This window comes from Mytilus californianus, unplaced genomic scaffold (assembly GCF_021869535.1).
Source record: "Mytilus californianus isolate M0D057914Y unplaced genomic scaffold, xbMytCali1.0.p SCAF_6, whole genome shotgun sequence".
Taxonomy (NCBI): domain Eukaryota; kingdom Metazoa; phylum Mollusca; class Bivalvia; order Mytilida; family Mytilidae; genus Mytilus; species Mytilus californianus.
In genome coordinates this window covers 94,497,538-94,614,970 of record NW_026262712.1, presented here as the reverse complement: position 1 = coordinate 94,614,970, position 117,433 = coordinate 94,497,538, and the positions used below count along the sequence as shown (strand labels likewise).

Sequence of the window (117,433 nt, the reverse complement as noted above, 5' to 3'; positions counted from 1 at the left end):
AGTACATGAAATTGATGTAGAAACCCATAAACAGAAGATGATCAGGAATACATTTATACTGCTGAGCAGTGTTCTCCCCTCAAATTTTAATTAGCATCCCAGCAATAGCAAAATCTTTAGATTATCAACTTAACAATCCTATTTATGGTTCCTTATGCTTAGATCAAAATGAAAAACCTGATCAAAACATTCTTCTAAACAGGCTCACTGTAAATTCAAATTCTTCTTTTTTAACAATCAGAATGATCCTCTTGCTGATCACATACAATGTATATATGAGATGCAGGAAACTGGGAATACAATATGAACAACCAGCTAATTTAGAAAGTAAAAATAATTCAACAAACAGAAAGCGTTGTTTGCAATACTAAATAAAAAAACAGCTACAACTTTTAGATATTGATGAAAAAGATATTCCAAATCCTCCACCTTTTCATGAAAATCAACAAAAAATTAATTTAATAAAGTTATGGATTGTATAACAGTATTCATAGTTTTGAAATTAAACAAATGTCTTATTGTTTTAAATTTTGTAAAATTTGCAAAGAAAGAAAAATGGATATGAAAATGCACAAGATAATGAATGTAAGCATTGTCATTTATATAAATCGCCAATAAATTCATTTTCAGCAGAAAACAATGAGGGAGCAACCATTTAGCTTCAAAGGGGGGGGAGGTATGGTTTTTTGTTTGAGTCAGATTTTTTACACCTGAAGCGCTTCAATGCTATCAATCAAAATTATTTAGTCAAAATATAACACTAGAAGGTAAGGGGAAAATCTGGATTCAGAATATTTTTTTTTGTCCTCTGCTTGAACAGAGTATTTTTTTTTCCATCAATTTTTGAAGAAAAATACTAGTCCAAATAATTATGACGTCTAGGAAGGCTATTTTAAATTTTTGCTTTGATGCCTTCCTGCGACGCGTCAAAGCAAAAAAATACCATACCCCTCCTGCCTTTTGAAGTTCAATGATCTTTCCCTAAACATTTTCCATCTGAACTTATTATTTTATTTCAGACAAAAACTATACAGATATGTAGGACATTGGTCCTGAACATGCATGAAATATTTGCCACTGGACGTTAAGCAACCAACAATCAATCAATATATAGGACATAGTTTTGGTATAAAGCTGGCATTTAAGGTAGCGCCTTCCTCATATTAAGTTTAAACGTGTTTGCCTATTTCGAAAATTATATGCCAGCTTTAGCTGGCACTTATGGTAGAAGCATCGAATTGGAATAAAGAACGATAACTCTCTCTACATGATCAATCTAAAAAGTTTCGTCACTCTCGTTAAATCTCGTACGATTTTTTATTTTTTAAATCGAAGTTGATCAAGTCAAGTTATCTAACTCTTAAAAATATTTTTTTCTTTTTTTTTCCTTATATTTATTAAAAAAGTATTGTATTCTTGCTTGGCTCCAAATATAAAGTCAATTCTTTAAATAATGAAAACGAAATTAGCATTGGAATATCCGTCAGTACATTGTCATGACATTAGTTTAACCCTTATATTTTTAATGGCTGCCAAATTCTCGTCTAATCGCGATCTTGAAAAAACGGGACAAAACGGAATAAATTCGATGTTAAATACGACATGAATTTTTATTTGTTTACAAAAACAAGAATTTAGAAATTTTAGTAACTTGTGTAGTTTATTTCAATTTTATTGTACCACGGAAATAACCGAAGTTTGGACAACAACATCTTACGTCATGTTTCATCGTCTGCTTCATCTTTCCATTATCAGTGACAAATTTCCTAAATAACTACAGGTACTTCATTTAAAAGTTATAATATCATAATTTATAACATTTGTAGTTTAAAAGTTCCGTCCAGCCATGGGAACACAGAAAAACCCTCTGCAAGCAATAAATTTCGAGATAAACGTAGCCGGAGGTAGTAAAATCCGGCGCTCTGCCTCTGGTTGACCATGACCACTATTTTTCATCTGCTACAGAATTTCCCATGTCAAGTTACAGTGATAATGAAGTTGGTTATACTGTTGAATGCATAGGCGGATGCAGGGGGGTCCAAGGCCCCCCTTTTGTGGGAAAAATTTGGTTGATTATATAGGGAATCACTGAAGCATGACTGGAGCGGGCCCCCTTACAAAAAGTTCTGGATCCGCCACTGGAATGTTACACGGTTATTCCTGTAGCTCACAGACAAATGCAGGTGAAATTCAAAACTTTACAAAAGTTTTAAACAAAAAAATATATTTAAATTCACTATCTTCAATCTTCAATCTGTAGACTGTATCTAAACTCTCAACAATTGAACAAATCTTGTCATTAATTATCTACCTTAAACAGTCCCAGGAGATGGTGACTGTTTTTTTTTCACTCTCTAAGTTTAATCATAAAAGAGCTGTAAAAGGAAACTTGTGTCTGAGTGATACATTTATAGGTACATATATATTGTATGCACCCATATTGTCCAAAATAGGATTGTATGGGAAGATGGAGTTATGATAACCCATGATAATACCATGACTTTTGATGGGTATAGAGCATGTTACTTGGAAGTATGTGGGCTACATCCTTTGAAATTCAAGCTACCGACACATTATTTGGATGCAATATAAATAATTGCCTCCCGCAGTCGCCTGTATATTTCATGCGTCAGTTTAAACCTGATCAAAACATTTTCCCTCTACTGAATACTTTTATCAGGTGCACATTTCAACCTATTAAAGCAATAAACACTTATGGCTATAATGTCACAGTTCCCAAATTGCACCGAGTACCCAATTTGCACCTATTCAACAAAAATAACTATGGAAACCTTTTTCTTTGAGACTAAACAATTTATATTGTTATGATTTGACATTATACATGTTTTTAACATCGGTTAATATATTCAAATACACATATATCGTTCACAATGAGAATATATCAACAGATGAAGTATTCCTCGGAAAAAGTAAATCTATGTAAACGTCAGTGTTGTCACCATGCAAAGTTATCTAATTATCATCTTTTAAAAATGTTAGCAACTTCACAACTACAAGTTAATTTTCATGACCAAAATAAAATAAAGTACAAACAAACAAAACAGCAATAAAATGCTTCGCCAAGCACAGCCTGATACAACCAAAGATGTAGATTTAGCATATAAAAAACACCAAAAATTTTATGTCAGATGAAATCAAACATATTTTAATTTTGGACCCTTCAAACTTTGATATGGACTTATTTGAAAACAGGTATCAGGTGAGCCCAAACATTTCTTTTCAGCAGCAGTCTCCAACTACATATCTCCTTAATTTTATATGATAGTCCCACAAAAATGTTGAAAATGTGTACATTTATTTTTTTTTCTAGATTCTCTCATGTCATGCATGTGGAAGCGGTACCTTTTTGGTCACTATTTATGTGTTGCGTCATAATATGAATTGTAACACTTTATAGTGACTGACCAGGTCAAACAAATACTTCTCAAGAAACATGCAGCAAAAGAAGACAACTTGGAACAGCACCATCCATGCCAGACTATGTAGGAATAAAAACCGTGTGTCAAATCGGAATAGCATGGACGATATGTTAGTGATATGTCCTTGTGAATAGTAAGGAAAGCTATCAATAATTCCGCAATTTTATCAGGTTTATCGTACATTTTCTGTTCAAATTTTCACACAATCAGTGAATCGTTCAAAAAGGCTAAACTAAAGTTTTATTACCAGCTGATTACTGAAAGTTTCAAACAATGACAAGTGTTTCATTCATGAAATAACGTGTGCGTTTCTGTGAAAAAAATCATGTGCAATTTTGTGAATTAAAGGGAAAGAAGATCCTTTTGCGGTGCACTTGTGCATGTCAATTGCGAACTAACCCAATATATTTTCTTTATCATGACCAGTCCACTGATAATGACGTCGACACTATCAAGGACAAGGAGTACACATCAAAGGAAAAATGCACAAATTACAGATAAAATGATTTACACACACTGTTTCGTGTGTATCACCTGCCATATCAGTATTTGTTGCATTTATATATAAATGAGAAATAATCAATGTAAAAATGGTAAATTTTTGGAGAAAAAACCCCAAAATTATGGAAAAAAAAACAACCCAAAAATGTTGTTTTTGACCACTGACTCCTAAACTGTTGGTACCATAACCCCCAAAATCAATTCTAACCTTCCTTTTGTGTATTGAACTTTCTGGTACAATTTCATACATTGGCATAGAGATCGATTTACTTAAACTAAAGTTATTGTCCGGAAATCATATGTGTCTTCGGACAGCAACAGCGACATGATAGCATTACTCGAAAGCAAATTTTTGACATATTCCCCATTTCGATTCTCAATTTTATATTGCCGTCGTATAAAAACTTGAAAAGTAAGCTAATAAAACAAATTATGCAAGAAATGACATAAAACCGACTCTGAATTAGTACATGAAATTGATGTAGAACCCCACAAAAAGAAGATGATCAGGAATACATTTATACTGCTGAGCAGTGTTTTCCCCTCAAATTTTAAATAGCATCCTAGAAAATAGCAAAATCTTTAGATTATCAACTTAACAATCCTATTAATGGTTCCTTATATGCTTAGATAAAAATGAAAAACCTGATCAAAACATTATTCTAAGCTGCAGGCTCACTGTAAATTCAAACTCTTCTTTTAACAATCAGAATGATCCTCTTGCTGATCACATATATATGAGATGCAGGAAACTGGGAATACAATATGAACAACCAGCTAATTTAGAAAGTAAAAATAATTCAACAAACAGAAAGCGTTGTTTGCAATATTAAATAAAAAAAAACGCTACAACTTTTAGATAATGATATTGATGAAAAAGATATTCCAAATCCTCCACCTTTTCATGAAAATCAACAAAAAATTAATTTGATAAAGTTATGGATTGTATAACTGTACAGTATTCATAGTTTGGTAATTAAACAAATGTCTAATTGTTTTAAATTTTATAAAATGTGCAAAGAAAGAAAAATGGATATAAAAATGCACAAGATAATGAATGTAAGCATTGTCATTTATATAAATCACCAATAAATTCATTTTCAGCAGAAAACAATAAGGGAGCAACCATTTAGCTTCAAAGGGGGGGGGGGGGTATGGTTTTTTGTTTGAGTCAGATTTTTTACACGTGAAGCACTTCAATGCTATCAATCAACATTATTTAGTCAAAATATAACACTAGAAGGTATGGGGAAAATCTGGATTCAGAATATTTTTTTTTTTGTCCTCTGCTTGAACAGAGTATTTTTTGTCATTAATTTTTAAAGAAAAATACTAGTCCAAATAATTATGACGTCCAGGAAGGCTATTTTAAATTTTTGCTTTGATGCTTCCTGCGACACACCAAAAAAAAAATACCATACCTCCTTCTGCCTTTTGAAGTTCAATGATCTTTCCCTAAACATTTTCCATCTAAACTTATTATTTTATTTTAGACAAAAACTATATGTAGGACATTCGTCCTGAACATGCATGAAATATTTGCCACTGGGCTTTCAGCAAACCAACAATCAATATATATGTAGGACATAGTTTTAGTAAGCTGGCATTCAAGGTAGCGCCTTCCTCATATTATGCCAGCTTTAGCTGGCACTTATGGTAGAAGCATCGAATTTGAATAAAGAACGATAACTCTCTCTACATGATCAATCTAAAAAGTTTCGTCACTCTCGTTAAATCTCGTACGATTTTTTTTTTTTTAATTTCGAAGTTGGTCAAGTCAAGTTATCTAACTCTTAAAAATATTTTTTTTCTTTTTTTTCCTTATATTTATTAAATAAATATTGTATTCTTGCTTAGCTCTAAGTATAAAGTCAATTCTTCAAATAATGAAATCGAAATTAGCATTGGAATATCCGTCAGGACATTGTCAGGACATTAGTTTAACCCTTATATTTTTAATGGCTGCCAGATTCTCGTTTAATCGCGATCTTGAAAAAAACGGGACAAAACGGAATAAATTCAATTTAAATACGACATTAATTTTTATTTGTTTACAAAAAAAAGAATTTATAAATTTAAGTTACTTGTGTAGTTTATTTAAATTTTATTGTACCACGGAAATAACCGAAGTTTGGACAACAACATCTTACGCCATGCATGTTTCATCGTCTGCTTCATCTCATCCCATTATCAGTGACAATTTTCCTAAATAACCACAGGTACTTCATTTAAAAGTTACAATATCATAATTTATGATAACATTTGTAGTGTAAAAGTTCCGTCCAGCCATGGGAACACAGAAAAACCCTCTGCAAGCAATACATTTCGGGAGGTAGTAAAATCCGGTGCTCTAGCTGGCACTGCCTCTGGTTGACCATGACTACTATTATTCATCTGCTACAGAATTTCCCATATCAAGTTACAGTGATAATGAAGTTGGTTATACAGTTACTGTTGAATGTGATCACGGTTATTCCTGTAGCTCACAGACAAATGCAGGTGAAATTCAAAACTTAAAAGTTTTCAACAAAAAAAATATCCTGTACTTCCTTTGACAAACTCTCAACAAATCTTGTCATTAATTATGACACATATCTACCTTAAACAGTCCCAGGAGATGGAGACTGTTTTTTTTCTTCACTCTCTAAGTTTAATCATAAAACAGCTGTAAAAGAAGACTTGAGTCTGAGTGATACATTTATAGGTACATATATATATTGTATGCACCCATATTGTCCAAAATAGGATTTTATGGGAAGATGGAGTTATGATAACCCATGATAATACCATGACTTTTGATAGGTATAGGGAAGTATGTGGGCTACATCCTTTGAAATTCAAGCTGCCGACACATTATTTGGATGCAATATAAATAATTGCATACCGCAGTCGGCTGTATATTTTATGCGTCAGTTTAAACCTGATCAAAACATTTTCCCTCTACTGAATACTTTTATTAGGTGCACATTTCAACCTATTAAAGCAATAAACACTTATGGCTATAACGTCACAGTTCCCAAATTGCACCGAGTACCCAATTTGCACCTATTCAACAAAAATAACTGCGGAAATCTTACAAGTTTTCTTTGAGACTAAACAATTTGTATTGCTATGATTTGACATTATACATGTCTTTCAACATTTGTTAATATATTTAAATATACACAAATCGTTCACAATGAGAATATATCAACAGAATTTGAAGCATTCCCGGGAAAAAGTAAATCTACGAAAACGTCAGTGTTGTGACTGTTTTCACCATGTGAAGTTATCTAATTATCATCTTTTAAAAATATAAGCAACTTCACAACTAAAGTTAATTTTCATGACCAAAATAAAATAAAGTACAAACAAAAAAGCAATAAAATGCTTCGCCAAGCACAGCCTGATACAACTGCAGATGTAGATTTAGCATATAAAAAACACCAAAAATTTTATGTCAGTTGAAATCAAACATATTTTAATTTTGGACCCTTCAAACTTTAATATGGACTAATTTGAAAACAGGTATCAGGTGAGCCCAAACAATTCTATTCAGCAGCAGTCTCCAACTACATATCTCCTTAATTTTATATGATAGTACCACAAAAATGTTGAAAAATTATGTGTACATTTAATTTTTTTTCTAGATTCTCTCATGTCATTCATGTGAAAGCGGTACCTTTTTGGTCACTATTTATGTGTAGTGTCTAAATATGAATTGTAACACTTTATAGTGACTGACCAGGTCAAACAAATACTTCTCAAGAAACATGCAGAGAAAGAAGACAACTTGGAACAGCACCAGCCATGCCAGACTATGTATGAATAAAAACTCAGATCGGAATAGCATGGACGATATGTTAGTTATATGTCCTTGTGAATAGTAAGGAAAGCTATCAATAATTCTGCAGATATAACGCAATTTTATCAGGTTTATCGTACATTTCCTGTTCAAATTTTCACACAATCAGTGAATCGTTCAAAAAGGCTTAACTTTTTATTACTGAAAGTTTCAAACAATGAACAAGTGTTTCATTCATGAAATAACTCGTGCGTTTCTGCGAAAAAAATCATGTGCAATTTTGATAATTAAAGGGAAAGAAGATCCTTTTGCGGTGCACTTTTTATTATTTGGTCAAAAATTAACACTAGAAAGTATGGGGATAATCTGGATTCAGAATATTTTTTTGTCCTCTGCTTGATTAGAATATTTTTTTCTTCATCAATTTTGGAATCAGAATATTTTTGAAGAAAAAAAAACATACTCCATCCTGCTTTTTGAAGTTCAATGACCGTTCCCTTAACATTTTCCATCTGAACTTATTATTTTATTTTAGACAAAAACTATATGTAGGACATTCGTCCTGAACATGCATGAAATATTTGCCACTGGACGTTAAGCAAACCAACAATCAATCAATATGTAGGACATAGTCTTGGTAAGCTGGCATTCAAGGTAGCGCCTTCCTCATATTAAATAAACATTGTATTCTTGCTTGGCTCCAAATATAAGGTCAATTCTTCAAATAATGAAAACGAAATTAGCATTGGAATATCTGTAAGGACAATTTCAGGACATTAGTTTAACCCTTATATTTTTAATGGCTGCCAGATTCTCGTTTAATCGCGATTTTGAAAAAACGGGACAAAACGGAATAAATTCGATGTTAAATGTGACATGAATTCTTATTTGTTTACAAAAACAAGAATTTAGAAATTTTAGTAACTTGTGCAGTTTATTTAAATTTTATTGTACCACGGAAATAACCGAAATTTGGACAACAACATCTTACGCCATGTTTCGTCGTCTGCTTCATCTTTCCATTATCAGTGACAAATCTCCTAAATTACCACAGGTACTTCATTTAAAAGTCACAATATCATAATTAATGATAACATTTGAGTGTAAAAGTTCCGTCCAGCCATGGGAACACAGAAAAACCCTCTGCAAGCAATAAATTTTGGGAGAAACGTAGCCGGAGGCGGAGGTGAAGGTAGTAAAATCTGCTACAGAATTTCCCATATCAAGTTACAGTGATAATGAAGTTGGTTATACTGTGGAATGTGGTCACTGTTATTCCTAGCTAACAGACAAATGCAGGTGTAATTCAAAACTTAACAAAAGTTTAAAAAAAAATATATATATTCAAATTCACTGGGCAATCTTCTAATTTTGTAGACTGTCACTGTACTTCCTTTGACAAACTCTCAACAAATCTTGTCATTAATTATGACACATATCTACCTTAAACAGTCCCAGGAGATGGAGACTGGTTTTTTTTCACTCTCTAATTTAAAGTTTAATCATAGTAAAAGGAGACTTGAGTGATACATTTAGGTATATATTGTATGCTCCCATATTGTCCAAAATTGGATTTTATGGGAATTACAATGGAGTTATGATAACCCATAATAATACCATGACTTTTGATAGGTATAGAGCATGTTACTTGGAAGTATGTGGGCTACATACATCCTTTGAAATTAAAGCTGCAGACACATTATTTGGAGGCAATATAAATATTTGCCTCCCGCAGTCACCAGTATATTTTATGCGTCAGTTTAAACCTGATCAAAACATTTTCACTTTACCGAATACTTTTATCAGGTGCACTTTTCAACCTATTATAGCAATAAACAATTATGGCTATAACATCACATTACTCAAATTGCACCAAGTACCCAATTTTCACCCTATGTGTATGTATGTATTCAACAAAAATAACTGCAGAAATCTTACAAGTTTTTTTTGAGACACAAATCGTTCACAGTGAGAATATACATGTATCAACAGATGAAGCATTCCTGGGAAAAAGTAAATCTACGAAAACATCAGTGTCGTCACCATGCGAAGTTATCTAATTATCATCTTTTAAAAATGTTAGCAACTTCACAACTACAAGTTAATTTTCATGACCAAAATAAAATAAAGTACAAACAAACAAAACAGCAATAAAATGCTTCGCCAAGCACAGCCTGATACAACCACAGATGTAGACTTAGCATATAAAAAACACCAAAAATTTTATGTCAGTTGAAATCAAACATATTTTAATTTTGGACCCTTCAAACTTTGATATGGACTTATTTGAAAACAGGTATCAGGTGAGCCCAAACATTTCTTTTCAGCAGCAGTCTCCAACAACATATCTCCTTAATTTTATATGATAGTCCCACAAAAATGTTGAAAATGTGTACATTTATTTTTTTTTCTAGATTCTCTCATGTCATGCATGTGGAAGCGGTACCTTTTTGGTCACTATTTATGTGTTGCGTCTTAATATGAATTGTAACACTTTATAGTGACTGACCAGGTCAAACAAATACTTCTCAAGAAAGATGCAGCAAAAGAAGACAACTTGGAACAGCACCAGCCATGCCAGACTATGTAGGAATAAAAACTGTGTGTCAAATCGGAATAGCATGGACGATATGTTAGTGATATGTCCTTGTGAATAGTAAGGAAAGCTATCAATAATTCCGCAATTTTATCAGGTTTATCGTACATTTTCTGTTCAAATTTTCACACAATCAGTGAATCGTTCAAAAAGGCTAAACTAAAGTTTTATTACCAGCTGATTACTGAAAGTTTCAAACAATGACAAGTGTTTCATTCATGAAATAACGTGTGCGTTTCTGTGAAAAAAATCATGTGCAATTTTGTGAATTAAAGGGAAAGCAGATCCTTTTGCGGTGCACTTGTGCATGTCAATTGCGAACTAACCCAATATATTTTCTTTATCATGACCAGTCCACTGATAATGGCATCGACATTATCAAGGACAAGGAGTACACATCAAAGGAAAAATGCACAAATTACAGATAAAATGATTTACACACACTGTTTCGTGTGTATCACCTGCCATATCAGTATTTGTTGCATTTATATATAAATGAGAAGTAATCAATGTAAAAATGGTAAATTTTTGGAGAAAAAACCCCAAAATTATGGAAAAAAAACAACCCAAAAATGTTGTTTTTGACCACTGACTCCTAAACTGTTGGTACCATAACCCCCAAAATCAATTCTAACCTTCCTTTTGTGTATTGAACCTTCTGGTACAATTTCATACATTGGCATAGAGATCGATTTACTTAAACTAAAGTTATTGTCCGGAAATCAAATGTGTCTTCGGACAGCAACAGCGACATGATAGCATTACTTGAAAGCAAATTTTTGACATATTCCCCATTTCGATTCTCAATTTTATATTGCCGTCGTATAAAAACTTGAAAAGTAAGCTAATAAAACAAATTATGCAAGAAATGACATAAAACCGACTCTGAATTAGTACATGAAATTGATGTAGAACCCCACAAAAAGAAGATGATCAGGAATACATTTATACTGCTGAGCAGTGTTCTCCCCTCAAATTTTAAATAGCATCCTAGAAAATAGCAAAATCTTTAGATTATCAACTTAACAATCCTATTAATGGTTCCTTATATGCTTAGATAAAAATGAAAAACCTGATCAAACATTATTCTAAGCAGGCTCACTGTAAATTCAAACTCTTCTTTTAACAATCAGAATGATCCTCTTGCTGATCACATATATATGAGATGCAGGAAACTGGGAATACAATATGAACAACCAGCTAATTTAGAAAGTAAAAATAATTCAACAAACAGAAAGCGTTGTTTGCAATATTAAATAAAAAAACCCGCTACAACTTTTAGATAATGATATTGATGAAAAAGATATTCCAAATCCTCCACCTTTTCATGAAAATCAACAAAAAATTAATTTAATAAAGTTATGGATTGTATAACTGTACAGTATTCATAGTTTGGTAATTAAACAAATGTCTAATTGTTTTAAATTTTATAAAATGTGCAAAGAAAGAAAAATGGATATAAAAATGCACAAGATAATGAATGTAAGCATTGTCATTTATATAAATCACCAATAAATTCAATTTCAGCAGAAAACCGTAGGGAGCAACCATTTAGCTTCAAAAGGGGGGGGGGGGGGGGTATGGTTTTTTGTTTGAGTCAGATTTTTTACACGTGAAGCACTTCAATGCTATCAATCAACATTATTTAGTCAAAATATAACACTAGAAGGTATGGGGAAAATCTGGATTCAGAATATTTTTTTTTGTCCTCTGCTTGAACAGAGTATTTTTTGTCATTAATTTTTAAAGAAAAATACTAGTCCAAATAATTATGACGTCCAGGAAGGCTATTTTAAATTTTTGCTTTGATGCTTCTTGCGACACACCAAAAAAAAAATACCATACCTCCTTCTGCCTTTTGAAGTTCAATGATCTTTCCCTAAACATTTTCCATCTAAACTTATTATTTTATTTTAGACAAAAACTATATGTAGGACATTCGTCCTGAACATGCATGAAATATTTGCCACTGGGCTTTCAGCAAACCAACAATCAATATATATGTAGGACATAGTTTTAGTAAGCTGGCATTCAAGGTAGCGCCTTCCTCATATTAAAAGATAGACAGAAAGTTTAAACAACAAAAATGTTCAGCAAGACGAGATCTACAAATAAGTTAGTATGACTAAAATCTTCGGAGGACTGCCTATTATGCCAGCTTTAGCTGGCACTTATGGTAGAAGCATCGAATTGGAATAAAGAACGATAACTCTCTCTACATGAGCAATCTAAAAAGTTTCGTCACTCTCGTTAAATCTCGTACGATTTTTTTTTTTTAATTTTCGAAGTAGATCAAGTCAAGTTATCTAACTCTTAAAAATATTTGTTTTCTTTTTTTCATTATATTTATTAAATAAACATTGTATTCTTGCTTGGCTCCAAATATAAGGTCAATCCTTCAAATAATGAAAACGAAATTAGCATTGGAATATCCGTAAGGACAATTTCAGGACATTAGTTTAACCCTTATATTTTTAATGGCTGCCAGATTCTCGTTTAATCGCGATCTTGAAAAAACGGGACAAAACGGAATAAATTCGATGTTAAATGTGACATGAATTCTTATTTGTTTACAAAAACAAGAATTTAGAAATTTTAGTAACTTGTGCAGTTTATTTAAATTTTATTGTACCACGGAAATAACCGAAGTTTGGACAACAACATCTTACGCCATGTTTCGTCGTCTGCTTCATCTTTCCATTATCAGTGACAAATCTCCTAAATTACCACAGGTACTTCATTTAAAAGTCACAATATCATAATTAATGATAACATTTGAGTGTAAAAGTTCCGTCCAGCCATGGGAACACAGGAAAACCCTCTGCAAGCAATAAATTTTGGGAGAAACGTAGCCGGAGGCGGAGGTGAAGGTAGTAAAATCTGCTACAGAATTTCCCATATCAAGTTACAGTGATAATGAAGTTGGTTATACTGTGGAATGTGGTCACTGTTATTCGTAGCTAACAGACAAATGCAGGTGTAATTCAAAACTTAACAAAAGTTTAAAAAAAAATATATATATTCAAATTCACAATCTTCTAATTTTGTAGACTGTCACTGTACTTCCTTTGACAAACTCTCAACAAATCTTGTCATTAATTATGACACATATCTACCTTAAACAGTCCCAGGAGATGGAGACTGGTTTTTTTTTCACTCTCTAAGTTTAATCATAGTAAAAGGAGACTTGAGTCTGAGTGATACATTTAGGTATATATTGTATGCTCCCATATTGTTCAAAATTGGATTTTATGAGAATTACAATGGAGTTATGATAACCCATGATAATACCATGACTTTTGATAGGTATAGAGCATGTTACTTGGAAGTATGTGGGCTACATACATCCTTTGAAATTCAAGCTGCAGACACATTATTTGGAGGCAATATAAATATTTGCCTCCCGCAGTCACCAGTATATTTTATGGGTCAGTTTAAACCTGATCAAAACATTTTCACTTTACCGAATACTTTTATCAGGTGCACATTTCAACCTATTATAGCAATAAACAATTATGGCTATAACGTCACAGTACCCAAATTGCACCAAGTACCCAATTTTCACCCTATGTGTATGTATGTATTCAACAAAAATAACTGCAGAAATCTTTCAAGTTTTTTTTGAGACACAAATCGTTCACAGTGACAATATACATGTATCAACAGATGAAGCATTCCTGGGAAAAAGTAAATCTACGAAAACATCAGTGTCGTCACCATGCGAAGTTATCTAATTATCATCTTTTAAAATGTTAGTAACTTCACAACTACAAGTTAATTTTCATGACCAAAATAAAATAAAGTACAAACAAAACAGCAATAAAATGCTTCGCCAAGCACAGCCTGATACAACCACAGATGTAGATTTAGCATATAAAAAACACCAAAAATTTTATGTCAGTTGAAATCAAACATATTTTAATTTTGGACCCTTCAAACTTTAATATGGACTTATTTGAAAACAGGTATCAGGTGAGCCCAAACATTTCTTTTCAGCAGCAGTCTCCAACTACATATTTCCTTAATTTTATATGATAGTCCAACAAAAATGTTGAAAATGTGTACATTTAATTTTTTTTCTAGATTCTCTCATGACATGCATGTGAAAGCGGTACCTTTTTGGTCACTATTTATGTGTTGCGTCTTAATATGAATTGTAACACTTTATAGTGACTGACCAGGTCAAACAAATACTTCTCAAGAAACATGCAGCAAAAGAAGACAACTTGGAACAGCACCAGCCATGCCAGACTATGTAGGAATAAAAACTCAAATCGGAATAGCATGGACGATATGTTAGTGATATGTCCTTGTGAATAGTAAGGAAAGCTATCAATAATTCCGCAATTTTATCAGGTTTATCGTACATTTTCTGTTCAAATTTTCACACAATCAGTGAATCGTTCAAAAAGGCTAAACTAAAGTTTTATTACCAGCTGATTACTGAAAGTTTCAAACAATGACAAGTGTTTCATTCATGAAATAACGTGTGCGTTTCTGTGAAAAAAATCATGTGCAATTTTGTGAATTAAAGGGAAAGAAGATCCTTTTGCGGTGCACTTGTGCATGTCAATTGCGAACTAACCCAATATATTTTCTTTATCATGACCAGTCCACTGATAATGACGTCGACATTATCAAGGACAAGGCGTACACATCAAAGGAAAAATGCACAAATTACAGATAAAATGATTTACACACACTATTTCTTGTGTATCACCTGCCATATCAGTATTTGTTGTATTTATATATAAATGAGAAATAATCAATGTAACAAGAGTGCACACGCTGAAATGTCTCGCCTTCTTTACTAATCATTGATATTATGTTGATAGTCCTAAATATAAAGCTTTCTTACAACTGTCACATAAACTTAACATTAACCAAGAAAAATAAACATTGACCAATGAACCATGGAAATGAGGTCAAGGTCAGATGAACCATGCCAGGCAGGCATGTACAGCTAACAATTCTTCCATACAACAAATATAGTTGACCTATTGCTTAAGAAAAACAGACCCCCACACAAAAACTTAACACTGAGCAATGAACTGTGAAAATGAGGTCAAGGTCAAATAAAAACTGCACGACTGACATAAAGATCATAAAATATTTCCATACACCAAATATAGTTGACCTATTGCATATAGTATTAGAAAAAAAGACCAAAACTCAAAATCTTAACTTTGACCACTGAACCATGAAAATGAGGTCAAGGTCAAATGACACCTGCCAGCTAGACATGTACACCTTACAACCATTCCATACACCAAATATAGTTGACCTATTGCTTAAAGTGTAAGAAAAACAGACCAAAACACAAAAACGTAACATAAGCAATGAACCATGAAAATGAGGTCAAGGTCAAATAAAACCTGCCAGACTGACATGTACATCATTAAATATTTCCATACACCAAATATAGTTGACCTACAGCATACAGTATTAGGAAAACAGACCAAAACACAAAAACTTAACATTTAGCAATGAACCTTGAAAATGAGGTCAAGGTCAAATAAAACATGCCAGACTGACATGTACATCGTAAAATATTTCCATACACCAAATATAGTTGACCTACTGCATACAGTATTAGAAAAACAAACCAAAACACAAAAACTTAACATTGAGCAATGAACCGTGAAAATGAGGTCAAGGTCAAATAAAACTTGCCAGACTGACATGAACATCGTACAATATTTCCATACACCAAATACAGTTGACCAATTGCATACAGTATAAGAAAAACAGACCAAAACACAAAAACTAAACTATGACCACTGAACCATGAAAATGAGGTCAAGGTCAGATGACACCTGCCAGTTGGACATGTACCCCTTACTATCATTACATACACCAAATATAGTAGACCTATTGCTTATAGTATCTCAGATATGGACTTGACCACGAAAACTTAACCTTGTTCACTGATCCATGAAATGAGGTCGAGGTCAAGTGAAAACTATCTGACTGGCATGAGGACCTTGCAAGGTACGCACATACCAAATATAGTTATCCTATTACTTATAATAAGAGAGAATTTAACATTCCAAAAAATATGAACTCTTTTTTCAAGTAGTCGCTGAACCATGAAAATGAGGTCAAGGACATTGGACATGTGACTGACGGAAACTTCGTAACATGAGGCATCTATATACAAAGTATGAAGCATCCAGGTCTTCCACCTTCTAAAATATAAAGCTTTTAAGAAGTTAGCTTACGCCGCCGCCGCCGTAGCCGCCGCCGCCGCCGCCGGATCACTATCCCTATGTCGAGCTTTCTGCGACAAAAGTCGCAGGCTCGACAAAAATGGTAAATTTTTGGAAAAAAAACCCAAAAATTATGGAAAAAAAACAACCCAAAAATGTTGTTTTTGACCACTGACTCCTAAACTGTTGGTTCCATAACCCCCAAAATCAATTCTAACCTTCCTTTTGTGTATTGAACCTTCTGGTACAATTTCATACATTGTCATAGAGATCCATTTACTTAAACTAAAGTTATTGTCCGGAAACCAAATGTGTCTTCGGACAGCAACAGCGACATGATAGCATTACTCGAAAGCAAATTTTTGACATATTCCCCATTTCGATTCTCAATTTTATATTGCCGTCATATAAAAACTTGAAAAGTAAGCTAATAAAACAATTTTTGCAAGAAATGACATAAAACCGACTCTGAATTAGTACATGAAATTGATGTAGAAAACCACAAAAAGAAGATGATCAGGAATACATTTATACTACTGAGTAGTGTTCTCCCCTCAAATTTTAAATAGCATCCTAGAAAATAGCAAAATCTTTAAACATTATTCTAAGCAGGCTCACTGTAAATTCAAACTCTTCTTTTAACAATCAGAATGATCCTCTTGCTGATCACATATATATGAGATGCAGGAAACTGGGAATACAATATGAACAACCAGCTAATTTAGAAAGTAAAAATAATTCAACAAACAGAAAGCGTTGTTTGCAATACTAAATAAAAAAAAACCACTACAACTTTTAGATATTGATGAAAAAGATATTCCAAATCCTCCACCTTTTCATGAAAATCAACAAAAAATTAATTTAATAAAGTTATGGATTGTATAACTGTACAGTATTCATAGTTTTGAAATTAAACAAATGTCTTATTGTTTTAAATTTTATAAAATTTGCAAAGAAAGAAAAATGGATATGAAAATGCACAAGATAATGAATGTAATCATTGTCATTTATATAAATCACCAATAAATTCATTTTCAGCAGAAAACAATAAGGAAGCAACCATCTAGCTTCAAAGGGGGTATGGTTTTTTGTTTGAGTCAGATTTTTTACACGTGAAGCACTTCAATGCTATCAATCAAAATTATTTAGTCAAAATATAACACTAGAAGGTATGGGGAAAATCTGGATTCAGAATATTTTTTTTTGTCTTCTGCTTGAACAGAGTATTTTTTGTCATCAATTTTTAAAGAAAAATACTAGTCCAAATAATTATGACGTCCAAGAAGGCTATTTTAAATTTTTGCTTTGATGCTTCCTGCGACACACCAAAAAAAAAAATACCATACCTCCTTCTGCCTTTTGAAGTTCAATGATCTTTCCCTAAACATTTTCCATCTAAACTTATTATTTTATTTTAGACAAAAACTATATGTAGGACATTCGTCCTGAACATGCATGAAATATTTGCCACTGGGCGTTAAGCAAACCAACAATCAATCAATATGTAGGACATAGTTTTGGTAAGCTGGCATTCAAGGTAGCGCCTTCCTCATATTATCGTAAAAACTATAATAGTTATATTTTATACATTCATTGGACCAAATTGTCAAACACTCCTTATAGGAGTTATTGCCCTTAAGTTACATTTCACCAATGTTTTGCAGCAAAAATATATCCAATATAAATATTTCCTTAAATACACTTGAAAAGCTGTATATTTGAAAAAAAATAGGAGAAAAATGACCACAATAAACATGAAAAAACAATATAAGAAGTAAAATAACAAAAATACCGAACTCTTGAAATTACACATTTTGTAAGATGAACGATTCAGTCCTTATGAGCATCTAATTTAACTATAATTTGATTTATTTTCCATTAGTTCACTTTTCTTTACTGATAATAACGCAATCTTACATTTAGAGCCGTTAAATTTGCCAACTAGTTAGGAGAGGATGGCAAATAAATAAGGTACGTTTGCATTGCTTGTCATTCACCATCTTTTTGGTTACTATTATCTATTTTGTTTCCCAATAGATGGTGCTGTTAAACCACTTCCGATATAAAATCAGAAAAATGGTCTGTCAAATTGGATGAACTGAAAATGCGCAAATTGACAGCTATTCTGCTGATATTTGCTCATTTGTATATTGTTTTCCAAGGTATATTGCAAATGTAGACAAATTTACTTGTTATGTGATTGTTTTTATTTATCAACACCCTTACAATGTCAATGAGATAGTTTATAGGGTTCTTCTGTCTACATCGTAAACATCGTATTTTCTTCATCTGTATACGAATAATATGAGGCAGGTGAAACCTTTGAAAGATGGCGAAGTCCATACACTTAATTACTTTATTAATGAATGTTTTATGCAAAATTAAAACTACAGAAAACTTCAAATTTTTCTTTTCTTTGACCAATTATGACATTACAAATAAAAAAAAACACTAATTTAAAACAATTAGTAACTTTTGAGATGCCCTTCATCTTGGCTTTATGACTGAGGGATTGACAATAATTACCCCTTTACCAAATTGCAAAACAATTTATTCCCAGCATAATTTCTGTTGAAAAAAATATTAAATATTCAGAAATGTATTCAATGTTGGTCCTGTTGTTACAAATTTTATTGATGAGGCCATTTTCAATGTAAACAAAGAAACACTATCTACTTCAGGTAACATTTTTATTTTGCCTAATAAAGTATTATTTATAAAAAGTATAATAATTTATACCTTAAACTACGAAAATACCCCATCAGCTTATCATTATTCTTTGTGCATCGGATAAGGATACAAAATTCTGTCTGATGAGGTGAGTTTTCCATCTCAATGTGTTTGCTATCTTGAAAATAGCATGTTGAAAGAGCACTATTTTTATTGAGTACTCCGACTTTAATTCAAAATATTGGTCATCATATTATTGCCATTTTCTTTTGGTAATCAGATAAATAAATTTGCGGGAATGACTTACAGCATGGCAGTGTCCGTCAACAGAGCAGAACAGGGTAAAGTGCAAATGCAACTGATAAAAAAAGTTTACGATTTTGAGGTCATTAGCATAAAAAATTTTCATTTTATTAATTCTCTTACTGTTTTCAGTTCATAAAGTAGTATTTCTTATGTCTAGGTCTGCTTCTGTTCTTAACCAATTTCATCAAATTTCCTCTTGTTGTTGAGCTTGTGTTACACATGAATAAGCCTTCTGTTACTCTTGGGTCATGTACTCTTGTAGGTCTCTATCATGTCACCACTTAACACGAGTGTTGCCTAATAATGCTGTCACAATTTAATGTTGATGCTTGACCTTTATATATATAATATATATATACATAAGTCATGAAGTTGGCAGATTTTGGTAAATTATCAAATGGAAAAAGTAATTTGCAAAATTTTGATGATGGTCTAATTTGTTTTGCTTAACAATAACTGACTGGTTAAAGTCGTATTTCCTTTGAAATAAAGGATTTTCGCTCATGAAACATACACATTTAGACCTCTATGCATGAGTCAAAAGGAAAATTAGAAGACTTATTTATGTCTTAGCTCTGGCTGGTTATATTATCATTCTCACTTGGGAGAGGAGGACAAGCTGCTAACTTCACAGTTAATGCATTCATTGAATTATATACCATTAAAGCTTTATATTAACTGATTCAAAAAGTTATCACTAGAACTTACCTTAACAGGATACAACTGCCATGACTAGAAGTGTCTCCCAATGATCAAACATTTTCTTCTTTAATTTGTAGAATGTTTCTGTGCTTTAGCACCTCAAATGATACTTAGCCCAGACCATGATCAAATTAATGTCAAGGAAGGTCAAAGTTTAGAGGTTAACTGTAGTGTCAAGGACAGAGACCATGCAGAAAAATGGCAGATACCATACTGGAAAGCCAGAGGGCAAGTCTATCGTAGGCAAAACTTGCCTCAGAATATCACCAGCTATCACACAGCAACATTATATTTCCAGAGAATACATAAATCTGATGCTGGCTTATATAAGTGTTTATATAATACAACATCCTCAGTTATTACCAAAAGACTGTATATAATGGTCAAAAATGCTAGATGTAAGTTACATTGTACATATACAGACCTGCCAACTATCCCGCTTTTGGCAGTATCATCCCGGTTTTCATGCCTCAAGCTGAATCCCAATATTGGAATCGTAAAACAAGTCAAAATCTACCCCAAAAAATTGATGGTTTCCGATTTTGAAGTTTTTCTGATCAATTTCTAGAAATCCATAATTTTACCTGGCGACATATTTATTACAAATTTACGACCCCAAGCTTATCAATGCCCACAACAGGTGTCATAATAATGTTGTTACAGGTAATCTGCTTATCTGATGGGTCATAATGATCCTCAAAATTAATTAATTTGTAAATAGAAGCGGTCAGTCAGCATTTCAATTATAATCAATTTATCATACAATCACAATTTGCAACTTTTACTGTAGTTTCATGACAAAAACGTTATTAACTGAAAGACAAGAACTGTAATGAATTCATTAGGAAACATTGTTTATCTTGAAATCCATTAAAGTTTTGAAATCGGACGTGTTTCTGTCCTGTTCTGATTTAAAATAAACGCCATATTGTATTCACTTCTATATGTTTAAGACTCTGCCGGTAGGAGCACCTCTGAATACCAAGAAAGATAACTCAAATTTTATTCATTTTCTCATTTAACTGATAGACTAAACTCAAGGTCTGTCTTCATCCTTCTAACTTTAGGACATTTAGGTTTAGGTCTTTTGAGTCATGGTGGAAAGATAAGAAGGACTTTGAAGGGGGAGGGGGGTTTTCATTCTGTATCCTTTATTTTTTTAGGCCATTTTCTCTATTCCTAAGTTGTTTTGCCAATAAATAAGTTCAAGAGTCATGCAAATATAAGAAATTGAAAAAGAAGAGATATGAGACTATTTAAAGAGTAAAAAACAGTTAAACCCTTAAAAATCTGGTCTCGCACTAAATCCCCCATGAGAATTTTCAAAAGTTATCAGGTCTGCATATACCGGTAAATATTAATATTTTAGAGGTATCCGTATATTTCATGCATTAAGATGAAGCCTAGATTAAAATTTGTTGAACTAGACAATAATGAAAATGTCCTACACCTAGTACCAAAGTAATTCAGATCTCCTGTTCAAACTTTTATTGCAGTTTCAGTTTTCTTTTATTTTGAATTTTATTCTTGACACATTTTCAAAATATTGCATAAAAAATATGAAGATTTAAATGTACAGAAATAAAATTTTCAACTGAAAAAGCTAATTATTTTTAAAGCAATATAGGGTTTAAAATTCAACACTTTCATATAAATTATACAAGAGAAAATGATTCTTATTAAGTGAATAAAACAAAAACTTATCGAAAGAAAGTGATGATTTTTTTATTGATCATAATTAACATCAGCAGTTTTCATGAAATAAAATGGAAATTGGAGTACCAATTATTGCTATGCCCTGGCTAAGATAGTAAGGAACAATATATTTTCAGGGTCTGTCTTTCTGGTCATCTGGCCTTTCTGTTTCATGTTAAAGTCTTGGTTTACGGTACTTTGAAAATAAATATAGAAATATTTTTACAATAAAATTGAGAATGGAAATGGGGAATGTGTCAAAGAGACAACAACCCGACCAAAGAGCAAAAAACATTTTGTTGTAACTCCTGTAAACAGTTTATAACACAATGTATATGAATAAAAAAGGTGTTAGATACTTGAGCTAGAGCTATTTATGTTTTCTTTAAGGTAAACAAAATTGGTCATAAATAGTTTTATTTTTTTGTTTCAGCAAATATTGACCATAAATGTGGGAGTAATCAGTTCAAATGTGAAGGGAGCAGTCATTGCATAGCTTTACATTACCACTGTAACAACTGGACTGATTGTGAAGATGGTTCCGATGAAATACATTGTATAGGTAAGGAAAATATCAGAGTAATCACTGTATAGGTAAGAAAGATATCAGAAAAATCACTGTATAGATGTAGGTAAGGAAGATATCAGACTAATATCTCTATAGGTAAGGAAAATATCAGAGTAATCACTGTATAGGTAAGAAAGATATTAGAAAAATCACTGTATAGATGTAGGTAAGGAAGATACATGTATCAGACTAATATCTCTATAGGTAAGGAAGATATCAGAGAAATCACTGTACAGGTAAGGAAGATATCAGGGTAATCACTGTATAGGTAAGGAAGATATCAGGGTAATCACTGTATAGGTAAGAAAAATAGAGTAATCACTGTATAGGTAAGGAAGATATCAAGAGTAATCACTGTTTAGGTAAGGAAGATTAAGAAAGATATCAGAATAATCACTTTATAGGTAAGAAAGATATCAGAATAATCACTGTATAGGTAAGAAAGATATCAGAGTAATCACCGTATAGGTAAGAAAGATAGAGTAATCACTGTATAGGTAAGAAAGATATCAGAGAAATCACTGTATAGGTAAGAAAGATATCAGAGAAATACTGTATAGGTTAGAAAGATATCAGAGAAATCACTGTATAATTAAGAAAGATATCAGAGTTATCACTGTATAGGTAAGGAAGATATCAGAGTTATCACTGTATATGTAAGAAAGATATCAGAGAAATCACTGTATAGGTAAGAAAGATAGAGTAATCATTGTATAGGTAAGCAAGATATCAGAATAATCACTGTATAGGTAAGAAAGATAGAGTTATCACTGTATAAGTAAGGAAGATATCAGAGTTATCACTGTTTAGGCAAGAAAGATATCAGAGAAATCACTGTATAGGTAAGAAATATATCAGGGTAATCACTGTATATGTAAGAAAGATATTAGAGTAATCACTGTATAGGTAAGAAAGATATCAGAGTTATCACTGTATAAGTAAGGAAGATATCAGAGTTATCACTGTTTAGGTAATAAAGATATCAGAGAAATCACTGTATAGGTAAGGAAGATATCAGGGTAATCACTGTATAGGTAACTAAGAAAGATAGAGTAATCACTGTATAGGTAAGAAAGATATCAGAGTTATCACTGTTAATGTATGTTGATGGATGAAAGATCAGTAAGTACCAGATAAGTAGGAAAGTTTATGAACCTGGAGTCTGAATTGAGAACTATTTCAAGCTTAGGACATGGCCTAAGGGAAAAATCATTGTTTTATAAAAAGAGCTATATTGTACATGTATGAGGAAGGAAAAATCATTGCATGGATCAAAGAGAAAATTTTGTTAGAATGTGGACCATTTGTGTATTGGATCGGAGAACATTATTTTATAGATAATTAAAATTGTACAGTTATTGTATATAAATACTGTAAATTCAGAAATTATTGCAAGGTTTTTATTAATGCAAGTAATGTATCTGGTGAGAATTTCAATAACAAGAACTGGCATTCTGATATCTGATACATATATTTGTATGCAGATTTTCCTGAAATTGCAATAATTAATCTCACATTGTTTTCTATTCTTCAAAAAAATCGCAATAATAAATGCACACAATAATTTCTGAATTTACATGTAGTAACAGAAAAATCAAGATATAGGTAGAAAGTCTGAAAGGTCATGTTTTAAAATATATTATGTCTACGATGGTTATATTAACGAAATCGTTAACTGGTTACTCAGTATGATGATCACATATTTCAGGTCTTTGTGAGAAAAAGTTCCATTGTTTAAATGGGAAATGTATAGACCAAGAATTAGTATGTGATAAAGAGAACAATTGTGGAGATGCCTCTGATGAATATTGTCAGCTACAAAACATTGCTGAACAAAAGAAAGGTACGTTTCAAAACACTAACATTCGTAAGAGGAACAACATTACTGATATGTCTGGTCTGTAACATTACAGAATAGTAGAAAGAGCAGTGATACTAACTTGTAAGGATTATCTTTTGTTTTTGTTAGTTGTTGTTATAAAATGCAATAATCTAGTTAATTGAAAGATATATCAAGGAATTGTAAGAACCATTGAAAGGATGATAATGTCTCTAATATAATGCTTTAGGAGTATCAGCATGATTATATTAGTATACCAGAAGTTTGTAAATAAAAAGTCATGATTCAGATTATTAATTGTAATTTTTACATAAGGATTGTAAACATAAAAAAAAAGTTAAAAATACTTAGGTGTAAATAAAAAATAAATTCATGTGAAAATAGTTTGTTTGGTTTTTTGAAAGATTGGAACTATTGTTCCAATGTTTTTCCTAAGGCACCTCCCTCACCAGCTCGGATGCAGACTTGTTAGCCACTAAATCTACAGAGTAACATACCCTGATATATAGTTCCCAATATTTCTCATCGGTTCATGACTGTAAAAATGCACACGATAAAGATGTTTAAAAATTAGGGTTATATCTATAAAGCAGATAACTGATTTAGGCTTGTCAACTGACTGCCAGACTCTAATGGGCTGTCAGGGTTTTTAAACTCCAATATAAAAATAGGTATGTTAATTTAATTGCTAATTTCATCATTGTCAGAAATAAGAAGATGTGGTATGAGTGCCAATGAGAGAACTCTCCATCCAAGTCAAAATGTGTAAAAAGTAAACGATTATAGGTCAAAGTATGGCCTTCAACACAGAGCCTTGGCTCACACCGAACAGCAAGCTATAAAGGGCCCCAAAATGACTAGTGTAAAACAATTCAAACAGGAAAACCAACGGTCTAATCTATATAAAAAATGAGAAACACTTATGAACCACATCAACAAACGACAACCACTGAACAACAGGTTCCTGACTTAGGACAGGTGCAAACAAATGCAGTGGGTTTAAATGTTTTATCAGGCTCCAACCTTCACCCTTACCTGAAATAGTAGTGTAACATTACAACATAGAAAGACACACTATAAAATATCAATTGAAATGGCTTAACTCAATCAAAAAGACATATTAACAAAAACAAATAAACATACACTGAACGAATAAATTTGATCTATGACACAATATAAATACAATATTAAATAAAAAAGGGGGAGATGTAAAGCTAGCATGCTGATACAATACCAGTATGATTAACAGTTGTCATAATCAACAATTACTTAAAGGTGGAGTTTTGATTGAAAAGCCTTCCTCTTTCATGCAATCTTAATTGACCAAAGTTCGTTTAATGTTTGTCTTACATAATTTATCAAAGATTTAATTACACTACTCAATGTACAGCTCTTAACCTCAGTAGTATGTGAGATGTTTGATTTAGAAATGAAATATATTTAATTATTACATTGGTTGCAATGAATTACTGTGATTTCCCAGTGAAATAAAAACTGATAACTTCACATGTGAAATAAACTAGATAATTTCACTCCTCTGACGTCATACAAAAAACAATAGGTGTTGAGAATACTTTGTCGATGAAGTTGCATCAAAGCAAATTGTGAATGCATAGAAAAGGATATAGTTCCTTGCATTTTCTACTTTATTTCCATTAAAAAGCCCATTGTCACAGTAATAAAATGAATAACCAATTTAAAGAATTCAAATATCGAATAATATTCAACTCGTGACCGAACAACACTGATAATTAACTCATGCACTACACCCATTCGTGAATTAATGTGCTGTTTTGTCATTTGTTAAATATTTTTCTATACTTGAATTCCTATAATTATTTATCTATTACTTTTGATCTATACTACATGTACATAAAATCATTGTGTATATGATGTCTCAACGATGAAAAATGCAAATAGGGTCTTGTTTACTTATAAAATCAGTGCTTTAATAATCTTTTATTAATAATAACATGCATAAGGTAAAGGTAACAATTAGTATTGATTTGAAAAAATACAATAAAATTTATGTTTAGTTTTCCCCTATTATATTGCTTTTTAGCAGTATAGGTGTAATACCACCAAATCATAGTATGTCACATCTGGTTGCATAGGAAAAACAATATTCCCTTGAATTTGACAGTTGTAGGAAATTCATCCTACATTTCATTGCACTAAAAAAATTCTGAGTCATAAACATTTATCTTGGGTGTTTCAAAGCACCATTCTTTTTTAGTCCCCTACTGACGAAGTCGAAGGGAACTTTAGGTTTGCACTCTGTCCGTCCATCAGTCAGTCCAGCAAATCAGTTTTCCACACTTTTTTTCTTCGTTCTTGAAGATATTGATTTGATATTTGGTATATAGTTTTGCCATGACAAGTTATAGATTTTTGTTCTGGTCTGATGATTTAGTCCAGAGTTATGGACCATAACTCTGGACCATATCTAATGTTAAGAGTACTATGTTAAACTATATTTCTGTACAAAGGGAGATAACTAATTTTTTAAAAGACATTCTTTGGTAAATTATTTGAAGAATTTTTTGGCAGGTTTGTTATTTATTTTGTATAAACTAATTTTCTGAATGCTATATATATATATATATATATAAACAAAATTATGAAGTTAAATCCTTTAATAAGTTAATAATCTATTTTTATTAATGTATATATTACATTACATTGTGTAGATAAAAATTGTTGACGACATTTTATAGATAAGTTACAAATCTATATTAGTTTGAGACAAATAAAACAAAAAATATTTGGAACTATTAATTATATTTGATTATAATTTAAAAAATAGATATACACTGTATTACATCATATCTAATTTTAGAGAACTATTAATCATATCTAATGTTAAAGTGTTTTCCACACCTTTTTTCATCATGCTTGAAGATATTGATTGATAATTGGTATATAGTTTTATCATGACAAGTTATACAGATCAAGTTCGAGATTTTGTTTCGGTCTGATAATTTAGTGCAGAGTTATGGTCCTTGGACTTGAAAAATTCACTCATTTAATCAGTTTTCCACACTGTATTTAGTCATGCTTGAAGATATTGACTTGATATTTTCTTTTTGTTTACACCATGACAAGTTATGGAACAAGTTAGCTTTTTGTTCCAGTATAATGAATTTTTACCCAGTAGGGGACTATGTATTGCCATGCAATACTCTCAGAATGCTTGTTTATTTGGTGTTTCTATAGAATATTTTGGAAACTTGAGGTTACATGGTTATATTAAGCTTGTACACAGGGAAAAAAAGGGGTGACATTTGATTGGTTCACTTCCAGTGATGGTTATTATCTTATATGCAATGAAAAGTTATGTGAAATTTTGTCTGTAGTACTGAACAGGATAAAACTTTACTCCTGCCACGTATTTCTTTGTTTAAAAGAAAGTCAAAGATAAATTCTGCACAATTTTTTTGAAAAGTGCAAATTTAACAAAAGACTAATAGGGGAAAATCAATGGTGGTATTACACCTATTATAGGTATCTGTATAATTGAATCCCAAAAAATTATTTGTATATAAACAATTGTTGTAATGCACTATAACAGTGATAAAAAATTATCTCTATGGAAGACTAAAATATGGTTGTAAATTATGCACACAACGTTAACTCTTCCAATCTTTCTCTGAGTAATTAGGTAACTTTGATTTTAACTAGTACAATGAAAAACATGGAAATTTGGATCTATATCATGTATAATAAAATATTGGGAATGAAGATATCATGATGAAAATTATATAAAAAAAATGTTAACTTTAAGGTGAGGCATAGTTTTATCACTCTAACTTCTTATTCTAACAGAGAATTTACTGTCTGTTTCTTGTGATTTTTTTCAGATACAGCAAATACAACAATTAATGCAACAAAAACACAAGATGATCACATGAGCTGGCTAAAGACGACATTGTATGTTGTGATTGGTTGTACTGTCAGTGTTGTTTTCTTCATTTCTGTAATTGTTGTGGCTGTCTTCCGAATCAGAATGAAACGGAACACAGTTCGTAGGACATATGGTTCTGAAAGGTCAGGGAGAGGTCAAAGAGATAGTGGTCATGACCCAGTCAATTATCAAGCTGAGGATCCGTTCTTAAATATGGCACCATCTGCTAACTATGGCAATATTATTGTTAATGTGAACAATGGAATTCAGTATGTTCCAGGGGCAGAATTTGCTGAATTTACTGCAATAATGGAAGCCCCACCATCTTATTCAGACGTGGAACAGGAAATATTCGATACTCAGAATATTTCACCTCCTGATTATAGTACAATTGATAGAAATCCATTACAAGTCAATAGCGTGATAAATATTACACCAACTAGAAGTCAACGACCTAGTTCAGGCCAAACTCCTGTAAATAGGCGAGATAGGTCTAATCAGCCTGTTGATAGCCGGCCTAGAACACAAAATGCTGCTGTTCAGACATTAACTCATCGTTCACATGGTGGACGTCCTCAGTCAGGTACAGATAGTCTTCCACGGCAACCAACGATAAATGTTCAAGGAGGCCAAATTCTTTTAACAAATATTTCAGATAATTTGCAACCTACACAAACATCAGACAATGAACAAGTAAGTTCAGAGAGACCTTCATCTGCTTTGCTTCAAGTTCAAAATGGTCAAATTATGTTGTCCAATCCAAACTTGAACACTGCTGACCAATCAGCAAGTAGCAACATTCAGAGTAGTATTCCTGTTGATGAAAGTCAGGAAAATAATCCTAGAACAAATATACAGGTGTGTGAAGGACAGATTGTATTGGCCAGTGAAAATACCCCTGCTGTCATTACAGCAAACCCAACAGTGAATGAAAGTCCTAGCAGACGACAGTTAGATGTCTGTGAAGGACAAATAGTATTAAAATGATGTATCTTGCCAATGTAATAGTTACCTTTTGTTCTGTATAATTTAATCCATATTATATGTGCAATTCAGTTCATTCATTTTGTAATTGTTTGTTGAAATACATGGAAAGTTGTCATTTGTAGCACTATGTGAGAATTTCTGTAAATATCCAAATAAATCCAGTCAAAATCTGTTTTTTTATTCCACACAGAAGAGCAATTATATTTAAAATATTGGAAATCCTGAACCTAAGGTTAATATTTTCATAAAGTCCATGTCTACATGGTCTACAAAGACAATAAAATTGTTATTTTCTTAAAATAATTCATTCCATAAACTTTGGTTAGTTTATTTTTATTCAGGGTAGCATTAGTGAAACGTGTATTTAGTTATTTTTAAACTACGTTTGTGTTCTAGATTAGTTATTATACATACTTGTATTATAATTTGTTTATATATATCATTTAGTAAATTACTGATATTTATAGATTATCGATGGTTTTTTAAATGAGAGGGTGTTTCTCAGCTACAATCTCATCGAAGGGCAAGAAACATCCTCTAGTTTGAAAGACCATTGTTAATCTGTTTATGACTATTTTGTCTATGACGTCGTTGATGTTTACATTGACAACGGCACGAGTGGCCTTAGTTTCTAGCAATAATTTTCTCTCTCGAGCAAATATAATATGAAAAAATATCACAAAAAAAGATCAAACTAGCAATAAATCAGTCGTATCAACATTAATTATAACAGTAAATAGTTTTTGATTTCAATGCTTTTTCCTGGTTACAAGGAGAGATATTGAATATTTGCAAAAGTAGTTAATGAATTTAACAGAGACGATAATAAATCTGCTCTAAACACCAAATTCCCTAAAGGAATTATTAAATACTGTACTGATGTTCAGAAATGTAAAATGCCATAGGTTTTTAAGGTAATATTGTGTATACACAATGGTATATATATGTTATTTTTGGCTGTTTTACAATTTTTCAAGTGCCAAACATTCTTCAGATTACTTAAATATATCAGATTTAAAAGTATGTTATTTTTTTGTGATAGACCAATTTCTTCTTTATCAATATATTCTTTCACTAAGTCTTCTTCTAAAATGAACTTTTATTAAATTTAATTTTGAGAATTTTTTTTTGGGGGGAGAGGGGCATTGCTCGTTGTGATATGAATTATCATGTTTGTTTAAATATCTGTACACAAAAATTATCAAAAATATTTTTAAATATTCAGGGTGTAGTTAATTTTGATTTTTTGTTTGTTTCTATTTTTGTCAGTTTGGGTTACACATGTAGTGTTTAACTGACATTGATTACACATTGGAAACTGATCCTTTGGTTTTCATTGGTTGCTTGCTGTCATAATTGTTATTTCAGTGGTTTTCATTGGTTGTAGCCTGTCATAATTGTTATTTCGTTTATTGTTTTAGTATAAATCAGGTATTCTCTTTTGAATTGGTTCACATTTTGCCTTCCCAAGGCTCTTTATAACTTCCTATATAGTATAAGTTTTGCTCATTGTTGAAGGATGTACAGTGATGTATAGTTGTTCATATATCCTTGTCGTTTGGTCTTTTGTTGGTCATCATACTACAATTTCTTATTTGAGGGTAAAACAACAATAAAATTGTATTGAATCAACAAAACATTTCATGTTGTAGTAAAACAATTATAGTAAGATTAAAGTTAGATCAGAAAGCTGTAACAAATTTTTATCTTTAACAAGAAATTGATTAAAAGTTAAAAAAAATCACATGCTACTTTATTCTTCATTATCTCAGAAAATGTGATTCTGATTATCCTAGTACAGTAATGATAGTTGTCATTATAAGTTGATACCAATTCTAGAATACCTGAGTTAATCTCCAGTTTTATAGTGGGGTTAACATTGCTCAATCTTCATTTTCTGTGTCCAGTATATCGACTACTGTTTATCTGTCCTTTTAATTGCCTCCTTATAAAAATGTTATTTAGTCTGAATTAGAATAAAAAATCCTGTACACAGAAATCTTATATTAAACTTTCTTTACCTGCTCAGCGCAGTAATTTAGACGACATTTAGTTTATATGTGTACATTGTATATTGCAGATGTTATGAAGAAAAAATCATGTCTTTTGAAGAAGGGCATTTTACATATTTATACACATTTATATATTTAATATTTTTTTACTTTATCAAATATGTTTTTGTTTAAATGCATTCTATAGATTTATCACACTGTACAATTGACCCATATTCAGTTTTTTTAACCCAAAGGATATGATAATGCACACCCATTTTCATATAGCACATGCAAGGTATGATGCAATTCTCTTTTTTTTTCATAACTAATAATGAAATACTTTTTATCAAGCTCAATACTGTGTATTTCCTGTTTTTGAAAGTCATCTTTTTATCGTAAAAGGTCAAAACATTTTGGACCATATAAACAAAAAAAGATTTAAATGCTGAACTGCTACACTTAAGTTTAAAAAAATGTGAAACAGAACAAGTCTACTCAAGAACTTTCAATATATTGAAATCAAACTAAAAAAAAATTGATTTATTGGCACATGCTGCAAATATAAAAAAAAAAACTAAGATAACAAAAATACTGAACTCCAAGGAAAATTCAAAATGGAAAGTCCTTTATCAAATGGCAAAATCAAAAGCTCAAACACATCAAGTGAATGGAAAACAACGGTCATATTCCTGACTTGGTACTTGTAGAAAATGGTGGATTAAACCTGGTTTTATAGCTAGCTAAACAGTACATGATTATATCTGTTGGCTTTCAGAGAAAATGATGTGGGTCGATTGTGTGTTTCTTAAAACTAATTGTGTATTAGATGTATGGATAACAAAATCCAATGATATTTAAAAGCTCTAGATAACAGCATATGATATTTTAATGGTTTAGACGCAACATCATTATAGTTCCTGCTTTTTTTCACAGCCGATTAAGGTTAAGGCCATTTTTTTCCAGTACTAATTTTGAATCTCAGTTACTCTTCACCCAGCTTTTGCCAATTACTGCTGACAAAAAAAATTTCATAGATATCATTAAGGGGAGTTAATCCAGTTTTACATTATGATTTTTTTTTTTATTATTGTAGAGGGAAATGTTATCTTTGAATAAAAACAACATAGCAATGAAACAGTCAAACATATATTATGTTTAAGCTCTGATGAATATACAAGAAAATATTTCATTACGTGTCACTAGTCCTATCACATTTCAAAATGTTCTTTTTTCATCAAATTCATGACCAAAGTGGTAAATTTTCCAATTTTATTTTTTTGTACTTTACAATGTCTTCTGTTTCATAAACAGTAATTTATTCAAATCATGTCAAGAGTCACTTCAAATTTTATTGTAGAGGTTCACTATAACTGTAGGCAAGCACTAATCTATCACAGAATCCTGATTAAAGCTATACAGTTAATCCTTAATGATTATACAAAATTTATAAAACAAAGTGAAAACTTTAAAAATTTATTTTATTTTATGTTATTTTTTTATTTTGAATATACTCAGTTTTATTGAAACAATTTGATAAATATGACTTTATTAATCAGACTTGTTAATTTCAAACTTATATATGATATCGCAGTGACATTTACTCTAAATTACCAGATAATATTATAGTATTTGGTATAGACAATAATTATACATATGATTCCTACACATAATTGGGAAAATACTTTCATTATTCATTGGTAAGTGTTTATTTTTGTTCATAGGACAATTGATTCACAAAACATTTAAACAGCAATAATCAAACATTGCAGATCATTGCCTAGTTTATACTAAATTTGGGTTTGAACTGGTCACAAAATCTATGAAAATAATTATCCCACACTTTAAAGTAGTTTTACAGATAAGTGATCTTGATCAAATTACTACTGTGACATTTAAACATAACAATGTGATATTGGTATATTTTACAAGAACATAGATATATATATTATTTAGTTCAGTTTAGAGAATTCACTTAATCATGTTGCAATGTAATAGAATCTGGTTGTAAAATATTTGTTATTATACATAATGAATAAAATTGTTGTAGAATGGTTGTTATGATAATTTGTACATATTTATGCATTTGAATCCATATTGTGAATGATTATTGAAACTTTGAGCCAGTGAACATTTTGTTGGAGCAATTTTTATTGTATTTCTTAGTTTATAATATTATTATTTTTGAGTTTATATGAAATAAAGTATAAAATACCTTTGTATGTCGTTACAGTCAGTGTATATGAGGCTATATTTGAAAGTAAACACTTGTATAATTGAGAATTTTGATATGACCTCTTCTTTCTATACTAAAATATTGGGTACACATATATGTGAGGTCAAAATTAAACTTAATATACCAGTTGTATTTAAGACAATAATGGAGATCAAAATGGATATTTCTGTGGATGTGTTGTTTACAAGGAAATTAAATAAAATCTTTTAAAAGTATTTCCATCTGTTTTTGTACATTTTTCAATCGGAAACAGTTATTTTTGTAGAAGATTTTCACATTATCAAAATCAAGATGGCTTCCTTTCTTAAGTATCTTCTTTGTAAAGGATTACTTCGAATGCAAAACTGTTCAAAATTGTCGGACCCTATAAGAATCAAAATGATGCAAGAGGGCTATGGTTGATTGGTGATTTAAGCATTATGGGAAAAAAATGATTTCCCCTTGCTTATGCTCTTATGCAAAAAAAAAAAAAACCTCTTTAAATTTTCAAATGAACTAGGGCCCCCATGAACTATTTCTTTGAAATCCATAATATGAGGCTAAAATATTGAACACTAAAAATTGGCAAATACTACCTATCACAGTTTTACTGTCATAAAAAATAAAATATAGCAATTAAAACATATTGCTAAAGATACAGTAGCCATCATTTATAACTTGTCAGAAAAAGAAAACACACATAATTTATTTACAAAGATACACTTATTCTTCTCTGGTCATGAAGTTTATTGACACAGATATATTTTTGTCTGATTGAGATAATCTAATATGAAGTAAGCGAGATGTGCTGTATAAGTCTATGAGGCAGCAATTCACCAGATATGGGTTAACATTGATGTGTGCACACCATATGAACAATACAAGCTAATCAAATAACTTAACCAGCACCGACACTATATAAGTAAGATCTAAATTGATAAGTCCAAAGAAATTGTTAATTAAATCAACAAATCAAAAAAGAGAAACAAATACCTGACAACAACAAATTCTAAATTGACAAAAGTCATAGAGAAATAGTGACAACCACTGAAAAGAATCCTGACTCCTTTCTGACAATAGATATAAGAAGATGTGGTATGAGTGCCAATGAGACAACTCTCCATTCAAGTCAAAATTTATGAAAGTAAACCATGATAGGTCACAGTACGGTCTTCAACACGGAGCCTTGGCTCACACCGAACAGTAAGCTATAAAGGGCCCCAAAAATTACTAGTGTAAAACCATTCAAACGGGAAAACCAACGGTCTAATCTATATAAAAAACGAGAAACGAGAAACACTTATGAACCACATCAACAAACGACAACTACTGAACATCAGATTCCTGACTTAGGACAGGTGCAAACAAATGCAGCGGGTTTAAACGTTTTAATGGTACCAAACCTTCACCCTTTTTCTGAAACAATAGTGTAACATCACAACATAGAAAGACACACTATAAAATATCAACTGAAATAGCTTAACTCAATCAAAGGACATATTAACACCATTGAACATACACTGAACAAATAAATTTGACCTATGATACAATGTAAATACAAAATAAATAAACTAAGGGAAGAATAATAAAAGTAACGTGTTATATCGGTATGAAATGTTAAACAATTAAAGAAAAACAATATGCTCGAACAAAAATATCAGCCATTTACAATAATTTTAAACACAGGTAAATGAAAATAATTTTCTGTATCCAACCCCCTTGTTGTCTAGTCTTCTGTCTATTGTAAGTGCTCTCATACCTACAGTTATGGCCCTAAAAAATGTGAGCAACAAGGAAATTGACATTGTAAGCACTCTAATGTGAATGCTTTTAACTCACCTGATTATCTCTGATAGGTTTGAAAATCTGGACCAAGCATTATTTTTTTGGGGACTTGTTACCCTTGTATAAGTAAATATCAGAATTATTGGAAATCAACATTGACAGTGTTGTCATGCTCATCAGAGTTTAATGAAATTTATGTCGAGAGTTTTCATCACAAATATCCGTAAGGAATTTAAAAATCTGGACTGATAGGAAAAAATATGTGGAGCTATAATTTTTTGAGGGGATTTATGTCCCTTGGAAATGTAAATAATATTGGAAAATCAACTTTGTAACAGATCTTTTATCTACATTTATCATTAAATATTAATGAGATTGACATCAGCAATATCTTAGACAAATAAGATAGTCAGCATATGTTAAAAAAAAAAATTGTGGGGAGTTATGTTCCATAGAAATGTAACTTTCCCTTTATCATGATAAAAATGAAAACAAATGATTTGATATTGATTTCCAAAAATATACTGCATTGATAATAAGAGGGTCTGGATGGCGGCTTGGGAGTCCTTCATTTCTGAGGGGCCTGATGGGGGGGGTCTCATCACGATTCACGAGATGATTTTTTTATCAATCACGATTCACAGAAAATAAATTTCCATGATCACGGATCATGAAAATATAAAAAAATATAAATCTGTAGAAAAACGGATCACGATAGCGAAAATGCGCCGATCACGAAGAACGAAAATAACCCATCAGGCCCCTCATTTCTTTATTCTTTAATTTGTTTGCTTATATTGGGGGTTTTGAGGAGAACATGTATTTCCAGGAGAGTGGCTTTAGTGGTGAACAAGTATTTCCAGTAGAGTGGCTTTAGTGGGGATCAAGTATGTCCAGGAGAGTGGGTTTTGAGGAGAACATGTATTTCCAGGAGAGTGGCTTTAGTGGTGAACAAGTATTTCCAGTAGAGTGGCTTTAGTGGGGATCAAGTATTTCCAGGAGAGTGGCTTTAGCGGAGAACAAGTATTTCCAGGAGATAATCACCAACCTTTCCTTGTCTGTATGAACTTTAAGTAGATTGGAGCACAAATTAACTGCAGTTGAAATTTAACATTTTACATGAAACTTCAGTATCTTATGATAAAATGAATTCAACAATAAAATGAGAATCAAAGTATTTCCAGGAGAGTGGCTTAAGCGGAGAACAAGTATTTCCAGGAGAGTGGCTTTTGTGGTGAACAAGTATTTCTAGGAGAGTGGCTTTAGTGGTGAACAAATATTTCAAGGAGAGTGGCTTTAGCGGAGAACAAGTATTTCCAGGAGAGTGGCTTTAGCGGAGAACAATTGTTTCCAGGAGAGTGGCTTTTGTGGTGAACAAGTATTTCCAGGAGAGTGGCTTTAGTTGTGAACAAGTATTTGTAGGAGAGTGGCTTTTGTGGTGAACAAGTATTTGTAGGAGAGTGGCTTTAGTGGTGAACAAGAATTTCCAGGAGAGTGGATTTAGTGGTGAACAAGTACTTCCAGGAGTTAATCACCAACCTTTCCTTGTCTGTGTGACGGGATTGCTTCCCTTCATAAGTAGATACTTAGTCAGCCGTAAGCGGTTGAGCTTTAGCTTGGTTGGTTAACGTGCTGCCTTGTAACACCAAGGTCCCGGGTTCCAGTCCCGGAGCAAACAAGCAACTTTGTAAAAAGAATCATGCTTTCCGGTTACATTGGCGCCCAACTAAAAAACCCATGGTGGTAAGAGAGGAATTCTAGCTAGGGTATGTGTGTGAGAGTCATAATGGTATGACGACTCTTGAGGTGCGGGAAGTGTGATGGGATTGCTTCCATTAGTAAATGTGGTAGATACTTAGTCAGCCGTAAGCGGTTGAGCTAAGGAAGTACTTCTTTAGCTCAGTCGGTATACAGGCTGCCTTGTAACACAGAGGTCCCGGGTTCGAATCCCAGAGGAGACAAGCGATTTTGTAATGAAAATCATGCTCTCCAGTTACATCTGTATGGCCAAAAGTATGAAAAATTCATCTTATACATGTTATATATACAGTTGATGTTCGTTGTCTTAGGTTGAACTTGGTTGACTCTAAATTTCCCTTGACAACAATGCATAAGTTGAAAAATTTGTGCAGTCCCAAAGCTAAAATACAGTAATATACATGTAGATAAATGAACTTTGTTTTGTTGAATTTAAATGAGTCAAATTTTTGGTGACTCTAACTAAATCTCATCATGGCAATAAGTATGATAAACCACATAGAATTTATTCCCTAAGTTGAAATGTTTCATACCTGTCAGAAATCATTGTAGGGATTAAATTTCTCCTAACACGCTCATTGACAATACATGTACACCTGCACCTTTAATCTTGCGATCAATAATTTTGTTTATATTACACTTGATAAGATGGTTATATATAGACATGTCATTCTCTACTTATTGCATGTTCATTGATATATCAGCTTGTCATTGAAGTGGCTGTCTTAATTATCATATAGAAGTGATGGCCATGTGCACAATGTCAAGCTTGGTTTAGTGTAAAGCATGGAGTGTTAAAAAAAAATGCCTTTGCATATATATGTCATTTCAAAATGGGCTTTAAATTGGAAATAGAGTTTTTAAACAACTACAGAAAATAAATATGTATAGAAACAGTATTCTCCCCACAAATTTGACATAGCATCCTAGTATCATGGAATTTGAATATTCAAATATCATCTTGCTTCAAGAAATTATAACATCACATCCATAACACAATCCATGAGGAATCATTTAAGATCGCATTTGATTCAATAAATATATAATGTCAAATTTTCCTGTAGTCCAAATAATCATTACGTCTTTAAAGGCTATTTTAATTTTTTGCTTTCCTGCCAGGAAGACATCACAACAAAAAATGTCAATAAGTACAATGATATGATCAACTGGATACACAAAATTGGTTTTATCTCCTGCAAATTTAAGTTGTCTCCCCCTGATTGTTACTAGAAGAGTGGCTTTAGTGGTGAACAAATATTTCCAGGAGAGTGGCTTTAGTGGAGAACAAGTATTTCTAGGAGAGTGGCTTTAGTGGTGAACAAGTATTTCTAAGAGAGTGGCTTTAGTGGTGAACAAGAATTTCCAGAAGAGTGGCTTTAGTGGTGAACAAGTATTTCCAGGAGATAATCACCAACCTTTCCTTGTCTGTGTGACGGGATTGCTTCCCTTCATAAGTAGATACTTAGTCAGCCGTAAGCTTTAGCTCAGTCGGTTAACGTGCTGCCTTGTAACACCAAGGTCCCGGGTTCCAGTCCCGGAGCAGACAAGCAACTTTGTAAAAAGAATCATACTTTCCGGTTACATTGGTGCCCAACTAAAAAACCCATGGTGGTTAGAGAGGAATTCTAGCTAGGGTATGTGTGTGAGAGTCATAATGGTATGACGACTCTTGAGGTGCGGGAAGTGTGATGGGATTGCTTCCCTTAGTAAATGTGATAGATACTTAGTCAGCCGTAAGCGGTTGAGCTAAGGAAGTACTTCTTTAGCTCAGTCGGTATACAGGCTGCCTTGTAACACAGAGGTCCCAGGTTCGAATCCCAGAGGAGACAAGCGATTTTGTAATGAAAATCATGCTCTCCAGTTACATCTGTATGCACTTTTAGTAGATTCGAGCACAAATTAACAGCAGTTCAAATTTATCCTTTTACATGAAACTTGAGTATCTTATGATAAAATGAAGTCAACTATAAAATGAGAATCAATAAGATATTTACGTACGTTATTGTGTATGAATGTAAAATAGCAATATTGGTCTTTAGATTAATGGAGATAAGTTCGATAACTCTGCAGTAGGAGGTCTCACTTCCTGATAAGAAAGAAGATAACACAGAACGTAAACATTCAACAGTTCAAGTTGTTTAATATTTGCATTTAAGAAAACCAATTTTCGATGAAAGTAAAGAAATCAAGACATGCAAAATCGAGGGACAATTAAAGAATTACATCGTGAATAGTAGATAACATTCAATTTATTTCGCGCACCTGTTGAACAGCTGACGTGAATCATATGTTACCTGTAAAAGTTCAAATGTAGATGTGTTTACAAACAATAATTCCCAGGTTCAGTTTGGTTGTCCCTAGATTTTTGAAGTAAATTGTTATGAAAAAGTGAGAAACAAAGAACTATCAAATATGACGTGGGAACCAACACATGTACAATTAACAGGTGGGTAAATAATTTACTACATGTACATGTAACATTGTAATTTCCTAAAGGTGACATCACTTACTGATTGAATAGACAGTTGTTGATACTTTAACATGGAACTTCAGTATTTTGATTTATGACATACAAGCAGACAATAATAAGATGATACAAGAAATGCATGATTATATACTTTTGTGCATGTCAAATGAATCTGCAGGGAATATTTTTATCTCTTCCAAGACCGGTCTCACTAATTAGCGACAAGAAACGTCAAGAAGCGACAAGAAGAAAAATATAAGTGACAAGAAGAAAAACTAAGCGACAAGAAAGTTCATTTACTATTAAAACAATAGATTTAAAGAACATAAATCATCTGATAATTAGCGACAAGAAGTGTCAAGAAGCGACAAGAAGAATAATTTTAGCCACAAGAAACGACAAGAAGACTATTTAGCGACAAGAAAACATATTTTTTTTTTATTAAGATTACTTATTCCAAATAGATATTAAAAAATATGCATTTTTTTTTTTGTAATATATGGGCAGAAATAAATTGATTATTTTTTTTTTATTATATTGATAGATGAAGAAATTAAACATTTGTGAGGAAGAAAGGGATTATGAAGTTTTTATTATTATATTGATAGATGAAGAAATTAAACATTTGTGAGGAAGAAAGGGATTGCGTAGTTTTTATTATTATATTGATAGATGAAGAAATTAAACATGTGTAAGGAAGAATGGGATAACGAGGCCCGTGTCCCTTGTTTTATCGCTACAATAACATCCAATTAACACCTTCAACTTTGTACACGCGCCAGACATAACGATTACACGCGACAGAATATACAATCATTGTAAATAGTGAACACCTGTTAAAACCTCAAGATTGTCATTAATTTCCTTCAATCTTCAATCAACATTAAGCTATGCATAAACATGATAAATATCGTTAAATGAGGCAATACACAAAATAAAATGATGAAAAAAATTCACATCTTAATTATGTTTTCCTCTTGTTTGATTTCAGATCTTTGTATTATGTAATTTGTGTCTGTATTTTCTGGACAATGATGCACAAATAATGCATTTTGCAAGTTTATTATATATTGTACAAAGAGAGTTTTAAAAACAAATTATAAGATAAATATATTATTGTTCTAAAACACAAGTAAAATTAATATCATAATACGACAGGGTAAACGTTATACTTGCTTTATACTTAATAAATATTAAAATATCACAAATAAATGTCGCAATTAGATCTATGTTTCAAAATTTTTTTCTATTGCATATTCTTTTAATATTTATTTGGAATAAGTAATTTTGATAAAAAAAAATGTTTTCTTGTCGCTTCTTGTCGCTAAATTATTCTTCTTGTCGCTTCTTGACGCTTCTTGTCGCTATTTAGTGAGACCGTCTGATTATACTAAGGGTCCATAAAAAATAGAAAATGGCAATTAGAAATTAAAAAAAATAAAGAAATTAACCCCCCCACCCTTTTTATTAATCCAAACACTCATGTCATGCATGTATACCTTTTGATTTTTAACTATAATAATGAAAATATTTTCAAGAACCTTTTATCCTGTTTAAACAGAAACATTTTTGTTGTGTATTTATATATATATATATATATATATTGACCTTTTGAGTCTGAAATAAATAAAGATTATATTATCTTATAATTTGGTTTGAATCTTTCATATATCAACCATGCCGACTCTACATGAATATAAGGTTGTGGTTAAATTAGATATAATGTGAGGTATATATCAATCATTTTTCGTTGAGCAACCAGCCTAACACTACATACAAGCAAATCAAAACAGAACATATCCGTCGTCATCTGAGAAACAGATATTACATAAAAGTGTCATTTCCAGTTATCCTAAATATTTATCTTTATTTTAGTTTTGAGAGCCAGAAACCTCTTAACAAAGAGCAAAGGTGGTATGTATTTATTTATATAAGATATTCAGTTCATTTTTAGCTCACCTGGCCCGAAGGGCCAAGTGAGCTTTTCTCATCACTTGGCGTCCGTCGTCCGTCGTCGGCGTTAACTTTTTACATTTTGAACTTCTAGAGAACCATTGAATGGAATAAACCAAACATGGCATGAATGTTCCTTATGAGGTGCTGACCAAGTGTTGTTACTTTGTAGCCGATCCATCATCCAAGATGGCCGCCAGCAAGGGACTTAGTTTAACATAGGACCCTATGGGAAATACATACAAATGTCTTCTTTTAGAGAACCACTGAATGGAATGAAACCAAACATGGCATGAATGTTCCTTATGAGGTGCTGACCAAGTGTTGTTACTTTTTAGCCGATCTATCATCCAAGATGGCCGCCAGCGGGGGGCTTAGTTTAACATAGGACCCTATGGGAAATACATACAAATGTCTTCTTTTAGAGAACCACTGAATGGAATGAAACCAAACATGGCATGAATGTTCCTTATGAGGTTCTGAGCAAGTGTTGTTACTTTGTAGCCGATCTATCATCCAAGATGGCCGCCAGCGGGGGGCTTTGTTTAACATAGGACCCTATGGGAAATACATACAAATGTCTTCTTTTAGAGAACCACTGAATGGAATGAAACCAAACATGGCATGAATGTTCCTTATGAGGTGCTGACCAAGTGTTGTTACTTTGCAGTCGGTCCATCTTCCAAGATGGCTGACAGCAGGGGACTTAGTTTAACAAAGGACCTATGGGAAATACATACAAATGTCTTCTTTTAGAGAACCACTGAATTGAATGAAACCAAACATGGCATGAATCTTCCTTATGAGGTGCTGACCAAGTGTTGTTACTTTGTAGCCGATCCATCATCCAAGATGGCCGCCAGTGGGGGACTTAGTTTTACACAGGACCCTTTGGGAAATACATAAAAATGTCTTCTTTTAGAGAACCAATAAATGGAATGGAACCAAACATGGCATGAATGTTCCTTATGAGATGTTGATCAAGTGTTATTACTTTGCAGCCTATCCATCATCCAAGATGGCCGGCAGCGGGGGACTTAGTTTAACATAGGACCCTATGGGAAATACATACAATTGTCTTCTTTTAGAGAACCACTGAATGGAAATGAACCAAACATGGCATGAATGTTCCTTATGAGTTGCTGACCAAGTGTTGTTACTTTGCAGTCGGTCCATCATCCAAGATGGCCGACAGCAGGGGACTTAAGTTTAACATAGGACCCTATGGGAAATACATACAATTGTCTTCTTTTAGAGAACCACTGAATGGAAATGAACCAAACATGGCATGAATGTTCCTTATGAGTTGCTGACCAAGTGTTGTTACTTTGCAGTCGGTCCATCATCCAAGATGGCCGACAGCAGGGGACTTAGTTTAACATAGGACCCTATGGGAAATACATACAAATGTCTTCTTTTAGAGTACCACTGAATGGAATGAAACCAAACATGGCATGAATGTTCCTTATGAAGTGCTGACCAAGTGTTGCTACTTTGTTGCCGATTTACTGTTCAAGATGGCCACCAGGATATTTTATTAAATAACGGGACCAATATTAATCAAAATTTGGCCTCAATCATTATTTGGGTATCTGTTATGATTTTTATCTATCTTTACATGATTTCTAAAACCAAAGTAGAGTCAGGTGAGCGACACAGGCTCTTGAGAGCCTCTAGTTTTAAATTGAGGTTCTTGTAGCTACTTCAGGCTTCTTGTGTATGTTACTGTAAATTCAGAAATTATTTCCATGTTTTTTATTAAATGAGAAAAATGTGACAATATCAGGTTGCAATAATAAAAACTCTCATTCATAATTGCAGTATTGATTTTCGTTCATAAAATTTTGAAATCACATTAGATTTCCCATTTGTGCCAGAGGTCAAGGAATCGCAATGATAAATGCATGTATTAATTTTTATGAATATTTATATATGATCTCTTTACTGAAGTGTCTGTATATTGTGAATCCAGTGATTATTGAATCTGTTCATCCGTTCTTTTATCTATTAGTCCATGTCCACACCTTGTATCTACAACTTCTTAACAAGTGACTTGATTTCAGTGGAATTACACATATTCTAGTATTCAATGGCATTGTGTAAATTTATATTTTTTATCCAAATTGTATTTTGGGTTTCCAGTAGCAAAACATTTGCATTTTCTGCAAAAGGGATTTTCACTATCCTCCTAAAAGTTGCCTTATTACAATGAAATATTTGTAGAATTGTTTTTTAAAAATGCCTTGTGCATCTCCTACAGTATATGTTATCAACAAAATAGTTGGATAGATATAAGAAGATGTGGTATGAGTGCCAATGAGACAACTCTCCATATCCAAGTCAATATTTATAAAAGTAAACCATTAAAGTTCGTATAGCAAAATTCTATACCAAGGAGGATTTGAGGTCTATCTTCTCACAGTTTTTCTAGTTGTGATAAAAATGGATTTGATTATATAGCATTATAGTCATTATAGCTGATAAACAGCGAAGAAGTGTACTTTGTGCATTGATTATTGGTTGCTTAACCATACATCAGTGCAAACAGGTTTTGTGCTTTGACACATTTAAATAAAGATTAAGTTACAAATATTCAAAGTTTTTTTTACAGTTTGCAATATTAATTATAGATCTGATAGTTATCAATTTTGATTAAAAGGTGTCAGGGTGAAATTTTTATAAAAAATATTTGATTTCAGGATCAAAACTAACAGATGTGTTTGTAGCAGTACAGCTTGGTAAGGAGAAGTTCCAAACATCTACCATTAAAAATGCTCTGAACCCAGAATGGTTTGAGCAGTGTGATCTGTGAGTATTCATTGAAACAATAGTTGTAATATTATGTATAAACAACAGTATATAGTTGTTATATGAACTGTTATCCACACATATACCTTCAGGATCTACAGTAATTTATTCATAATTGGAGTATCTGTAATTTGAAGGAATTTTGACAAGAAAAGATTTGAACAAATTTGTTTAATCATTTTGTAAGCAGTCAAATTTTGTGAAAGGTGCATTATGTCATAACTTGATTAAAACACATTTTCTATTGTAGGCAACTACCAACAATGAACATGGAAGTACAACTACATGTGATGCATCGTGGGATGCTATCAGATGATTTCATTGGATATTGTTCCGTACCATTGTGGCATTATAAAGTGTATGAAAGACCTTCTAGTCAGTAAGTATGCTTCATACTATAAAAAAAATGCAGGCTGGTCATGTTCAGATGATGCTGTTCAAATATTGAGGGAAGAGGCATTATGAAAAAATCTGGACTTATTTATAATTAGCTTGTAGAAAATACTGTGCAAAAAAATCAAAAAGTGCAGAGAAACAGATCATTGGTGTATTGAGTAATTTTTTTTCATACTTTTTATACGACCGCAAAAAAAATTTTGTGGTCGTATATTGGTATGACGTTGGCGTCGTCGTCGTTGTCGTCGTCGTCATCCGGCGTCGTCCGAAGACACATTGGTTTTCGCACTCTAACTTTAGTTTAAGTGAATGGATCTCTATGAAATTTTACCACAAGGTTCAATACCACAAAAGGAAGGTTGGGATTGATTTTGGGGGTTATGGTACCAACAGTAAAGGAATTAGGGGCCAAAAAGGGGCCAAAAATAAGCATTTTTGTAACTTCCAGACATAACTTGTGTGTTAGTGTATGGATCTCTCTGACATTGTACCACAAGGTTCCATATCACAAAAGGAATGCTGGGATTGATTTTGGGGGTAATTGCCTCAAAATATTAGGAATTAGGGTCCAAAAAAGGGGCAAAAAAACAAAGCATTTTTCTAGTTTCATGACAATAACTTGTGTGTAAGTGCATGGATCTTTCTGAAATTGTACTACAAGGTTCCATATCACAAAGGAAAAGCTGGAATTGAGTTTGGGGGTAATTGCTGAAACATTTAGGAATTGGGGGTCAAAAAAGGGGCCAAAAATAAGCATTTTTCTAGTTTCCAGACAATAACTTGTGTTCAAGTTTATGGATTGCTCTGAAATTGTACTGCAAGGTACCATACCGCAAAGGGAAGGCTGGGATTGATGATGGGGGTAATTGCCTCAATATTTTAGGAATTAGGGGCCAAAAAGGGGCAAAAAACAAGCATTTTTCTAGTTTCAGGACAATAACTTGTGTGTAAGTGTATGGATCTTTCTGATATTGTACTACAAGGTTCCATATCACAAAGGGAAAGCTGGGTTTGAGTTTGGGGGTAATTGCCCTAATTGTTTAGGAATTTGGGGCCAAAAAGGGGCCAAAAAACACATTTTTCTAGTTTCCAGACAATAACTTGTGTTCAAGTGTATGGATCTCTCTGAAATTGTACTGCAAGGTACCATACCACAAAGGGTAGGCTGGGATTGAGTTTGGGGGTGATGAATCATAAGGGGGTTCAAAAAATTTTTTTGGGGGGGGATTTATTTTTTTTTTCCTTTTTTTTCTTTTTTTCCATTTTTTTCTTTTAAAATTTTCCATTTTAAGTTTGTTATTTCTGATTTATATTTAAAAGCAAATAATAATGATATGGTAGGAGATACACACCAAACAGGATGTGTAAATTATTATATAATAAGTATTGTGCAATAGCAAGAAATTTTCAATTGCACAGTATTGCACAATAGCAAGAAATCTTCAATTGCACAGTATTGCGCAATAGCAATAAATCTTCAATTTCACAGTATTGCGCAATAGCAAGAAATATCCAATAGCACAATATTGCGCAATAGCAAGAAATTGTCAATTGTACAGTATTGCGCAACAGTGATATTGTTTGCCTCAAATTACAGCCGAAATTCGGCTTTTTCCCCCAGAGAAAATTCCCAATTACTAAAAAAAATGGCTTAAAATTCCTCCCAAAAAGTTTTACATTTTCCCCAAACAGTGATGGCATTGGTAGTAATGATTGTAAATATCGTATTCATGTTATTATTTTGATATTAGAAAGCACTTTTGAGATCCGGTTTTCTGATCAGAATCATCATCGAGTTTGTAACACATGTGGTTTTCAATGCATTAAGTACCATCATTGCTTCTGTTTCTTTCCCCTCTTAGAAAAGTACCTTTCAGGTTGAAAATGTCTGACAACCAAAATATACATGAAAAAAACAGTACAAAAAAGACTGCAAAGGTCGGCAAAAAATCGGAAATGTGTTTAGAATAAAATATACAAATTTCCCAATTTCAATAAAAAATATGCATTTTTCCCAATAAAAAACGGTAGAGGTAGTTTTGAAAAAAGACAACAATATCACTGCGCAATAGCAAGAAATATTTAATTGCACAGTATTGTGCAAAAGAAGATACTTCGTATAAATTGCTTATTTCTTGACCAATTTCAATGGGGTTTTATTCTTGAATTCTTGGGGTTCTTTAATATGCTGAATCTAACCGTGTATTTAGTTTTTGGATTTTGGGCCCCGTTTTTAAATTGGTCCACATTGAGGTCCAAAGGGTCCAAAATTAAACTTTGTTTGATTTCATCAAAAATTGAATTATTGGGGTTCTTTGATATGCCGAATCTAACCGTGTATTTAGATTCTTAATATTTGGTTCCGTTTTCAAATTGGTCTACATTAAGGTCCAAAGGGTCCAAAATTAAACTTAGTTTGATTTTAACAGAAATTGAATTCTTAGGGTTCTTTGATATGCTGAATCTAAACATGTATTTAGATTTTGATTATGGGCCTAGTTTTCAAGTTGGTCCAAATCGGGGTCCAAAATTAAACTTTGTTTGATTTCAACAAAAATTGAATATATGGGGTTCTTTGATATGCTGAATCTAACCATGTATTTAGATTTTTGATTTTTGGGCCCCGTTATCAACTTTGTCCACATTGAGGTCAAAAGGGTCCAAAATTAAACTTTGTTTGATTTCATCAAACATTGAATTCTTGTGGTTCTTTGATATGCTGAATCTAACCATGTATTTAGATTTTGGATATTGGACCATAATAGGTGAATGTCCAATTTAAAATTTTTAAGTTCTTAGACCACATTCATTCTGTGTCAGAAACCTATGCTGTGTCAAATATTTAATCACAATCCAAATGCAAAGCTGTATCAAGCTTGAATGTTGTGTCCATACTTGCCCCAACTGTTCAGGGTTCGACCTCTGCGGTCGTATCAAGCTGCGCCCTGCGGAGCATTTTATTACACTTTAGATTATACACAAACAGAATGGTTATTTGTACAGAAATTTTTCAAGTGTAACATAGAGACACCTGTTGTTGTGGAAAATCTCAGACTTTTGTTTTGTCAGTTTTTGGAATGCTTCAATGAGAGAGGCATTATTCTATAATAGAAAATGATGTGAATTATTATAAGATGATGTAATTCCAATTCAGAAACAATTTTGTTTACTCATACTATAACTTTTTTCACATATAAACCTATCTTGCAGACTATGATAGAATTGAGAATGGAAACGGGGATTGTGTCAAAGAGACAACAACCCGACCAAAGAGTAGAAATCAGCCCAAGACCACCAATGGGTCTTCAACGCAGCAAGAAAATCCATCACCCTGAGGTGGGCTTCAACTGGTCCCTAAATAATAATGTATACTAGTTAATCGAAATGGAAGCCACACTAAATCTGAAACATGTAAATGAATCAAAATTACAAAACATACTAGAATTAACGAAGACCAGAGGTTCCTGACTTGGGACAGGCACAAAAATGGGGCGAGGTTAAACATGCTTTGTGAGATCTCAACCCTCCCCGTATACCTCTAGCCAATGTGGAATAAACAAATACACAGCATTTATGTTTGCAATTTTCAAAATTTGTTGATGTATTCATATTAGAGAAGATCCCAAGTATAACATATTCATGTTAATTTTCTGCTTGTGAAAGTCATGTAAATTAATCCGTTCGAAAAGATTAGTTGGTTCACACTACTTGCCCTTTTTTCTAGATCTGCCCTAGGTCTAAAAACTACTAAGTATGGTACTTCTTTAGATGAAAATATGAAAGTTTGGTTACTTCTTGTGATTAGGCATATTGATAAGTATAGTGTGTATTTTATTACAGCTTTTGGAGATTGTTGCATAAAAATATAGAATTTAAAAATGTTTTATATCTCTGTATCCTATGAATATTTCCAGATGGATACAACTGCAGGGTAAACCAAATAAAACTCCTGACAACAAATATAGAGGAGAAATAGAGGTCAGAGTGGCATTTTCAGTCAAAAGTAAACAGGAGGAAGCTGCCTCAAACCTCAATAAGAAAAAGTCTTCTTCAATAAAAGGACTTGCTTCTGCTATGGGTAACTATTATATGTAAAGTAACGATACTTATGTTCCAAAGGAGTGGATATACTATTTGATGCTGTCAGTCTGTCCATCCATCCTAAAATTTTCCTGTCCCTTTCGTTCCATTCTGAAACTGCATATGTATCAAAGCTCCATTAAGTTTACTAGACAGCTTGCTATGGGGATGTCATACTGTGGGACACATTTTCACATTCATCTCTCCTTAGTTTTTATTTAACTGAATACTGTAAATTCAGAAATTAGTATGTGCATTTTTTATTGCAATTTTTAGAAGAGAGGACAAAAATGTGAGATTAATCAGGAAAATCTAAATACAAATATATATATCCAATTAAGAATGTGAGTTTTTTTATTGTGATACTCATCAAGTTGCATTATTCATATTAATGAAGACCTTACACTAATTTCTAAACATACAGTATTTATATTTATTACAGATAATGGCCATATATGATATTTTGTACTATTTTTGGTACTACTAATCAGAGATTCCTACAATTTGCTAGCAAGCTTCCTGTGAGCATGCTATACTGTGTGACACAATTTCACATTCATCACTCATCAGCTTCTTGTTTACTGTTTGCATATATAGAAATTCTTATACATAATCGACATGAAGTAAATTTTTTTTCACATTTTTCACAGGAACTACTAACCAGAGCTTCCTGTAATTTGATAGCAAGCTTTTTATGTGCATGATTTGCCCTTTGACACATTTCCCAAATTCCTCACTCATCAACCTTATTTTTACTAAACATTTATATATTCTGACATATAATGGCTATGTATGAAATTTCTGTCATATCTTTCTCATGAACCATGAATCAGAAGACCCTTGATATAAGAATAAGGAGATGTGGTCTGATTGCCAATGAGACAACTGTCCACCAAAGTTCAAATGAAGCGGATGTTAGCAATTATAGGCAACTGTACGTCCTTCAACATTGAGAAAAACCCATACCATATAGTCGGCTATAAAAGGCCCTGACATGAAAAATATGAAATAATTAAATTGAGAAAACTAACAGCCTGATTTATAACAAAACAATTTAAGAAAAACAGATATAACTGACATGAACCAAAGACAACTGCTGAACTACAGGCTCCTGACTTGGGACAGGCACATAAAGAATGTGGTGGGGTTACACATGTTTGAGGCGCCAACCCTCTCCTAATCTGGGACAGTGGTATAATGGCACAACACAAGAACAAACTATACAAAACGATAAAAGAAAAACAAATATGAGAAACAGCAAAATTCAACAACCAGTCAATTACCTCCCAGTACAGGCTCCTGACTTGGGACAGGCACATATAGAATATGGCTGGGTTAATCATGTTTGCTGGTGCCAAATCCTCCCCCTAACATGGGACAGTGGTGTAACAGTACAACAAGAGAACTTTGGTTTCATCTTTGCTGTGAGCATGTTATACTGTTTGATGTGTTTTCACATACATTGCTCTTCAACTTCATGTTGTACCAATACTTATAGCTTTGGTATCATTAGTGAGCATTTATTGTAGCTCTCAGTTAATAGATATAAGAAGATGTGGTATGAGTGCCAATGAGACAACTCTCCATTAAAGTTAAAATTTATAAAAGTAAACCATTATAGGTCACCGTACGGTCTTCAACACAGAGCCTTGGCTCACACTGAACAGCAAGCTAACGGTCTAATCTATATAAAAAACGAGAAACAAGAAACACTTATGAACCACATCAACAAACGATAACTAATGAACATCAGATTCCTGACTTAGGACAGGTGCAAACAATTGAAAACTTGTTTTTAATTTTTAACGTCCATTTCTTTATGGAGGGGTAATTTTAATCTTGATTTTTGATACAAGCTTAGAATTAACATATCTGGGAGCAATGAACATCTCAACGGTTTTTGATTGAACAAATATAACACATACATTTATTTTAGCCAGATTTTCTTCATAGTAGATGGTTAATAAAAAACCAATAATTTAAAGTATTTTCTCCAGTGTTCTCCATTTTTCACTAAGGTAAGGTGGGTGTTTTGAAAAAATCACTTGCAACCGGGTGTTGTTTTTTTTTCAACATTTCCAAACCGGGGTTTTTTACTGTTGGAGGGGGTCACAAAAAGAAAGATTAGTATGGTATTCACATTTAATAAAATTGAACTGTTCTTCTGCTATTACTGCTAGCCATTTATTTGACAAATTAGTTTTGCGGATCTCGGATAGCAGATATGGCTTTTGTAGGACTCCCTCCTCCTGCATATGCATAGTTTATCGATCAAAGTTTCTACCCTGTTCCTCGCTTTAGTGCTGTATTTTTGGAACACAGAGCAGTAATATCCTCCTTCTGTGATGATTAACCATTTAAAGTCCTGTTCACATTTATCAAATGAGGGGTAACCTCTCAATGTAATGACTATCTCTTTTATGAGGGGTACATTTAACAAGATACAAATGAGCACATATTTATTTTATTTACAGAAAATTTTTCCAAAGAACTATACATCTATTTGGTATTATATGGTCAAAACATGTCCAAGAATTTTGTAATATTCCTGGACTTATATCTTCTTTATCATTAAAAATAATGGGACCTTCTTTTAGAAAAGTTGGTCCGAATATAACGATTTTTCCCCCTTTTTTAAAAGTTAAAAAATCTAAGTTTTTCTCTTTTCTTTTTTTCAACAGAATTAACATAACCTCTTACCAGAGAGACAGTCCCTCATTTAAGGGATATCCCTCATTTGGGGGATTGTTCCCAACCTGTTTATCTTCGCGATCACTTGTGTGCCTTTTCCGTTGATTTGATACTTTTTTTTTCCATTTCAACAATTTCAATACAACTATCCGTTTAAGTTGACTTATTTGGCCTAGAATTTTCCTTATCACCATCGTCATCTGCCTTTCTCTTCCCCCGATTAATAAAAGAAAACATTGAAATTTGACGATCCGCCATTTTTGTCAATGAAAACAATCAGGCCACAGACCACAATTAAATTCCCCTATTAGTTCTTTATAACGTTTTGTTTCATTAAAAAAATTGCACCATGCATTTTTGTCAAATCTTTTGTGTGTGTAATGTATAGTACTAGTCCAAAAATATATCCAAAATTCAGAAAGATTGAACCAATGACTCTTACAAATTTAGGAAATACACATCCATACCCCTATGGACAAGTCAAGAGATGTTCCGAAAACTGTAAATATCACCTTTTTGCACCAGGCCTAATCACTCTTTCCATATCAAAATCAGTTAAAATACAACATCCAAAAGTTTATTTCACCTCTCTTCTTTTATTTCCACCCAAAAAAAACTAAGAAATGAGTGAGGAAGGGAAAGAAAAAAAATTAAGAAAAAATACACTCTTATTAAAAGGAACTATATTCGTGGACAACGAAAAGCGGGATCATTAATTGTGGTCTTGGGCCATCAGCGAGGCGCGATTAGTATTTAAATTTTTACGGTGCGGAACCAAAAAAAATCCGGAATTTGAAAAAAAAAGCTGACCACCTCCTAAAATGGAAAGGTGGTCGGCTTTCAAAAGAAGGTGGTCGGCACACCCGACTTAAATGCCGAATGGAAAACACTGTTCTCTTATAAGGGTCTTGTTTAAGAGATATAAGATTACTTTCTGACATTGCCCTTAATACACATGAAATATTTACCACTGGACATAGATAGATAATAACTAGAAAACTGACAATGTCTGTTAGGGTCCTGTTTGAACAATTTTGTGTGAGGCACATACACAAAAAACAATTCTTATACAAACAAAGTGTGAGGCACATACACTAAAAAACAATTCTTATACAAACAAAGTGTGAGGCACATACACAAAAAAACAATTCTTATGCAAACAAAGTGTGAGGCACATGCACTAAAAAACAATTCTTATACAAACAAAGTGTGAGGCACATACACAAAAAAACAATTCTTATACAAAGAAAGTGTGAGGCACATACACTAAAAAACAATTCTTATACAAACAAAGTGTGAGGCACTTACACAAAAAAATAATTCTTATACAAACAAAGTGTGATGCACATACACAAAAAAAACCCCAATTCTTATACAAACAAAGTGTGAGGCACATACACAAAAAAAAATTCTTATACAAACAAAGCAGTACATTTAATACTAAACAAAGTGTGAGGCACTTACACTAAAATCTTATACAAACAAAGTTTGATGCACATACACAAAAAACAATTCCTATACAAACAAAGTGTGAGGCACATACACAAAAAACAATTCTTATACAAACAAAGTGTGAGGCACATACACAAAATAAAAACAATTCTTATACAAACAAAGCAGTACATTTAATACTAAATAGGCTTTCAAGTTTCATAAATTTTGACACTAGGAAAACATCAGGATATGTTTAAAGTTTCATAAAATCTGAGTTGGCTATCATTCTTTTATGTATCATTTTTATAACGTGGTCAAAGGATAATTATTGACACAGGGAATCAATTAGGAATAGCATCTTATACCTATCTGTAAATTTGCATTGAAATCCTAGCTACAAAAAGAGGTTTCTCAAAATCTTTGATTTTTTACAAATACCAAGTTTTTACTCTAAAATTGACACTTGGAATCAATTAAGAAAAGGATGTTTTACCTAGATATCAATTTTTGTTGCAATCTAGGTTAAACAGATGCTTCTCAAAATTTGATATAATTTTTGAACAAAAGTAGGTTTTTACTGCAAATTTGATATTGGAATCAATTTGGAATAACATATTATAGATCTATATATATATACATCAGTTTTCATTGCAATACTATCACAGAAGGAAGTATCTCTCAAAATATGATTTTTTTAACGAAAACTAACCACCATTTTACCACCAAATCTTCACAGAAATCAATTTTTGACACCAGTTAATTTATTTTGAATAGAATATTATACAAGCAAATTAGTTTTGATTTAAATCCTAGCACCATGATATGTTTTTGATACTTTGTGATTTTTTATACATAAAAATTAAGATTTCCAAAATCAATGGGCCAATTTTCATCAAAAACTACATGAACATCTACATAAAATGCACAACAATTGTGCAAAATGTCAATCTTTTGGAGTTTTTGCATTTACAAAAACTTTTTTTCAAAATTTGTAATTTTTTAAACAAAAACTAAGTGTTTTCAAAAACAAATTGTGTTATTTTCACCAAAACAGAATATGCTGAACAACTGTGCAAAATTTTAATAGCCTTCTGCCTCTAATAATCATAAAATTTTTAAATAGGGGGATCATTTTTTGGGGAGGGAGGCTTTTAAAGATACATCACTATCACTTCTTATAGATTGTAACTCTTATTGGTGTAATAGTACTCTATTAAATCATGACAGAAAAGAATCTTGCCTGAAATTAACTATACCATCAGTGCACTAGAAATTTTTTTTCCTTTATGAGGGGCTTTGGGTGTCTGAGCTTGCTCACTAGACATGCCACATCTCCTTATCTTATACTTGTAATGCTAGAGATTCTTTCATTGTAAAAAGTCAATGGGATGAAAGTGTTTGTAGGGTATTTGAAGGTTAAATAAAATATGTAAGTATATATATATGACTTCGTTACTTGTCAGTCCTTTCCTAATATGGAATCTTTTTTGCTGCCATAACCTTAAGTTGGGAATAAAATTCAGTGAGAATGCTAGAAATGTTTGTCTCTCATTTATTTATACATGTTATATATGATACTTTCAGGACATATGGTTGGAGATAAATTTCAGGGAGAATGATAGAAATGCTTATCTCACATTTACATATAGATTATAATTTCAGGACAAAAGGTTGGAGATAAATTTCAGGGAGAATGCTAGAAATGCTTATCTCACATTTACATATAAATAATAATTTCAGGACAAAAGGTTGGAGATAAATTTCAGGGAGAATGCTAGAAATGCTTATCTCATATTTACATATAAATTATAATTTCAGGACAAAAGGTTGGAGATAAATTTCAAGGAGAATGCTTATCTCACATTTACATATAGATTATAATTTCAGGACAAAAGGTTGGAGATAAATTTCAGGGAGAATGATAGAAATGTTTATCTCACATTTACATACAAATTGTAATTTCAGGACAAAAGGTTGGAGATAAATTTAAGTTTGTTAGAAGTAAGTCACTGAGAGACCCCCATTTCTCCACCCCACCTGCTAAAGACCCATCAGCTTTCCAAACAACTAGTGCTATTCAGGTGAGATACAAAGGAAATGTAATTTAGAGTTTAGTGCACATTTTAATTAACATTTGTTAGTTTGTGACTAATTTTTTAATACCAGTCTATCTGTTTTGATTTCTTTCACTCAAGAAAAATACACACACATAAGTTTTGAAAGGTAACACACCTATTTGACGTAAAAAAGAATTAAATTTTCTTCGAGATTGCCAATGTTCGAAAGGTAAATGGATTTCATGTAATGAAAAGGTATAGACCTAAACATATTTAATTTGTGCGAAAGGTAAATGGATTTCATGTAATGAAAAGGTATAGACCTAAACATATTTAATTTGACACACACACACACAAATATATAGGTTGAATATTGTTCTAAATGCCACTAATGTAAAATCTAAACATTCTTAATATGTAATATAGACATGGCTAGTGACCTTTAATAGAAAGGATATTCTGTACTGAAAAGTTGTCCTATAAAATATAACAGTTTTGTGCAGGAAAGTGTATTATTAACCTCCCATATGTTTATGAATATATAAACAAATTATATTGTAAATTTATGCTTACAAAAGAGATCTAAAAGGTTTTAAATTTTGCTTTAAATAATGAAAGGGCCAGGACCATTAGAATTTTCAATTGAAGAGTCCTTTTTAAGAAAGTCAAAGTTCTGTATAAAGCCTAATTGTAGATCTTTTACTTTTATAATTCAAAAATGAAAAGTCCCCTACCAGAAAAGACCAGTACTAAACCTCAGACCCACACTGATTTAGACCCCTGAGTTAATACTATATCTGCAACTAGATGTCTTCAAATGTGCAGAATGGTCAGAACATTTGAAGACATCTTAATGTAACACTTAGCAATGGTATTTAAATATTCTATAGACTAAGTTTCTATTGATAAATAAGTACACCATGTACAGTCAAACCGGAAGTCATTTTGATGGTACAAAATATAAATGGTAAAGTCACTTTCATGTACACCTTTATAAAACACACCTGTTTATAAATATGATAAGTTTTCCATTGCAATCGAGTGTCCTTAATATAAAGTTGTGGCTGAAACAATTACTGTGAAAAACAAAAAAATTGTTATTAACCCTGTAAATCAAATTATGGTATTTCAAATCAAAATTTGATGCTTTCCCAAATTACATTCATTCTACTAATGTATGGACATAGAGCTAATAGTCATACTGATCTGTTTAGGAGGATAAGGTTTATAAAGATGATGTTAAAGATGATATGGTATGACCCATGCATGACAAGAAAAATGAAGATCATATATAAATATATTCAGTTATATGCATGATTCTCTTATCAAAGTTTACATTTTGGATTAAATTAAATTTAATATCTCTTTTAAAAAAGCTAAGCCAGCCTTTCTTGTAAGATTTTTTTTCATTTAAACTTTCCTTTTTTCTGTTACTGATGGAAATGGAATAATTTGATATATTTTTCTATCTCGTAATATTGGTGTTTTAATTTTATATTTAACTTCAGATATAATCTAGATCTTGTGTCATGATTAATTATGTATCCATTGAGGGTTTCTTCCAGAAATTATTTTTGGGGAGGGGCACATCAGAACTTCCAGAAATTATTATATTTTTGGGGAGAGGCATATCAGAACTTCCAGAAATTAATAATGTGGAGAGGAACTGAAAGACATAAGATTTGATGAATTGTGGTTGTGATAAAAAAAATGATGAAAATAATCAGATGACAATCATGACATTTCATGTATGGTTAGATTAAATAAAAAGCTCACAAACATTTTTATACATTCATTTCTGGAACAACATTAAACAAAACATAATTTATCTTTATTTATACGCCTATTCTCTACACCTTATATATCTACCAATTAAAATGTTTATTTATATGTTAGAACTCACATATCCCATGATAACATTCCTGTAGAGTGCATGTACATTGTTTATATGATAGATGCAGAATTTGTTTATGCCACTTAACCAAAACACAGCATCAAATTTTATTTGGAATATTGCCTTTTGCCTATATTAACCTTTTCCCATCGAGTTCCATATTCAGTCCAGAATATCCCATCAGTTAAAATGGTAAATCTACAAGTTGTGTTAAACCCATGTACAGCTTATTAAAAAAACTAGGTGGAGGTTTTAAAATGTATGATCAGCAGTTATATTCATAACACTTCCTTGGCTGTTTTTCATTATCTTGATTATAAATTAAAGGTATCAGTAACTTCACTATTTTTAGCATTGTTTTAATTCTGATTACTTGTTTAATTGGAAAGGGAAGAAATTCATGTGATGAAAATTTGCTTGTGCAAAGTTGAAAGAATCATTTACTGTGGATTCATTTATTTTCGTGGGTACCAATTTTCGTGGATTACGGAAAACTTGCCTTTTCGTGGATATTTAATTTCGTGGTTTTACCATATTCTGCATACAACCTGATAGAAAATTTGTAATTCGTTGAATATTTAAATTCGTGGTTCACCTGTATCCACGAAAACCACGAAAATTGGTATTCAACGAATAATAATGAATCCACAGTATGTCCATCTATCACTGTCAACACTATAATTATTGTATTCACGGGTTAAAGTTCATGTACATTCACTCTTCAAATTTAATGTAGCTTAGTACTATCTTGTATATTGAAAAATTGTAATTTAATGTAATCATGTATAGCACTATTGAATGCCACATTCTTTCGATTTCAATATAGAAAAATATTGATCAAGTATTTTGATTGTCCCTTTATTTTATTTGTTTTTTAAAATAGAAAAATAAAATCTGATAGGCTGTCATTGTCATTAAATATTTTGGATTTGGAAAAAACATGGCATTACCATAATATGTGTTTATGTGAATATTTGAATGACTATGTGCTTTGTATCTAATGCTTATGTTTAACATAATATAATCATTTGTCCAGGCTGAATCACAATCCAATCAAAATTCACCAGAAAATCAACAGGGTGCAGCATTATCTAAAGGAAACGCGGCCAGTTTTTCAGCCCTTGATATAAATCTACCAATTTGGGATGAACCAGAGGCGGTTAGTAGAATAGCCACTGTCGCCATTCCTTTTCACTCCCTGGTGTGAAATATTGGCTTCCTAATTTGTCCTTTGATTTAACTACAACAATATATTACTAACCAATAGGTGGTTGAGATTTTTTCTTCAAGTTTTCAGCAGCTTAATATTGGATAATTTCAAATATTGGTGCAGTACTATAACATGAAAGTAAAATGGAAAAGTACCACACATTCAGTTTTACTTAATGAACGTAAGAAGGATTTAATTTCTTGATATTTAAAAAAAATATGCATATTATTAGTTTGAAAAGGGTGAATGTTATACTTGCATGACAGAATAAATACTATTGCAAATTAAAGAACCAAATAAAATGTAAGTGTAGATTCTCATCCAAACTGTCCTTGAAAGTTTAGGCCTGACCAATGCCTTTTTTTTGGGGTATTTTCTTAAAATTTTGATATCTTTTGTAGAAGTCAAAATATTTAGTTCAAAGTACTGATATAAAAAGTTACATTCGTTCTTGATTTTCGTCTTGCCTGCTACAAAAGTCGCAGTATGCGAGACATTAGGATTACTATACGGCGGCCCTGGCGTAAACTATTTCTATAAAGCTTTATAGTTCAGAAGATTGACCCTGGATGCTTCATACCTTGTATGCAGATACCTGATGTTACGAAGTTTCCGTCTGTCATAAGTCCACTGTCCTTGACCTCATTTTTATGATTTAGTGACTGCTTGTTATTATGAGTAATAATATAACTATATTTGGTATATGGGTTCCTTGCAATGTCTGCATGTCCATCAGACAGGGTTCATCTGACCTCGACCTCACTTCATGAATTAGTGATCAAGGTAAAAGTTACCTGATTAGGTCCGTTTCTCAGATACTATAAGCAGTAGGTCAACTATATGAGGTGTATGGAATGATTGTAATGGATACATGTCAGTCTGGCAGGTTTCATCTGAACTTGAACTCATTTTCATGGTTCATTGGTCAATATTAAGTTTTTGTGTTTTGGTCTGTTTTTCATTTACCATAAGCCATAGGTCAACTATATTTGGTGTATGGAATAATTGTAAGGTGTACATGTCTGTCTTACAGGATTTATCTGACCTTGACCTCATTGTCATGGATCTTTAAAAATGTTAAGTTTATGTGATACTTGTAGTAAAACCTTTATCTTTAAGACTTTCAATATAAAATCAATGGTCAGTAAAGCAGGTGAGACATTTCGGCATGTGAACTCTTGTTATGATTATAAGCTTTATTTCTACAAGAAAAGAGGCTGGACAAAATGTGATGACACCAAACTAGAAGACAAAATCAATTTAAGTAATTTGAGTAATTAATCTATTAACTGTTTTTAAAAGTTTGTATTGTAAAAATATACATTTGGTAGGAATAAGAAATTAAACATTGCAGTTTTTTTCATTTTTCTTAATATATTTTTCTGGGTTGGAATGAGAATCATATTGCTAAGGATGTTTTTTTATTTTGACAATTCAATATTACTTACATTAACCATCTTTCAAGATATTTTTACAATTCCCATATTCCTTCATGACTTTTAAAAAATTTTAAGTTATTTTTTTCCCATACATTCCCTTTAAATTTGTGAAAAAAATGAGTATTTTATTTTCTTGCTATTAATTTTATTTTTTTGCATGGTAGTTTTGCATAGAAAAGCAGACAAAACTTTATTTTTTGTTAATTTTGGTGTTCTGTATTCATTCTTACAAAGAAAGAAAAAAACATTTCAAGAAGACAAGTGTTCAGTTTAAGCAGGTAAAGCTACTAAACAATATTCACTACAATTTCTAACACAACAGTTCAGGTTTGCAGGTTTTACTGTAATTTGAAAATTATTAGCGAACATTTTTTGGTTAATCTCGTCCAATGAAAATATGAAATAAAAGGCCTTAGCTTTTCTGTATATTCTTTGTATATCTGTGAATGGTGCATGTGTTAGCTGTTATCTTACTTCTTTACTTACTTTACTTTTGTGTGAAATTTTCAAGCATCCTTATCTAAATCTGTCTTCTGACTTTGCCATAAATGTTTCTTATTAATGTAAAAAGATGTTGAAAAAAATTGTAGATAATCCATTTTTACGTTTCAGCACTAGGATCACTTTGTATATGTTAATTTCTTTGCATGAAAAACCTGTCTATGTATAAATTGTTAAAAATGTGAACATTATTCATATCTAAAATAATTATGAAACAATATGACAGATTTTTATAACACATTTTAGTGTATCAATGGATATTAAGATATATAATGTCTGTTTCAGAATGAACGATTAAGAGCTTGTAGTATGTCATTACGTAGATCTGGGGAAATGGACAAAGGTCAGTACCGTGTTTTGTTACTATTACGTAGATCTGGGGAAATGGACAAAGGTCAGTACCATGTTTTGTTACTATTACGTAGATCTGGGGAAATGGACAAAGGTCAGTACCGTGTTTTGTTACTATTACGTAGATCTGGGGAAATGGACAAAGGTCAGTACCGTGTTTTCTTACTATTACATAGGTCTGGGGAAATGGACAAAGGTCAGTACCGTGTTTTGTTACTATTACGTAGATCTGGGGAAATGGACAAAGGTCAGTACCATGTTTTGTTACTGTTACGTAGATCTGGGGAAGTGGACAAAGGTCAATACCGTGTTTTGTTACTATTACGTAGATCTGGGGAAATGGACAAAGGTCAGTACCCTGTTTTGTTACTATTACGTAGATCTGGAGAAATGGACAAAGGTCAGTACCGTGTTTTGTTACTAATTGTTCCTCATTAATAACATGTTACAGGAGATTTAACTGTACTGGAAGATATTTACTAGATGAACAGAATTAAATATATGACAGATCATGTATAGCATTTTGTTGACATAGTTGATACAAAGAATTCAAACTATTTTTCCAAAAAGATTATCAGTGCTATATGCCAAACAACAATATTTTCCTTTTAGATCTTTTTCCAAACAAAAAAACATAGCTTTACCATGCACATAGAAGGTGCAGTATTGATTGAGTTGTTTGTTGGATTGAAAATCAGAGGACTAAAGTATGGGGTGTTTTATGTTATATCAACAACTGTTGTTGGAAACAGTTTTTATGCCCTCGCCGTAGGCGTCGGGCATTAAGTGTTACCCTTGACCGTTCGCCCATCCGTTCTTCTGTTTGTAGCTTGATCGGGGGCATTTGTGTCCTCAGACACATTCTTCTTTTATTCTCTATTCAGCACCATTATTACTGTGGAGCATGTCTAAATAAAACTCTTGTAAACTGATGATTTTTAAAAATATTGAGATAGGTGTTGAGATTAAAAATGTTAGGTTAATAAATATGTATAAAAGGAGATGTTGGGTATATGTCAGGAAACAGTGACAATATCCCTCATATTTTCTAGTATGTGTTCAGAATAGACAGGTATTTGGTAACGACAGGTATATCTGTATTCTATTGGAATGAAGCAGTCAATATATTTCTATTTGTCAATCAAAAATTAAATTTTTTACACATATTAATGTGTTAAATTTGACTAGGTATTGACAATGTTTATATGGTATATAACTAGCCTTGATATATTTAGCTAATGTTTCTATGTTTTCTTTTACCAGGTCCAGACAACATTAGGATATATAACCAGCCTGGAAACAGACAGTCACTGCCAGCTTCATACCTTGGCACACAAACATTGCCACATCCAAAGGGTAAACGATATGGTCAGGGTCGAAGATCAATGGATGACCTTGATTCTGCTGTGTCATCACAGCCAGGTTACTTAGAATCTATTTTTAGAAAAGAAAGTGAAGTTTTTAAAACAATGAATACAGGCGGTCATCTGTCAGATTCTTCTGAATCAATTGAGGAACCGAAAAGTAATAAAGTCAAATCTGCAAAAGAATACACAGCACCTATTCAAGAGTCATGTGACTCAGAATCAGAAGGAAGCATTGATATTAATTTCCCAGCGGTAAAACGAAAATCTGATTCAGTTGGAGAATGCAAACTTCCTTCAGATCCTAAATTAGAACAATTAGAAGAACAACAATCTTCATCTAGTCACTTAAATAATCTGTCACCTGAATCTGGTATTGCCACTATCAATTCTAGTCACACAAGTATCAGTAACGACAACGAATTTAAGGAGACATCATTTCCAGAGACGAGTGGAGATCCAGTTTACCATAATGAAGTGCCAAGTAGCGAAAAGTTATCTCACACAGACATAAATGGTGAGGACAGAAAGGAATCGGTCAGTCGTTCGAAGAAGAAAATCGCTCCAGAAGAAAACTTTTCCTTTGGTCTGTCACCTGATAAACTAGAACCAACAACCAATGGTAATGTACGACGGAGAAGTAAGAAAGAAAGATCAAGAGGCATGGGTAAGCAAATCAAAACATTTATACGTTTGACTGGGAATTTTACAGAGTACAGTTTTATTAAGTGTAAACATTATTAATGTTTTACTTAGCTGTATCATTCTGTTTAATGTTCCTTTGCTCATTATATTGGAAATATTAGAATTGGGTTTTAATATAGAATTAAGGTAATGTGATATATCATGGCCAATAACACAACTATTTAAAAAGGTGGAGGTATACTGTTTTACCTCTGTCTGTCCGTCCGTCCATCTGTCCGTTTGTCCGACCGTCCCATGAATATTTTCTTTCTCAGGAACTACATCATATGGATTTCTGAAATTTGGTTTCAGGGTTTATATAAGTCAGCTATATCGTGTGACCCGTTTTCAGATTCATCACTCAACAACTTCCTGTTTACCGAACACTTACATATTTTTACACTATTAAAATTATCCAGTTGAGGTGGGGGTATCATCAGTGAGCAGTAGCTCGCAGCTTCACTTGTTATGTATCATTATAGCCTCAAGTAGTGGAAAAAAGAATATCAAAGTTTGTGATTTATTTACCAAAACCAACTAAACCTGTGCAATACCTGAAAGAACATGAAAGAATCACTCTTTTTTTAAATGAACATTTCTTGGATGCTGACTGCCAATAGGTCATTGAATTATGCTTTTTACTGATAATGGCAGCATGATACCAGTAGATTATATTTGTATACTGTGTGATTATAACATAATATTATTTGTACACCTTTTTTGTATAGTGAAAGGGCTGATTGTATGATAAAAAATATATCCATGATTGATATAAAGTTTGTAGGAGGTATATAAACAAACTTCCCATGTATCATTGTGTAGGTAACAGAAGGTATACAGTACAGGGTTTGGATTATCCACGACGTCAGAACTCACTGGAAGACACATTAGATTCACTGAGGCCACAGTTCATGAGAGAAGCCAGAGAGGTGTCGTCAATACCTAATGATCTTATAGCTGTATATAGACATATGACTAAAGATGTAAGTTTGTTTCAGCCAATCAAAATCAAGTATTTTATTGAATATAAAGCACAGGCAGTATAATACAAATGTGCAACATGAAAGTATTGTACACAATCAACATTTATAAATATCAAAATGTACTATTTCACAATGAATAAAAAGCTTTATGCAAACAGCCTGTCAACTACAGTCGTCCGCCACAAGTATTCGTAAAAACAAAATGGCCGCCAGTCAAGGTAAATCTACACATGAAAAAACTTGGAACTATTGAACAAGTAACAAAATAAAAAAAATCCTACCTTAATACTTTGTAATGTTTCCTTTGTTCCTCATTACGCCTAGGAATGCTGTTATACAACGATTTCAGGTAAGTTACAGTTAAATTGTCCCATATGTCACGAATTTCACGTTCCAGGTCTTTGGTATTATTTATGTTCTGAGTTCGTTTTTGCAGTTCCCTTTTTAATACCCACCAACAATTCTCAATAATATTGAGGTCAGGACTCTGAGCTGGCCAGTTCATACTTTTTAAACCCGTTTCCCTTCGAAAATCTTGAACGGATCTGGCTCGATGGACGGGGGCATTATCATCCTGAAAAACGTAGTCATTATCTGGAAAATGACGAACAACCACTGGCCACACGTTATTGTCAATTATGTCAATGTATTTTAAGGCATTTATGTTACCTTCAACAACAGTTATAGTTCCGACACCATGGTAAGTAATACATCCCCAGATCATTAAACTATACTTGCACTGAGATGGAGGGCAAATACAATCCGTCAACCACTCTTCTCCGACCTTTCTCCAGATACTGACACGAGAATCCTGCCCAATGACTACCTTGCACTCATCGCTGAAAATTACTTTGCTCCAGTGTGCATTAACAGTTTTATGTAAATTTCCTCTGCAATATGCCACTCGTTTTTTCTTGTTGACTTCACGGATACGAATTTTCTTCTTTACTGACCACTTGTGGAACCCATCAGAATGTAATTTACGTTGAACAGTTCTTTTTGAGAAAGGTAGATCAATACTCTCATTAAAAATAATAGTAATTTCAGATAAAGATTTACGGCGATGTTTTTTCACACAACGGGAAAGTTTTCTCATGTCCCGGTCATGAAAGGATTTTGGTCTGCCTGATCTCCGAATGTTTTCTATATCACCCCTATGTTCATACCTCTTCAAAAAACTGTAAACGTACTCTGTTTGATTCTGTCAATTTGACAATATCACTTTTTCTGTAACCTGCATCATTTAATGCAGCGAGACGACTTTTCTGATCAGATGTCAGTTCTTTTCCCTTGCGACCCATTTTGTTTACATTAGCTACAACGTGAGTGCAGACCACTCTGACGTCATCATGCACATGTCACATGACAACCACATGTTTTTCTACAGAACAATCTATATATAGATTCATTGTCATCCCGATTGTGACATGGAGACGACAGCAAAAACTTGTTTACTCTTCCGTGACGTAACCGTCGTTGTTGTATTTACGAATACTTATGGTGGAGTACTGTATACTCAATTTTATGGGAAAAAATTTGAATTCAGACTTAACTAGATCTAAACAAAAAGTAAGCATAAAAAATGCAATTTCACAATTATCAATAAAAGGAGATATGGATATATGTAAAGAAACAAAAGACTTCTAGTGGTCAAAGTACTATCTTCAACAATAGACATATGTCTATAACATATGTCAAACTCTAAAGTACAGACAAGATGTGAATGAATTTAACAGATACTACTAAAGATTGGCTATCAAGACCATATTTTCGAAAGAACAAAAAAAAAAACCCACTCGTGTCTAATAAGATAAAACTAAAGACAGCCACTACCTATTAAACCAACTGCATACATTTATCATGTTTATCAATGATGTTTTAAACATGTTGACTTGTGTGAAAATCAATAACAGATTGATTGTCTCCCCTATATTAGTGTCAATCATAGGAAATATCAGTGAGATTGTCTCCCCTATATTAGTGTCAATCATAGGAAATATCAGTGAGTGTCAATCATAGGAAATATCAGTGAGATAGCAACTAAACTATTGTCTCCCCTACATTAGTGTCAATCATAGGAAATATCAGTGAGATAGCAACTAAACTATTGTCTCCCCTATATTAGTGTCAATCATAGGAAATATCAGTGAGATAGCAACTAAACTATTGTCTCCCCTATATTAGTGTCAATCATAGGAAATATCAGTGAGATAGCAACTAAACTATTGTCTCCCCTACATTAGTTTCAATCATAGGAAATATCAGTGAGATAGCAACTAAACTATTGTCTCCCCTACATTAGTGTCAATCATAGGAAATATCAGTGAGATAGCAACTAAACTATTGTCTCCCCTATATTAGTGTCAATCATAGGAAATATCAGTGAGATAGCAACTAAACTAGACAGCAATAAAACAAAAAAAGACATCTATAAGTAAATTTAGATTTCTTTGTTGTTCTTCAGGAGTTGATTAGAATAGTAATACAACACAAAGCCCAGTTAATTAGGAAGGACCAGTATGTTAAAGACTTGGAGGGTTATATAGATAGTTTGTTAGTCAGGGTAATGGAGGCTACACCCAGGATACTGCAAAATGGAACCAGATTTAAATAAGTTGAGAGCCTCTTCTAAGATGTAACCTGGCAAAAACATTTTTCATGGATTTTTATCATTAGATTTATACAGAACCCATGTGTATATGTCAACACATTAGATTTATACAGAACCCATGTGTATGTGTTAACACATTAGATTTATACAGAACCCATGTGTATATGTCAATAATTTAAAATCTATAGTTGTATTGTTTTATAATACAAGTAACAGAGGGCATTGGTGCACAGCTGTATTTAGACAAGTTTTTCTATTCAATTCATTGATCACAAGTTTGTTGTCCAATAGAATAAATATGTAATAGGTTTACAGATTTGCTAGGGCCTAAAAATTCCTTAGACCTTTAAGTTATCTGCTTGTTCAATAGTTACCTATTATATAGACCATTGTATTAGCAGTTTTAATAATATTCTTACACTCACATCTAATTTTTGTTGTAAGATGGTAAAGAGTTTGGCCTGACTTATCGTATGGATGGTAATAACTATCATTGTTTATTGTTCAATGTAAAAATTGTAATCAGTTAACCAAGTGTCATGAATGAGGATATATTCTGTCTCAGCTGAGTTTGATTTGGTGCAACTTTCAGCAAAAACCATGCATTCGTTAGTAAACTTTCTAGCCTGTGCTCCATTTTTTATATGGAATGTCTGGGAGTGAAAATAAACAATGATTTAATTTTGAAGACTACCAAATTGTAGTTAATTTAATGGTATATTACAAAAAAATACAATGATTGGAAAAGATCACTGAGTTCGCATACAAGCTACAATTCTCATATTTTGTAAGTATTTTACACAAAAAAAAAAACACTACAATGTGAATAGAAAGGAAACTAAATGATATAATTTTGTGATATAGATGTGAGAATATAGCTCTTCAAAAATGCTCCTAAAATTCAGAAAAAAAGTATGGTCACTGTTCTATTCATCTTGCTACAAAACGAATATAAAAATTTAGATAATTGTCTATCATAATCTAATGATAAATAATACAGGTTATCTGCCTAATTTAAAAAAAATTTTTTTTTAATCATTCAAAAAACTTTTGTATTTATATCAAAGTTGTTACCATCAAATAAAATCAAATTGAAAAGCCCATAACTAAATTGAACTTGAAAAATTTGCTGATTTCAGTAAAAATGTGGATCAATCATTTATGATTATTTGCAGAATACTCCCATTATACCTTTATTTTATTAAGTGAAACAATGTAAAGATTCAAAACAAAAACACATGCATGCTGTAAACTCAAAAAAATGGATTACCTTCAGTATTGGCGTGTTAGTTAGAAAACCCTACTATTCAGTTAGTTAATCTATGATGATTAACATTGATTTTTTAAGAGATTTATTGTACTAATACAAAAGTAAATAGATGAAAGTCATGAAAGTAACCATGGCCAAATCATGATAATTGCAAATGTGCCACAATGAAAACTTTATTTTATGAAATAAAGTAGATGTACTTAACTATTAATATTTACATTTATAACGATTGTATGATGATACATGTTTATAGGTTGTCCTGCTTCCTATGATCAGACCAGTTTAAGAAGATCTGGTTGTATTCAGGTCAATGACATTTGGTCTGTCATGGCATTAGCATAATGTGAGACATTTTTCTGTGTCCACATTTTATTACATGATATTACATGAAATAGATCTGTGATTTTATTTGTTATTATTCAGTTGTCTGTTAAACATTATTTATGCAAATCAAAATGTGTATATTTGGACTGTTAATTATTTTTATTGGTGAAACACTCAATTGAAACAAAACCTTTCATTCAAAAACCCTTCATCAAATGTTTTATTCTTTAAAATAATTTGAACTATTTAAGGATAAAAATGAACAAAATTTGTGATAGAAGTTTTAAAAATTGCTCTGCAGATTCACATTTTATAGTTTTCTGCACACTTTTGATGTGTTATTAACTCATCTTTTTGATAACAGACCTATTTATTATTTCAGTAAGAAAAGAAATAATGTGATATATTACATTGTTATATTACTCCAGATTTCCAGTTTATTACTTTTTGTGAAATTTATAGCTGAAGCCATTTAACAATAAATTACTTTTTGTAAGAATATGTTTGTTACAAATTGAAGAACAATTTTTTTTTGTTTTTTTGTTCAGTTTCCAAAAGTCATTAGACCCAATATAATTACTGATGTTTTTTTCAATAAACTTAGATGTGTTCGTTCATGATTGTGAGATTTTCATTTAAGTGCTGTATTATTTTCAGTATCTTTAGGTTTGACATATATTTTATATTTCTGTGAAGATTTACCAATCTATTTTATATTTCTTTCTTTTAAATAGTGAAGAATTAAAGGTAAAGTTCTGTTACCCACTACAATATAGGAAGTAGCATAATCAAGTATTTTTGGATTGGATTTTCATTTATGAAGAATTTATTTAGTTTGACTGAAACAGGGAGAATATCTATATGAATGAAAAAATGATCATTACCTTTTGTTTACTCTTACTCAAAACTGTAACTGTAAATTGTATGATTAATTTCATATATAATACATACCTTTTGCAGATAAAAATTAAACCACTATCTAACACAAATTTACTTATCTGAGAATATTCTGTTATATTTCACCTATTTAAGGTTCAAAATGTTCTATTATCTATTTAAAGATCTGATTTGTCAATATTTTGAAACCAATATTGGTTACCATTAAACCATTGTGAGATCTGATTGGTCAATATTTTGAAACCAATATTGGTTACCATTAAACCATTGTGAGATCTGATTGGTCAATATTTTGAAACCAATATCTGTAACCAATAAAGCGTTGTGAGATCTGATTGGTCAATATTTTGAAACCAATATCTGTTACCAATAAAGTGTTGTGAGATCTGATTGGTCAATATTTTGAAACAAATATTGGTAACCATTAAAGCGTTGTGAGATCTTATTGGTCAATATTTTGAAACCAATATCTGTAACCAATAAAGCGTTGTGAGATCTTATTGGTCAATATTTTGAAACCAATATCTGTAACCAATAAAGCCTAGTGAGATCTGATTGGTCAATATTTTGAAACCTATATCTGTAACCATTAAAACGTTGTGAGATCTGATTGGTCAATATTTTGAAACCAATATTGGTAACCATTAAAGCCTAGTGAGATCTTATTGGTCAATATTTTGAAATCAATATCTGTACTCAATAAAGCGTTGTGAGATCTGATTGGTCAATATTTTGAAACCAATATCTGTAACCATTAAAGCGTTGTGAGATCTGATTGGTCAATATTTAGAAACCAATATCTGTAACCATTAAAGCGTTGTGAGATCTGATTGGTCAATATTTTGAAACCAATATCAGTAACTTATTAAGCATTGTACTTACCCTAAATAAAGTTTAACAATCATGAAGTACTACAATTAATTTGAAATCTAGTATTATACAATGGTTGATATTTTTTTGTCTTTGTTACAAGATGTGTTGTGATTGAACATTCCTATAAATCAATTGGTTGTGTTATTTTTTATATGTTCATTTCAAAAAATGTTGTGAGTGAAAGTCATATTTTTTCATATAAATTTACAGATTGTTCATAATTTTGTATCATTTTGATCATTAAAACTTTGTTATTTAACATACAAGTAATAACCAATCCTTAGAGTAGGTACCAGTTTGTCATTTAATTTTGTTTTATTTGCTTTCCATAGTGAATATATAAAATTTTAATAATTCTTATCATGCAAATAAATTTTATTTTAGTTAAACTTTATCAAAAAAAAAATTGTATTACTTAGATATATATATATCTATCCATCTTGTCTCCCATGCTTCTGGAAATAAACATGATATGGAAAACAAAATTATACACTGTGAACCCACTTCCCCCTTTCTACCCTGGTCAAAAACTTACAATAGAATAAAAAAAACGGTTATCAGTGGAATTTCTTATTTGGAAATTGTAGTTATTTTGTTTAATCATAAACCATTGAATGGTACTTTCACAATTGCTAAATATCTTCACATGATTCCAAACATCTGTCATCCATTAGTAATGTTATCTAGTCGGATCATTAACAAAAGACTCCTCTATCATCATTTTTATTGATATTTTTATATTTATACAGTATATTTGGCTTGTATTTATAAAGGATTATTGTATATTTTCAGCAGATCAAATTTGTTTATTTTAAAAATGAATTTGTTACCATGTGTATTTTGCTTGCAAAAAATACAGACCAAGTGTTCTAGTGTATTCAGGAATACAGAAAATATTTGAATATATGTGGAATTGATTTTTTTTTAGGTTAGTACGGTTTTTTGATATAGTACCGGGTTATTAACGTTTTTCTTTTTGCTATTTTTAATGTTTTATTGGTTTCATTTATTTTTATTTCTTTTCATGTTTTTCAGTTTAATTGATTATATTTCTATAATTTTACATAAGGTGGTAATTATAAATAGTTATTTCATATATATGCATTGCATTTAGCCACATAAGAAAAATATACTATTCGAAAAATTGATCATTCCATATTTAATCCTACATTTTTATGTTAATTAGAATGAAATCTTGCCAGTGTTAAGATGCAGAAGCACTTTTCCCCCCGAATATTTAACATACAAAATAACATATTGCCTGCATAAACAATTTAATCATTTTAGAATTATAGTTTTCTTTACAAATACAAGTCAGCTGGTTAGTTCATTATTAAATAAAAGATAACTGGTATCTGTATAGATATAATGTAGCTAGTTTATATGATTTTGACAACTCTGTGTCGACTAAGTGGTGATCATTAAAGAGGAGTTGCAGTATCCTATACTTATACTTATGAGATATAGAAAGCCATCAAAATGTGCCATAGAGATAAGTAAACTACAATTGCCCTTAGGGTACACTGACTGTGTGTGTGTAGCGAGAAATTAAAGATTAAATTGACTAAAAACTTTACATAATTTTGTTTTTTTGCCATGGAGTTGTCTGGTTTTATTCAATTTATGATTTTTATTGCCCACTTAGTATTTGTGTTAGGGTAGATTCAGTTGTTAAATTTTTTGCTTCTATAAAACCTACTTCTAAGTGAACTTTTAGAGAATAAAGTTGATTTATTTTCAAATATATATTATACATTTTTTACCATTATTAAATAGAGTTTATCAATTAAATTGTCACAAACCAGTAAAGTTACAAATTTATTAAGAATACTCATGAAATTTCATATGTTTTCATATTTTTGTATACTTTTTTAATGGTTCATGATAATTTAAGCATTGTTTATGATGCACCAGATCATAACAAATAAATGTCATATGTATTAATATGTACACAAAGTCATTTATATTTGGAAAATTATACAAGATATCTAGAAAATGCTTCTCTTAGTATAAAGAGTTTTGCATAAATAAAATAGTACATGTTAAGTATTGTTTTGTTCTTTATGTAAGGATTAGCTTGCTCTATATTCTACATAAATTGAGGAATAAGAATTTTTGAAGTCTTTTTGTGATAAGGATGATGTACAGAAAGTGAAGATTGTTATTGGCTAATTTTGTTATTAGTTATAGTTTGTTTTGAGTCAGTCAATTCCAGAAAATATCTGTATTTAATACTCATCCGATGTATGTTGAACAGCTCTATTGATGCTTGTAACAATGTTGATCAAAGCAAAAAAAAACTCCTAGCAACTAGTTCCAGACATATTTTGTTATACAGAGATTTACCGACTCTAACTTGCACATACATTAACCTGTTGTCCAAATACATGCATCTTTTCTCAAAACCTTATATATTGCATAAAAGCGGATTATATCTATTAAATGGTACATTATATGATAAAGGAGTAAGTAATTATTGTTCTGGTAAAAAACAGCAACGAACAAACAAATTGGTAGAACAATTTACAGCTTTTGTCCAAAATGTCCATGTCATGGTTTATTATTTAGCAATTTAGAGATACAGATTTCTTTGGTAAAAGTATGATTCAACAAATGATATATATATATATAGATGCTTACATTGGTACCAGTGGATTATCGGATTTATCCAATTGAGATAGTTAAATAATCAAATTTTAAAGTCCTCGCCTAGCTTTAAAATTGATAATTTATCTATCGAGATTAGATAAATCCGATAATCCATGAGTTACTATGTAAGAATCTGTTTCTTTAATGATTATCAAATAGATTTTCGTTTTTGATAAAGGAAAATCCCCTTCGAGTGCCTTCCACATTCCACAAAGTTGTCAATTTCATTAACACCTGTTAGCACAAATTTTATTCATCCAGAGAGCTGATAAAGGTTATGACCCTTAAACTCATCCAATCATGTTCTGAGATCATCGGCAACCACATGTTGATAAATTTAAAAAAAAATTTATATGATGGGTCTGGAAAGGGTTAAATTGCCAAAGAATTAGAGAAATATATATATCTATGATGAATTATTTTATATACCCAGTTAATTGTTCTATATAAAGATAGTTCACAAGAAAGTGGTGAAAGTTTCCTGTCCCTACATATAATGGAGTTTGGAAGATAGATATATGATAATTAATGGAGGGAAATACTCTTGATGGATTATTTTGGAAACATTAGGTCTTTAAGTGTTTGTTAAAAAAAAAACCTTCTTCAAAAGTACTTTGCACAGGATAATGCCACTATGTCATCTAACTTGTATTATTTCTTAATACTTTATTTCTGATGGTTGTGTATCTTGATATTATAAAGAGATAGTTGTACATTTAGTTTGTTTTACCATAGGTATTAGATAATACAAATCTTGTTACATTCCAAGGAATGTCTTAAATGATCTGAAATAATTTTTACACTTTCTACTTAAAAAAAACTGTAAATTTTGGTGCTTAGTTTATAGATTTTAGTCAAGAAATTTGAGTGTTTTCTACTGTTGAAGAGTTTTAATGGAATGATAAATAAAATATGCCACATTTCTTTATACTTTGTTATCTATTTTTAAACAGCAAATAGTGCTTAATTAGGAGCACTCCAGATTCTAAGATGCTGCCAAATTCTTAATTTATATTATTGAAAACCCTAGTATTATCTCGAAGTTTGAATTACTTGAAGAAAGTATAAACACCATGTTAATCATCTACAACCAACTTTTCACATGAAGTTTGCCTATAAATGAAAATAAGTGGAGTCTTATTGCCCTCAATTTAGAAAAATACATCTGCATGTATAGTTCCTGTAAACTTATAGCATATTATAATTTATGATTTGAAATAATCATGCAAAACAAAGGCTTATATATTATGATAGTATTCTCTCTCTATCTTATGCTTGTGAAAGAAGTTGATTTAAATTTAGTACAAACTGTTCATTGATAACCATGTGAATTTCTCACACTTTGTTTATACGACTGCAAAATTTTTGCGGTAGTATAATGATTATGACGTTGTCAGCGTCGTCGTCGTAGTGGTCCGAAGACATTTAGTTCCAGACAATAACTTGAGTATCAGATTTATTTTGGGGGTTATTGTCCTGTGTAGGAATGAAGGGCCAAAAAAGGGCCAAAAACAAGCATTTTTCTTGTTTTGGGACAATAACTTGTGTGTAAGTGTATGGATCTCTGTGAAATTGTATCACAAGGTTACATACTTCAAAGGGAAAGTTGGTATTGACTTTGGGGGTTATGGCCCAAACTGTTTAGGAATTAGAGGTAAAAAAGGGACCAAAAACTATAACAATAACTTGAGTATAAGTCTGTGGATCTCAATGAAATTGTACCACAAGGTTCCATGCCATAAACCGAAGGTTGGGATTGATTTTGGGGGTTATGGTCCTAACCATTTAGGAAAAAGGGGCCAAAAATAGTACTTTTCTAATGCTTTGTATAAATTGTTTATTCTTGACCAATTTCAATGGGGTTTAATTCCAAGTCTTGAATTCTTGGGGTTCTTTTATATGCTGAATCTAACCGTGTATTTAGATTTTGGATTTTGGGTCCCGTTTTTGAATTGGTCCACATTGAGATCCAAAGGATCCAAAAGTAAACTTTGTTTGATTTCAACAAAAATTGAATTTAAGGGTTTTTTTGATATGCTGAATCTAAACATGTATAATTTTTTTAATTTTTGGCGCAGTTTTCAAGTTGGTCAAAATCGGGGTCCAAAATTAAACTTGATTGATTTGAATAAAGGCAACAGTAGTATACCGGTGTTCAAAAGTCGTAAATCGATTGAGAGAAAAAAATCCGGGTTACAAACTAAAACCGAGGGAAACACATCAACTATAAGAGGAAAACAAAGGAACAACAAGAACACTGAAGTGCAACAAAAACAAACGCCAACATACATAGAAACGAACTATTTGATAACAACTGCCATATTCCTGACTTGGTGCAGGACATTTTAAGAAAACATGTTGGGTTGAAACTGGTTTAATGGCTAGCCAAACCTCCCGCTAAATGATGAGTTTATTTATGACAATTTCAAAAAAGATCGCTAAAATGACAACATTACGTGACAGAAATACAGCACAAACACACGTAAAAACATTCATCACAGAGAAACGCACAAGCAAATAATATTATACCCACACAACATGCAAACTGCAGAACAACAACGAACATATTCCATCAACGACAGACACCAAAAGATATCGAAAACAGTGACGCGCTTACGTAACTAACATGCAATCTCGAACTTTATAAAATTATTTTCACAAAACTCGTCCAAACAATTTTCATAACAATGATGGTATTGAAAGGCAATTTTATAATTATTTGGACTACAAACCAATCTATCCAACCGAAACCATAACAGAAACATCAAAAATAAATACATGAATGTTGGATGTAGAAAATATACCGGGACACGTCGTATAGCAATGCAAATTTACAGTCGGTATAACAGTCATATTCGGGAATATGACAATGATGGTATTGAAAGGCAGTTTTTATAATTATTTGGATAACAAACGATAAGACATAACACATTTTTCAACCGAAACCATAACAGAAACATCAAAAATAAATACATGAATGTTGGATGTAAAAAATACCGGGACACGTCGTATAGCAATGCAAATTTACAGTCGGTATAACAGTCATATTCGGGAATATGACAATGATGGTATTGAAAGGCAGTTTTATAATTATTTGGATAACAAACGATAAGACATAACACATTTTTCAGCCGAAACCATAACAGAAACATCAAAAATAAATACATGAATGTTGGATGTACAAAATACCGAGACACTTCGTATGGCAATGCAAATTCACACTCGGTATAACAGTCATATTCGGGAATAGGTCACGTTCGGTACTTAGCAGACAGACAACATAGATGTTAAACCACAATCTTAGACGTGGTAAAAATGTCATTAGTAAGTTTAGACACAGACACATCGTATAGATCAACCAATTCGTGATGGTGTCCATAAAATTTACGGAGTGTAATCTTTAATCTTTCCTGATCATAACTCTGTTGGAGCAGTTTCTGCGTAAGGAGCACACTCCTGTATATGAAGTCAGTATAGTGTGAATATTTACGAGCATAACGTATCAATTGAGATATGTAAACACCATACGACGCAGCAGAGGGTATGTTACTGCTGAGAAATGGGAAAATGATAATTGGGAAGTTGAAATCATCCCGTTTGTCATAGACTTTAGTGTGAAGTCGTCCATCTGTGTAAATATTGAGGAAAAGATCAAGGTATGAAGCAGTCCTTCTTGTATCATTAGTATCCTTAATTTCAAGTTCACTGGGATATATGAGATGCAAGTACTGACTGAAATATGGGTTATTTAGTGATAGGAAATCATCAATATATCTGAAAGTAAAATTAAAGTAATTTGCAAGGTGCTTTTTCTTTTTGTCGTTTAGAAGGTTCTGAATGAATTCTGCTTCATACGAGTACAAAAACAAGTCAGCCAGAAGGGATGCACAATTAGTACCCATTCGAATACCGACTGCTGTTGAAATATCAATCCTCCAAACTCAACAAATCTATTGTCGATTAAAAATTCCAGCATTTTGATAATACCATCTTCACTGTATTTTCTGATAGAATCAGTGTGGTTCTTCACAAAATAAGAATTATTATGACCCAAAACAAGAAATTTATATCTAGGATTTCCATTTTTATAGAAAAAGCTCTGTTTAATGAGTTGGTGAAGTCGATCTTTCAAGTGAGCATGAGGAATAGTAGTGTAAAGCGTAGAAAAATCAAAGGTCTTAATGTTGCTGCAAAATTGCAGAGATTGTGATTTGAGATTAGAAGTAGATCTTTAGAATTTTTGAGAATTCACATCTGATTGACACCACTGGTTGAATATATCTCATCACAATATTTTTGAAGGCTATCTTTTACTGTAGAAAGAATAGTAGTCAACACTTCAGAAAGATGTTTAGTCGAACATCTTGATGACCCAGCTATGTATCGTTCTTAATACGAAGTTTTGTGAAGTTTTGGTATCCAGTATAATGACGGTAGATTTGTTTGTTATTCTTCCTGGAAGGTTTGTTTGTTATTCTGTTTAAATTAATTTTCAGAATGATATATATATATACATATTTTTTTTTTAACAAAAATTTAATTTATGGTTTCTTTATACGCTGAATCTAACGGCGTATTTAGATTTTGGATTTTGGGCCCCATTATCACATTGGTCCACCTTGAGGTCCACAGGGTCATACATTAAACTTTATTTGATTTCACCAAAAATTGAATTCAAGGGGTTCTTTGATATGCTGAATCTAACCATGTATTTAGATTTTTGATATTGGACCATAAAAGGTTAATATCCAATTTCACATTTTAGTTCATTGTACTAATGATGAATGATATTTTGAAATTGGTTTTTTTTTCATTCTTTTTTGTAAACTTCCTGGTAGGTTTGTTTGTTATTCTGTTTGAACTTATTTTCAGAATGATATATATACATATCTTTTTTATGAAGCAAACCCCTCTTAAAACTTAGCTAATATTGTCCATTAATAAATAGATAAATTGAATTCTTGGTGTACTTGGATATACTGAATCTAACCGTGCATTTATATTTTGGATATTGGACCATGATAGGTAAAGTCCAATTTAAAATTTTTTTTAGTTCTTTGACTACATTCATTCTGTGTCAGAAACCTATGCTGTGTTAGATATCAAATCACAATCCAAAGTCAGAGCTGTATCAAGCTTGAATGTAGTGTCCCTACTTGCCTGTCCAGGGTTCGACCTTTGCGGTCTTATCAAGCTGCGCCTAGCGGAGCATTTGATCAAATACTGTGGATTCATTTTTTATTTGTGAGATACCAATTTTTGTGGATTTCCTGGGTAAAGGTGAACCATGAATTTGAATTTCAACGAAGTTTCACATCTTTTATAGGTTCGCATGCAAGTTCTTGAAAAAAACACGAAATTAATCGTCTACGAAAAACGATTTTTCCTCAATCCGCGAAAATTTTTTTACCATGAAAATAAATGAATCCAGAGTATGCCAATAACTCACCGCAAGGCTTTTCTTAAATAACATTAACGTGACAATTTTACTGCAATGATGTGCTTTTCAACAATTAAATCTATTCAATGATGAACGAGGCCAAAATTTAGATAATCCAAATCCTGATACAAACCTGAACAGATGACGAAACAAAAAAGGACCAACTGAAAGCCATACCCAGACTAGGAATCAAAAGTTTTGCATTATGAAGAGAGATTTCTTATTTCAAAATGATTTCCTAAATTTTATAACAGCAAACTTTGATAAAACAGTGTGCGTTTTCTATGCCAGTACCCAAATATTGGCTGATGGCCAGGCCATCAGGATACAGACAGAGCTATGAACCAAGTGGTAATAATAACATTTACGGTACCAATTTTACTGCACCAGATGTAGCTTTTACAGTAATTACTTGGCAGCAAAGGGGAAATAACTATTTTAGAAATGTTTTTGTTTACTGTTGATGGGCAAAAGAAGTTAGCATACTTTTACTTGAGACATTAAAACAATATCTCCAACTTTGAACATAGACAGTAAATTGCATAAACATAGCTTAATTGGTCAGAAAAATGTTGCTAAAAAGTTGAAAGAATCTTAAATTTTTTCATTTCGTGTGTTCCCATGCCATTTTTTTTTATGAAACCTATCCTTTTTATATGAAATGTAAATCAACAGTTACCTCCCTTACACCATAGATTGAACTATTTTAGAATATTAAGTACACCAGGATTATTCACTAAGCAAATAAAGTTTTAAGTCATGATATAAATTCTTTATGAGTTACTTTTTCATCAGATAAGCAAGGGAAAACAAAGTTACTTCCATAATATGAACATATAGATTAAGGCGACAGTAGTTCAACGATTTTTAAATCTCGAAAATCGGTAGGAAAAGACAAATCAAGGTTACAAACACAATCTGAGGGAATCGCATGAACTCCAAACTGAGAATCGAGATCAGGTGAGTTTCCTGCTACGAATGCAACACCCGCCATGTTAATTCACAGAAAAATGTCACAATATTATTTATAGTTAAAAACTAAAGAACCCATGTTTTAGCATTCGAACGCCAATTGATAGAGATAATATTTGGTCAAAATATTTTCAACTTTCAAATGCTGTTTCTTGGATTTTACAACATGTAAGTTGTTTTTAAAATTTTTTAAATGATTGGTTTTTGTCATAATGTTTATTTTCACTTCTGTATCTTCTAGTTATTCATTTTCAACTTAGCAGTACACTGATGACCCTTGCATATATCGAATTTACAATAATCAATATACAGTACACAATATTTAAAAAGAAAAAAAGAATTCACAACAAAGGTAAAAGGTGGATTTTATATCATATTAATTTCATGATACAGCACAATTTGCTTATCGCTTTATAATCAATTCATATTTAGTAACGAACTAATACATCATTTACACAATTCGATACTAATTATGAATTAATGATACAGAAGCGAAAGTTTTGTTATGTAAGGGTAAAATAATTCTTGCTTATTAGGTATCATTATATAATTATTTATTTATTTATTCATTATTTGCAAATTGATTATGTGAAATAATCAAATTAATTATGATTTTGCATTTAATGTTCTAGAAAAACTGTCCTCTTTTTATAACATAAGACTCGCAGTCATATTCAGTATCAAGTAAGCTTCACGTGTCAAGAAAAATAAAACGTAAGGGAAGTAATGTATATCGAGAGAAAACCATTCATTGATATTATATATTTAGAAAAATGTAGAAAATGGTTTTTATAGTTATCATTAGATGAGGACAATGCCTCTACAAAAACAAATTTATCTATTAATTTTGAAGTTTTTCTATACATTAAGACTGTTCAATATATTAGTTCTTTATGCTTTATTTGACATGCATTAGAAATGCAATGATACAATATCAAATAAAAGGTGTATTGATATTATTAATATGATTAGTGACTAATTGATTACACAACATTGATACTATCAACAGATGTTTGTATAGTGATTTAAGCGGAGAAGGAAGGACGTTCCTGAATGTTACTTAATTGGATGCATTTACAATTTGAAAGTCGTTTCAGCATGAAAACAAATAACAAGTGTTGTCATTTCAAGTCGATATCGAACATTCAAGAAGATGTAATCCGATTAATAAAACATTTTAGTGTTTTATCATAAATTTATGGAAATTATTTTTACATTCTGAAAGATGGAGTGGAATAGCTTTCTCATATTACAACTTCTCATGCTCAACAGTGGAACATTTATCTTTGGTTCTAGACTATCTGATGTTGACAGACTTTATTCAAAACTATTCATGGACTACAATAAAAAAATAAGACCAGGAGATGACCAGTCATTGGCTACACGTGTTAATGTATCTTTTAATTTGGGTGCCATTCAGGAATTCGACGAAGTAAACGGAAAATTCGCAGTCATTGGATTTTTTAGAATTACGTGGCATGATTCAAGAATGACTTGGAACACTTTAGACTATAACAATACACATACCTTAACGTTTTTACAGGATGATGTATGGAAACCAACACTAGTTATTACAAATCCGTTTTGTAAAATCGATCAGATTGGAAAAGACTTTATGACAGTAAGATATTTCAGCAACGGACTTGCATACTGGACACCAGGAGAAATTTTAATTAGTTCATGTAGTGTGGATATTACTTACTTTCCGTTTGACGAACAGATTTGTACAATACGTTTGATGGCATGGGGAACTTTATCAAATGAAATTTTATTGCAGTCATTTAATGGCATCGAACTGAATTATTTTTCGGAACACGGAACCTGGCGGATAACGTCAACGGCTTTCAATGACAGAGTAGACGAAGTTACTGGTTTGTCATTAATTGATATGTCAGTGTCAATGAAGAGACGTCCAGGGTTTTATGTCATCAACGTTGTCCTTCCTGTTATATTTTTAATGGCTTTGAATTCATGCGTATTTCTGTTACCACCAGACTCCGGAGAAAGAGTTTCATACGCTATCACGGTATTATTGGCGATATCTGTGTTTTTGACTCTGATCGGAAATCACCTACCGAAAACATCTGAACCGATGTCTTTGCTTGGCTATTTCCTTATATTTGACCTCGTCTTCAGTTCTTTGACATGCTTAAGTACAATGATTTGTCTTCGACTTCAGTTTAGAAATAAGAATCACCCAATACCAAGTTATCTAAAGTGGATAGTACTGTGCTGTAGACGGAATAACTTGAAAAAGAGAGAAAATTGGGTTGAAGTGCAGAATAACAAATCAAATGTTCATAATTCAGATTTGAACGCGTGTGAAGGTTTGATTGATAATAATAAGCAAGATATTTCGTGGCGTGATATATGTAAAGCACTTGATACAATTCTTCTAAGGACTTCGTTTGTTGTACTCTCAGTCAGTGTATTGTTATTCTTCATGATTATAACGAAAACTATTTAAATTTACACAGAATAATTGTTTGAATTAACAAATGAACATTTTATATGCCAAACAATGGCGGCAATGGAGACTTATGTAATCCCATTAATTAATCAAACACAAATAGCAATATGCAAACATATGAAAAATCAAGAGAATAAAAAAGAAAAAGGATTTCTTTTGATTTGCTCGAAATTTGTAAAATCATTATAAATGAGATGAATGTAGATGTTCACACCATTTTCAAATTAGTCCCGATGTAACCCTAAATTAAGGAGACAGTAGTTTTACGATGTTTAAATCTTGTACATCAATAAGGAAGTGACACACCAAGGTATCAAACACAAAATGAGGGAATCTCATGAACCCCTAAAAGAACGAGACAGGGTACGGGTCTCCTGTCATGCGTGCATCATCGTCCATGCAAAATTCATACTCGGTCACAATATCACAATCGGACACACACAGTACAAATTAAAGACCAGACTAATACCAGTCCAGTCCAATACCCACAATTGTGAGGTCTAGTCTAGGTATTGCACGGGACTGATATGCCGAATGTTGAGCCTTTCATTCACAAAAGAAAGGCGAAAGATACCAAAGGGACATTCAAACTCATATGTCAAAAATAAACTGACAACGCCATGGCTAAAAAAGAAAAAGACAAACAAACAAAAGCAACACGAACCCCACCGACAAAAACATGGGGTGATCTCAGGTGCTCCGGAAGGGTATGCAGATCCTGCTCCATATGTGGCACCAGTCATGTTGCTCATGTTAGTACAAACCCGATACTAAAAAATAATGCTACTATTCCAATACAGAATTTCAGTTCTTCATAAAAGATGCATATATTAATGCCACCAATTTGAAACTACTAACCATTTTAAACAACCCCGACTTTAGTGTGTAGGTAAAGGATTTACAAAAAAGAAGATAGAGTGGTAAGACGTTACATAAATATTAACTATTTTTACATAAAGGATAAGGTATCAAATGGTATTAGAATTGTGTAATCTACTGCTACATATTTTAACGCAGACCTGAAACTTTACAGAAAGTTTTCAAACCTATTGAGGTTATGCACCTTCCATTATAAAGTTGTTTTAATATATACTTCCTGTTTTCCAATTTTATGTTCCAATACTATTTTTTTTTAATTCAAATGCTAGTTTCATTGCAGTTAAAGTAACTTACTGCAGAACCTGGCCTTTTTAGTCTTTGATCCGGATTTTGTCTTTCGTCGCAGTATGCGAAGCATAGGTATTACTATCCTGCTGCCGCCTAAACTATTAGTATAAAGCTTTATATTTCAGAAGGAAGAAGACCTGGATGCTTCATACCTTATATGCAGATACCTTATGTTACGAAGTTTTCGTCTGTCATATGTCAATTGTCCTTGAACTCATTTTATGGTTCAGTGAAAAGTAAAATCACAAAAATACTGAACTCCGAGGAAAATTCAAAAAGGAAAGTCCCCAATCAAATGGCAAAATCAAAAAAACAAACACATCAAACGAATGGATAACAACTGTCATATTCCTGACTTGGTACAGGCATTTTTCTTATGTAGAAAATGGTGGATTAAAACCTGGTTTTACTGCTTGATAAAAAATTACATTTTTTTGTTATGTGAATTTCTCACTTACTATGAGTAATAAGATAACTATATTTGGTATATGGGTTCCTTCCAAAGTCTACATGTCAATCAGACAGGGTTTACCTGACCTCGACCTCATTTCATGCATCAGTGATCAAGGTTAAAGTTACGTGATTATATCCATTTCTCAGATACTATAAGCAGTAGGTTAACTATATGGTGTACATCGAATGATTGTAAGAGGTACAAGTCGGTCTGGCAAGTATCATCTGACCTTGACTTCATTTTCATGGTTCACTGGTCAATGTTAAGTTTTTGTGTTTTGGTCTGTGTTTTTTTTTCAAGTACTATAAGCAATAGGTCAACTATAGTTGGTGCATGGAATGATTGTAAGGTGTACATATCGGTCTAGCCGGTATCATCTGACCTTTACCTCATTTTCATGGTTCATTGGTTAAGTTTTTGTGTTTCAGTCTGTTTTTCAATTACCATCTAGCAATAGGTCAACCATATTTGTAATAATGTTTTTTAAACTTTTGTTATTGGAGACTTTTCTTTTTTTTTCTTTTACTATTAGATAACAGGTTCACAACAATGGATGGCTTTAAGCAGTTTTTCTTTGTTTCTTCACTATGTGAATTTAAAAGATTTAATTCAACTAAATTATTATAGGATTAAACTACTTTTTAAAGGAATTTATTGGTGTATAAACTCGACCAATTCACTAACAAACAAATAAAGTCCGAAGGACATTTATGATATGTTTGTGAGTGACTTGGTCCAGTTTATACACCAATAAATTCTTTTAAAAATGCGTTTAATCCTTATAATTCTTTGAATATATAGATAAGGAATTTGATTTCTCCGCTCGTTACCTCTATTAAACGTAAATTGTAAATTCGTGGCATTGATTTGACCTGGCGCATGAATAATTTCTTTGGTTAACGCCAAAAAATATACTCCATGAAATTTGCTATCTGAAAAAATAAACTAAAAGAATATCTTATTTTCTTTCAAATAAATGTTTTGTGTTTATAATTTATTTTCACTTCGTGTTCATCGTCAAATTAAATTATAAACACAAAACATTTATTTGAAAGAAAATAAGATATTCTTTTAGTTTATTTTTTAAATAAATATTTTTAACGTTGAACCGGTTTGAGTTATTTTCGCCGCCATCTTGTTTACATTGGTTACAAAAAGTAATTCTGTCAACGTCGTCTATCGAAAAATAAACAACGTCAAGATCCACTACCGGAAGCCTTCTCGACCAATCATATTAACGTATTCCCTAATATGCAAATCATATAAGAATTATACATATATGACGGACAGACACACAGAACAAATAAAAATGTTTATCATATACTTAGAGAAAATAACTTATATTGTTTACAGTATGGTAATAGCATTAAATTAACGTTAATTCCATATGTTCCGAAATGGTACTTAGCGGGCTGATATGAAAAATTATAAACTGCTTCCGGCTATTATCGCATGCCTTTCCGTAACGTTATCGCATGACATTCCGACGTTAATCGGTAAATTCCGGAAAATACACCTCAATGGTACGTTTTCAGTGTACAAAACAATTATTAGGAGACAGGAAAATATATTATGTAAAATGCAAAACAAATGATACAATAAATGCATTTTTCAAAGTTTCCAGCATAATTTTAAGTTACTTTAAAAAAGTTGACTTTTCCAAACAGTGTTTATTATGTTTTGTTGGTTTTTTTTTATCGTCAATATGAAAATATTTTGTACTTTTGTTTTTCTCCTCTGATGAGGCATATGATAGAAAGATTTCATATCAGATGTATTATATTTGTCGTCCGTCGTCCGTAAGCTTTTCACTTTTTGAACTTCTACTTGAGAACCACTTGAAAGGATCAATATATTAAACTTATTTTTCTCCTTTGTTTACAGAAAATTAAATTTTTTCAGACATTTTTCCTGTAAGCACTTGTACTCCACCAGAATCCGATACTGGTTAGATTTTTGTTTAATTTCAAAATACCCACCAATTCATATTATTATATTTCCAACTGTATTTTATTGTTTTCTCGAAACTACCATCATTTAATTATTCATAAATATTTGATGTAAAAGTTTCCAACCTAATCTTATATTTGACATCTCAAAAACTGACCCATTACAGTGGCACTTCTGTATATGGAACTTCGGAATACAGGAACTGAACTGACCCCCCTTTCCAGGAATTTGAGTCTCCCCATGGAGATTTTAATTTTTGATTACTTGGCTTAACGAGTTGCAGGAGACATGGAAATACCGGATGTCCGTCCGGTCTTGTTAGCACTCTCAATTCTTGTAAGATTTTTATGAAACTTATATCATCAGCAATGTCTTTGACACTTTCGAAAATAAGTCATCAAATATTTTCATGACCCTTTGAAATATAAATTATAATGGAAATCCAATTGCATTTGCTCTGAAGCTTTTATTTCTCTTAAGATATTAGAAATAAAATTAAAAGGAAAAAAATGTTTTTTTTAGTTATTGCCCTTGTTCCTTGGATAGATAGTATATGAGCAATGCGGGGGACATTGGAACTTTGTTCTTTTATCAGTGAAAATAAAATTAATATTTGTACCTAGATAGAAACAGGAATTTATAAGACTAAGAATGATCACACTCTATTACAAATTGATATTTATCACGTCGTCTTGCATGTCACAGGAAACGATATCGGGATATGGTGGTTTAGTTGTTAGTAACGTTGCTAGTCAGATGTAGAAGCAATGGCTCCGCTAGGCTCAATTTCAGATGAAACATGCCCGCGGGTCTGCGTATTATCATCCTTTGCGCTTGCCGTAGCCGATGACGTAGACTTTTTACGAAAAAAGTCGAGAACACTTTTCTGCGATTTATCCAACTTGTTTACAAAAACTAAATTATCCTAAATGAAAGACCACGTATACTGCTTCGAAAAAGATTGGACTGTATCCTCATATCATGACCCTTGTTAAATTTTTATACCTCCGAGTTTCAAGCAGTTAAAGTTTAACTGCTGCGAACACATATTTGTTTTTCGTCAAAATGATGTGGATGCTTGAGCATACATGCAAGCTACGCCACTGTCAGCCCTCGGTCAATATCAACCCAAGGGCCGAAATACATCTGATATGGAAAATGTCCTGTAATAATCTGATATTATATGTGGGGAATATATTAACAAATTCCAAACTGCCTATCCACAGCGTAAAAAGTTCTAAAAGCCTGTTCCTTTTTATTTTGTATTCGATGAATTCTATTAGAAAGGAAATTTAATTTGCACAGTTTGACATAATGCTATGTAAAGCTTTGCATAAAACATACACATATATATATGTTGTGTACAAGATGTAAGTTTGTACAAATTATAATTTGTACAGGGTTCTTGTACAAGTTATAAGTTTTTTGACACATACCTTTTTGCACCAGGTGATAAAAGTTTATCTTCTAAAGTGTATCAGTTTAATGTCTTAAATTCAAATTTATATACTTCAATCTAACATTTAGTACTATTCTCCATGTCCTCAAACTGGAAATAAGGGTACCTGAATGGTTTAAATTTTTATTTTATTTTTCGCCTAATACCAAAATCATATCCATAAAAAGTCTTTTTGTGTTCTAATGATGTTTTTGTATCAATGCTCAGTATTGGACTGTATCATGTAGTCATGGAAATATGACAGAAATATGCAGAACAAAAGACTGTGTGCTTGCATCATCCATTTGTGTTAAGCGGTTCATAAAACACTGATAACTTGTACAAAAAATCTGTACAAATTATAATTCGTACATTATTACAATTTGTACACAACATATATAAAACACACTATTACTATGAATGTTTTATTGGACAATTGAATAACACTTTGCTCCTCCCACTTGATAGGTTATACTGATTTTATGGTTGCTCTAGCAAGCTGGGTTACCAAAGATACATATTTTACATTCACACTGAAGTCTAGGTGCTGTAACTGAAAGAAGACTTTAAACTGGAGGTGTTGCATTGATGACAAAGCAGTAAAGCTTGAATTTACCTTTCCATGACAAACCTGCACTCCCTAAAATCTAGCAGGATGATGATTAATATATTAAGTTGAAGAATTATACTGACGTTTGAAATTCATACATTCTTTAGCTAAACAACACGAAGATGGACACGTTTTGATAGGATTAGGGAGGAGGTCTGATAGTGTATTTCTATCCCCGGATACTTAACATTTATCGGGAGGTCATGGGTTAAATAAAATAAATTCTACCAGAAGCAATTCTGCTGGATATTCGGGGATGCGGACCACAGCTTGTTCTAGTTTGTGAACTGATTTAACGGAGACGATGGATGCCAAATGTAAAAGCGCTATTTAAATATGTATGTAAATGAAAACCAAAATCAGTAAAAACAATATATAATTTAATCAACAAATACAACTTTTATTATGTAACCCAAAAGTAGAGAAATGGAGCATTCAATTACTTCAATATTTACCCGTATTAAGAAAGCATATGGCAGATGCACTAACATTAAAGTGTGATTGGAAAGCACGGCTTTCCTAGGTTGGACTGAACGTCAGTGCTCAGACAATTCAACATAATTATTTCAAATCAGTCATATAAAATATATAAGTTCCGAAGAAGGTAATAAATGTTTTGCGACGATGCAAATACTAAATTTTAGAATATAAATAGATATCTTTAACCAATGAATTCAAAATAGCAATAGCTATTCAATTTAACAAATATGTACTGAAAAGCATCATGTAAATTATTAAATAAAGAAATATGAAATTCATAGTTTTAAACAAGGAAAATAACAATTATATAATAATCCCGTCTGCCACATTCCTCCCCCCTAAGACAAACGATAAATTTCATAAATAAAGTCTGCAAACTTAAATGTCTATCAAATTTATGTATCTGTACCAATGAATACGCAAACTGCAAATGTCATGATTAAATATTAAATCAAATATACGTCAGTTAAAGTTAATTAATGAGACTGTTCAAGGGAGATCACAACACCAATCTGCTACACTCCTCCTACATTACGAAAACAAATGTATATGAAATAACATGACAATTAGATTTAACGAAAGTCCATCAACGTTCATCAGATTAAAAGTCTTTCAAACATATGTAACATATCACTTTTAAATAAATGTCACTGTTTAACGCATACACAAACACACATCGGCATCAGGTTCAAAGGATAACGGACGCGACTTTAGGTCTTCTTGGTAAGTAGGCTTCAGAATCAGTGGTACGGCCTATATTGTAACGGCACATATAATGTTGAAATCCATGAAAAGTTGTACCATGCAATGTCCACCAATGTTGATCTTACAGTGGCACATATGACGTGTACAACCGGATTCTATTACTGCACTCCAACGTTGTTGATTACGGTAGCACAAATGGTGTACCCCCGGAGATGGATCGGGTCCATCTATGTGCAAGGGTCTCAAAATAAAATGGGTGATGCCCAAATTTTGTGCAAGGTTCTAAATAATGGATAAGATCCATCTGTATGAGCTAGAAGTGTTCCTAACTTGAAGCTTATCTTTCATTCTATTAGTTTCTGCCATGACTAACAAAAGTAAAGAAGTCAGAATTCCATAAACTCTCTAAATATTAAATATTTAGCTAGAGATTACAATCCAGACAAACGAGCAACAACTCATAAAACAAACCAATTCCTACTTAAACTAGCTAACGGTCTACACTTCAAACTTCACACAGAAGAACAGTCATAATTCAACTAATACAAATGAAAAATATAACAAGATGAGATGCACGGCATCCCTCCCTTGAAAAAGAAAACCAAACAGCCAAAACTGAAAAGTGTAACATCTCTGAATACATTGAAATAAACCTAAAGTAAAACTATATGTATACAACACAATGTAAAAACAAACATCAAACAAAGGTAACACAACCTGAACTACAATAATTGGGAATCAAATCGTTCTTTAATATCCTTTCTATTTTTGGAATTTCACTTGTCCATCTGCAGACCTTTCATCTCTAGCATGAACTCTGAAAGACACATTTGGACACTTAGACCTGACATGACCTGATTGATGACATTTAAAACACTTCTTAGGTTTATGTTTCCTTCGTGATTTCAATCGCCTCCTCAATATATTAATTAAAGTTTCAAAACTGTTATGAACAGTATTACAACAAGCTGAACTTTCTGACTCACCAATAGTCTCTGGATCACCAGTAAAATGAAAAGCTTCATATTCAATAGCTAATGTTAAAGCCTCATCTAAACTATTAGGGTGCATAAAGGTGACAAATTTAGCCATCTCAATATTCAAACATGATGTAAATAAGTCAGTAAAATACACATCTAAATCTGAAAAATTATCAGGATAAGCCTTATGAGCTAGTATCTTAAAACGCTGACCAAATTCAGAAATTGTTTCATTTTCCTTCAATCTACAAACTCGCAGTTGAAATTTAAAATATGTCACCCTCTCCTTAGAATTGAACCTCTAAATGAGTAAATTTTTCAAGCAGTCATAATCATACAACTGAGGCCTTTTAAGAAACGTAAAATAGTTTGAGCATCACCTCTCAAATTCATTATTAACTGAAATGCCATCTCACATTCATTCCACTGATTCCGAAGAGAAACTGTCTCAAAATGAACAAAGTAATCGGTGATATCAATGCTGACACCATAAAAAAAAGAAGGTTTTTCTTCAAACCTAATCATAACTAAATAATATATATTTACAAAATGAACCAAACTATGAAAATAAAATACCCCAAGAGTAACTATCGGCCCAACTCTTCAAAACTGGTCTGCTTAGGACTGTCATATCCAATTACAACAAGTACTGACTCAAATGTCTGCTCCATTTCTTATAAATTTTCCCCAAAATAATTTTAGTTCAGTTACACACCAGAAAAGTTGCTTTAAAATTCCACATCCGCCTCGCGGGACCAAAATGTAGCAGGAGCAATTCTGCTGGAGATTCGGGGATGCGGACCACAGCTTGTTCTAGTTTGTGAACTGATTTAACGGAGACGATGGATGCCAAATGTAAAAGCGCTATTTAAATATGTATGTAAATGAAAACCAAAATCAGTAAAAACAATATATAATTTAATCAACAAATACAACTTTTATTATGTAACCCAAAAGTAGAGAAATGGAGCATTCAATTACTTCAATATTTACCCGTATTAAGAAAGCATATGGCAGATGCACTAACATTAAAGTGTGATTGGAAAGCACGGCTTTCCTAGGTTGGACTGAACGTCAGTGCTCAGACAATTCAACATAATAATTTCAAATCAGTCATATAAAATATATAAGTTCCGAAGAAGGTAATAAATGTTTTGCGACGATGCAAATACTAAATTTTAGAATATAAATAAATATCTTTAACCAATGAATTCAAAATAGCAATAGCTATTCAATTTAACAAATATGTACTGAAAAGCATCATGTAAATTATTAAATAAAGAAATATGAAATTCATAGTTTTAAACAAGGAAAATAACAATTATATAATAATCCCGTCTGCCACATTCCTCCCCCCTAAGACAAACGATAAATTTCATAAATAAATTCTGCAAACTTAAATGTCTATCAAATTTATGTATCTGTACCAATGAATACGCAAACTGCAAATGTCATGATTAAATATTAAATCAAATATACGTCAGTTAAAGTTAATTAATGAGACTGTTCAAGGGAGATCACAACACCAATCTGCTACACTCCTCCTACATTACGAAAACAAATGTATATGAAATAACATGACAATTAGATTTAACGAAAGTCCATCAACGTTCATCAGATTAAAAGTCTTTCAAACATATGTAACATATCACTTTTAAATAAATGTCACTGTTTAACGCATACACAAACACACATCGGCATCAGGTTCAAAGGATAACGGACGCGACTTTAGGTCTTCTTGGTAAGTAGGCTTCAGAATCAGTGGTACGGCCTATATTGTAACGGCACATATAATGTTGAAATCCATGAAAAGTTGTACCATGCAATGTCCACCAATGTTGATCTTACAGTGGCACATATGACGTGTACAACCGGGTTCTATTACTGCACTCCAACGTTGTTGATAACGGTAGCACAAATGGTGTACCACCGGAGATGGATCGGGTCCATCTATGTGCAAGGGTCTCAAAATAAAATGGGTGATGCCCAAATTTTGTGCAAGGTTCTAAATAATGGATGAGATCCATCTGTATGAGCTAGAAGTGTTCCTAACTTGAAGCTTATCTTTCATTCTATTAGTTTCTGCCATGACTAACAAAAGTAAAGAAGTCAGAATTCCATAAACTCTCTAAATATTAAATATTTAGCTAGAGATTACAATCCAGTGAACGAGCAACAACTCATAAAACAAACCAATTCCTACTTAAACTAGCTAACGGTCTACACTTCAAACTTCACACAGAAGAACAGTCATTATTCAACTAATACAAATGAAAAATATAACAAGATGAGATGCACGGCATCCCTCCCTTGAAAAAGAAAACCAAACAGCCAAAACTGAAAAGTGTAACATCTCTGAATACATTGAAATAAACCTAAAGTAAAACTATATGTATACAACACAATGTAAAAACAAACATCAAACAAAGGTAGCACAACCTGAACTACAATAATTGGGAATCAAATCGTTCTTTAATATCCTTTCTATTTTTGGAATTTCACTTGTCCATCTGCAGACCTTTCATCTCTAGCATGAACTCTGAAAGACACATTTGGACACTTAGACCTGACATGACCTGATTGATGACATTTAAAACACTTCTTAGGTTTATGTTTCCTTCGTGATTTCAATCGCCTCCTCAATATATTAATTAAAGTTTCAAAACTGTTATGAACAGTTTTACAACAAGCTGAACTTTCTGACTCACCAATAGTCTCTGGATCACCAGTAAAATGAAAAGCTTCATATTCAATAGCTAATGTTAAAGCCTCATCTAAACTATTAGGGTGCATAAAGGTGACAAATTTAGCCATCTCAATATTCAAACATGATGTAAATAAGTCAGTAAAATACACATCTAAATCTGAAAAATTATCAGGATAAGCCTTATGAGCTAGTATCTTAAAACGCTGACCAAATTCAGAAATTGTTTCATTTTCCTTCAATCTACAAACTCGCAGTTGAAATTTAAAATATGTCACCCTCTCCTTAGAATTGAACCTCTAAATGAGTAAATTTTTCAAGCAGTCATAATCATACAACTGAGGCCTTTTAAGAAACGTAAAATAGTTTGAGCATCACCTCTCAAATTCATTATTAACTGAAATGCCATCTCACATTCATTCCACTGATTCCGAAGAGAAACTGTCTCAAAATGAACAAAGTAATCGGTGATATCAATGCTGACACCATAAAAAAAAGAAGGTTTTTCTTCAAACCTAATCATAACTAAATAATATATATTTACAAAATGAACCAAACTATGAAAATAAAATACCCCAAGAGTAACTATCGGCCCAACTCTTCAAAACTGGTCTGCTTAGGACTGTCATATCCAATTACAACAAGTACTGACTCAAATGTCTGCTCCATTTCTTATAAATTTTCCCCAAAATAATTTTAGTTCAGTTACACACCAGAAAAGTTGCTTTAAAATTCCACATCCGCCTCGCGGGACCAAAATGTAGCAGGAGCAATTCTGCTGGAGATTCGGGGATGCGGACCACAGCTTGTTCTAGTTTGTGAACTGATTTAACGGAGACGATGGATGCCAAATGTAAAAGCGCTATTTAAATATGTATGTAAATGAAAACCAAAATCAGTAAAAACAATATATAATTTAATCAACAAATACAACTTTTATTATGTAACCCAAAAGTAGAGAAATGGAGCATTCAATTACTTCAATATTTACCCGTATTAAGAAAGCATATGGCAGATGCACTAACATTAAAGTGTGATTGGAAAGCACGGCTTTCCTAGGTTGGACTGAACGTCAGTGCTCAGACAATTCAACATAATAATTTCAAATCAGTCATATAAAATATATAAGTTCCGAAGAAGGTAATAAATGTTTTGCGACGATGCAAATACTAAATTTTAGAATATAAATAAATATCTTTAACCAATGAATTCAAAATAGCAATAGCTATTCAATTTAACAAATATGTACTGAAAAGCATCATGTAAATTATTAAATAAAGAAATATGAAATTCATAGTTTTAAACAAGGAAAATAACAATTATATAATAATCCCGTCTGCCACATTCCTCCCCCCTAAGACAAACGATAAATTTCATAAATAAAGTCTGCAAACTTAAATGTCTATCAAATTTATGTATCTGTACCAATGAATACGCAAACTGCAAATGTCATGATTAAATATTAAATCAAATATACGTCAGTTAAAGTTAATTAATGAGACTGTTCAAGGGAGATCACAACACCAATCTGCTACACTCCTCCTACATTACGAAAACAAATGTATATGAAATAACATGACAATTAGATTTAACGAAAGTCCATCAACGTTCATCAGATTAAAAGTCTTTCAAACATATGTAACATATCACTTTTAAATAAATGTCACTGTTTAACGCATACACAAACACACATCGGCATCAGGTTCAAAGGATAACGGACGCGACTTTAGGTCTTCTTGGTAAGTAGGCTTCAGAATCAGTGGTACGGCCTATATTGTAACGGCACATATAATGTTGAAATCCATGAAAAGTTGTACCATGCAATGTCCACCAATGTTGATCTTACAGTGGCACATATGACGTGTACAACCGGGTTCTATTACTGCACTCCAACGTTGTTGATAACGGTAGCACAAATGGTGTACCACCGGAGATGGATCGGGTCCATCTATGTGCAAGGGTCTCAAAATAAAATGGGTGATGCCCAAATTTTGTGCAAGGTTCTAAATAATGGATAAGATCCATCTGTATGAGCTAGAAGTGTTCCTAACTTGAAGCTAATCTTTCATTCTATTGGTTTCTGCCATGACTAACAAAAGTAAAGAAGTCAGAATTCCATAAACTCTCTAAATATTAAATATTTAGCTAGAGATTACAATCCAGACAAACGAGCAACAACTCATAAAACAAACCAATTCCTACTTAAACTAGCTAACGGTCTACACTTCAAACTTCACACAGAAGAACAGTCATAATTCAACTAATACAAATGAAAAATATAACAAGATGAGATGCACGGCATCCCTCCCTTGAAAAAGAAAACCAAACAGCCAAAACTGAAAAGTGTAACATCTCTGAATACATTGAAATAAACCTAAAGTAAAACTATATGTATACAACACAATGTAAAAACAAACATCAAACAAAGGTAGCACAACCTGAACTACAATAATTGGGAATCAAATCGTTCTTTAATATCCTTTCTATTTTTGGAATTTCACTTGTCCATCTGCAGACCTTTCATCTCTAGCATGAACTCTGAAAGACACATTTGGACACTTAGACCTGACATGACCTGATTGATGACATTTAAAACACTTCTTAGGTTTATGTTTCCTTCGTGATTTCAATCGCCTCCTCAATATATTAATTAAAGTTTCAAAACTGTTTTGAACAGTATTACAACAAGCTGAACTTTCTGACTCACCAATAGTCTCTGGATCACCAGTAAAATGAAAAGCTTCATATTCAATAGCTAATGTTAAAGCCTCATCTAAACTATTAGGGTGCATAAAGGTGACAAATTTAGCCATCTCAATATTCAAACATGATGTAAATAAGTCAGTAAAATACACATCTAAATCTGAAAAATTATCAGGATAAGCCTTATGAGCTAGTATCTTAAAACGCTGAACAAATTCAGAAATTGTTTCATTTTCCTTCAATCTACAAACTCGCAGTTGAAATTTAAAATATGTCACCCTCTCCTTAGAATTGAACCTCTAAATGAGTAAATTTTTCAAGCAGTCATAATCATACAACTGAGGCCTTTTAAGAAACGTAAAATAGTTTGAGCATCACCTCTCAAATTCATTATTAACTGAAATGCCATCTCAAATTCATTCCACTGATTCCGGAGAGAAACTGTCTCAAAATGAACAAAGTAATCGGTGATATCAATGCTGACACCATAAAAAAAGAAGGTTTTTCTTCAAACCTAATCATAACTAAATAATATATATTTACAAAATGAACCAAACTATGAAAATAAAATACCCCAAGAGTAACTATCGGCCCAACTCTTCAAAACTGGTCTGCTTAGGACTGTCATATCCAATTACAACAAGTACTGACTCAAATGTCTGCTCCATTTCTTATAAATTTTCCCCAAAATAATTTTAGTTCAGTTACACACCAGAAAAGTTGCCTTAAAATTCCACATCCGCCTCGCGGGACCAAAATGTAGCAGGAGCAATTCTGCTGGAGATTCGGGGATGCGGACCACAGCTTGTTCTAGTTTGTGAACTGATTTAACAGAGACGATGGATGCTTAATGTAAAAACGCTAACTAAATATCTATTTAGATGAAAACGAAAAACAGTAAAAACAATATATAATTTAATCAACAAATACAACTTTTATTATGTAACCCAAAAGTAGAGAAATGGAGCATTCAATAACTTCAATATTTACCCGTATTAAGAAAGCATATGGCAGATGCACTAAACTTAAAGTGTGATTGGAAAGCACGGCTTTCCTAGGTTGGACTGAACGTCAGTGCTCAGACAATTCAACATAATAATTTCAAACCAGTTATATAAAATATATAAGTTTTGTATAAAAGTGACACCTTACATCCACGCATTCCAACATCAATTTGAATTCCGATAGTAAAAAATCTACTTTAGAAGACTCCGTATACATACTATTAGTATTTTATTGTAATTATATTCCAAAATAATGATCATGTGATGTTAGTATTACTAGACTTGCAATTGCTTTACATCAATCCGACACTAATTTAGTGTTTCGGCGGTTTTTGTATTATATGCTAATGATAAATGTATAACATTTATGAATGGGTTTAAGCATTCTAGGCCAGCCATCATCAGGGATTTTCCTATCAGTTTATTTTAATTTTGTCATTGTCAATAGATCTGCTATATTTTTATGCTTTTTATAAGCTTTTATTGGTTTGCTTGAAAATACTTCGTTGCATACCGCATCCTTTTTGTTAGTATATCCCAATGTTTACTAATGCATTGTTTTAATTTATGAATGCATGGATTGAATTTCGTTTGCCAATACTAAAGGAATTTCCTTTGTGTGTTTCTTGGCCATTTTTCTGATTAAATCAGATCTATCACATGATAATGTCTCATTTATGTACTGTTCGATTTCAAACTCCTTGTATCAAAGAATTAACTAACACACTTTAGAAGAAGAAGAAGGTAATAAATGTTTTGCGACGATGCAAATACTAAACTTTAGAATATAAATAAATATCTTTAAACAATGAATTCAAAATAGCAATAGCTATTCAATTTAACAAATATGTACTGAAAAGCATCATGTAAATTATTAAATAAAGAAATATGAAATTTATAGTTTTAAACAAGGGAAATAACAATTATATAATAATCCCGTCTGCCACAAAATGAACAATATTTATTTCAAACAAGAAGACATTAGTAGCAAATACTAATCTTCCTGAGAGATCTTAAAACAACACTTAAGGAAGTTCGCTTGTCATGTTTTAGAATTTTTGTCAGATTTTCGGAATCCTCTTATTTTATCTATTTGAATGCCTTAAAAAAGTTTGCCCATTGACCCCCATTTTTCTTTTTAAAAATCTTTTACATGCATAATCATAAGCCATCTGTAAAAGTCTTATAAAATCTTAATTATTTTTTTAATAGTTTTTGAGAACTTTAACTTGTCAATGATAAAGCTATGAAAAATCAAGAGAGGGTATTTTCCCGCCAAAATTTCAATGGCTTATATCTCGAAAACAAGCACATTGACCTATATTTTATTTTTGCTCTTTTTGTTCCTTTATTAATCCCCTATCAATATATACTAGTGTTATGAAAAGCTTGTTATTTTGAAACTGAGTAGCGAACTTCCTTAATATACACAAGTTGTCTTTCTCATTTGAATTGTTTCACAATTTATCATGTCAGGCCTTTTATCGCTCACTATACGGTATGAGTTTTGCTCAGTGTTGAGACCGTACGGTGACCTACAATTGCGTAAATCCGCTTAAGGTTCATCATAACAAATGGACAAAATTGCCGTTTTTACACCCCAAAAACTACTCTGAGTACAGACTTACCTGTCCAGTTGGAAAAGTTTTAAGGCCTGGCATCCACTAGATATATAAAAGGTAAATGCATTTTGTGTTTCAGAAAGATATAATCTTTTTTGGATTTTGATGGGCATTTTTTTCCTTTCTGCAGAAGGTGTAAAAATAAACAAACACCTGAATTGCTTCGATACTATCCACTCAGTTAAACCCTATAACTCACTTATAGTTGTGTAGATATCTATTGTCTGTCTATTGTCTATGTCAATCAAGGACAATCAATACTTTTTACCTGAGAGGGAGCATCTCAAAGTTGTATCCCAACTTAATTTATTTTTACATATTCCGCAGGAATGAAAAAAAATGCCCATCAAAATCCAAAAAAGATTTTATCTTTCTGAAACTCAAAATGCATTTAACTTTTATATATCTAGTGGATGCCAGGCATTAAAACTTTTCCAACTGCACAGGTTAGTCTGTACTTTCAGTAGTTTTTGAGGTGGAAATACAGCCATTTTTGTCCATTTGTTATGATGAACCTTAATTTAAACTCATTAGGATTAATTCCACATCTCCTTATTTTATTTATTATAAGATATAAAGAACAAATAAATACGCTAGCCTTTTCATTTAAAACAATTGTTCTATAAGCAATGTATGTAACATAACGCTTGATAACACTGTAATCAGTTTTTAAGAGTCTGAAAGAAACCTAGATTTTCTCGCAGAATAAATTAAACCGGAATTACCTCAGCTTAATCTGGAATATTCTCGCATTTTGACAAATAGAATTAGATGTTCTTAATTTCTTGAGATAATCATGATAATCCTGGATATTTTCTAAATGACTTTCCGTTCATTTTCTGAGCTTTAGTTTAGAAAATTTTATGTTATAATAAAATATGAAAAATGTATAAAAGTGGTAAGGGCGTGCGATACTATAGATATATGTGTTTTAAAGTTTTTTTTCTCTCCATTGGATCAAGTGTTGTCTGTTCTGTAATTTGTGACATTTCGTTACCTCCTAACGTCTTATTTTTACATGGTATTTGACAGCATCTTTATATCATTTTACGGAAGCAAATTGTAATCGGGAAATGAACACGTCAACAATTTCACTTATAATTATAAAAATCAAAAAGTTATTCATCGTTACACGGTTGATGTTAAAGACAAGTTGATGGCGTTATTAAAATGTGTTTAATGTTTGTATTATATACATCAGCAATCGCAATGGAATTGAATATTAAAGACAATTGATAGTTTTAAATTTGATTTCAGTTTTGATTACGAATAGCTTTCTTCCCTCCATATTTTGGTTCAGCTCTCGCAATTTGGGGTTTTTGAGTCCGGAGACCTGGTGTTACTTATGTGGGCCTCCGGTGAAGGAAGTAATAATAAAAATCATAATGGAATTTCATAAATTGTAATATTTTCTGCTTCAGTAATTAATATGCAATACAACAAACACAGTTGTTCATAAAATATATGAGATGAAATAAAATACATTTATAATATATAATAAGTAATACAGCAAGGTGCTTTACTTGCAGCAAGTTTAATAAAACAAATCTTCTAGCGCTCGGTGCAAGGAAATCCACTTCGGACACTGCATTCTAATACTCTGCATATTTGGTGCAGGAAAATCTGCCTGGTGCACTACATTCAAATATTCGGCATACTCGGTGCATGGTTGGCGATTTACCCGAGCAAACATTACGTCAGCATTTGGATATGGAGACTTGGTTAATTATCAAGTTTGTTAAATATTATCACCAAGCACTCTTACTTAGTGCAGCAAAATATTGTTTGAGATATACTGCTAACCGCATGGAGGATCTTGGAGAGAATCTCCCAGTTAGAACATGCGTTCCGCAATTTATTCAAAAGTGTCGTTTACTGGTGACGTAATACACAAGTTCTTCATAAACAAGAACAGGAACATGTAACGTTCCATTTGGCGCGTTACATTAAAAGTAAACGAAGGCAAATACAAAACTGAACAATTTCACTTATAAATAAAGTCGATTCGTAGGTTAAACAGTAATTTAATAATAATAGGTCTAGTATAATAGTACGCTATTCCTTCTCTAAAATACGGAACAGAACACAATAGCAAACATCTGCGTGTATCAAGTGTGGAACGAAGACCACAGTGATAATATGAACACAACTATGTAATTTACACAAGTTAAAATCACAATAATATTGATATAAACTGTCAAACCACAGGGGCGTAACAATATCAACTAACTAAGCGTTTGACTGGTGCTATATTGAAATATTATGATAACACTGCATCGTTTTAGTTATTTAATCAATGTTGTCCATTTACTGATTTCAACCATTTATTTGATGATTTCCTGGACAGTAAGTGTTTAATGTAAAATCCCAAACGTATTATAACAGTAAATATCATAAAACACATTTCATTCTAATAGCAAAAATATAATAACTTGTATTAATTGTATTGATTACCTGAAATGAGTTCTAATGATAAAATCGTCAAAGTTTCAAATGACAACCACAAGGACATATAAATGATGAACATATATGATTGTTTTTTGGACAGTCAACATGTACTTTGTAAGAGTTTATTTCTGTCGAAGGAGGATATTATTGTTTTTTAGACAGTGATACAAAACTGTATATTTTAATAAAGCATATAAGCTGCACGGTATACATTGGAGGAAGAATGATGTAACAGTTCGTGTATTGACAATGATGATAATTGATGAATAAGTAAAAAGTATTCGATTCACAGTCTACATACGAGATAATCATGCTGCCTACTAATGAGAAAATCTTAAAAGCGAATTTCATTATTTAACTATTCATGGACTGATTATGGACAATGATTTAGAAATTCGAAAACATTGTTATATGTACAATTTGACAACAAAGTGGTAACTGTACAAATGTGACAAATGGCGTTGAATAAATTGATATGTTTTCTACTGCTTTTGCTTAATAGTGGAAAACCTAATTTTGGCTCTACTCTATCTGATGTTAGCAGATTATATACAAAAATGGTAACGGACTACAATAAAAAGATTAGACCAGGAGATGACCAATCAGTTGCTGCACAAATTAATGTTTCTTTCAATTTGGGTGCCATTCAAGAATTCGACGAAGTAAACGGAAAATATGCCGTCATTGGATTTTTTCAAATCACATGGTATGATTCAAGAATGACTTGGAATCCACTAGACTTCAATAATACGAACACTATGTTGTTTTTACAAGATGATATATGGAAACCAACACTTGTTATTACAAATCCATTCAGTAAAATCGAAAAGATTGGAAAAGATTTTATGACGGTAAGATATTCTAGCAATGGTTTTGCATACTGGACACCAGGTGAAATTTTAATTAGTTCATGTAGTGTGGATATTACGTACTTCCCGTTTGACGAACAGATTTGTACAATACGTTTGATGGCATGGGGAACTTCATCAAATGAAATTGTGTTGCTGTCATCTTCTGACATTAACATGAATTATTATTTAGAACATGGGAGTTGGAAGATAAATTCTGCGTCTGCCAAAAGTATGGTAGATGGTTCGATTGGTTTGTCATTCATTGATATGTCGATTTCAATGAAGAGACGTCCAGGTTTTTATGTTGTAAACATTGTACTTCCTGTTATATTTCTGATGTTGTTAAATGCATGCGTATTTGTTTTACCGCCAAACTCAGGAGAACGAGTTTCATATGCTATAACTGTATTACTTGCATTAGCTGTATTTTTGACTTTGATCGGAGATAACCTGCCTAAAACATCTGAACCAATGGCTTTGCTTAGTTACTTTCTGATGTTTGGCCTCGTGTTTAGTTCTTTAATATGTTTTTGCACTATTCTATGTCTTAGGCTTCAATTGAAAGATAAGAATCGTCACATACCATCTTTTCTAAAACGGCTGGTATTGTGTTGTAGACCCGATAAACCAAGAACAGAGAGAGAATGGAGTATTATATTAAACAACACATCAAATCGTCAAAATTCAAATGTGAATGGCAATGAAAGTTTAACTACTAACGTCAGGAACGATGTTTCGTGGAACGACATCTGTTTAACACTTAATACAATCTTTTTATGGGTTTCATTTGGAGGAATCTCAGTTAGTGCATTGTTATTCTTCGTTGTTGTTACAAAGTCGATTTAGATAATAGAGTAAAGTAAACAAGATTTTCAAAGAAAAGAGAATGTACGAAAGGGCCACTTGAAAAGTTCGATTGAATTCGTAAAGACACAATATAAAAATATCGAAACATAACCTTCAGATGTTGACCTGACATCAGGATAAAATTACCACGACTAGGTATTTTGCTACGAGATGTCTAAAAAAGTTGTTTATTGATATGAAATATCTTTTTGGGTTAGGTTTAAGTAACTACTAATTTTATAAAAAATCTCTTTAAAAATGACAATCTCATGTCATATATGTCAATCTGTACATTTCCATACGAATAGTTCTGAACCTAAGTGTCCAGATTTCATTATGCTATTTACATATAAAAGAAAATAAAGTTTGGTCCTTATAGTACCTCCTCATTTGTTTCCAATTGATATAGAAATGGAAAGAACAGAATGACTTTTAGAATATTCATTGTCAAAAGAATGATACAAAAGTTTGCTGTACAAAATTGAGGGACTGAAAATAAAAACCAACATTTAGATAAACATACGTTTAAATAATGTTAAGAATACTGAACAATATATACTTTAATAAAGTACTTTCCAGAATTTTGTTAATTGAAACGAAATGTAAATAAAAGAGTAATATTATAAAGCCATCAGCACTATTCCTTTTAATGTCATAAAGTCTAGGATGAAAGGGGAAGATGTGCTAGTCCGTCATTTGGATATATTGTATTATTCACATGCTTATCACATTTGAAGATAAACGATTTCATATTTGTTAAAGAGGGAACTGAGTAGTTTACTTCTATATGGTCTGGAATATTTATGTTATTATAGAAATGAATAGAAATAAAACGGGTATTTAGCATACCAAGATAATAGCTGTATCATCGCTTTCTGATCATTTACTGATTGTAAATATCATTTTTTTCGATGATTTGCAGGATATTAATTATAAAATGAAAAACGCCAATTTTATAAAGACAAGTACGTTAGTTTAAACTTTATTATTACTAGAAATGTCTTTATAATCATTTGCAGTAATTGAATTAATTACCTTTAATGAGTTTTTGTGCTTATAACATCATATAACCTACAAATTAATATACAGCAGAAAGTATGTATATATTTTCATGCTTGTAGGCCAGAGTTTTCTTCCCACTTTCTTTACTATTTTTTCCACATTTTAAATTGGTTGCTTTTAGTTGATATTATTTCTTATTTCTTATGAATTATATTTTAATCACTATTAAGAATTTTGAAGTCAAATGTTTTATTTGCAAATTAAATTTGGAATAATCTCATTTTGAATAAAAGACGTATTGTGGTCAGTCTTGTTATTATTCATATCATATAGCAAAACAAGCTCGGTTTCTTGCCTAGATAAACATTTTTTACGTTTGTCTGTTTTAAATGTTTACAGATTTTTTTGCCAGGGCGTCGTCAGTTCATTTTCGGTTGATGAATTTGATTTCCATTTTGGTATCTTTCGCCTCACTTATACTATCAAAATCGTGAAGTACCAATATATATATATATGATCCGTTCATCCTATTTCAACTCTTCCAAATTCGAGAGTCTATCCTAAATTTAGGTAAATTATATGGCATTCCAAATACCGTTTCGATTACTTACATCACTGAAGAGACATTAATTGTCGAAATCCGGATATGGTGTACTAATTTTGCACCTTTTGTTTGCGGTATACCATCTTTTCCGCAAGTTTATTGTTTTCTGTTTGATATTAAATTAATAATTAAGATCCATTTTGTTACAGCTTGTGGTCCGTTTATTTGGCAATCGTCAATAGCAGTCAGCAGGGTTTAAGAACATCCGTTGTTCGACCTGCTAGTCAAATGCGTTTTGTTTAAATATACTTTTTCACTTTTTTGGTCTTTTGGAAAATGTTGTTTGTGCTGTATTTAGACCCCTCTACCAAGACATGTTTTGCATGCACACGTATAAAAATTGCGGTTTTTATTCAACGCAATCATAGGTCTGAACGTTGTTTTCAATTTAGACTTGTATACATGTATATATATATAATTCGTCTAAATAACAGCCTAACAATGTTAGATCTGTAAATTTGCGGAAGCAAATTTTTTGTTCTTCCCTGGCCGGAATTGGAACTCATGCTACTGAGATATCGTGGCACCAAATCGCCTTGCACTGTGTCCGACGCGCTAGACCACTCGACCACCTAGGCTGTACAATAATAAAGCTTTCAGTGGCCTTTCCTCGTCAGCTTTAATCTAGCGTCGTAACACAGTACATGATATATAAGGCATGAAGATGGAATTTTTACAGATCAACTGAATTATCTATCGTAAAGGATCTTACAAATTAATGTAGCATGCATTCACAGAAAAAAGTATATTATAAGTACGTCTGAACCAGTGACAACTCTATGAGAGATTTTATCCATCGGATTACCAGTGATGGTGATACAAGGCTGAAAACTCATTCTGTATATATATATATATATATATATATATTTACAATACTATTCCGTGGTCTAAGAAGAAATGAATTATTTAGATTTCAGTTCAATATAAAGAACAGGTGGTTTTTATTGAATCATTAACCAACTTTGTTCCTGGGGAAACCTTCAGATTTTTTACAGAAACTTAATGTTTCATAATGAAACAACTTCAGTTGGTCAATGAACAAGAGAACGCAATGTTGAAACAAAATTTTATTGTAAAAAGAAAAAAAAAGAAAAAAAAAGCGATGTGCCCTAACGGAGAGATTAAAATATAGGAATATAAAAAGAGAGGCGAAGGATACCAAAGGGACATTCAAACTCAAGTCGAAAATAAACTGACAACGCCATGGCAAAAAAAAAAAAGACAAACAGACAAACAACAAAAAACAAAACACAACGTAGAAAACCAAAGACTGAGCAACACGAACCCCACCAAGAATGGGGTTGATCTCAGGTGCTTCAGAAGGGTAGGCCGATCCCGCTCCACGTGTGACACCCGTCGTATTACTCCTTGATTGTGATTCAATATGTTTGTTGAGTTTGGTGGAATAATACTTCACCAGAAAGGTGGTTTTCCAATTGGTTCCAATTGAGCACTTCTACTGGCAGAATTACTTTTATGTAATAGGAAGCAGAATTTATACAGGACCTTCTCATGGGTGCCACCTGCAGAGAAGGATCTGCTTACCCTTCCGGAACACCTGGTTTTAGTTGGGCTCGTGTTTCTCACTTTTTAGTTTTCTATGTTGTGTTTTGTGTTCTGCTGTTTGTCTTTTCGTCGTTTTTCGTTTTTTGCCATAGCATTATCAGTTTGTTTTCGACTTATGAGTTTGAATATCCCTTCGATATCTTTTGCCTCTCTTCCCAAAGGCAAAAAGAAAAATGCATTTTCCAAGGTTTTTTATTTTCACTTTCAGTTATATTGAAATTTTTGTCTTGTTGCTCAATAACCCACATTGCAATATTGACATACATGGACGATTTCAAACCAGAATTAATAACAAATGTGATTATTTCAACTTTCCAATTGTCATCTGCCCATTTCTTAAAAGTAACATACCCTCTACCACTATTATGGCGTTTACATATCTCAATTACTACTGTACGATCGTGAACATTCACACTATACGTATGTTATATTGTGCTCCTTAGACAAACACCAGTTCTACAGGGCTATGAGCAAGAAGAACAGAAATCGAAACGACGTAAGTTTTACGGTCACCATCACAAATTTGGTAAACAGAACCGATGTGCGTGTATCTTAACACACTAACGACATGTTTCCACGGTCTAAGATCTTTAGATACCGGAATAATCGTCAGATCTGTATTATTACCGAAGGTGTTCTATTTCAAACTGTAACATTTGGACTGAGTGTGGATTCACACGGCAGGAGGTGTATAAAAAGCAGGAGACACTTACTCACTTTTGGCCTCGAGCATCACTGAAGAGACATTGATTGTCGAAATGCGCATCTGGTGCAGAAAAATAGGTACCGTTTATGTTATAACGATGTCAACCCACCAGGCCTTGATCCTTTTGGAGTAATGTAATTTCTTTAATTTTTGTTTCATTAGTTTAAAGCATAGGTTTCCTCCGCCTCATTTCTAGACATTTACCTCGAATTTGACAACGGACGTCATCCCAGTAACAGAATCTTTGACAAGCGAGACGATTTCAATTCTGAAATTTTTTTTTCTCACCTTAACAGCAATTCACCAACTTCATCCGCGTATGGAGTATGAAGTTTCGCAACTAATAATAGCTTTTGCTTTGGTAAGATTTTAGTTTGGATTACTAATAGCTTTCTTCCCTCCATATTTTGGTTGAGCTCTCAAAATTTGTTTAGCTATATAAAAATGTAATCATATTATAAATGGAAGGAAATGTTGGGTATACATCAGTGATGCTATAACAGTATACTGTAAATACGTGAAACTTTTGAGTGGAACATTAAATTAAACGTTACTGCAAATATACAGAAAAAATTTAAAATAAGGCCCTCAGTGTCAAGGACAATCATGTTGTAATTAAGATAACGTGTAAATATCAACTGACTAAACGTTTGACTGGTGCCATATAGAAGTACTATGTTAACACTGCATTGTTTAAGTTATTTAATCGATGTTATCCATTTACTGATTTTCAACCATTTATTTGAAGATTTCCTGGACAGTAAGTGTTTAATGTAAAATCCTAAACGTATTATAACAGTAAATATCATGAACACAAATTTCTTTATAATATTTGAAATATAATAACTTCCATTAATTGTATTGATTACATAAAAGCGTTTTAATGATTAAAATCGACTAAGTGTTAAATTACATGCAGATGGAAATATGAATAATGAGCATTGTTTGAGTCGTTTAAGTTTCGACAATCAACATGTACTTTGTAAGAGTTTATTTCTGTCGAAGGAGGATATTATTGTTTTTAGACAGTGATACAAAACTGTATATTAAAAAAAGCATATAATCTGCACGGTATACATTGGAAGAAGAAGGATGTTACAGTTCGTATATTGACACTGATGATAATTGATGAATAAGTAAATAGTATTCGATTCACAGACTACATACGAAATAAACATGTTGGCTACTAATGAAAATCGTAATTTCATTATTTACCTATTCATGGACTGATTATGAACAATGATTTAGAAATTCGAAAACATTGTTATATATACAATTTGACAATAAAGTGTGACAAATGGCGTGGATTAAATTGATACTTTTTCTGCTGCTTTTGCTAAATAGTGGAAAACCTAATTTTGGCTCTACCCTATCTGATGTTAGCAGATTATATACAAAAATGGTAATGGACTACAATAAAAAGATTAGACCAGGAGATGACCAATCAGTTGCTGCACAAATTAATGTTTCTTTCAATTTGGGTGCCATTCAAGAATTCGACGAAGTAAACGGAAAATATGCCGTCATTGGATTTTTTCGAATCACATGGTATGATTCAAGAATGACTTGGAATCCACTAGACTTCAATAATACGAACACTATGTTGTTTTTACAAGATGATATATGGAAACCATCACTTGTTATTACAAATCCTTTCAGTAAAATCGAAAAGATTGGAAAAGATTTTATGACGGTAAGATATTCTAGCAATGGTTTTGCATACTGGACACCAGGTGAAATTTTAATTAGTTCATGTAGTGTGGATATTACGTACTTCCCGTTTGACGAACAGATTTGTACAATACGTTTGATGGCATGGGGAACGTCATCAAATGAAATTGTGTTGCTGTCATCTTCTGACATCAACCTGAATTATTATACGGAACATGGGAGTTGGAAAATAAATTCTGCGTCTGCCAAAAGTATAGTAGATGGTTCGATTGGTTCGTCATTCATTGATATGTCGATTTCAATGAAGAGACGTCCAGGTTTTTATGTTGTCAACATTGTACTTCCTGTTATATTTCTGATGTTGTTAAATGCATGCGTATTTGTTTTACCACCAAACTCAGGAGAACGAGTTTCATATGCTATAACTGTATTACTTGCATTAGCTGTATTTCTGACTTTGATCGGAGATAATCTGCCTAAAACATCTGAACCAATGTCTTTGCTAAGTTACTTTCTGATGTTTGGCCTCGTGTTTAGTTCTTTAATATGTTTTTGTACTATTCTATGTCAAAGGCTTCAACTGAAAGATAAGAATCGTCACATACCATCTTTTCTAAAACGGCTGGTATTGTGTTGTAGACCCGATAAACCAAGAACAGAGAGAGAATGGAGTATTATATTAAACAACACATCAAATCGTCCAAATTCAAATGTGAATGGCAATGAAAGTTTAACTACTAACGTCAGGAACGATGTTTCGTGGAACGACATCTGTTTAACACTTAATACAATCTTTTTATGGGTTTCATTTGGAGGAATCTCAGTTAGTGCATTGTTATTCTTCATTGTTGTTACAAAGTCGATTTAGATAAATACAGTAAAGTAAACAAGATTTTCAAAGAAAAGAGAATGTACGAAAGGGCCACTTGAAAAGTTCGCTTGAATTCGTAAAGACACAATATAAAAATATCGAAACATAACCTTCAGATGTTCACCTAACACGACGAGTTATTTTGCTACGAGATGTCTAAAAAAGTTGTTTTTTGATATGAAATATCTTTTTGGGTTAGGTTTAAGTAACAACTAATTTTATAACAAATCTCTTAAAAAATGACTATATTATGTCATATTGTTCAATTTGTACATTTCCATACTAATAGTTCTGACCCTAAGTGTCCAGATTTCATTATGCTATTTACATATAAAAGAAAATAAAGTTTGTTCCTTATAGTACCTCCTCCTTTGTTTCCAATTGATATAGAAATGGAAAGAACAGAATAACTTTTAGAATATTCATTGTCCAAAGAATGATACAAAAGTTTGCTGTACAAAATTGAGGGACTGAAAATAAAAACCAACATTTAGATAAACATACGTTTAAATAATGTTAAGAACACTAAACAATATATACTTTAATAAAGTACTTTCCAGAATTTGTTAATTGAAACGAAATGTAAATAAAAGAGTAATATTATAAAGCACTCAACACTATTCCTTTTAATGTCACAAAGTCTAGGATAAAAGGGGAAGATGTGCTAGTCCGTCATTTGGATAGATTGTATCATTCACATGCTTATCACATTTGAAGATAAACGATTTCATATTTGTTAAAGAGAAAACTGAGTAGTTTACTTCTATATGGTCTGGAATATTTATGTTATTATAGAAATGAAAAAAATAAATCGGGTATTTAGCATACCGAGATAACAGCTGTATCATCGCTTTCTGATCATTTACTGATTGTAAATATCATTTTATTCGATAATTTGCAGGATATTAATTCTAAAATGAAAAATGCCAATTGTATAAAAACAAGTACGTTAGTTTAAACTTTATTATTACTAGAAATGTCGTTTTATCACCAGGGATTTAATAATTTGCAGTAATTGAAATAATTACCTTTAATGAGTGTTTGTGCTTATAACATCAATTATATCCTACAAATTAATATACAAGAGAAAGTATGTATATATTTGCAAGCTTGTGGGAGTTTTCTTCCCACTTTCTTTACTATTTTTTGCTACTTTTGAATTGGTTGCTTTTAGTTGATATCATTTCTTATTTCTTATGAATTATATTTTAATCACAATTAAGAATTTTGAAGTCAAATGTTTTATTTGCAAATTAAATTTGGAATAATCTCATTTTGAATAAAAGACGTATTGTGGTCAGTCTTGTTATTATTCATATCATATAGCAAACAAGCTCGGCTTCTTGCCTAGATAAATATTTTTTACGTTTGTCTGTTTTAAATGTTTATAGATTTTTTCGCCAAGGCGTCGTCAGTTCATTTTCGGTTGATGAAATTGATTTTCATTTTGGTATCTTTCGCCTCATTTATACTATCAAAACCGTGAAGTACCAATATATATATTTACATGATCCGTTCATCCTATTTTGACTCTTCCAAATTCAAGAGTCTATCCTAAATTGAGGTAAATTGTATGGCCTTCCAAATAACGTTTCGATTCCTAACATCACTGAAGAGACATTAATTATCGAAATCCGGATATGGTGTACTAATGTTACACCTTTTGTTTGCGGTATACCACTTTTTTCGCAAGTTTATTTTTTTCTGTTTGGTATTAAATTAATAATTAAGATCCATTTTGTTACATCTTGTGATCCGTTTATTTGACAATCGCCAATGGCAGTCAGCAGGATTTAAGAACATCCGTTGTTCGACCTGCTAGTCAAAAGTAAAATCACAAAAATACTGAACTCCGAGGAAAATTCAATCGGAAAGTCCCTAATCACATGGCAAAATCAAATGACAAAACACATCAAACGAATGGACAACAACTGTCATATTCCTGACTTGGTACAGGCATTTTCAAATGTAGAAAATGGTGGATTGAACCTGGTTTTATAGCGCTAAACCTCTCACTTGTACGACAGTCTTATCAAATTTCGTTATATTTACAACGATGCGTGAACAAAACGCGTTTTGTTAAAATATACTTTTTCACTTTTTTGGTCTTTTGGAAAATGTTGTTTGTGCTGTATTTAGACTCCTCTTCCAAGAAATTTGTTTTTCATGCACACGTATAAAAATTGCGGTTTTTATCCAACGCAATCATAGGTTTGAACTTTGTTTTCAATTTAGACTTGTTTATATAAATATATATATATATATATATATATATATGTATTTACAATACTATTCCGTGGTGTAAGAAGAAATGGATTATTTAAATTTCAGTTCAATAGTAAGAACAGGTGGTTTTTACTGAATCATTAACCAACTTTGTTCCTGGGGAAACCTTCAGATTTTTTTACAGAAACTTAATGTTTCATAATGAAACAACTTCAGTTGGTCAATGAACAAGAGAACGCGATGTTAAAACAAGATTGTATTGTAAAAAGAAAAAAAAAGCGATGTACCCTAACGGAGAGATTAAAATATAGGAATATGAAAAGAGAAGCGAAGGATACCAAAGGGACATTCAAACTCAAGTCGAAATAAAACTGACAACGCCATGGCAAAAAAGAAAAAGACAAACAGACAAACAACAGAACACAAAACACAACGTAGAAAACCAAAGACTGATCAACACGAACCCCACCAAGAATGGGGTTGATCTCAGATCCCGCTCCACATGTGACACCCGTCGTGTTACTCCTTGATTGGGATTCAATGTATTTGTTGAGTTTAGTGGAATAATACTTCAACAGAAAGATGGTTTTCCAATTGGTTCCAATTGAGCACTGCTACTGGCAGAATTGTTTGTATGTTATAAGAAGCAGAATTCATACAGGACCTTCTCATGGGTGCCACCTGCAGAGAAGGATCTGCTTACCCTTCCGGAGCACTTGGTTTTGGTTGGGCTCGTGTTACTCACTTTTTAGTTTTCTATGTTGTGTTTTGTGTTCTGCTGTTTGTCTTTTCGTCGTTTTTCGTTTTTTGCCATAGCATTATCAGTTTGTTTTCGACTTATGAGTTTGAATATCCCTTCGATATCTTTTGCCTCTCTTCTCAAAGGCAAAAAGAAAAATGCATTTTCCAAGGTTTTTTATTTTCACTTTCAGTGATATTGAAATTGTTGTCTTGTTGCTCAATAACCTACATTGCAGTGAACTTGAGATTTGGGATACCGAATACAGAAGGTCTACTTCATTTCTTTCTTTCTCCACTATTGACATACATGGACGATTTCAAACCCGAATTAATAACAAATGTGATTATTTCAACTTTCCAATTGTCATCTGCCCATTTGTTAACAGTAACATACCCTCTACCACTATTATGGCGTTTACATATCTCAATTACTACTGTACGATCGTGAACATTCACACTATACGTATGTTACATTGTGCTCCTTAGACAAACACCAGTTCTACAGGGCTATGAGCAAGAAGAACAGAAATCGAAACGACGTAAGTTTTACGGTCACCATCACAAATTTGGTAAACAGAACCGATGTGCGTGTATCTTAACTCACTAACGACATGTTTCCACGGTCTAAGATCTTTAGATACCGGAATAATCGTCTGATCTGTAATATAACCAATGATGTTCTATTTCAAACTGTAACATTTGGACTGAGTGTGGATTCACACGGCGGGAGGTGTATAAAAAGCAGGAGACACTTACTCACTTTTGGCCTCGAGCATCACTGAAGAGACATTGATTGTCGAAATGCGCATCCGGTGCAGAAAAATTTGTACCGTTTATGTTATTACGATGTCAACACACCAGACCTCGCTCCTTTTGGAGTAAATGTAATTTCTTTAATTTTTGTTTTTTTCATTTTCATCTACAATATCGTAATCGGTTTATTAGATGTACGCATCGGTTTCCTCCGCCTCATTTCTAGACATTTACCTCGAATTTGACAACGGACGTTATCCCAGTAACAGAATCTTTGACAAACGAGACGATTTCAATTCTGAAATGATATTTTCTCACCTTAACAGCAATTCACCAACTTCATCCGCGTATGGAGAATGACGTTTCTCAACTACTAATAGCTTTTACTTTGGTAGGATTTTAGTTTGGATTACTAATATCTTTCTTCCCTCCATATTTTGGTTGAGCTCTCAAAATTTGTTTAGCTATATGAAAATGTTATCATATTATAAATGAAAGGAAATGTTGGGTATACATCAGTGATGCTATAACAGTATACTGTAAACACGCGAAACTTTTGAGTGGAACATTAAATTAAACGTTACTGCAAATATACAGAAAAAAGTTAAAACAAGGCCCTCAGTGTCAAGGACAGTCATGTTGTAATTAAGATAACGTGTAAATATCAACTGACTAAACGTTTGACTGGTGCCATATAGAATTACTATGATAACACTGCATTGTTTTAGTTATTTAATCGATGTTGTCCATTTACTTATTTTCAACCATTTCTTTAATGATTTCATGGGCAGTAAGTGTTTAATGTAAAATCCCAAACGTATTATAAAAGTAAATATCATGAACACACATTTTATTCTAATATCAGAAATATAAATAACTTGTACTAATTGTATTGATTACCTGAAATGAGTTCTAATGATTAAATCGTCAAAGTTTCAAATGACAAAGGACATATAAATAATAAACATATATGATTGTTTGAGCCGTTAAAGTTTGACAGTCGACATGTACTTTGTAAGATTTTATTTTTGTCGAAGGAGGATATTATTGTTTTTTAGTCAGTGATACAAAACTGTATATTTTAATAAAACATATAAGCTGCACGGTATACATTGGAAGAAGAATGATGTAACAGTTCGTATATTGACACTGATGATAATTGATGAATAAGTAAAAAGTATTCGATTCACAGACTACATACGAAATAAAGATGCTGGCTACTAATGAGAAAATCTCAAAAGCGAATTTCATTATTTAACTATTCATGGACTAAGTATGAACAATGATTTAGAAATTCGAAAACATTGTTATATGTACAATTTGACAACAAAGTGGTAACTGTACAAATGTGACAAATGGCGTTGAATAAATTGATATGTTTCCTACTGCTATTGCTTGATAGTGGAAAACCTAATTTTGGCTCTACCCTGTCTGATGTTAGCAGATTATATACAAAAATGGTAATGGACTACAATAAAAAGATTAGACCAGGAAATGACCAATCAGTTGCTTCACAAATTAATGTTTCTTTCAATTTGGGTGCAATTCAAGAATTCGACGAAGTTAACGGAAAATATGCCGTCATTGGATTTTTTCAAATCACATGGTATGATTCAAGAATGACTTGGAATCCACTAGACTACAATGATACGAACACTATGTTGTTTTTACAAGACGATATATGGAAACCAACACTTGTTATTACAAATCCATTCAGTAAAATCGAAAAGATTGGGAAAGATTTTATGACGGTAAGATATTCTAGCAATGGTTTTGCATACTGGACACCAGGTGAAATTTTAATTAGTTCATGTAGTGTGGATATTACGTACTTCCCGTTTGACGAACAGATTTGTACAATACGTTTGATGGCATGGGGAACTTCATCAAATGAAATTGTATTGCTGTCATCTTCTGACATTAACATGAATTATTATTTAGAACATGGGAGCTGGAAGATAAATTCTGCGTCTGCCAAAAGTATAGTAGATGGTTCGATTGGTTCGTCATTCATTGATATGTCTATTTCAATGAAGAGACGTCCAGGTTTTTATGTTGTAAACATTGTACTTCCTGTTATATTTCTGATGTTGTTAAATGCATGCGTATTTGTTTTACCACCAAACTCAGGAGAACGAGTTTCATATGCTATAACTGTATTACTTGCAATAGCTGTATTTCTGACTTTGATAGGAGATAACCTGCCTAAAACATCTGAACCAATGTCTTTGCTAAGTTACTTTCTGATGTTTGGCCTCGTGTTTAGTTCTTTGATATGTTTTTGCACTATTCTATGTCATAGGCTTCAACTGAAAGATAAGAATCGTCACATACCATCTTTTTTAAAACGGCTGGTATTGTGTTGTAGACCCGATAAACCAAGAACAGAGAGAGAATGGAGTATTATATTAAACAACACATCAAATCGTCAAAATTCAAATGTGAATGGCAATGAAAGTTTAACTACTAACGACAGGAACGATGTTTCATGGAACGACATCTGTTTAACACTTAATACAATCTTTTTATGGGTTTCATTTGGAGGAATCTCAGTAAGTGCATTGTTATTCTTCGTTTTTGTTACAAAGTCGATTTAGATAAATACAGTAAAGTAATCAAAGAGAATGTACGAAAGGGCCACTTGAAAAGTTCGCTTGAGTTCTTAAAGACACAATATAAAAATATCGAAACATAACCTTCAGATGTTCACCTGACATCAGTATAAAATTACCACGACGAGGTATTTTGTTACGAGATGTTAAAAATAATTGTTTATTGATACGAAATATCGTTTTGGGTTAGGTTTAAGTAACAACCAATTTTATAACAAATCTCTTAAAAATGACCATTTTATGTCATATATGTCATTTTGTACATTTCTATCCTAATAGTTTTGAACCTAAGTGTCCAGATTTCATTATGCTATTTACATATAAAAGAAAATAAAGTTTGGTCCTTATAGTACCTCCTCCTTTGTTTCCAATTGATATAGAAATGGAAAGAACAGAATGACTTTTAGAATATTTATTGTCCAAAGAATGATACAAAAGTTTGCTGTACAAAATTGAGGGACTGAAAATAAAAACCAACATTTAGATAAACATACTTTTAAATAATGTTAAGAACACTAAACAATATATATACTTTAATAAAATACTTTCCAGAAGTTTGTTAATTGAAACGAAATGTAAATAAAAGAGTAATATTATAAAGCCATCAACACTATTCCTTTTAATGTCACAAAGTTTAGGATAAAAGGGGAAGATGTGCTAGTCCGTCATTTGGATAGATCGTATCATTCACATGCTTATCACATTTGAAGATAAACGATATCATATTTGTAAAAGAGGGAACTGAGTAGTTTACTTCTATATGGTCTGGAATATTTAGGCCGAGAAAAAAAAATCTGTGTTTCCGGTAACCCGACCGACCCTGTTTTTTTAGCCCCGACCCTAATTTTTTTATTGGATCTTCAAAAAAAAAAAAAATTGGTATCAACCAACCCTGTTTTTGACACAGGCTTCTGTTAATCGACATAATTATTTATGGATCTGCACAGAAAGCCAGTAAAACATTTTATTTATGTCAAAAGGTATTCCAAAAAGGTTAAAATCCAAGAAATTTGCACGGCAGGTGCTTCAAAAACATTTCAAATGGCCGCACTTCCGGTATTTGAAACTAATTACGGACACGGACTTGGAAAAACCATGATAATTTTCCGGATTTCGTTTACAATGTCAAAAAAAAAAAAAAATAAATAAATAAATCCGACCTACCGACCCTATTTAACAAAATGATGTTACCGGAAACACAGAATTTTTTTTTTAGGCCTTATGTTATTATAGAAATGAAAAAAATAAAGCGGGTATTTAGCATACCGAGATAATAGCTGTATCATCGCTTTCTGATCATTTACTGATTGTAAATATCATTTTATTCGATAATTTGCAGGATATTAATTATAAAATGAAAAACTCCAATTGTATAAAGACAAGTACGTTAGTTTAAACTTTATTATTACTAGAAATGTCGTTTTATCACCAGGGATTTAATAATTTGCAGTTATTCAATTAATTACCTTTAATGAGTTTTTGTGCTTATAACATCATATAACCTACAAATTAATATACAGGAGAAAGTATGTATATATTTTCATGCTTGTGGGCCAGAGTTTTCTTCCCACCTTCTATACTATTTTTTGCAACTTTTAAATTGGTTTCTTTTAGTTGATATTATTTCTTATTTCTTATGAATTATATTTTAATCACAATTAAGAATTTTGAAGTCAAATGTTTTGATTTGCAAATTAAATTTGGAATAACAAATGTTTTATTTGCAAATTAAATTTGAAATAGTCTCATTTTGAATAAAAGACGTATTGTGGTCAGTCTTGTTATTATTTATATCATATAGCAAAACAAGTTCGGCTTCTTGCCTAGATTAATATTTTTTACGTTTGTCTGTTTTAAATTTTTACAGATTTTTTTGCCAAGGCGTCGTCAGTTTATTTTCGGTTGATGAATTTGATTTCCATTTTGGTATCTTTCGCCTCACTTATACTATCAAAATCGTGAAGTACCAATATATATATATATGATCCGTTCATCCTATTTCAACTCTTCCAAATTCGCGAGTCTATCCTAAATTGAGGACAATTATATGGCTTCCAAATACCGTTTCGATTCCTAACATCACTTAAGAGACATTAATTGTCGAAATCCGGATATGGTGTACTTATTTTGCACCTTTTGTTTACGGTATACCATCTTTTCCGGAAGTTTATTGTTTTCTGTTTGGTATTAAATTAATAATTAAGATCCATTTTGTTACAGCTTGTTATCCGTTTATTTGGCAATTGCCAATAGCAGTCTGCAGGGTTTAAGAACATCCGTTGTTCCACCTGCTAGTTATATGCGTTTTGTTAAAATATACTTTTTCACTTTTTTGGTCTTTTGGAAAATGTTGTTTGTGCTGTATTTAGACCCCTCTACCAAGAATTTTTTTTTTGCATACACACGTATAAAAATTAAAGATTGCGGTTTTTATTCAGCGCAATCATAGGTTTGAACGTTGTTTTCAATTTAGACTTGTATATTTATATACAATTCGTCTAAATAACAGCCCAACAATGTTAGATCTGTAAATTTGCGGAAGCAAATTTTTTGTTGTTCCCTGGCCGGGATAGGAACTCATGCTACAGAGATATCGTGGCACCAAATCGCCTTGCACTGTGCCCGACGCGCTACACCACTCGACCACCTAGGCTCTACAATAATAAAGCTTTCGGTGGCCGGGTGTTACCTTTCCTCGTCAGTTTTAATCTAGCGTCGAAACACAGTACATGATATATAAGGAATGAACATGGAATTTTTACAGATCAGCTGAATTATCTATCGTAAAGGATCTTACAAATTAATGTAGGATGCAGTCACAGTATATTATAAGTACGTCTGAACCAGTGACAACTCTATGAGAGGTTTTATCCATCGGATCACCAGTGATGGTGATACAAGGCTGAAAACACATTCTTTATATATATATATTTACAATACTATTCCGTGGTCTAAGAAGAAATGAATTATTTAGATTTCAGTTCAATATAAAGAACAGGTGGTTTTTATTGAACCATTAACCAACTTTGTTCCTGGGGAAACCTTCAGATTTTTTTACAGAAACTTAATGTTTCATAATGAAACAACTTCAGTTGGTCAATGAACAAGAGAACGCGATGTTGAAACAAGATTGTATTGTAAAAAGAAAAAAAAAGCGATGTACCCTAACGGAGAGATTCAAATATAGGAATATAAAAAGAGAGGCGAAGGATACCAAAGGGACATTCAAACTTAAGTCGAAAATAAACTGACAACGCCATGGCAAAAAACGAAAAAGACAAACAGACAAACAACAAAAAACAAAACACAACGTAGAAAACCAAAGACTGAGCAACAAGAACCCCACGAAGAATGGGGTTGATCTCAGGTGCTCCAGAAGGGTAGGCAGATCCCGCTCCACGTGTGACACCCGTCGTGTTACTCCTTGATTGCGATTCAATATATTTGTTGAGTTTGGTGGAATAATACTTCAACAGAAAGTTGGTTATTTTTATGTTAAAGGAAGCAGAATTTATACAGGACCTTCTCATTGGTGCCACCTGCAGAAAAGGATCTGCTTACCCTTCCGGAGCACCTGAGATCATCCCCGGTTTCGGTTGGGCTCGTGTTACTCACTTTTTAGTTATCTATGTTGTGTTTTGTTTTCTGCTGATTGTCTTTTCGTCGTTTTTCGTTTTTTGCCATAGCATTATCAGTTTGTTTTCGACTTATGAGTTTGAATATCCCTTCGATATCTTTTGCCTCACTTCTCAAAGGCAAAAAGAAAAATACATTTTCCAAGGTTTTTTATTTTCGCTTTCACTTATATTGAATTTTTTGTCTTGTTGCTCAATAATCCACATTGCAGTGAACTTGAGATTTGGGACACCGAATATAGAAGGTCTACTTCATTTCCTTCTTTCTTCAATCTCGACATACATGGACAATTTCAAACCAGAATTAATAACAAA

General features: G+C 32.1%; 6 protein-coding genes across 6 annotated transcripts; all 6 read left to right on the top strand.

The window, feature by feature from the left end:
• Positions 1-18,581: 18,581 nt before the first annotated feature.
• LOC127705358 (uncharacterized) lies at positions 18,582-33,412 on the top strand. The gene is made up of 5 exons (XM_052209665.1): positions 18,582-18,692; positions 20,286-20,606; positions 22,337-22,465; positions 24,180-24,314; positions 28,172-33,412. Exons 1-5 carry the CDS (start codon positions 18,635-18,637, stop codon positions 29,200-29,202), a joined length of 1,674 nt encoding a protein of 557 aa, XP_052065625.1. The 5' UTR covers positions 18,582-18,634; the 3' UTR covers positions 29,203-33,412.
• Positions 33,413-39,026: 5,614 nt separating this feature from the next.
• On the top strand, positions 39,027-72,810 carry LOC127705357 (rab11 family-interacting protein 5-like). Its single transcript, XM_052209664.1, has 10 exons — positions 39,027-39,397; positions 41,294-41,332; positions 44,071-44,179; positions 44,430-44,558; positions 48,490-48,653; positions 54,746-54,861; positions 60,167-60,224; positions 61,496-62,263; positions 63,103-63,263; positions 65,728-72,810. Exons 1-10 carry the CDS (start codon positions 39,364-39,366, stop codon positions 65,875-65,877), a joined length of 1,728 nt encoding a protein of 575 aa, XP_052065624.1. The 5' UTR covers positions 39,027-39,363; the 3' UTR covers positions 65,878-72,810.
• Positions 72,811-79,291: 6,481 nt separating this feature from the next.
• On the top strand, positions 79,292-80,929 carry LOC127705359 (neuronal acetylcholine receptor subunit alpha-6-like). The gene has a single exon (XM_052209666.1). The coding sequence runs from the start codon at positions 79,525-79,527 to the stop codon at positions 80,764-80,766; it is 1,242 nt and encodes a 413-aa protein (XP_052065626.1). The 5' UTR covers positions 79,292-79,524; the 3' UTR covers positions 80,767-80,929.
• An 18,011-nt stretch (positions 80,930-98,940) lies between these two features.
• On the top strand, positions 98,941-101,900 carry LOC127705361 (neuronal acetylcholine receptor subunit alpha-6-like). Its single transcript, XM_052209668.1, has one exon. It carries the CDS (start codon positions 99,490-99,492, stop codon positions 100,729-100,731), a length of 1,242 nt encoding a protein of 413 aa, XP_052065628.1. The 5' UTR covers positions 98,941-99,489; the 3' UTR covers positions 100,732-101,900.
• A 3,677-nt stretch (positions 101,901-105,577) lies between these two features.
• LOC127705360 (acetylcholine receptor subunit delta-like) lies at positions 105,578-108,325 on the top strand. Its single transcript, XM_052209667.1, has one exon. The coding sequence runs from the start codon at positions 105,907-105,909 to the stop codon at positions 107,146-107,148; it is 1,242 nt and encodes a 413-aa protein (XP_052065627.1). The 5' UTR covers positions 105,578-105,906; the 3' UTR covers positions 107,149-108,325.
• Positions 108,326-112,159: 3,834 nt separating this feature from the next.
• Positions 112,160-115,048, top strand: LOC127705362 (neuronal acetylcholine receptor subunit alpha-6-like). Its single transcript, XM_052209669.1, has one exon. The coding sequence runs from the start codon at positions 112,227-112,229 to the stop codon at positions 113,466-113,468; it is 1,242 nt and encodes a 413-aa protein (XP_052065629.1). The 5' UTR covers positions 112,160-112,226; the 3' UTR covers positions 113,469-115,048.
• The last annotated feature ends 2,385 nt before the right edge of the window (positions 115,049-117,433 follow it).

Excerpts from the sequence above, each read along its gene's own strand:
- LOC127705357 (XM_052209664.1), top strand. The coding sequence starts at position 39,364 with ATGACGTGGGAACCAACACATGTACAATTAACAG. Across the intron at positions 48,654-54,745 it reads AGGACTTGCTTCTGCTATGG|GACAAAAGGTTGGAGATAAA; the intron begins GTAACTATTATA and ends TTGTAATTTCAG. Across the intron at positions 63,264-65,727 it reads ATAGACATATGACTAAAGAT|GAGTTGATTAGAATAGTAAT; the intron begins GTAAGTTTGTTT and ends GTTGTTCTTCAG.
- LOC127705358 (XM_052209665.1), top strand. The coding sequence starts at position 18,635 with ATGCGCAAATTGACAGCTATTCTGCTGATATTTGCTCATTTGTATATT. Across the intron at positions 20,607-22,336 it reads AATGGTCAAAAATGCTAGAT|CAAATATTGACCATAAATGT; the intron begins GTAAGTTACATT and ends TTTTTGTTTCAG. Across the intron at positions 24,315-28,171 it reads CATTGCTGAACAAAAGAAAG|ATACAGCAAATACAACAATT; the intron begins GTACGTTTCAAA and ends GATTTTTTTCAG.
- LOC127705361 (XM_052209668.1), top strand. The coding sequence starts at position 99,490 with ATGGCGTTGAATAAATTGATATGTTTTCTACTGCTTTTGCTTAATAGT.
- LOC127705360 (XM_052209667.1), top strand. The coding sequence starts at position 105,907 with ATGGCGTGGATTAAATTGATACTTTTTCTGCTGCTTTTGCTAAATAGT.
- LOC127705359 (XM_052209666.1), top strand. The coding sequence starts at position 79,525 with ATGGAGTGGAATAGCTTTCTCATATTACAACTTCTCATGCTCAACAGT.
- LOC127705362 (XM_052209669.1), top strand. The coding sequence starts at position 112,227 with ATGGCGTTGAATAAATTGATATGTTTCCTACTGCTATTGCTTGATAGT.